At 37.9% G+C, this 144,179-nt stretch overlaps 2 protein-coding genes across 8 annotated transcripts; one reads left to right on the top strand and one right to left on the bottom strand.

Annotated features, from left to right (window-relative positions):
• The first annotated feature begins 7,369 nt into the window (after window positions 1-7,369).
• Window positions 7,370-43,231, top strand: UBE2K (ubiquitin conjugating enzyme E2 K). 4 transcript variants are annotated; one of them, XM_051619862.1, is made up of 8 exons: window positions 7,474-7,539; window positions 12,897-12,936; window positions 23,414-23,507; window positions 27,811-27,869; window positions 29,990-30,072; window positions 38,634-38,733; window positions 42,474-42,602; window positions 42,959-43,231. In XM_051619862.1, the coding sequence occupies exons 6-8, from the start codon at window positions 38,644-38,646 to the stop codon at window positions 43,031-43,033; spliced, it is 294 nt and encodes a 97-aa protein (XP_051475822.1). In that variant the 5' UTR covers window positions 7,474-7,539; window positions 12,897-12,936; window positions 23,414-23,507; window positions 27,811-27,869; window positions 29,990-30,072; window positions 38,634-38,643; the 3' UTR covers window positions 43,034-43,231. The 4 variants fall into 4 exon arrangements, with proteins under 4 accessions (XP_051475819.1, XP_051475820.1, XP_051475821.1 ...); XM_051619860.1 differs by lacking the exon at window positions 12,897-12,936 and having other exon boundaries at window positions 7,384-7,539; XM_051619859.1 differs by lacking the exons at window positions 12,897-12,936; window positions 23,414-23,507 and having other exon boundaries at window positions 7,370-7,539.
• Window positions 43,232-55,848: 12,617 nt separating this feature from the next.
• On the bottom strand, window positions 55,849-136,961 carry PDS5A (PDS5 cohesin associated factor A). Of its 4 annotated transcripts, none has more exons than XM_051619856.1 (33): window positions 136,718-136,952; window positions 135,752-135,922; window positions 101,162-101,365; window positions 100,682-100,768; window positions 99,800-99,897; window positions 99,211-99,337; window positions 95,119-95,199; window positions 93,878-94,018; window positions 92,686-92,801; window positions 91,866-91,960; window positions 90,841-90,986; window positions 85,996-86,147; window positions 82,507-82,620; window positions 81,786-81,867; window positions 81,011-81,059; window positions 80,751-80,890; window positions 79,841-79,956; window positions 79,010-79,115; window positions 77,402-77,562; window positions 75,638-75,761; window positions 74,424-74,582; window positions 74,108-74,176; window positions 73,311-73,447; window positions 72,472-72,595; window positions 72,025-72,229; window positions 71,074-71,188; window positions 67,971-68,103; window positions 67,210-67,329; window positions 65,940-66,002; window positions 63,158-63,303; window positions 61,852-61,954; window positions 59,043-59,223; window positions 55,849-57,061 (listed from the first exon to the last, which is right to left on the bottom strand). In XM_051619856.1, the coding sequence occupies exons 1-33, from the start codon at window positions 136,742-136,744 to the stop codon at window positions 57,015-57,017; spliced, it is 3,939 nt and encodes a 1,312-aa protein (XP_051475816.1). In that variant the 5' UTR covers window positions 136,745-136,952; the 3' UTR covers window positions 55,849-57,014. The 4 variants fall into 4 exon arrangements, with proteins under 4 accessions (XP_051475816.1, XP_051475815.1, XP_051475818.1 ...); XM_051619855.1 differs by having other exon boundaries at window positions 58,871-59,223; window positions 136,718-136,951; XM_051619858.1 differs by lacking the exon at window positions 55,849-57,061 and adding an exon at window positions 57,068-57,803 and having other exon boundaries at window positions 58,871-59,223.
• Window positions 136,962-144,179: the final 7,218 nt, after the last annotated feature.

Genomic DNA, 144,179 nt, shown 5'->3' with positions numbered 1-144,179 from the left:
ATACTACCGTTTAAAAGGTGACAACTTCCAATTTACCATGTGATCTTATTGCACTGTCAGAAGATGTGAAAGCTGTAACAGCTCCTCATTTAAGAAAAATATGCAAGAAAAGAAGATTCTAAACTACATCTTCCACCTGAACAAAGACATATGCCACTACTCAAAAGACACACAGAACAACAGGGATTCTCTAGATACTGTTCTGTGAAACATTGTGTGCCTGACAGAGATCCAAAGAGCAGACAAATTGCTTATTTCTGCTGTGTTCAGGGAAATTGTACATTACTTGATATGTTAACAGAACACTAATTGAGCCTTGTTTGTTTAACCTGACTTTGTCCTCAATTTTATTCTCTAATAACTTGCCAGATCTTATGATCTTGCTAACCATACAGCCAAACTGGAGACCATCAGGTTAGGAGAATAAAAAAAAAATCAGCTTGTTTTAATTTAGATTCTTGAATTGGTCCTTACTGGTTTCTCTAGCTTGAAATGCAGTTCAAACAACTTTTCACATGACTGGTCTAAGTAGTGACTAATGATTTAAACTTAGTGATTTAAACCCTAATTTATTATTCTACTGTAGTAAGATCAATAGAAAAATGTGTTTTTCTTCATAATATAAAATTGCTCTGGTCTCCAAAATGCAGATGCTTTAGGATGGTATCAACAGCAATACAGCTGATAAATTACCCATCTGTCATGGTTGAGCTTTCTGGATGATCTCTGACAAACTTCACTATTTTGTAAATTTTTATTGTACACAGTTCCAAAAGACCTCCATTAGTAGTACATTTGGTGCCCATTGTGACAGTTTGTATTGTAGTTTATCAAGATGGCTGCCATTGGACATAAGTTCAAATTCTAGTGAGAATTTTCAAAAAGCCCCAGTAACCCAAAATTGCTAGATCAAGCAGTAGCTGAATTCAAGAGCTTCAGACTTCTCTTTTATTAAAAGGAATTTTATTTTCGTACTTTTCAGGATCTCTGAAAAGTCTTGCACTTTATAAAATAGAGAGATCATTAAAAGGATTCATAACAATTGATGATGCAAAGTATTTTGAAGTATGTTCTCTCTGTGGCTTGGCTTCTAGTAGATATCTGATTTTTACTCCATATATTCTTGTATTATACTGTGGTTATTCATACACCTTGAATCCGTATTATCTTACAGCTGGAAACCTTTTTTGAGTTGGGACCACAGGTACTGTATGACACTATTTATTGCCTGAAGGAAGTTGATTCTGCATATACCTGTTTGCAGCCTGCAACGATGGCTGCATGTCTCAGGTTACATACAGGAAGAGGAGAAGGTGTCCAGAAACACCCCCTTCTCCTGAGAAGACACGGCAGTGATGTAGGAGGACAGTTTGCAACATACACTCTGTGAATAAATGGTGTTTGTCTCTTCAAAGGAAAAGACAAGAAGCCAGATAGAAGCATCCAGGAGAGCCAGATTTGCTCTAGATCCTGCCAGTTTGACCACTTTGTATAAAATTAGTTTTCCAGCAGTTAGCTTATCTACACTTTCAGGAATATGAAAGTATTTTGGCAATTAAAGACCACTACCAATGCTGTGCAATTAGGATATGACTTCCTTTACTTTTCCTCTAACAGAAAGTGGTTTTATTTTTTATTCTGGATTCCCATCCTAATTCAATTAATGCTTCACAATAATTTGCTGTTCCAGTTCTAATTCTAAACCTGGCTCTCCTAATGACAGACCCTAACTCCACCCTCAAGAAATCATTCCAAAATATGAATGCTGTTTTATCTTCTCCCTTACTTACTAGCTGCATTAAGGTACTTCCACGGCTGCCACTACACTGAACAACAAATTAAACCTTCCAGCTTCAAAGTCCCATATATTTCAGTCCTGATGGCATTAATGAAATTGAGATTTTTCTGGGCATCAGCCTGAGTCTGATTTCAGCCTCTATAGTCATTAAAATAGCAGGGATTGTTATTCTCATAAATCCTAGGGACATGAGAAGAATAAGATGTCCAGCTGTCCAGTAAAAGTTGCTATATTGGCCAAATCTCTTCCCTTATAACTCTAATACTCATAAAGCTAATAACAATAGCCATGTCAGGTTGTGAAATCTATTTCAATATTTCCAGCTTGCTATCATTTTGAAAGGACCCTCAGAAAGATTGCTGTCTTCTTTTTGTAATAGGAAGAAGGGCACATAGCTTTACACCTTTTCCCTTATAAGGAATGCTTTTAGTTCCCTGTAATCAACTTGTCAGTCTGCTGATGCAGAATTTTTCAAGGTAGATGCTCACTCATTAAGAATATAAATAAACTGGGTACCTCCTGCAGAATTAGAATAACTATTTCAGCTGAACCTGCTTTTTTTCTTTCCTTTTTTTTTTTTTTCTCTCATGAACCCACAAGAAACCCGAGACCCTAGACCCCAAGGTGTATGTACCACCAGTTGAAAATTACTCTTCCACAAAGAAGCAGAAGTTTAAAAAAATAATAATTTTGCTAACAGACTTAAAAGCATTGGGGCTGTTTGTATCTAGATTTCCCTACCAAAAACATCAGGGTCAGATGTAAGATTAATTTTGCAGATATTGCCAGGCCACTAAATTAAAGTCCAGGGTGTACTGTCAGTTTCTAATAAAAGCCCTTAATAAGTGAAAAACAATAGACTGTTATTATTAAACTACAAAAAGATTCCACACATGCATTATTTAATTAAAACTTTGCTAAATCTTGTTTAAGCCATAAAGTGTTGAGCAATGTAAAAAAAAAAAAAAATTCTGATTTAACTCCATGAGGTCAGATGAGTTGCATCATATGAATTCAAATGGAATTATTTCAGAGGACCCTGATATTTACTAGTACACTTGCTGCCTCTTAAAAGCATATATGTTTAAGTTGCTAATGACATAAATACGATTTGGGAAGTGCAGACATGATGTGCGAGTATGATCTCTCTCTACCAGGAACACTGAACAACTTCTACCGTTTTAGGCATTTCTGCCTGCAGAACTCCTGCAAGTTCTTCCTCCACGCCTCTAGAGGAAAGATTGGACAAGGCAGTAGCAGTGCCATGCTCTCTTCGTAAAGCAAAGCGCTCCCCAACAGAGGGATCCGTCTTAACACGAGGAAGCCCATCTGCCCGGTTCCACCCAGGAGAGGGCACTCTGACACCTGTCCACGCAACCGGACGTGGACACGGATGGGGAGGAACAGGAAAGTTAAGATGACAATTTAACACTCGGTCAACTTGCACAACCAGTTAGTTATTTTTATGATAAAGCTAACCTTCGGAATGAGTTGAGTCATCCAGACGCTGCCACAACAGGAACACAATATGACAGACATTAAACGTGCAGGCTAAATTTATTGTCATAGTCTCTGAAATCTGCTAAAGGATATGCAGATAAAAAGAGACTACTGGCATGTAGGCCTCTGCTAAAAGCTAGGAACCCAGAAGGAGAGATGTCAGTCTAAGTTTGGTGCAAAATGAGGGTTAAATTTTAAAATAACCTCGTTTTATGACTATTATTCCTTGATGACTTTGAAAAATAAAGGATTATTATAAATGAGGTGGATAAAAATCTTTAAATGCAAAGTGCATACTACCTACTACTAATACTGCCTGTAAAGTCAATCCTTGTATGGATGCCTCATGAAATAAACAAAATAAGAATTAAAAATGTTACAGGTTCAACCTCTGTTTCAAAGTGTTTGAAATCATTAAGAAATCATACACCAATAATGAGAGAATTCCAAGCCTGACATTTCTTATTTTTCTAAACTAAAGAGGCCACAATGAGGAGGGGGGAAAGACTTCTTACCCAAGACACAAAGTAGCAAAAGAGGAACATAATGTTACATGCTGGAAAGTTACAGTTTAAAAAATAATATTTTCTTCTAAACACAGGGTGCAATCTCAGTAATTCCAATTCTCTCTGAGTAATTCTACTAGAAAAATATCCTATTGATATGAGCAAAATAAAATTAGGAAAATAGAAAAATGAAGAATCTTAACTTGAGGAACAGAAATTTAATCACACTTAGTGCTGCCATATGCATCTTGGAGTCCCTAGGCAGTGTACTGGGGTTGAGGGGCATCCATAGTCTGGGACAGATGAACCATGCACATGGTGAGCACACTGTGTGTGCAGCAAGTGAACCAAACGTGTGTAATTTGTGCATGAACCATAGCCATTTTCCCACAAAAATGTGGGGAACTGTTTCCTAGATATAGGTTATAGGACAGATTATATTTCTTATATCACACAATAAATTATATAGTATTTAGGATGTTTGGTTATCCTAGCATCAGCTGATGAATACTGACAGCATTAGCATATTGAGAGCTTGGGCTGAGGTCTTACAATCACTGATCTTACTTCATAGGCACTCAGCCTGTAAATTTTCCTCCTGCATTAATCTTACATGGTTTGAACTTCATTTAGATAGACCATATTTCCTGCTCCCACTTTCAGAAGTATTTCAAACTAATATGCAAAACATACTAAGCAATACAGGGATACCCAGAATTCTATCTCCCACTCTATTAGTTATGATAAACACCAACAGGCAAAGGCATACACCAATTTGCTGCCAGTTTGTGAAAGCTGCTATTGAAAGAACTGTTTGGTATAAGGCTAAATTGATGATGGGATCAATGAAATAACTATCTCCTGAAATGAGATATACTACAAAGTTTTGCAATTCAAAAAGTGAGCTGAACTATGTTCGGAGTACTACAGTTTTACATTTTCTGTATGGATTTTTCAAAGGGTGACAGACCAACGAGAACGTAATTCAGAGGACACACACAAAACTCTACTACCAACATGCTATAAAATATGTTATGAAGTCAGACATGGGGGTCACTGCAATCACTCAGAGGCTATGTTCTCATTTTTTCTGAACATTTTCTTATTTCACAAAACCCTCTAAAATAAATGCTAAACCAAACTAAAATTAAACCACAAAACAGTCCCATTCTGGCCTAAAATGCTGTAGAGTCTTCTGTAAAATAGTTAACGATGATAAAGCATAAAACAGTATAGGAGGTATAGAATGATAACCCCAGCATGCTGATTACATTAAGGTACTGGTTTTACACAGTATTTGAGTTCTGGCAGAACTTGCCACTACTCTGTTCTACCCTCCAAAAATCCTTTCCATATGCTCTATGTTTTACCAAAGGGAAAATCAACACAGTATATGGTGAATATGGAACAGCTGTGAGATACATGAAAGATGCCTATTTAGAGGACAAAGGGAAAGGAGTGGGGTATACTAAGGAAAACACTGAGTAATACGTATTAATTTGATTTGCTTTTTACAGCAACAACCTCTGACATTTGTAATCCAAATGAGCACATGAAAATGAACCTAGGTACAAATCAAGCAAAATCATTGCCCTTTACTATGGCTATTACTGTATGTCTCCTACCTGTAACCTAGCAGCACACTTACAGGAACACAAAGGATTCTAACATTTGATAAAGGCCATGTTTTCTACCCTAGTCAAAGCAACACCTGAATACTAGAAGCTCAGCTTCTTTCAGTGAGCTGTCTGAAAAAATATAAGGCATTTAACCTGGAGATTTTAAGTACTGCCTTTATAATTTGTGTCTATAGTATTCAACAGGAGTTCAGCACACCATAAACCTAACTTACAACTTCTAAGAGGCAGAGTTATTAACTTCACAGGCAAGAACCTAAGGCACAGAGAAGCCAGTGCCTACCTTCTCAAAAGGAACTTAAGAGATACCAGTGAGACTTAGATGTCTAAGTTATTCTGCAGATGAAGGCCCAAGATCACACTGCAAGTCATTAAAAAGAAATCAGGCCCAACGCAAAACGACTCTTCTCAAAAAGGTACTAAAAACTTCAGCAGAAAAACTGCATTGTGTATTGCATTAAAAACAAGTTTCAGTCTGAAGGAGACCTAATTTGATGAACAGATGCACAAGATACAACATTTTGCAGGAAAATAGACTTTTTCCAGTCAAACCACAGGGGAAGAGTAAACTCACACAGAAAAACAACTATATGCATCTGTATATAGTTGCCAGATTATTTTTTTGTTGTTGGGCCTATACTTTCTTTAGTGTTTATATACTAGTCAAAATGCTGTGTATACTAACAGACAGAAAAAAACAGCACTTGCAGATGACAGCCATGTGTTTGTTGAGATAAACGCCTATGGTGTACACTGTCCTGCACTGCACCATTAAGAGGAGGCACTGCAAAATCTTTCTATAGACCTTAATGTCTTGAAAGCCTCTAGTTCCTCAATAAACAACAGTTGTAAATGCAATCTCCTGTTCCCCTGTGAAATCCACGTAAGCTTTTCCATACCATGTTGTGCACCTCAGGATAGCAAGGATGGTTACTGGTACCCTTTTTCAGTTTTCTAGACAGAGGAACATCTGTGGCTTGCAATGTTTGCTTCTGCAATAAAACAGTCCATTAGACAGGACTGACCTTCACCTTTTAAAATCCTGTAGTAGAATCCATAAAAAGAAACAGTTCCCTTTACTGCCTCCCCAGGGTGGTTGCGCCTTGGCCTGCCGGGCCTGTGCATTTCCCCCCGTCCTACATGAGGAGGCAGCAGGATCTTCAAAGGAAGCACGAAGGTGTGAAAAGGGAAGGGAGCTGGGCCAGGATAGCGATGTGTAAGGACCTGCAGTTTTCTCCAACAAGCGTGGGAGGTAAAAAAAAAAAAATATGAAAAAAACAAGTGGGAACTGCTGGATAGGCAGGCTGAGCGGATTCTCAAGGCATGTGAGAAGCTCCCTGATGTTTTTTCGCTCAGCGGCTTCACCAGGGTGCTCCTTGGGGCAGCTGTCTTCTCAGAGACACCTCAGGCCTGCCCCGCTGCCTCAGAACCCCGGCCCCGCTGCCGGTTCCAAGTCCCGGGCCGCCCCACCCCCCCGCCGGGGCCCGGCGCCCCCGGCCGCCCCGCTGCTGGGCGCTGCGGGCCCCGGGCCGGGCCGCGCTGCTCGCGGCGGGAACCATGACAACACAACGGCCCGAAGCGGGGCCGGCCGGCGGCGGGGGGCGGCCGCGGGGCTCTGCCCGCAGATGTTTCTCCTCACGCTTGCGGCAGGCGCCGCCGGGGACCGGCCCGGGCCGTGACACGGCGAGCGGCGGCAGGCAGAGGTCTCCCGCGGCGCGCCGCGAGCAGGGCGAGCCCCCCGCGCCTCCGCAGGAGGTGGCGGCGGCGGCGGCATCATCCTTCCCTGCAGGGGCAGCCGCGAGAAGGCCAGAGAGCCCCCTGCGCCCGCGCCCGCCCCCGGCGGGAGCCCCGCGGCCCGCTCCGCCGGGCGCACACGGCGGCCCCTCCTGAGCGGCGGCGGCGGGCACGGCCGGCCCAGCGCGCATGCTCGGCGCGGCCGCCATTTTGGTGGGGCCGGGAGTTATCCGGTGCGAGCGGCGGCGGAGCTCGCTGGGCCCGGCTCGGAGGCAGCGGCGAGGGGGTGCCCGCTGCGGAGATGGCCAACATCGCGGTGCAGAGGATCAAGCGGGAGTTCAAGGAGGTGCTGAAGAGCGAGGAGGTCAGAGCCTCTCCCCTTCCCTTGGCGTGCCGCCGCTCCCCCGTCGGTGCCTGCCCGTGAGCGCGGGCGGCGGGGGAAGGTGCTGGTGCCCCGCCGGCCTGCGCGGGGACCCCGCTTCCCCTTCGGCCCCACCTCCCCGCGCTGGGGGTGGGCCCGTCCCACGGCCTCGGGGAGGGGAATGGCGATTCCCGGGGAGCCGGGACCCGGCAGCCGCCGGGAGGGGGGAGGAGGGGGGCGCTGAGCCCCTCCCCCAGCGGGCAGCGGGAGCCGCCGGCGGCCGGAGCGGGGAGCGGGGCCGGCGAGCTGGGCCCGGGAAGCGTGGCGGCGGCGGGGGGCGCGGGCCGAGGAGGCCGGGGCAGGCAGGCCGGCCGGCCGGTCGTTCCCCGGCGAGGGTCTGGGCGGCCGATGCCGGCCGGGCCGGCGGGGGCCGGGCGGGGTGGGGCCTACCCGGCGCAGGCCGCCCGCCGCCCCCGGCCCGCGCCCGCCGCCCTGCCCACTTCCGCCGCGCGCGCGGCCGGTGGGGAGGGGGAGGCTCCCCCGGGCGGGCCGGGGGTGATGGAGCGGGTCGGTGAGGCCGGGGGGGGGTGCGTGGTACCACACATCCCCTGCAGCTCATCCCTCCCGTCAGCCAGCCAGAGCCTGAGGCTGCAGGGGATGTTTCTAATTACCGGCTCTTTTAAAGGGATGCAGGCAAACCCCTGTTTATTTAGGTTACTTTGATACAGAACTTCCTTTATCCCACTGCGGGCTTACTCACCTTCAGGTGGATGCTTTTAAAGCCTCACTCATTTCAGTCATGTAACCTCGTTTCCCAAACAGTATGTTCCGAGCTATGTGGTGGTCAGTCAGGGAAACTGGCTGCTTTCAGGGGGACATGAAAGAAGTTCTGATCAGTTTGGGGGGACACATAGCAGCATTTGCTGGGTTGCATCAATACTGCTTTTGCTGTGTCTGAGTTGGTGGACGTGAGCCAGATAGGTTTTAATGGCTGTGTCGTCATTGTCGTTCTACTTGGGATGATGTTGCAGGTTAGATGCTTGTGAAATACATGAATATATAACTCTTAAAGCTGGTGTTTTAGTAATCTGAACATATTCACAGAGGAACAATTGAGAGGATAATTTTTGAAAGACACTAATGGCTTAAGGAGAATGTGTTTAGGGTAGCAGTAGTTGATGTGCTTTTAAATATAAGTGTGTGGTAACAGCATTGTTGCTATGCAGCTTGAACTAGCCCCTGGAAAATGTAAGGGCCTTGTTTTAAAGCTGCCTTCAGAGCCCAGGCTGATTTCACCAAGCTGTTGCACAGCGAATAACAGAATTGCATGTAAGCTAAGAGAAATTTCTAGGTGGATACTCTTATACCAGAGCTAGACCTTGTACCATGTATAACCAGTTGATATTGTGGGAACAAAGAAGTCTATTTGAAAGTGTTGTCTAAAGGCTTCAAAACCTTTTTGCTTTGCTTTGCTTTATGGAGAAAAAAGAAACCTTAACTTACATAAGGTTTTGGGGGAGATCTGTGCTAAATTTTCTTGCTGCAAAGGCTGGATCTACTGAGCATATTTTTCACTTTTCCTGTTTGTTTAGTCTGTGCATTGAAAGCATCAGTACAGAATGTTGGAAATGGAGATGATGGAGAAACCAATAAACAGGTGGGGGAGTAATAGTATCCCACTTACGATAAGTGGGAGAAGGCTTTGGTTAAGGTTAGCTAGTATTATTTTAGAATAGAGTTGCTGGAATGCTGCAATGGGTAGCCATATCCTTGCCTATTCTCTGTATAAGCAGCTATTTTGTGAGAGGAAGAATCTGTCTGGCATTTAACAATAAACAGAAACGTGTTGAAACATCTTGTGGTCACTTAAAGACTGATCCTGAGAAGTGGTTGTAGGTCATCAGGTATGTTAAACAGTGTGTGATTTGTTCTCTGATTTTAACAGAGCATCAGTGTTTGAAATAAATTATGTTAGCACTGAAGGATTAAATGTTTAATTGGCCATCCAGTTTCTTTTAACATATGGAAATAAAAGTTTTTCTGGCGATCTTCAAGGTTAACAGGTACCTTACAGTGAAACCACTACTCTGGTACCAGAGGTAACACATTGGAAAACAGCTTCCTCCTAGCAAGGAGAGAGTTGCTGTTATCTCCACCACAGAGTGTTCTTCTGTTATGAATATCAAGAGACAGGGGTTTATCTGCATGGAAGGTGAACCCAGATAGAGCTGAGAATAAATTAAACTCAGCTGCAGTTCTGGAATATGAACATATATGCATTAGCAGATATGTGAAGTAGCAGTTAAAATTTGTAACTTGCTGCAATCTAAAATAGCATTGAAGTAAAGACGTAGGTTAATGGCAAAATTCAAAGTACTTCATTTCCAATAAGGAAGTAGGTATTTGTTTTGGAGTCCACTATGAGTTTTTGTGATTTACAGGAGAAAGGGAGAAGGGAAAGGTAATGGTATTCTCCATACCATTTCCCTTCTTAGGCTTCTAGAGTTCTAGTGAGTAACTCTGGTGTTTGCTTTTGCCTGTAATAGTTGTGTGATTTGTGTCTGTTCATAGGATGTTAAGTGGCATCTCTGAAGTTTTCTTGCTCTTTGGAAAAGCCATAAGCATTTAATCTTCTGGCCCAGAAAAACTTAATTACTTTGTTTATATCTGTGCAGAAGTTGAATTGCTAAGATGGAAACTTTTAGTAGTAATTGTGCTTTAGTGTTGCTAGAAGGGCTTACTGGAAATTGTGGATGCTTGTTTTTCATCCCGTTTATCAAGTATAACCAATGCAGATATGTAAGAATTAGATATCTTCTATTTTTTAAACAATGTGCATTTTCTGCTAATACATATGCCTAACTTTAGGTTAATAACAGTAGTCTCACTGAAGTCAGTAGAGGTTTAGTGAGTGCAGTGCGACTGTTTGTAGGGAAAAAAGCTAGAGTGTGCCTAGTTAATGAAAAGGCATACAGTTAAAAATGCATAAAGATGCAAAATTCTAAACTGACATTATCACAGAATCACCAAGGCTGAAAAAGACCTTTAAGATCATCACATCCAGCCTATGACTTAACACCACCACATTGGCTAGACCATGGCACTAAGTGCCACATCCAGCCTTTCTTTGAACAGATAATTATAGTGGTACCAATCTCTGTTCAGCCCCTCAGAAGGCTTGCATATGATAAAAAAGTGGTGATGAGGGGGTGTCAGTACTTCGGAGCACAAGGCTGCTATGCAGGGAGGGGACCTTAGAGCTTGGAGAAATGAATGGGCTGACAGGAACCTTTTTAATTTGAATAGGAGTAGGTACCAAGTCCTGCATCTAGGAGGAAATAATGCCATGCATCAGTACATTCAGACTGCATACTTATTGGAAACAAAGCAGACTAGCAGAAAAAGACCTGCAAGACTTAGTGGAGGGCAAGTTGAACATGATTCAGCAGTGCTCGTGGCAAAACAGCAGCCCAACCACATGCTGGGTTGCATTAGTGAGAATGTAGTCAGTGGGCTGTGGCAAATGACTCCACCTCAGTTCTGTGCTTATGACACTGTATTTGCTGTACTGTGTCTGGTTTTGGGATTTCCAGTGTAGGACATTGATGTATTGGAGTAAGCCTAGCAGAACACCACCAAGTGATTAAGGGGCTGGAGGACATGATGTGTGGGGAGAGAGTGAGAGAACTGGTGGTGTTGAGAGAACTATTCACAGGGACATAATACTTAATGAGGAATTCTGGAGAAGAGCCAGATTTGTCTCAGAAGTGCATGGGGATAGGATGAGAGGTAACAGACACAAGCTGAAACATGGAAAATTCTGACTGGACACTGAGGAAAAAAAAATTACCATGATATTGTCAAACATTTAAACGATTGACCAGTGAAATTGTGGAATCTCTGTTCTTGGAGATGTTAAAAACTCAAGAAGTTCTTGAGCAACCTGCTGTCTTTGGACACGCTTTGAGCAGGAGGCAGGACTAAGAGGCCACCCAAGTGTGTCTTTCTCCATGATTCCGTATTTCTAGTATAAGGGCTTGTGGGGCTTTTTTAAAAGGCTGCTTTTTCTGTTTGTGAAAGAAAACATACAGAACAGAGGTACCAACTCTGTTGCCACACCTGGTGAAACTCCTCTGTAAACAAGTTGAAGGAATTTTAAAGTAGACTTTTTAGCTTAGAAGTTTCTACTGTTATAAGACCATGAATTGTATTCCTCTTTAAATTGGAGGCTAGGTTTTTCTGGTAGATGCAAAGCTGTCAAGGATTTTTGGTGGAACAAGTTCAATGTTGGAGTGCTGAAGATAGAACAGATATGAGATCCATAATGCTGCTTGAAGCTGCATTTTTCTGAAATGTCATAATCTTAACTTTAAAATAGTTGCTTGTGAGATCCTTTGTACACTGCCAAAAATAATATTGTCTACTGTATTTCAAGCCATGCCTATGATTTCAGACAAGACAAAGTTTAGATCACTTTCCTAAAATTATGAAAAAAGGATACTGAAATGCCATTACTGTGCATTTTTGGTTTTCTTAATTTTGTCTATGGTGTGTTCGGTTATATCGTTCAGCTTCTACTGGAAATTAAAGCAGAATGGATCTTTAGACCTTTGCCTTCAAATGAGTTTGTCCCTAAGTCACTTTTTTGGTAGCTAAAAAATAGTTGGCTCAGAACAAAATGTGTTTACTAGGAAGCTTTAAGAAAACTTCTTGTTCTCACTTGTAAGGTGATCTTTCTGAATTACTAGTTTACTTGTAGTTTTACACCTGTTTATCTGAACTATGTAGCTCTTTTACAAGTTCTGTAATACCATTGCACGTCTAAGATCAGTATTACATGGATAGTAAGAAGCACTAGCATTATGAATATTACTTTAATCTGTGATTTAAAATACTGAACATATAGTGATCGTTGACCAGACCTATGAGTTGGCCAAATATGAACAGTGGGAATATTTGTGCAGGGAAGGCAAGATCTATTGCTCATTCCTGTGTTCAGGTAGTGGCATTTTTTCACGTTAACATGTATCCAGTTGTATCCAGATTTCTCGTGAATGATCTACACTATTAGTTGGCAGAATCTGAGAGTTTTTGGGAGTAAGTGTAAAAGAAAAAAAAGGTCTTGGTCTCCGTTGGAGTCAAGGTCCTTCAGTTGTCTTTGGTAATCTCTTAAAAGCCTGAGGAAAGAGAGCAGTCATTGAATACAGGACTGGGTTGGTCACTTTAGGATCAGGGTTTAGGCCACAGCTACCAGGTGGTACCCTCTGACCGCAGCTCTTCATGGAACTAAGGTATAGTAGGAATTAGCAAATCTTTTAACCTTCCCAGTCTACCATTCATTCTTCTGTGCTTGTTTCCAGGAGTTTGGCTTTAATAGGAAAGAAGTGTACGAGTCCTAAGGTTAGTTCACTTTATCTAGTATGAAATTAAAATGAAGTTAACATTTTATTGTAGTAAATTTGTGTAACTACAAGAAAGTGCTACTTAACAGTCCAATCCTGACCTGTCTTAGGGTTTTTCAGTTGCATTAAACTCCTTAAACTAGTGCAAGTACTTAGTGTAAAATACTCACCTGTTAAATAGTTTCTAGCTTGTATCATAATCCTAGTCAGGATTTTTGTCATTACTACATCACTTTTCCAGTAATAATTGCTCTGCTGTTAAATTAAGCAAATGCTTTTGGTTAAACATTATCATTAATATTCAGACTGTCTTTTTGTCTCCAACAAACTGGGTAAAACTTTGCAGCAATTTAGATAAGGAAAATAAGCAATTTAGTTATTTTGTGTCAAGGAGTGTGAATTTTGAGAAATAGTATTCGATAAGGCACTCTAGGGATATATAGTGCCCTTTTACACTCCTGGTTTATGTAGCATTTTCTCTTCAGATTGTATCTGTGTTACTAGTAGTAACATTTGAATTGGGAACTTCTGAATATGCCTGCCATGAGGATGTAATAAAATAGTATCTGCATAATAAATAAAGTACCTCTGTGAGCAACAAAAATAAGCTTGTTTGAGGATCAGATCTGTGTCTGTTATTAGAGTATGTTGTAAAAAATTGTACCAAGGCCATGGATCGCTTCTCTGTAGTCTTCAAAGTTTCTGCATGGGAGAGCAATGTGAATAACGCTGGCTACAGAAGAATCTTCATTCAGCAGTTATGCTTTATTGGACACCATAAAACTCAGTCAGTCATATGGTATAACTCCAGTTTGACTATGCTTGCATCTAAGAGTTGAACTAGTATTGTGTGTTATTCTTTGGTTGGAATGCTAATAGGGATTATCCTGTCTACCTTTGTCTGTTCTCACAAGACACATAGGAAGATAATTTGTGTTAATTATTTCATAATTTCTATTCATTATTAGCCAGTAGGATCAACAGTTTATTGGAAAGGAAAGATTAATTACCTAAATCTTGCTACTTTAGAAAAGCAAAGTTTAAGGTGATGTGCCTTCAGATTCTAAAATACATTTGTACCGCATTTTACAAAGGGGGGGAACCCACAGAAGCCACAAATGCATTAGTCCGTGTTCTACTTAAATAGGTAGTTTAGTTCAAGCCAAGTATATATTGCTTTTTATTTTTAGTTGAAAGGAAACTATGAGAAAGCCTGAAGTTTTTGCTGTGTTAGGATCTGTCTTGGTACAGGAGGCTGTTGTGAAGTATGTAGCCTTTACTAAGCGAAATCATGGTAGCTGTGTTGTATTTGCTCCCTTTCTGGAAACTCTTAGAGACTTCATGGTGTTTAGGTATGCCCTTCCACTTTGGAATAAGGGTGTCCATATGGGAAGTTAGTACAGAAAAAACTGTTCTGAGTCTTTAAGCTTTCAGACTGCGAGTCAATTAGCATAGTTGATTTCAAATGAGCTGAATACTGTGATTCCTTTATGTGTAGAACTGCTAGCAACCTAAGTAGGGTAGACTGACAGAATTGACTACAGAATCTACATCAAGTAGTTTTGTGTGTTTATAGAATGATTAATTCAAAGTATGGTTCAAACTGATTATTAAAGCACACTTTATTTGCAGGGCTTTTTGGTTGTTTTGCATCAAAGACAGAACTGTCTGTAAAAAATATAAGGAAAATGCATCTTGAATTCCTACAAAATTGCTTGTTCACTTAGGCTTTCGTGAACAGGGTTACCCAGAACAGGAGTCCCCTGGACTGTGCCCATTCTTATGTTGAGTATCTGAGTGGCGCTCAGATTAGGTTTGTCCAGCTCCTGTCCATGATTAATGCACCTGGGTACCATAAATATCTTGCATAGTTAGACTTAGCCTATGACTGTGCAGGGGCCCTTACACCAGTGTGAGAGTGTAAGTATGCTGTTATGTACACAGCTTTCATAGCATAGCCATACCAGTTTAACCATACTATCCCTTAGTGAGATAAGCAGTGGCTGTGTAACTGCGCTTCGGGCTTATGCTAGTATAGCTGTGTCAGTTACACCTCCACATGTGTGACTGACACAATGATTTTGTCAGGAATAGTTTAGACAGACTCTAGAGCTGAAGTTTCAAAATTCTTTGAAGTTGTCCTAAGGCAATGCCAAGCAGCAGTGTCACATTCCTCCTGCAGTCTGGTCTCTTCTTCCCACTCCTCTTACGTGCAATGTTTGTCGTGAATCAAACGAGTAAGTTAGGTTAAAATGAAAGAACTTTTTTACTAAGTTAGTTTTAAAGTCAGATGTTTGCTGTGCAGTTGTGTGAAGGCCTGCACAAAATCCTTCCCTCTCCTTCACATTAGCTCTACCAGGACCAGGAGGAAAGTAGGGCCTTGGCAGCTTGTTAGACTGGCTTAAGTTGCTGTGGAAGTACATTCTCTCACATTTTTTGTGTGATGTTTTAGCAGCTGAACATTAGATGAAATAGGTATTTATATACTTAAAAAAAAAAAAAAAGGTTTTACTAAAACTTGGTGTTGCTCCAGGTCTAACTCTTGCAAAATGAAAATGTCTTAAATATTTGAGATGTTTTATGTTCTGACAGGAAAAAAAAATCCCTCTCAGTATTGTTCTTGTATGTAAACACATGTAATAATACAGAATCTTAAGGCTGGCACAGGTTTGGTCTCCTGTTAAGACATTTTATTAAAGAATCTTATAAAGATTAATTTATTTAAGTAAAACTGATTAATATTAACATTCTCATCTGAGTCTATTACTAGTACTGCAGAATTCAAACAGCATTTGTATTTATAACTCCTTAGATACATTAAAATACAAGCTATCTATTAGTAATACTGTAAATGAAAATCATTAGTGTGCAAAAACAATTAATTTGTTTCTACAAAAAGACATAAAATACATGTCAGTATAGTGAGAGGAAACAGAATGTGAAATGTGGAAGACCTTCAAGACTGAAATTGATAGTAGGGTCAAAGAACATGGGAGCTTTTTTAATGCATTTCTTACTACTGACCTTTTCTTATCTAGGAAAACTGCTCTTCAGTGTGCTTTAGGCAGACTTCTTGCCCTGCCCCAAACATCTGATTGTTTAGCAGATGAGTATTGCTCTGCTTTGAAGGTCAGCAAGAGCTCTATCTGAGAATGCAAGTGATCTGCTGATCTGAATTGATAGTGCAGTGCATAGAGTTTATAGCTGTGATTGTGCTAATTATGTGACAATTCCGCTTCTCTTTTTAATAATAACAAGTTCAGGCTCAGGAGATGCACTTGGTTCTGGCTCTTAAGCTAGAGTGAATCTGAAGGAATACTTCTAAAGTATGGAATTACTCCCCCTTGCTTTGCTAACTGTAACTGGGAAAAAAAATCCCCCCCCCAAAAAAACCCAAAGAATTTCACAGACCTCATATTTTTTATGTAGAATTTGCCATTTTACTGCACAGGTGTCCTGCACTTTGCTTCCTAGTAGAGTAATATATCCTGCCTTTTTGCTGTTTTCCCATTTCTTGCAGAAGAGTGAGCTAAGATGATGCAATGTGTATCCTGAGCTGTGCTGTGGTAGCAAAGGGTTAACAGGTAGAGACTGATTTGAAAATAGGTAGGCCAGGGAGATGAGAGGGTGGTAGTTGACTGCTTAGATAGCAGCCTAAGAGGTGAGCTTTTGTTAGAATCCCCTCGTTCTGGCATACCAGTGAAGTGGAGAGAGCTGGGTGATTTGGACTAAGTTGAGAGAGTTAATGGTTTTGTAGCAAAAGAGTACGAGAAAATAGTGTGGCAATTACGGCAAAACAAAATTACTTTGAATGTTTATCTGCAGATTTGCAAGGAGTTGGTAAATAGGATAAGAATCTGGTTTTGTTTTTTAATTTACTCATTTATATAATTGTTTAATGGAATGTACTGCTACTGAAAGGCTAGAGTTCTCTGCTCAGCACTTATGTTGACTCAGTGCTTGTGGCCTTTTGCAAAAATGGTGTTATATGGATTTAATTATGAAAATTAATCAGATTATCTTTTTTCTGTAACTCTTGAGAGATGTTCATACCAGATTTTGATATAGAGTAAGACTGTTGTGGTATAATGTGAAATGGGGAGGAGGGTAAGAAAGGTCTTATGAGACACTTGGTAACTTGATAGTACCATAGATCAATTTTGCTGGCACAGCTTCAGACTACAGTGAAGTATTTTTACTTAATTTGGCTTACTAAATATTGATCCTTATAACATCAGTATAAAATGTTTGTATGGTCAAAAGTACCAACTTTATATGTGCAAATAGTAGCCGTATTAAAGAAGTAACTACATTTTAATTAGATTTTAGGTAGGTTAAAAATGTTTATTGCCAATTTACCTTATAGAGGAATCAAACAATACTTTAAAAATTATGCCAAAAAGATAAATACAAAGTTGGTGGGTTTTGGTGGTGCAATTAGGAAATAATTTGTGATAGAAAACATTTTATTTTAAATGTATGCCCTTCCTCACAAGGTAATGGACTTTGTCCTGGGTTGAGAAAATTATGGAGAAGTTTTTCAAATTTGTTCCTTAATCTTTGCTGAAATCTCAGCATGTACATTCTTTAACATTTTTGTCCTTTCTTAAAACTTTACACTTAAACTTACACTTAATGTGTAAGTTGTTGGCCTGGAAGCACTTAATGACTGCAGAGTTTTAATACTTAGTTGTCTTTATTGCATCTTGGCTTGTTTATTTATTCACATAATTTCTCATTTATATGTGTGTCTTTTCAAGTTGGGTTTTTTCTGTTGTTTTTTTGTTCAGTTGCTTTTTTTGTTTAGTTTTTAATATACATGTTTCTAGAGTTTTCTGTGGCTTATTTGCTGTAACAGCAAAGTAAACTAACAGAAAATAGTATTACTTTATCTGATAATACAGTATATATTCCCCTTAAAACAGAAAAAACATGTTACAGGACCTATAAAATCACAGACAGCAGATAGTGAATTGCTGTATGGAATAGCAGGATTTTGTGGGACTTCTTTGTTTTTTGTGCACAGAGTTATTCAGAGGTGGCCACTGGGTTTTAAACTCCAAATCTAATTCTGGTTAAAACAGGGTGATTTTTTTGTGTGTGTTTTTTTTATTCCTTTTATAAATTTGCCATCTCAGTACTTATACCCAAAGATATTTGACATGAATTTTATACTTAGTCTGAATATGTAGTGAGACGCATACATTGAGAATATACAAGTAATAATTTGTTTTGACAGTACTTAGTTCTTTTTTGAAAAGTAATGTGCTGAATTGAAGCTATTAATATTGCTAAGAACTGTAATTTCTTTTCCTTTTTTTGTTCTGATCACAACAGTTTAGAACATAGTATGTATGCTGATGGATGCATAGTGGAGAATTTGGTCTGTCACAGTTGTTTAGAGTAGTTTTATTATGCAGGGATCAAAGGTCTGATAAAATAATATAATGGAGAGAGTAAGTAGAGCTGGCTGGTTTGAGAATAACCTCACTTAAAATTTATTTTCTGTGTGCCATCATCACCCCCTATTAAGTTTATAATGTCTTTTGTAGCCATGGTTGACGTCGAAGTATGAGGGACTCTTTTGAGTTTTAAAGTGGGCTTTTGCCTTCCACTTGGGAGAATTCAACGAAGATGTCAGAAACTGCTAGCCATGTAATAATAAAAAAATAAATAACCAAAACTGCATGAATAAGATGTTTCAATTTTTTTAAACCTATCAGTATCTATTTGTACATTGCTAGCTCTGATAATAGGCATTTTTAGATTGGTTACTTAAGGTTAACTTTTTATTTTTTATGTGGGGAAAGACATGTTTAGAAGAACATGGTCATGCTCCTGTGATGTTGATATGTTACAGTTTTGTCTTGGCTGTCTTTTTTCTTCTTAGATTCTGTGAAGGAAAACATGGATTTTTAAGAGTGGAGGTACTGGACTAGTGAAGAGGATAATAGGCCATGAATACTACATAAATTAAATATTTTTTTAAGGGCAGATTGGAGAAGAGAGAAGTAGATGGCATGGAAGGCTCAAGTGAAAGGGTGGTTTAATAGCAGAAAGAAGGCAGGCCTCTGTAATGAGGGACTCTGCTAGGGCCTGTAGATTATGGTGAATAAAAAGAACAGACGAGCTTGTTGTCTGCTGAGAGTAATACTAGGAGGTCCAGAGCTGCTCTCTAAAAGGATTTTAGTTGAAGTCGAGAAGTGTTTGATAAAGTCTTCATAGTGGCAAAACTTAATCTTCAGAGTTTCTGCTGAAGTGGATCATGTGTTGTAAGCAAGAAAGATACTCAGATATAAAACTAGACAGTGTAACTCTGGATTATTTTTCTAAAGAGGAGGCAGGCAAAGACAAGTCAAAATATTATTGATCAGTAGCTACTGTGCTAAATGTGGTTGAGTGTCCAGTCCTCAGGAGATGCTCACAAAATGACTCTTCATGAAGGATTGATTCCTTTGGGTTTCTTTTTAGAGATGAGGCTTTTGTGATGGATGAAAGCACCTTATATGAATCTTCCCCAACTTTTCTGCCTCGCACTTTTAGTTTAATATCCACACTTCAGTTCAATCTTTACAAGGTGGAATAAAATTGAGTAAGCATGGCAATGCATAAAGAATCTCAGCATTTGGGGTTGTCTAGAAGAACTTGTGACTAGAGTCCTAGTGTGAAGCAGGGGTTGCATTTGAAAATAAAAAAAGGCTATGCATAATCCAACTAGAATATGAAGAAAAAAAAAAAAAAAGATGAGCAAATTAGCTTTTTTTTTTTTTTAGTGTCAGTCTTCATCAAAATAATTTTCAGGTGTAGTGTCGCATTGGTAGATTCCTACAAAAGGTTTTTGGCATCAGTGGAGTGTTTTCATGTTGGCAAGAAGTGCTAGTGGGAATTGTATTGTTACTGAATTGAACTCCTTTAGATTGTGGAAGTAAATTCTGCTAGTGATGGACGGTTCATATTTCAGGACTTGCTAGCCCAGTGATTTAGCCACCAAATTGTTCCTGAATCAACAGGAGGTGATGCTATTTTAGGCTTGGTATGGAAGTGTAATGAGGTCTTGGTAGAAGAGCTACTTCTGAAAAATCAGCTTGTGTTGTGAGATCACAAGTTGATTCACAAATTCTGTGCTAAGATCATTGGTGTCAGAGGCATTATTTTGGAGAACTCTACTGTTGGTAACACTTTAGAGACAACTGAGATTATTATGGTGGAGGCCAAGGATTTATTCTGTTAGAGCTGCTAAAATTAAGTAATTTTATCCTATGTGATCTTCATTAAAAAGAAATATTGTGGGAATATACTCCAGATTTAATTGGATGAGTAATCACTTTAGTACAGTTAAATATTAGTTACTGCTTCAGGTATGAAGAAAAAAGCAAGAATTGGCATGATCAAGCTGAATTGCACCTTGAAAAGTCTATTGGAATAGCATGGAAAAGGTTCTTCAGCTGTGTAAATCGAGGCCATGGTAGAATTTCAACAGGAACCTGAAACCAAGTTAATCCATACACTGGTACAGTGTAATATTTTTCCTCAAGATTCTACACAAAAGAAATAAGGCTCTGGAGAGAGCTACAGCTGTAGTAACAAAAGCTGTTATCTCAAATAGGGGAACCAGGGAATCACCCACTGTTGGAAGAAACTGAGCTTAGCAGAAAGCTCTTGTTTGTTTTTAATCAAATGTACCCAGTCAGGAAGGATTTGTTGTGAGAAAAGCTAGTGTGTGGTACTACTTGAAATTGAATATGGAGGTGAATATTCCTGCTGCTACAACAGTGTGCAGGGCACTGAAGAAAACTAAAAGGCTAAGCAGAAATTTAGGTAAGCTGCAGCATGGGTTAATCATTGAAATTCATCCCTTTTGCTATTGCTTGAGTCCTCAAGATGGAAAGTTACAGGTTTACTTGCAAAGAACAAGAACTCCTGCTGTCAACTTAGAGCTTACCAGGTAAAGTTGGCAGCTTACTAGTTGACAGAGGGAGAGCAGGAGAACCTGAATAGACCGTAGAATGACTTCATCACCCAAGCAGGTAGTGTATTGGTTATTTACATCAATCTGCTGCTTTATAAACTGAGAGGTAACTCACAGGGGGCAGTACCTTTGAGAAAGCACAGTGCAGTCACTGAAGAGGTCAAAACCTGCAGTAGGAGACCTTGCTGGGACTCTGTCACTTGATCTGAGCCTTGTGTCATGCTGCCATGGAAGAAGGCAAATTTGATCTTAGGTTATGCTGGTTGTGATGTATTTTCAGTGAGTGCAACAGAGTGTCTGTGGCACTTTCTGAGCCTTTGTCTAAGATCCCTTTATGTAAAGCTGGTGATAGAGAGTGGAAAAATTAAAAAAAAAAAAAGTATGGTGAGTGTAAAATTTCAGCTTGTTTTGAGCAAAATTAAGGCTGCAAAGGAAAATTGGTATAAATACCTTGTATTTTGCAAAGGGAATAAATACTAGAGGTTCAAAGAAGCTTGCTGAAGCTGGGAAACAGTGCTGTCATGGGTGGACATCAATAGATTATAGCTATCTAAATTGTAGTTTAAAGCTTGTAATGTTTTTGATGTTATGGAATGAGCTGCCAGTTGGAATAGTGAGAGCAAAAAACGTAAAAGAAGTGTTAGAAAGCTTGCGAGAGGAATGTGCTGCCTATGACTGAGTTTGGATTCAGAGGGTTTATTACAGGGTCTGGCTTTAGGGTGGAGCTGCCTCGTTGGGACAGTCTGTCCTGCTGCTCTGTATTATGGAAACAAAGCTTTGCAAGATAACTGGTTCGGTTGCTCTCTGTTCAGGTGACTTATGTGAACACTAGCAGGAAAAATAATAAATATAAAACAAGTTTTAAAACAATTTCATAAGTTCTGTAAGTAACTTCCTTTCTCTCGTGTCTTAGCTAAGATCATGAAAGACAACGCAAGATCTGATCTGAGCTTAAAACAAAAAGGTAGTTTACAGATATATAATTTAGTAAAGCAGAACCATTACATATGGTATTTAACTGGCATTTGATTTTTTGAGGTACACTGTGCATTCTTAATTTGTAGCATGGTTTGAGTCTTTGTTTTCTCAAGTGAAGTTCTTGGCCTCAGCTATGCAGTTACAGGTACTGCCTCAGTTGTGTGGGTTGAAGAATTTTTACCCAACTTTTAAAGACAAATGTGCATAACTCTTGATGTAAAGAGTTCACAAATCACCACTGGATTAATTTAGTGAAATTACAGTCTTTTACATGGTGAAACCTTGACTTAGTGTTTTGGTTTTCTTTTTTTCTTTATATCTGTGAGCATTTCTGGTCAAAAGAGCATGCTTTGTGGCGGTAGGGGAATGAATCTGTGGGACATTTGCAGGAAGGAAATAGAAGTAATTGAATTGTTGTTCAGTGAAGTTTGTGTTCTTAACCATCCACATCATTGGTAGATCCAAGAACTGATTTATGGCAATCATCAGCTTTATCTGACCTAACTCTTCTCTAATAGCTGTCAGCAAGCAGGTTTACTCTGAGGGAGAAGAGAAGCATGACTGCATAGGGTTTTTTAGCATAGGACTAGTTGGAACCATGTTAAAGGATCTGGCAAGATGGTAGGAGTTCTTAAAAAAATTACATGGGATTCAGGAAATCTGTATTGCAATCAGTGAGCGTGGTATACAGATGTAGTAGAATGAACAAACCTGTAATTACTTACCTCTAAAATCTTCATGGTATATCTTTTCAAAAGGAGATTCTGCTTTCCATCCCTCAAAAAAGCTACTGGCTGAAGGATTTGTATGAATTTCACAAACACTGCTCTCTGGAATTGGAAAGCAAATTCAATGGAATGAGTAGCTCTGACTAAACACTTCACAGAATCAGTTTCTGGAAAACATGTTTTTTGCATTATCAAAATATATTTTGTAGTCAAGTTGATGTGGGGTGTGAAAATGCTGAGAAGGTGACAATGAAATTCAAGTGTATAAATAAATTGTATCTTGTGCCTAAATATTAAAGATAAGCATGATCTTAAACAAGACTGCACTATTCTGCTTAAAAATAGTGAGCACTTTCATTTGGGGAAGTCTTTCTGTATTCCAGTGAAAGTAACAGTCATGTCTGTTATTAGTTAAATTGCTCTAAAAGGAGAAAAAACCAAATGTGTAAATCAGTCAATTTAGTTTTATAATGTAAGATACATAGAAATAATAACCGATCTAAAAGATCAAGATTGTTTTAAAACGTGATCAACTCAATAACAGAACTTCAGCTGTTGTATTGCTGGGTTGCTTTGCTTATTTTAGTGATGGTATAAATAATATTGAAATTTTGAGTGCTTCACAAATGGTGTATATTTAATGAACTAAAATTCCAGCTGGAAGATAGGCTGTTATATTTTTAAATTTTTATTTCTATATTTTAAAATACCATTCTAAAAATTTAGAATACCACTTTTTGTGGGAAATCTGTATGTCAAATGCTTACTTATGACTCTTTGTTTCTCTCTTTATTTTTAAGACGAGCAAAAATCAAATTAAAGTAGATCTTGTAGATGAGAATTTTACAGAATTAAGAGGAGAAATAGCAGGACCTCCGGACACACCATATGAAGGCAAGTAATGTTTTTGTGTATGCAATCATTGTACACTTGAAATCATGTGTCTTGAGATGCTTTGTAAAATTAATTTACAGCACAAAAATATAAAGCTATGTGTTTTAAAATAGCCTTATTTTTTAAAAATAAAAATTTTAAGCTTGAAAAATATTTTAGTTCAAATTCTAGTATTGCTTGAAAACAGGTATTTTCTACAGTAGTACAGACTATCCCATATGAAAGGTTAATTTACTGGTGTAAGCTGTGCAGTATAATTGGTATAAATGACACTTAGTTCTTTCTTTGCAGTCTTTACTGATTAAGCTCCTTAGCCAGTCAGCAGCAGGAGCTTCACAATCTAATGTAACTGTACATGTACTTTTATGATCTAATGTGATGGTCATTCAAAAACGTTGCATTTTTGTTTCAAGGAGAGAAGACATTGTAACTTAAATTTGGGATTAATCTCTGGCAACTATAGGTCCCAATACTTAATTTATATTGGAATGGGGGACTCTATAGTAGAATTTAATGTCTTCATTTACACCTTATTGACTTTCTTGTTTATTAAAACTGGTATCACTAATCATGCATCTCTTCAGACTGGAGAAGACAAGATAACTAACTTACTACATATAGAAGCTTTAACAGAAGCTAATGCAGCATACTTTGGTGGAGATACCAAATTACTCAATAGGGCCAGTACTTGTAAATTTTCTGTTTGTGACTAGTACATATGTAGCTATCAGACTCATCTTCTGCTGAAGTTCCTTGATGGTAAGAGGATATTTTTTTAAATTCTTAATTTAAAAAAAAACAACTGTGGTTACTTTTATATGGTACTTTATTCAGATTTTTCCATGTCAAGTATCTACTTTGATTTGAACTTGAAGTAAACAATGATGTCTTGAGGAACATTACAGGCAAATAAATGGTTTTGTTGGAAATTTTTCCAAGTTTTCAGTTGCTCTAGTTGCTTGAGTATTGTCTGGAGATGAGGCACATGGAGTTTGTCATTATTTTGAAAAACAAATTCTCATCAGATGGGAAATATATCTGAAAGTTATTTTGTAGGTTTGAGTGTTGGTGGCTGCTGCTAAAGATCTGGTTGTTGCATCCTGCACTAAGGAGGACATTCCTTGTGATTGCGTCTCCAGACTAGGGTCTGCTGGTGCAATACCATTGGACTTGAGAGCATGGAGAGTCTCCTCAAAGTCCCCCTGCCCCTGACCTCCCCCTGCTGGGGCCCAGAGCAGATAAAGGATGAGAAAACAACCTAACAGAGGTTGACATTGGAGATTATCCACCTGGGGTAGAAGCTGCGGAGGCAGTAAATGAGTGCAGAAGGGAGAAACTAGAAAAGCAAAAGCGTCTGTAAGGGCAAAGATGCTCCCCTCCAGAAGTCCCAGAGTTCCTCCCTCTCTTCTCCCATGTCTCTGTGTCTTCATCTCATCAGCCACTAGTGTTTAGTTGTCTGGAAAAAAGGTAATTTCTTCTGGTTAGAACATGTGCCCCAATTAAAAAGAAGAGCTGTGCCGTGGACTTAAAATACACAGTCGTGCTGGTGACCTGTTTAGAAATGGATAATTCTGTTTAGTGTAATAGTTCTTTTGCAAATATAGTTGGTCTGAATAATGCAAGGAGGGTGTTGTTTTGAGTGGTTTTGGTGGTGGTTTTTTTTTTTTTTCACTCCAACAAAGCTAATCCTGCTTGGGTGAGTTGGTTTGTCATGGCTTGCTATTTTTTATTTTTTTTTTTTTCCTCCAGGCCAGCTTTACCTCAGCTTATAAAATGGACCTTTTTTGGAGAATGTATTGAGCATTATTTGAAATGAAAGATGTATTCATGTGTCACAGAAGTTAAAAACTGTATAGCAGTTCATGAAGAGGGTAAAAAAAGATTTTAATGCCTATCTGCAGAACTGGGTTCTGTATGGACCTTTATAATTCAACTAGATCAAAATTTCTAAAGCTGAGCACTGTGTATTCACATATTCAGCATATCCTGCTAATGAAAAGCATCAGTGTGTGTTTAGTGTAGAATTTGTGGATGTGGAATGCATGCATACTTACATATAAGTACATTTAATGATGAGGATATAGTAAATAGCCCTTGTAGTGGATGAGAACTATTATGTATTCTGATTATGGCAGGGATCTCATGGAAGAGTAATGTGATCGTATGCCTACTTTAATCTAGAAGGTATATGCACCAAGAAGTTACTGGCAGCCTAAGTTTTGGCATTTCCTGACACTGGAGTAATTTACTTTGGAACATTAATGTTTCTGTAAAATAGTTTTGTGTATTTATTCCACAATGTATTTATGAAGGGTTTGCCAGTGTTTGTAGTTTATGTTTTATGACTAATGCATGTTGCATAATTACTGACTGATCTCCTGTCATCTACAGTCTGAACAGTGGCACAGCAAGAAGTGCTTTAGGAAGAAAAGCTAATTAATGCAGTAGTTCAGCTCAGACAATTCTGTGATAGAGGAGGGAATTCTAGGGCTGTTGTAAAGCAAAAGAACAGTAGTCTTTATAGTTGACCACAGTTATTGAGGAATCTGAAAACAAACTGCAGCTGCAAAATTATTTTATAGGTGATAACTAGGACATTGGTTTAAGTGTGACTAGGAGGAAGAACTATATTGTTGACAATTTTCACAGCTTTTATTTTTCTGTCAGAAGTGTCAACTCATATTGATCAATTATCAGAATACTCCAAGACACAGCTTCAATTGAAACATGTTGCATCCCACGTTAAAACATGTATGTTTGGAGAGAGAACCTTTGAAAGTCTGTATTAACTGCTGCTGGGTTTTACTTGGTTCAAGAGCTTTTCAATAGATAGGCTGGTTTGATTTTGGTGTTTGTTTGTTTTTAAGTCTGTGTTACCATGGTATTAATTTCAAGCCAAGTTTGCACATGAGCCACAGTAATTGCAAAATTTATAATTGGGTATATCTTCAAGGCAAATACTTAAAACTTGCTCTAACTCTGTTGTGAGACATGCTGTGGTAGGAGACAGAAGAAATATTCTGCCATTACTGTTTAATTTGGTCTCAAGCATTAAATAAATACGAAAATGCCATACATGTGTATACTTCTTTTAAAAAAAGTCACAGAAATACTGTTGTGCAAAAGTTAGTATGTCACTACTTACATTTTAAATGTGGTATTAAGGAAATTAATATCTAGATTGGTTCAGGTTAAGCCTCTATTTTTAACTCTCAACTTCAGACATTAACTGTAATAATTATTTGGGATTTAACTGCCTTGATGTTGTATTTTCTGTTGAAGCTTCTCAAATTACTGTAGTATTAGGTGAGAAAAGCCAGCTGTAGAAAGTAGTGTAAAATATCAAACTGATATTAATCAGTTTCAGGTGTGGTTTATTTGACTGAATTACATTTTACAAGTATTAGTAGCTGCTAACGTGCATTTTGGCAGAGATAAAAAGATGCCATAGGCCATAACTGTTCAGAATATGTTTTTCGGGTTCTTTTCCTCCGTGTTTTTTGTGTTGAAACTACTTGAGTTCTGGTTTTGTACAACAGAGCAAAACACTCTTGAAATCCCCAAGGAAATAGACTGCAGGTACTTCAACTTTAATTCAAGGAAGTTAATAAATTGTACCAAAGTATGTCGAGGGTGGGAGAAGGTTTCTTTTTGAAATAAGAGCTTCAGGCTGAATACAAATACTGCAATGGAGGGGAAATTCTTTCAGTTTCAAATAATAATAATAAAAGTCTGTATTGGTATATATGTTTTGTTATACTCTGGTTTTGCCATTAAACTGCTGGCAAATGATCTGCAGTGGGCAGGCAGAGATAGTTTCAGATAACTTTACTCCAGAAAATTGAAGTATCGATAGTAAAACTGAATGTTAACAAAAATGTAACTGAATTAGACATAAGTAGTGATACTTTTAACAGGGAGAGAAAAATGAGAAATAGTTAGAAACGGGCAGTAGAAGGTAGTTCAGTCTGTCAAGCTTGTAGTACCCTCTATTGCGTGCTGTAATCCTGCAGTTGTATTAATACTACCAGTATGTCAGAGTGTTTGCAGAGTTGGCATAGAAGTAACTACTTCAGACAGTAATGTAGAACATAGCAGAAATTACATTGGAACCTCTCTTTTGTTATTTTTTTTCCAAGGCATGGGAGCTTTTCTTAAATGACTTAGTTGAGCGTCCTTGAGATCCAGAACATGTAAAATGAAATACAGTTCATTAGAAATACTGTCCATTCAGAAGTGTAAGCTTTATTCAATGAAAGACTAAGCTTGGATAATGTTTTAGTTTTAACTTGTTCTTTTGCAGGTGGAAGGTATCAACTAGAGATAAAAATTCCAGAAACATATCCGTTTAATCCACCTAAGGTACTGTAAACACTTTTTTGGATAAAATAATTTGGCTACAAATTGGTTTTGAGTATTCTTACATATTTGTGTGCATGTGCAGGCTCTTCCTAGTACCAACTTAATATTTTTTTTGTTCTCCTCTGGACAACCATTGGAGCTATCACCTTTAGGCTGAAATAATGCAGGATGGATGGTTGTATTAATCAGAAGTATACTCTGACTATTCCTTAAAATACAAACTGGCAAATTCTGGGGAGGAGCTTGTGCCTTATTATTGACCCTCATGTAATTTCTTTTTAGCAAGATAAGTGCAGTTTTTAGATAGTTTTACTTTATGTGGAGAGTATGGCTATGTTCCTTCCCCCTCAGTATCATTGACATTTGCGACTCTGCTTCCCTCATAACTGGATCAGTCTGAATAGTGTTTTTCCTAGCCACATGCAGCTGCAGCTGTGTATTCCGGTGCCCTGTTTTAGTCCATTCTTCAGTGGCTTCTCATGAATTAGCAGATTCCTGAGTTGTCTGACTCACTTTCTTGATTGGTTTTCTGTTTGTCGGAAAGACACCTTTGAACTAAGAATGGGTCCTAGATCCTGATCATTTTCGCCCTATACTAGGAAAGAACTGAGGAGGAGGAGGAAGGGAGAGGTGCCAGTAGCTCACAGCTCCTTGGCTTTTGTTCTTTGAATGACTTCCTTGAGGCTGGAGTGAAAGACACAAAGTCTTGATGAAATGTCTGTTGGTTTTGCTTCTTTCATCAGCATGTGTTCTGGCAGAAGCTAAAATAAGGAGAGCTGAAGCAACAGGTCATAGACATGGAAAGATGAGTCTTTGGACCATGGTTTAATTGCTGCTTTACGGCTTGGTGGTTTCCCTTCCCAAAGCTTATAGACAGTTGTTAGAAGCTCAGTGCGCTGTAGCATAGTACTACTTATTCTAGAGTTAGTAGTCTTGAACTGGAGGCCTTGCTTGTTTCTAGCCCTGCCTTTCATCTGAAAGATTTCTTTATCTTGTTCAGTATGTGCTGTGACAGCCACTGTTAGCCTTAATTCACTGTGAAAAATTACCTGGAATTGATGTGGCTTTTTACATTTTCAAAGTGATTTAGAGAGCTGGGTTGGTTAATAAATGGCTTAGCTGACATGATCTCTTATTTGCTGTCCTGGAAAGCAGAACTGCTACAGTCTTGCCTATTTATACACCCATGATTGCACTGATTTTATTATAGCCCTATATGTACAATCTTTGGCTGTAGTGCCTGACAAACGTGTTCCTTGCACTGATTAGCTTGCACACTGGGGCCAAAAGTTGAAAGCTTTGGGTTGAAAAAAGAAAGTTGAAACCCGGCTTTGGGTTCTGAGATTTGTAAAAGAAAATGCTGGTTTTAGCTTCTTCTGTGTCTTTAAAACAAAACAAAAACAAACTGATTTTGTTCATGCTCTGTGAGCATGAATACTCTTTATTTTAGTAGAAAAATAAAGGCATGATCAATGAATGAGTGCTGGGATTAGATCCTTTCAACAATGAAGAAAAGTAAATGTAATCCAGTTAGGATTTGGTTTGCTGAAGAGCTTTCTGCATATGAGCAATGAGACCGGATGGTTGTAGAAGTAATAGCATGCACAAAGGAAATTTTTATAATACTTCTGTAACTGCCAACAATTTAGCTGAACAGGGAGATGGAATTGGAATGCCTACATTAAGCCTCCAGGGACTTACTTAACTTTATTAAAAGTGGACTTGCTAGCATTTATGATGTTGGACATCTGTATTTGACTATCTGCTTATGTTGAAAATCTGGTACTGCTATAGGACGTTTCTTAAATTAATGAATTTATGTGATGCAGGAATGTACTTATATGACAGTATTTCAGAAACACTTAGGGATGGGTGTGGTGTCCTCAAATAGACAGTAGTCTGTTTTTGAGTAACAAGGCTGTCTGTCTTGCAAATGACCTTGTAAAAATGAAGCCTCTTGAAAGAAGTGGGATCACATGTCTGAGTTATCTTTTTTAGCTTGATATTTCCTAAATTATTATTTCTTCATAATGTTATTAGAAATGGTATATGTAAAATGCTTACTTAGTATACTGCACTTAATAACCATTTTTGTTTTTAAAAATTGTATTGTCTTCCAGGTGCGGTTTATTACCAAAATATGGCATCCTAATATTAGCTCAGTCACTGGGGCCATTTGTTTGGATATTCTGAAAGATCAATGGTAAGCTTCCGCATGGATTTAAATGTGCAGAATCAAATATACCAGTGTCCTGAATAGGAGGCAACAGCTCATGTTGCTTTTCACTTTGCATTTATAATTTGAGATGTCCTTAAAGCTTACAATATTTCAGTATTGTATTTTGAGTTGAAAGGACACAAATGAAATTATTAGGTGGCAATTTTGGAAAGTACTAAATTATTATATGCAGAGAGCTTTTAAATTTTTTTTTACTCTAGGGTTAGTGTGAACCTTTTGTTGTTGATGTTTTGGGTGTTTTTGTAGGAGTGTTTTGTTTTTTTGTTTGTTTGTTTGTTTTAATTTTCCATTAACAAGAGCTACCTATTGCTTCCTGAATGCTTTCCTTTCAGCCACCTGAAGTGTAAGCAGAGAAAAAACAAGTGCTTACCTTCATGCTGATTCTTGACTTGTACTTCCAAATCAAAATTAGTTCTGATAGAAGTAAAACAATATATGAATTGAGTCTGGGAGTATAAAAGGTAACAGGTCAGCAATAGGAAACGGAAAAGAAGAGACTGGCCATGCTGATTCTGTCGCACAATTATCACTGGTAATATTTACGATTTGCAGTTCTTTAAACCTTTTGCCTTTTAGTTGCTGACTTTTGATTACTTAATTTTACTGAGAAAGTCTTAATAGCTTAAAATCTGTGAAATAGACCTGTAAGTGTGCAGACTGCAGCAGCTGAACTTATTGTTAATTCTTTTTCCCAAGTGATACATTTCATGTTGTTTGAAGATTGTATGCACCAATTGTATAGTAGACATGATATCTAACATGAATGGAATTAATCTTTTGTTATTTTCCTCCATGTCTGCCCCAAAATAATAGGTCTGTAGTTCCCTCACAGGTAATTCCATAAACGTTTCAAATGCTTGTAAATTCAACAACTTCATCAAGACTGCTGTTGGACAAGTAAACATCAGTTGGGTTTGAAAGAGAAACTCCAGAGCAGTTGAGGTCTTACAAATGACACATGCAGTTTATTTATCTTTCACAGAGAGGGAAAATTATGCAAACCATTGCTGACCAAAAAAAAAAAAGACATCTTCCTTCACCAAGATGTATACAAAATAGGAGTATTAGAACAAGAATTTGCTGTGTATTTAAATTAGCTGGCACAGGGAGCACCAATATTATGCCAGTTGTAGCCTGTTAAACTCCTCCTTTGAGTCACTTGTCTTCGTTTAGAAGCACCAAGGAAAAGTTTTCACAGAACTTTGTGGTGGCAGGGGTAGGGAGGCTTCCTATATACTAGAAACCAGTGTCAGATGATTCTTAATGTAGTGATCGTCTCATTTCTACTGGTGCCCTTTCTAAGTTTTGTTTTTTAATCATGGAACAGTAAATGAAGTTTCTCGAGCATTCTTGAAGTGCATGTCAAAGCCTCTGGTCTTTTGGAGAAGAGGAAACTCGTGGCTACCTTGTGCTTTCTTGTCTGAAAGATTTCAGTATTGTGATAGACTTTTTTTTTTTATTCTGAGTAGCTTCTTAAAACTTCTTAAGACATATGAATGGGTAATACGTTTTAAATAAGTTGTTTCTTGTTCTTCAGTATATGCTGTTTTAGCTATTTAAGCTGAGAAATGCACACATCACCATGTTTTCTGCATATGAGGGCTTGAACAATGATTTGAATAAAATTACAGCTTCATTAGAAAGTAAACAAAAAAAGTAAACATACAACACCAACACCTCTCTTAACTGAATAATGCTCCTCTTGTTGCTGTGTTTAAATGTAAGTCACAAATTCCAGTGCATATCTGTGTTTTTTCAGTGAGGTCAGTGGTGGCTGAAGGACTGAATTTGGGCCTGTGGGACTTTGTAGGACTTATTGAAGGGTTAATACAATTATATAATACTAATTTATACGTAGTGAATACAAATACCAATATTTTAATCAGTTTTTTTAAAAAGTCTCTACTCATCCATCCTTTTATAATGATTTTCTGTTCTAATGAGCATGGTTGAGATGTTCTGCATATTGACAAGAGGTTTTATAGTTTTGCAAAGTATTGTCTTTATTTTTAATGAGTTTAACACAATTCTTTCTCCACAATATATGCTTGATGCTGTAATTATTTGCATCTGTGGATTTTCATCATGTTTATATTTGTAAATACCTGTTAGGCCAGTTTGTTTGCAAAACAGCTACTATTTGCTGGTAGAATTAAAACAGGGATGTGATTTTTGTAGAAGGAATAGTTTTTATATTCATCTGCTAAAACTTTTAAAGTGGTTTCACTTACTGTGGCCTATATTTATCTTCCAGGCTAGTATTCTGTCTCAAAATTTTATTCTTAAATAGAAAATGTATCTAATACTGTTCATTGAAACCTGAGAACTAAATTACTTGAAAGCTGTTCTGCATAAATCCCTTGAGCAGTGATTATTGAATGAGTGTGTTGTGAATGTGTGTAGGGCTACAAAAAGCTCCTGGCTGTTGTGGTTTTGACATTCAAAATAAAAACTAATAATAAGAATATTTTTTTCATAGTGGCTGTACCGGAGGACTGACACCTGAGTTTTAGTTGAGATGCAGGAATTATTATTATAAAAGAGAGTACAATTTTAACAGATACATAAGCAACAGCCAGCTTGTAGTAGTCATCATTTTGGGCTTCAAGAATGCTGGGTTTTTTTCAGGGTGTTTGAGGAGCACTGAGCCTTCTTAAAGCTTTGAGAAAAATACGGAGAATCTTAACGTTGTTTGAGGGAAATGTTGAGCGAGCATACTGTCTTTCCCCTTCTGTGCTATGTCAAAGCTATTCTATTTTTTATTTTTTTTTTCCTTCTTGGATGCCCAGTCTTGTATTTCTCCTGTAAATAGTGACTATACAACGGGCTTCCACTCAAAGGCCTTATTCATTTCCTCCCTCCTTCCAGATTCTATAAGCTCTTGCTTCAAGTTCCCAGAGCTTTTCTCTTGGATTAACAACCTTATTTATTTCACAAATGAGATAAATATTGCAGATTATTAAAAAAATTTTTTTTGAAGTTCCCAGTAGCTGTGTTTGTTTGGCAGGGTAGAGCAGCAGACTGCTTTCTGCAGCTCTTCCTGTTGTTCTGCTGGGTAACTGTTTCAGTGTAACTAGACAGTTTCCAGAGACAAATGCACAGAACATAAGTAAAAGCGTCCTAAATGGAAAAAGATTTAGCGTTTAAAAATGAAGAAGAAAAAACTGGCAGTGTTTCATAATCCTCTTAGGACTCTTTCAGCTGATCGAAAGGTAAGAGATTCCTTACCTCAGGCATGCTGGGCATAGCTGGCTTGCTATGCTTTAAATGTTACTGCTGTATTCACCCAGATTAGGGGTGCTCTTTTTTTTTTTATAATGGAAATGCCCCAAGATAGTACTTAAAAAAAAAAAAAAAAAAGTATAAGTGAATAAAAGATGTATCAGCTTTCTTTGTTCTGCTTCACTCCAGGTTTCCTTTGCTCCTTAACTATTGGAGTGCCAATAGGAAGCTGTTTTTTTGGTTAGGATGTCCAGAGTGGAGGCTTTTAGTTTGAAGTTCTTGGAGGGACAGTGCTTCCTTGTAGTGAGCTCTGCTGCTCACTGCTAGATGTTACTGGCCTTTTCTCCCATTTTGTAGATGTGAAACTTGCAAGCTTGCATAGTGGCTAAGCAGCATTTTGTGATGGGAATCGAGAGTTATTGTGAACTTGAAAAGAGGAGCCAGTGATGTCATGGGACAAAGGCAATGTAATGTCATGTGCAAAGCGAATAGGATGCTGGGATGCAGGAAGTTTTACCTGCAAAACTCATGGTATAAGATGCTTGCTTTTTATTTATGACTGGTCAGGCTTCTGTTGGAGTAGTGTACCTGTTTAGAGTGTTATATTCCAAGAAAGATGGGAACCATAGGAAGAATCCAGAGTAAAGTAACAAGAATGATAAAGCAACCTAGAATGAAAAATTTGAAACCAGTTTAGGATGCAGAATATAAAGTATGATGATTTTCCAAGAAACTTGTAAGGTTCCACTTAAGAACAGATTAGACAGAAACCTGTCAGGAGTGATACAGAACCTTGCCTTGGGCGAGGAGGAGAGAAAAAACCTAAACCCCAAGCAGGCAGCTAGCTTGTGCTACTAAAGGGAATTGCTAGAACTCCATGAAAAGTTGCACATAAATTCACACCTAGAAATAAACTTCATATGTAAGAAGAGCTGGAAATTTTTATTTTTCAGAATTCTGTTCTGGAAAAATAAAACCTTGAGGAGCACTGGAAAATGCAGAAGATGTATCTTTCCACTGGAAGGTCATTTTAAGGAAAATACAACTTTTTTTTTTTTTTTTCCCAGTACATCTCTAGTTTGTAGGGATGTTGTGTGGGGTGTATATATTGAGGGGGTTTTTTGTGCCACTATCAGCATATATTTTCCTCCAGAACTAATGATGAAAATTGTTTTTGCTCTTTGCTGATGAGGAAAAGGCCCTGCCTTACTACTGTCTGTAAATATAGTCTGGACAGTCATCTCCATTCACTTTATACTTCTAAAAGAAGATGATGGAAAGGAAGAGGAGCTTTTTAAGGTACTTGGGAAATAATCTATTCTTAGCTGTCCCTGCAGTTTCTCCTGGGAATCTTAATTTATGTCTGAAAAATTAAGGCTAAGCTACATAGAAGATAACAATGCTTTTTTACTTTCTTTCATCAGGAAAGGTAATTGGTGTCCTAAAGGTAGAAAATGCTACAGGAGTATACAATGGCTATATGAAATACATCTGATTTTCTTTACTATTAATCACAAACTTTAGTTTCCTTTTAAAATATAAACAGCAGCTGGACAGTAACAGGTTTTCCTTTATGATTTAAGGGTAGTTCTTATTTAAATGTGTCTGATTAAGAATTTGTCTTACTATGCATGAGATGTGAATGCGGTTTTGAGACATGAGACTTGAAAATAAGTTATGAACTACATTTTAAAACCTTTTTATACCTACAGCTAAACTAGCCATGTCTATAAACTTACTATTTTAGAGTTTGGGTTATTTGAGTGTATAGCATCTGCATATCCAAATGGATGAAGTATTTAATATTTTTTTTTGAAATGGGAATGTCAGAACAGGAGATCTGGTTCCATAGGCTTTATATAAAACTCTGCAAACATTATAGGTGAGTAGAGACTGAAAGGGCCTAGCAGTCCTGAAAGCCAGAGGTATCTGGAGCAAGCACAGAACTTGTGTTCTAGGTGTCCATAGCACCTTTGGTTCTTGGTAATGCTACTTGCTCCTCAAGGTGTAGTGTGCACTCCTAGAAGATGCAGTGTAAATGTGGCTGCAATGCCTTTTGTGCCGTCTTCTCTACTTTAAACAATGGCGGAATTTTCAGATGTCACTGAAGTAGAAGTATTTCTCTAAGGGAAAGTGCAGAACAGCTTTTATTTGGTGAAAGCAACTGCAGTATCAGTTTGAGTTGATAGATATGTCTGTCTTTAAAACTACACTAGATAGAATCATAGAATCATCCTGTTTGGAAAGGACCTCGAAGATCATCAAGTCTAGCCATAACATAAATCCCCCTACTGTAACCTAATCTACCTGTTAAGTGCTTAAATCATGTCACTAAGCACTACATCTGTATTTCTTTTAAACACTTCCAGGGATGGTGATTCCACCACCTCCCTGGGCAGCCTGTTCCACTGTCCAACCACTCTTTCAGTAAAGAAATTCTTTCTAATATCCAGTCTAAACCCTCCATGGTGCAGCTTCAGGCTGTTTCCTCTTGTCCTGTCATTCATTTGAGAGAAGAGGCCAACTCTCACTTCCCTACAACCTGCTTTCAAGTAGTTGTAGAGAGCAATGAGGTCTCCCCTCAGCCTTCTCTTCTTCAAACTAAACCATCCCAGTTCCCTCGGCTTCTCCTCATAGGACTTACTTTCCAGACCTTTCACCAGCTTGTTTGCTCTCCTCTGGCCATACTGCAGCACCTCCATGTCCTTCTTGTAGTGACTGCAGACAGTACTCAAGGTGCAGCCTCACCAGTGCTGAGTACAGGGGCATGATCTCCTCTATTCTGGCTGGCCACACTATTCCTGGTGCAGGCCAGGATGCTGTTAGCCTTCTGGGCCACCTGGGCACACTGCTGGCTCATGTTAAGTTGGCTGTCAGCCAGCACCCCCAGGTGCTTCTCCACCATGGAGCTTTCCAGAAACTCATCCACAAGCAGGGTCACACCGGATCCTGGAATAGTAGACATGTTGCATTGACATTCATTTAATACCAGCAGATACCACTGCGAACTGTGTCATCAATGCGTACATTAAATAGATTAATTTAAAGACAGTGTAAACCAATGGAGATCACAAAGAACAGGAAAGTATAGGAGTAAACCAGCATAGGTACGTGTAAAGCAAAAATATTTTCATGTTTTTGCAGTGAGGTTTCTGTGTGTGCGATTTAGATGTGGAAAAGCAGGATGCTTTGTATTTTGAGTGTGCTGTGTTAGCTAGGCTCTCATCACACAGCTGAGGATATGTTTCAGTAACTAAGTTCTTTGTCTGATTAAATACAATCTTACTAGATAATCCCTAGCTTACTTTGTAATTTAAAGAAACATTCTTTGGCTTGGAAGAAGCATTCAGCTTGAAACCTGAAATACTTGAATTTAACTGGAAGAGAAGCTAAAATTCTGAAAAAAAAAAAAAAAAAGTTTAGTAATTAAGGAGTAAGTTTGCAAAAGAAATATATATTGTGAAGGTTTTGTGATTTGTCAGAATTCAGATCTAAAATCATGAGGGTGTTTTGAAGATTTAAGTCTGCAGAGTTCAGCTTGAGGGACTTCACACTGATTGGCATTTGAAATGAGACAATATGTGCTAATTAAAATCTCTGTCACTTGGGATGTTTCTCACTTGGGTTTTGATGTAGAGAACACTGCACTGTGAAAGCCTAGTGATGATTAGGAAGTTAAAAAAAAAAGTTTCTAGGAAAAATCCTCTAGAATTAGAAATAATTAGGGAAGAATGTCATATTTGAATGATTAGTGACACAGCAGGGGTGCTGTAAATGTAAGCATCTAGGAATATAATATTTGGGTGTCACAAATGTACCTCTGATGTATTACCAGCATCTCTTCTCTGTTCGTTGTTATAGTCTGCTAGAGTGCCTCAGTACACTGCCTTGGTACTGAAAAATAAATACAGTTTTTGAAATCTGAGACTGGAGGTAGACTTGCAAACTGTTTTGTTTATGTCTGGACCATCAGGTTAAACTCTTCCCCAGACTCTGCATTTATCTGCAGTCTTCTGAAAAGAAAAAAACCCTATTTTCTGTTGATTGGAAATTGAACAGTTTGTCTGTAAGAAATTGGGTGCCTATGTTTCTTATTTTTCCTCTGGTGTTTCATGTGCCATAACCATGTCCTCAAATCAAAAAATGTGGCATTTTCCCACTTACTTTTCTACTAATACTTAAGCAGAGTCCACAGGTACGTGTTTTGGCTTGAGCATCTGTCTGTGCCTTTGTCTCAACAATCAGCAGTCTACTTAACACCTCAAATCAGCCAGAATGGTTCTGTGGGGTCCTTACTTGGTTTCCAGTATGTGACAGATGAAATGGTAGATCAGACACAGCTCACATGATCAAAATAAAATTAAACTGTATTTTAAATATCACAACTTTTCAGATTTACCGTGTGTAGCATTTTCATACTTTGACTTTTCTGAGTGTTTATTGATCTTTATGAACATACTTGGTTTTCCCTTACTAAATTATTGGGAGTCTTCTATTGCAAAAATACTTTTGAGATCAAGATAAATGATGAGAATTTACCTAGAAGTTGTGACTCTAGCACTATGCTATGCTACCTTTGACAGGGTTCTTTCACAGGGGCAAACAAATGACTTCACAGCACCGAGACTACAGAATGTTTTCCTGCTTCCGGCAGTCATGTCAGGTTGAAAACAGAGGAAGCTGAGATTATTATTTTAATTTGCACATTCTGTAATAGCCAAACCTTTTTATTATTACAGTAGTAATTAACTATGTAAATTGTTGAAATTGATTGGAAAATGTTCTAAAACTGATGCAATGGAAAAGATAACTAGCATAGAAAATTCCTTATCTGTTACAAGTATTTAAAACAGGCCAGTATTCCTGTACAGCTGTTTTGCTGTGAAGAGTGCCAGCAGAGGGAGCACACATGGGCTACCAGCTCAGTACCTAGACCTTAGGCAAGGTGCTGTTACTGGTACGAGGATGGACGACAAAAACTTTAAATTTGCTTTCCGCCCCCCCCCCCTTATTTTTTTTCTTTGTTCAGATTAAATTAATTCTGGTAAATGGGTATGGTCAAATGTATAGGTCAAGGACTGTGCTTTCTATAAGCTTAATAAGAAAGTCCACATTTAAAACCCTATTTAAAGAATTATACTGAATGGTATTCTAATACCTATAAGCTGCAGCAGCTTAAAATTAAGATTTCTAGACTTACAGTCTGTACCTGTACACTTCTATCTCTTAGGATACTAGTACAGCAGTAAAGGCAAGTGGAGGCATGGAATTTGGTAAAGTCATTTTCAAATTTTTAATTTTAGGGCAGCAGCAATGACTCTAAGGACAGTGTTGTTATCACTGCAAGCATTGTTGGCAGCTGCAGAACCAGATGATCCACAAGATGCAGTAGTGGCAAACCAGGTAAGATACTCAGTTGGCTGTGAATTTGTAACACTTCTGTAAGCTTTGCTAATTCGGATTAGGTCCCAAACCTTGGAGGAGATTTTAAAGAATTTACTGGAAAATTGCCTTCCAGTAAGTGTGAGTTACTACAATGTTTTGTGCTCCTTTTACTCTTTGGATTCCAGAGTAAGTAGTAGTTATTTTACCATGTCAGGAGGTTTATTTCGTTAATTTTGTCCCTTATGTAGCTTGTCAGTAATGTCGGGAGGTAACAGTACAATAAAATGAATTGCAGTATAACTTGCCTTTTATAAAAGCAGAGGCTTCTAGTATAAGAAAGACAATGTTGTGTTTGTTTTATCTTTATGATGTTAATCGGATTTGGCTTGGTATGTAGCTCCTCTTCCAGATAAATATTAGTATTATTGAGCATTGTATTTTTTAAATATAAAAATTTTATTAATAGTGACTTCAGAGTAATTACTGTTTCATTTAATACTGAGGAACAATTTATCTGAATGAAACATCATACACATTTTACCATTGCAAGCACTTGGGATAACTATTTTAGCCACTAGTTGAATTTCTATCAGTAGAATTCTATAATCAGCAAGGTTTGATACTTTTCAACAGTAGCAATAACTTAAAAAAAGTAGGAACAATAAAATGTCAATTGGATCTTTTGCCAAACTAAGACTGACATGATTCTATTTAAAGTCTAAATGAAAGACAGGAACAGTCATTCCATAACTCAGTAATTTGACACTTTTCAATGAAGTCCCAAGTATGGGCCTGTTATCCATTTTGCCCTGAGGAGAGAGAAGGCCTGGCTTCCCCATTGACTGGTAGTAAGGGTATATTTCAGTAACAAAAGAGCAAAGCAAGTAGGAGGTTCTACCAGTGTCAATCTCATCTGTATCTCCTGTAATTGAGGACCCTCCAGGGTAGGGCTGACAAAATGTGTACTTCTTCCCTCTAGAAATCTGTATAGGGTGATAAATTAATAGTTAATCAAACCTGTCAGGATTTGAAGGGAAACATAGAGATCAGAGGTAGCACATTGCACTGCTGGATGGGGGAGAGCTGTTTGCTCCTGTTGTACTCAGCAGTGAGTGCAGGAGGCTTGCTTTGTGGGATCCTGCGGTGCTGTGAGGCTGCTCTGAAAAAATGTCCCCAAACATCTCTGTCAGACTGAATTGCTCTACACAGGGAGAATTGCTGCAAAGGCCACCAAGGCCATCAGGCCTGTCCCTGCACCAGTTTTTCTTGCCAGATACATGCCCTTGCTGTCACACTCTATTTATTAAAAAAACCAACAAACCTGTTTCCTTTTTATGAAGGACAAGAAGAGTGATTCCCATCCTGGCCCCTGTGGCAGAATTTTGTATGGGAATCACAACAGTTCCAAGAAGCACTTGAGCTGGAAAGGGCTTTTTGCTTAGGCAGAAAACTTCATTAAACTTCCTAGAGTCTAAATAGCATTTCTCCTTCTTGCCTCTCAGGTCTTTGTGGGGATGTGTTCAATGGGACTGTGGCATGGCTGATGCAAGGGAGGATTCAGTTTCTCCTGTTCCATGCAAATACCTGTCTAAAAACTATACTGGGGTTTGGCCTTGAGTTACAAACATGTGTATGTAAGAAGAAAGTGATTCTAACATTTTTTGAGAGATGTGATAAACACCCAGTTTCTTCATGTATTTTATTTGGTGGTGGGGTGTCTCTTATTTTGTGCAGGTGTTTTTTTTTTTTCCAAAGCAAAAATTCATATGGGATGAAGTTATTCTTCACAGTCAAATTTCATTATGTTAATTTACTAAACTATGTGTTGGACTACTAAGCTGTCCAGTTAAATGACAGTGTCCTACAAGCTCTTGAGCTGAATTCCAGGGAGAACACAGGGAGAACTCCTGCTTGAATAATGGCAGTATTTTCAGACAACAGCTCTCTGGTGTCAAAACTACTTCAACTAGTTACTAGTTTGTTGTTTTAGGCACAGAAACATTAACTGCCTCAGATTCCTGATACAGAGACATCAGGAAAAGATGCCTTCAGGCTTTTCTCAATTCAGTGAGAAGCTAGATTATTTATGGATACCTAAGTAAAGGAATTGTATTTATAGAACACTGGCAGCTAGTTGTGAATAAAATGCAGTTATGCAGTTATGACAAATCCTTTGCAGTTCATCTAATAGCTTTCTAGGCTTGGCAGTGTTCTCATAAATATTAAAAAAAATTTGGAGGGGAAGATCTCTTTAAGAGCAGATGAATGTAATACTTCAGGATGCCACTGATGGCTGACTTGATCATTCCTCTTTTCTAGTCATTACAACCAAAGAAATTTATTACAGACCACTGTATTTATATAACACAGTCAGTTATTTCCAACAATAGATTGCCTTCCATGTTTGCTTTGATGCTATTAATAATCAGATAGTAAATATACAAAGTACTTCATGTGGAGCAGAATTAATGGGAGGTATCCAAAGCACACGATACAGAGTAGTTGCTGTAGGAAAGGTAAAATGAAATGTGTAGCAGTAAAAAGTATTCACTTTTATAGTGCTTTATAGATGTAATTGTTGTTTTAATGTGTGAAAAAAATGTTTAGAATGATCAACAATGTTTCTGTCCCTAAAGTACACCTAAATAATAGAATCCTAGAATGGTCTGAGTTGGAAGGGACATTAAGATCATCTAATTCCAACCACCCTGCATGGGCAGGGACACCTCCCACTAGACCAACCTGGCTCAAAGCCCCATCCAGTCTGGCCTTGCACATTTCTGGGTGGGCACCCACAGCTTCCAGACAATTAAATATTTGAATAATATATTTCCCAGTATCTTGTCTTATTATTTAGTGCTAAAATTAATTATATATCTAAAGATGGGAATACCTATGTTTTAAAAGTGTAATGATTAAGGGGAAGAATCTAGGGGTTTTTTAATGCAAAAAACTTAAACTTGATATTACATACAAATGTTGCTAAAATAGGAAACTTATCTTGGTTTTCTGAGTACAGTTTATGACAGATGACCCACTTACTTGGCTTTTGAGTTATTAGTGCAAGCTGAAAACTATAATAAGGTCCATTCTATTACAAAACTTGTTAGCTACGAGATTGGTACAAAATAATATTTATATACCCTGCATGAATTTTTTTTTTTTCTTATAAATAGCTTGCATGAAAAGAATTGCAGCTTCTGAGTTTTTTGCACTTGCTCACCCATTTTCCAGCCCTTCTTTTGTGACATACACCATCAATGTCCTTGTTCTCAGGAGAAAGCCTGGTAGTAAAATGTCAGCAGCCCTGACTGAAAAACTGCAGTGCGTAAAACCAGGCATATTTTTAAGTTATTAATGAAATACATTAGAGTAGAAAGCAGTATGTACACGATGGTAACTTAGAGATAATTTGTGCTCTGCCACATGAAATATGAATTTTCAGTAGCTGTGCTAAATATAGCTACTTGACTTTTGATCGGTTCAACTGAGAGCAGTACCTGAGTCTACCCCTAAAATACCTGTAGTATGTAATTTAACCTAAATGCCAACAGATTAAATCAAATGCTTCCATAGGTTTACTCTGGAATCCTCACCTCCAAATCTCATTTAAAAAATAGTAGTATGATCAGTGTGAACATTGTTGAAGATACTGTAGAAAGGATGGTGGATTGGAATCTGCCATACCATCTTGCTTTGCAGTTGTGTTGCTGAGTTGGTCTAACTTTCCCCTTCTCCCCCCTCTCTCTTCTGTGTAGTACAAACAAAATCCAGAAATGTTTAAACAGACAGCTCGACTTTGGGCACATGTGTATGCTGGAGCACCAGTTTCTAGTCCAGAATACACCAAAAAAATAGAAAACCTCTGTGCTATGGGCTTTGATAGGGTAAGTATATATAAACTTAATTTTTTTTTCAGTAGGGGCATGACAAGTGTATGTTTATAAATACAGGGAGTCATTAGTATACTGAAGTAGACTTACTACTTCCATGACCTTTTGTAGATCTAATACTCTGTTTTGCTATTATTTTTAAGAATTTGAGTTCTAAACTGCTATGTTACTAGTAGATTTTATGAGCTACTCCTGCCTTTTTTGAAACATTTTTTTCTATACATGATTAGTTAGGATTTAAAAAACTATAAACAAATGTGTTCTGATTAATCAGTGAAGTTTTCAGTCCATTTCTCAGAGCTGCAGGTTCACACACTGAAAATACTATTGTTTTTGTTTTCTCATTGCAGAATGCAGTAATAGTGGCCTTGTCTTCAAAATCATGGGATGTAGAGACTGCAACAGAATTACTCCTGAGTAACTGAGCCATGTAGAGAGAGCTGCTTCAATAGTCCAGCTTGCCCCTTCTGGAGGAGCGTCACCATCTGTTATTTCTAGGATTCTATATAGATTCTCTTTTAAAACTGGCACTCTTGCCTGATGATGCTGTCTAGGCACTATTGGAGACTGAAAAAAACCGCTCTGTAAATAAAGCTAATTAAACGTCTGTGTAAATTTAAAAAGGGGAAATACTTTAATTTTTTTCTTACTAAATATTGTAAAAATTCTTTGAGCTCAGCTAAAATAATGGGGGGAAAAACATGCCTACTTTAGTGTTTAGCAGTGTGACGAAGACTAGCAGGAACTTGCTTCAGGATTTTGATTTAGTATTTCAGAAAGCAACATTTTTGAGTGTTGGTCATCAAAATTGTTGGTGCCGCTCATCACAGCTTTCTTACTGTTTTTAACACGGATCCTATGTGCCTGTGGATTGACCTATATTTGCATGCTTGTACTTAATAGACATATTAGGTAGGGTCGCTGAAGAGAGCACCATTGAAATACTCAAGTGTTCTTGCAACTTTTTTCCTGCATTACTTTAAAGAAGTACCCAAAGTTCCAAATGGTGACCTATTCAGAACCAGTTTCTTTCTAGCTTATTAGTTGGGAAACCCGATTCTCCTCTCCCTTGCATCATACAGCTGAAAATCCTCACTAGATTATGTTTCATCATCTGTGGGTATTATGTGTGCCATTTACAGTAGTCTAGGTTCCCCTTAAAAAAAATATTTTGGATTATCAGGAATTCTTTCCATCCATCATGTTTTCTACACAATCTCGTAGGGAATATGCCTTCATATAGCACAAAAAGATGGAGCTGGTTTTCTTACTTTTTTTTTTTTTTTTTTGGTCTTAAATAGATGTAAGATGTTCTTCAGTACGTTCTGGATAGTATGATTTCACTGGGTTTGAAGGAGGAAAAAGCTGATTCTCTAGAGTACTGAGAATTAAAAGTTTTTGTTGGAGTACTTGATATGATGCAATCAGCTGTTTTTTGCAGCCGTTTCCTGGCTTTATTTTGGGCTTCAATTTAAGGATTGCTTACCAGGTACTTTATAGTACATCCTTGCTTGCATTTTTCTCTAGTTGACACATGGAAGCTGTGTTGGTGTTTTTCCTGTACATACTTCAAATGCACATAGAAGTAGAAGTGTGTTCTCAATTTAGCTTTCTTTTGGATTGATGTTTCTGGTAAACGAGAACAGAAATCTTATCTTGGCTTGTACATACAGTCAGTCTTTTTATTCATATTAAAATGGACATTTCATCCTGAGTGCAAAAGCTTGAAAATTATTAGTTTTGCAACTTCAAACACTAGTACATCGATTTGAAGAGAGTCGTGATGTCTTTGTGAATATGATGCTAACTTTTGAGAAATTATCTGACAAGTTCAGAAAAATCCTGAAACTAGAGACTGGGGATTGTGAGTAATGAAGGACTGTGTAAGTCATCTTTTCCATGACCCCTTTTTTTTTTCCTCCTGAACTGTGTGGATTCATGGGGTGGGGGAATATATGTCTGCTTGGGGTTTTTCTGGAGGTATGAATTACAAGTTGAAATAGTTTCACACTTCACAGTCTGTTTATAAATCATATTAAAGGAAATCAGGAATGTTATTGTATCTGTTAAATATCCAGAGCATAGTGGTAGGGGAACAGAACCAGAAAACAGACCTAGCTAGTTCAGGGATGTTCCCTGTACTGCTCCATATGTTGTGTCCAAACTTAAAATATTTCAGGGCACAGACAGAAAATACTTTGAAGTCATATCAGTGCAATACTAAATGCATTTGTTTAGTCTTTATACTTACTGTTTTTTAAGGTGTAGTCAGTGATCAGTTTTCTTGATTTAGTGTAAATCATTTGCAATTATGCCAAAGGAAATGAGTTGTTTTGTCTTTCCTTATATTTATTTATTTTTTTAACAAGAAGCTGCTACTGTTCAGCTGGTTTGCTAGGTGAAAACTGGGAACAGTAGGAAACTATGGCAAAATGCCACTTGTGTTAATCTCAAGTTGTCTTTTCTATTATACAGGTTAAGAACTTCTTGATTACATCAACACATTTTTTTCTTTTTTCTTTTTTTTTTTTTTTTACCCTGGTGGTAATTATAAATTGCTGACTACTTTCCCTTGTTCACTGCTATTTATCAAAAGAAAGAACTTGGAAATCATTGTTGGGGACATAAAACTTCTCAGTTACAGGCTTTTGGTAAGATTAGTCTTCAAGAGCAATGGGTTTTTCCAACAGTTTGTAAAGGGATAAGGGGAGTCACGGGGAGGGGGAGAAAAGAGGAAATGGTTTTAGGTGTGAGCACAGTCACCTCTGAAACAATACCCTATTAAGTTTTACTTTTCTCATGAAGTTACCTCATTTTCTTCGCTATGGCAGAACACTGATCTTCCTCTTTCCCCTTATGTATCGATGTTGGATACTGGATTTTGCTCTCCATTCATGTGCTTGGTAGCAAAGATGTCTTGATGCCAGCTCAGGTGCTGGCAGGAGGCGAGTTTCTCAAGAAGTGGGCTGGGGAGGAGACATGACCCAGCCTTAAGGAGACACCTGTGGTCTGAAGTCCCTCTGAATTTTGACTTGCGAGTCCTTTATAAGGAATGTTTTTGTATTCTTGGTAATTATCAGAGTTGAATATAGGGATGATGTTGTATGAGGCTAGTTTAACTGCAGCTAGGGCTGAGCCCTAGGAATTTTGCTGTTAGTGTTCAGTTTATCATTGTGAGTTTGTACATACAAAATGCTAGTTCTGTTTTCCGTGTGACCGAACACCACAATGTTCAGGGCCCTGTGCATTCACAGACGTGGAGTTGCTGTGCAGTTCCCTACAGCTGCAGGCTCACACTGCACATCTACCACTTTCTTACAAAAAGAGCATAAAACATGGGTACAGTTGCTTTCTAAGTACAAATATGTCATCATTGTCTTCCTCTATCTTGTCAGAAGACAACTTGAAACAGTAATTTTGAAGTCTTAAATGGTTCCATTTTTCCAAACAAGGTATTGGCAATGATGCTTACCCACTGACAGAACATCAGGCAGGTTTCACTGCTGAACATTTTAATGTGCATTGAGCAAAAAGTGGTTTAGCCCTTGTTTGTTTTGTTGGTGAGGAACAAGAAACTCCTTCCTTGGCAAGTTCCTCCAGAAAAGTAAACTACAGCTTTGTTCAAAGGGGGAGAAATGCCCTTTCTTGTTGCCAATAGCCTCTGTTTTCCCTTGAGTGCTAAAAGCCCTGACTAGAGCTCACCCCAACTTGCCAAATTCACAGCTTCCTCCCATTGATTCTGCAAACAAGCTGTGTTCTCAGTAGGACTGACTGGCACATTTTGGAGACAAAAACTTGGGAACTTACTGTTCTGGAAAGATGCTGCACTTAGTGATACTCATTCTGGATATTCCAAACTTTTAAGAAAAAAAAAGTTTGCCACAGAGTACCTAGGGCCTTACTATAACTGGTTTGGTAATATTTATCCTACTAATGGTGTAAGAATATGTCTCTTTTTTTTTTTTAATTATCTTTCACTGTTTTCCAGGTAAATTGGTACTGGAACACTGACATAAGGAATATACAGTCTTTTTGTTGTTGTTGTCTGAAAGGAGGAATTAAGTAGCCAGAAGGAAGCTTACCTTGTAATGCCAAATCTGCATTATATGGTGTGGGTAACAGAAACATTTAAACTATGCAAATTTAAGCTTAACAGCTGTGAATCAGACTAGGCACTTCAGAGCATATGGATTACTTATTTAATCCGAGAAGGGAGAAGGGGAGGGGGAAATACCAAGTCACAGTTTCAAGTGAGAGTTCTTGTTTACCTCATTGGTCATACTCTGTGTTCTATTTTCAGCGCAAGGGGAAACCAAACTGTGTGCATGTCCCTTGTTTCCTTCCTAAATACCAACAAAAGCCACTCTAGGCCTGGAGGCTTGCCCAAAGGGGGAAATGTTAAATAATTTGGCAGTGAAAGTTAGTTTTACCTGAAGTCTGCTTATGAGCAGACACAAGAAGATGAGGTGTCCTCTCATGCTGCGTTTTGTTGACCAAGTTGGTGAAAAGCATCTGGATGAGCGTGGCCACAGATCTGTGCTCAGGTGGTTGGCTTTGTATGATTCTGAGTATTTCATCATGCTGTCTGTTGCATCACAGAACTTAAGCATGGAAGTACAGATGCTTGTTGGGTGCCTAAAGCTTTTTTCTGGGAAGAGCGCACGTTTCCATTGTTACTGTCCTCATTTTCCAGGCACAGCTTTCTCCTGTGGCTAGGTAAAGGGGCAGTTGCTGCTTTCTTGGTAGTTCTCTGACCTATTCCAAACCCATGAGTAGTTTATATAGCTTGCTCTTCCCGTTTCTGGAGTTAGTGTCAGCTGATTCATCATTAGACTCACAAGACCAGCTGTCCTCAAGGCATTGTGCTTCTTGCTTGGCTCTCCAGCAGCAGGCAGTGCTCTGGAGGTAGCAACCTGACTTTCCGGATTTGTTCTCACTGAGCAAGCTCTAGCAAATCATTTGCACTGTGATGTGATGTTCCTTCTCTGCTGTTACCTGCTTTGTAGGCATCAAACTAGCTAGCCAATTGCATATGGTGCTGAGCCCTTCATTGATAATCTAAGTTCAGTATCTGACTCAACAGATGAGGAACTGTACTGTGAAAATGCTGTACTTGTCCATTTTACGATTTGCGGCAACTGCTCGTGCTCTGTTGTGGTGTCAGGAGGAGGCTGCCATCATATGAATGTTGATGTCAACTGCTGAGGATCCCTGCTTTTCACTTACCTCTTCCATCCTAAATTCTGACTTTTCTAATAAAGGAAAAAATATTGACCAGTAAAAAAATACTGCAGGGGGTTGGTGCCTGAGCATCAGACTTCCTGTACAGGAGGAGCGGGTGGGCTGGAATGCAGCATCAGTGTTTTTTGTCTTGAAAATAAAAACTACACAAACACTTTTGTACACAAATGATTTTTTAATAAACACACATTTTAAAAGATGTTGATTTTCACTGGGAATGCTTAACAATAAATGCATGTTTCCCTGAAAACAGTTTTCATTTTATTTCTGGTAATTCACATTGTTCAGACATTACAGCATGTAACTGCCTCAGTGTCAGTAATGAGAGAAAAAGGGATGATTGATGCACATGAGAAATTTTTGAATAAGAAAATTGTGTAAATATAAGCTATGTAATGAAAGTTATTTCAACTAGAACTGCCTTGTGTGACAGCTTAAGAAACGCTGGTATGTGTACACCACCTCGTGTCTCCTTCCCAAGGCTGTGTCTGAAGAAACTAACTCACAGGTGCAGTTTTCTTTGGATTTTCTAGCACTGGTCATCTCATCTTTGTGCATTTTAAACTATGTCCTTTATATGAACTGCAGGGGATTCTTGTATGGGGAGGTGACAGTCTCTTAGGTGGCAACACTCCTGTTTCTCAGCTGTAAGGAGAATGATAGAGAGGAATGGCTCTTGGTTTGCCACCATTGCGTACTGTTTGCTTTTTTGGCATGACTTGGTCAACCTTTGCTAGATGGAGTGAAGCAGTGTGAAAGATTGTGTCTGCCCAGGTGAGGCTGTGAGCAGAGCTGTGAAGCTGCTTGTAATTATCTGCTTCAGATCTTCATCACATCTTTAGGTGTGTGTTTGTCCCTGGGTGGGGTGGATTTTGCAGGTTTACAGGCAGGCTCTACCAGATGTGATTGTGTAGCAGTTTTTCAGTGTTAAAACATCAGTGTAGGGGTTTGTTTTTTTGTTACCTGTTATCATCATCAGGGGTGATGTTGTATTTTGGTACCTCATTCATTAAGAGGGGCAAGGGAGAGGGGGCACTCCCCAGCCCCTCTGCTGCAGGTGAGGACTTCTCTTAGCCTGCCCATTAACTTAGAAAAATGAAAAAAAAAAAAATCTGTATTCCCTTGCTGTGGTAGTTAGAGACTATTGATGTGAGTAATGAAGAGCTGCTTTATACTGAAATACTTGCAAAGTTGTTGTACAGCCTTGTCATTTCTTCCAGCACCCCAAAACTGAAGTGAGTTTGCAGTTGAAATGGACTAATAGCACTTACTGGCTCAACTCCTCCTGTACTCAATTTTCTGTTCCAATAGCTGTTATCCTGACACCTTTAGCTCTCGGACAGGTAACTCTGATACTGCCAATACAGCAAACCCAGGATTTTAAATTGTTTTAAGGTCAAGTCTGGATCTGGAGCATCCATGTCTGGTATAATGTCAAATAAATTACACTGTTTCACTTAGTGGCTGCTTTGTGTTGTAATACCTAAAGTCGTCAGGTGGGTTTGTGACAGCCTCGTGTGAAGGGTCATTGCCTGAGATGGGGAGGAAAAAAATGAGTCTGTTGTTGCTGGGGGAAAGGTAGGAGAGAAGCTGTTCTGTGCGATGTTATCTGAGCCAGCAGAGACTCTAGCAGCCCAAGTCCCCAGCGTCCCCTGCCTTTGCTTACAGGTTGTCCTGGTTTTATCCTGGCTCAAACCAGGACACAGGTGTGGTGCAGGAAATGGGCTCATGGTCTCTTGCTCTTATAGCAGGTGGGAAAAGGGCCTATGCACACAGCAAGCACCTTGTTTTCCCTCCCTGCTCTCTTCCCTTCCTTTGGCTTTCCCCAAACACCTCTTCTCGCAGCCAGCAGTTTAAGAACATGACAGGTGGTGAGGAGTCAAAGCTCCTGCTGAGCCTGTTGGAGAGGTTTGGGAAGTTCCCCACAGCTGAGGTACATTACTGGATCATGGAGCAGCCCTTGCTTGGCTTGGGGCAAAGCTGGCTGTCCCCGTTTTAATCATCTACCCACTGCTTGGGTGGAGAGTTGGGTATGAGGGTGGCTTCCTTGAAGCAGGAACACCTTGCTGATCATAGCCCAAAACCCCAGTAAGTGCCAGGTATGCACTGGCTGGTCCTGTTCCAACCAGCAGTCAAGAACACCCTGGCAGAGAAGCCTCTTCAGTAGCAAGGCAAGAGCACTGCAAATCACTGGTTTAACTTTCCCTAAATGGAGGCTGAAGAGCAAATGCCTGACACAAGCAGGGCCCAGGTGTTCGAGTGGTGGTCAACATCTCTTCACATTGCTGTGAGGAGCTGTGGTGAATGTGAGGTGGTTTGTCTGTGCAGAAAGTGGTTGAGAGGATCTGAAGCTGTCAGGTCAAGCAGCGTGAAAACTTCTCGTTTGTGGCTTTTACTATTAAAGGGGCAGACTTGGGGAAACAAAGCCTGTGTATGAACTTCCCAGAGGAAAAGGACCCACTGGGATGGGGGCGTGGCAATGTTTTTCTTCTTTTGCTTGGCATGCACATTCTCCATTATAACATCTTCCACATTCAAGTCCTTAAATGGTCTGCACCACATCAAAAATGCCAGGAGTAAACTGTCTCTAGGCCATACTTGCCAGAAGAGAGAGCTATTGAGAAAGACATGTATGAACAAAGTCACCAAAGGTTCACCCAGTCAGAAGCTGCAGAGAAGAAAGAAAAAAAAACCAACAACCCCCAACAGCCCAACAGTTCTTAAGAATAAAAAAGGAAAGAGTTCTTCATCTTGTTCCTTTGGCCTTCTCCTCATCTGAGGAGTTCTCATCTAGTTCAGTCAGCAGGTCTCATCTCCTCCTCTAATTTAGTCAGGAAGAGGAAATGCACAGTCCTGCACTGAGGGAGAAACAAATCCAGGCACCAGTATCTGCTGGAGCAACTGGAAAGCAGTTTGGTAGAAAAGGCCCTGGGGTCCTGGTGGACACCAAGTTGACCATGAGCCAGCAATGTGCCTGTGTGGCAAAGGCAGCACACGGTGCCCTGGGCTGCCTTGGGCAAGTGTTGCCAGCAGGTCTGGGTGGGGGGGGCGGTGTGTGCTCCTGGCCTGCTGTTCAGCACTGGGGAGGCCACACAGCTGGAATCTGGATCCAGTATGATAAGCTGGGCTGGGTACAGCCTGCTGTTGGGGGGGGGGCTGTGTCTGGCAAGGTCACTGCAAAAGAAGGGATTTCAAGGCTGAAGAGTGAGCTGTTCACATCCCAACAACGGGGCAAGTCTGGCTTGCTAAATTTAAAAGGAAGGCACCTACCCCTGTGACGGTAGCTCAGGTTGGTCAGGACTAAGTTTGGCCTGGAAACAGGAAACTTTTCCTGGGGCCCCTTCCAGCCCTCTGCTCCCTCAGCAGGGGCACCTCTTCCCATTTCTGCAGTGGGTTGGGTCAGGCTTGTGGCCCCAGCACCAAGCAGATGTTCAGGACCAGGCTCTCAACCAGGCACCTGCCCATTCAGGTGGCCACAATGCTGAGCAGGCACTAAGAGGATCTGTGGCTGAGGGAATAAGCACTGGCCTGGCCTCTGTAGGCACTGAAAAACATGCAGAGGTGCACAGAACTTAGGTGCTTCTCTGCCCCAAATCACTCATGAGGGTGGCACGGGGCCTTTCCTCTGTGCAAGCTGACCAAGTGGGCCACTGATCCCAGCCAGTGCCAGTCCAGCCAGCCCTGTGCCTGGTAGTGTTGGACTGTGAGCCCAGACAGGCCCTGAGAGCCCAGCAGCCCAGACTGGGGGGCATGTGCCCACCAAGATGCAGTCACACATAGGCTGCACCTGCCCTTGTACACTGTCCCTGCAGCACTGCTCTTGCCAAGCCACAGTAGGGTTCCACCAGCTCAGCTCTGCTACTGCACCAGCTTCCTCCACACACAGCTGCTTGGACACTAGAGAAGCTGCTGCCAGCCTGACCTGTAATACAAAAAATGTATTGTTTTAATTATTTTTTAAAGTAGGTCAAAGCTCTCTCCATTATCCTACTTAGAAGGATTTTGGTAACATCTGCTGTGTCAGTGCATCGGTGGGATAGGTGCCTGAAGGTTGCAGATTATACAAAAAAGCCCTTGCATTATTCCCACACACCATCCTTACTGGATCCAAGTGCCACTGACATGTTGAACTTGGGTGTTAGAAACCACTGTCATGGCAAAGAACATCAGGATCAGCAAGAAGAAAAAACAGGAGGGAAAAGCTCCTACTGTGAGGTGAAGCTACTGACACAACTTTGTATATGGAGGACCAAGCTCAAGTAATGCTCAATGCACCTGCCTTGCAGCATGATGAACACACATCTGAACTCCTGTGGCTGTTGAAATAACAGTCTTGTCACAGGAGGAGGATGCTCAGTGTATGCAAAGTTGTTTGGTCATGCTTCTTGCTTCAGCTGACAGGCAGCTGAGGCTACACACCTGCCAGAACAACTTCAAGTGAGTTACAAATTAGCTTGGATAACCTCTGCTCCTACTGAAGAGCAGGTATGTCTCCTGATGGCCATCCCTCCTCATCAGGTAACACCAGACCCAGCTGCGTTGCCTGTGGATGTCTAGGGTCTGCTGACCTAGCTGCACCGTTATTGATGAATCCACCAGGTTCAAAGTTGAATGGCTTCTTAAAATCATAGAATTGTTTCTTGTCAAAGCTAAAGGGGTCACCATAAGCCCTGACCCTTCCTCCTGTTGGCTTGTACCACCCAGCCATTGCACAGTTGGACAGTTCCCTGATAAAAGTTTGTAATGACTTTTGCTAGGCAGAAACAGAGAGAAGATGCTCTGTTACAGGTCAGGAAGGCCTTTCCATCAGGTTAGCAGGAGGACTTCTTCCAGGGCAATGGCATGATGACTGCACGCTGCTTGTTTGTGGGCAGTAATTCCAGTAATTCTTCATGGGCAGGTTGTGTCAAGCTTCTGTGAGCGACACCATTGTCTTCAGGCTCGTGTGACACTGGCTGAGTTCAGGTGCAATGCTACTCCCACCAGTGACTGGAAGTAAGCACAGCTGGAATAAGCACAACTGCCTCTTCAGCTTTTGTAGCCTGGGACAAGCCTGCGCAGACCTCTTGCTGTGGTCGCACTCATTTCTTTACAAGAAGCTGCAAATGCCCCAGACTTGCTAATTTCCTTTTGTACTGCAGATATTAAGACTGGGAACTTGCACAAAAGTGAGGGATGTTCCTACTCCAAATTCAAAGCATTTCTATTGAGTCAGATTTGTGAAAGTAGTCATTCTGTGGGTCACCACAGTGACTTTGTGCTAAGGAATCGCTGATGGAGCCACAGGACTGGCCACCTTCTGTAATCAGAAGATTACAGAGTGTGAGGTCCAATGAAGAAATTGGATCACTCACCCCCTTTGGTGTCTCATGTGGCAAACACCAGAGGAATAAGAAATTTTGGATCCACTCTCCTGACCCAGGCTGTGCAGCAGGAAGGGAGAGGCTGTCAGCCATCACCTCTGCTCCTGTACCAGGATTACCAAGTTCTGCTTCTGACGAAGTCTGGTCTTGTTTGCTGCCTACAAAGGAACCAAGGCAAATGGATTTGGGGAACTGTCAGGCTTAAAACCACCTTAAGGAATGGAAGCTGCTGTTAATCTTTGAAGTTTAGAAGTATTTTATCTTACGATTTGATCTTCCCTCTGATGGTGTGAGCACCTGGGGTACTTACTCATCAGCAGGACTATTCTCTCATCAGAAATTTAAGCAGGGGCAAGCGTCAAGGAAAACATCAAGGGCTGCTGTACAGAAGGATTTTGTTAAATGCCGTTAACTCCTTGCTGTACCCTATGTAAACCTGTTTTTGGATTTTTAGTGGAGACAGTTCAATGACAGCCCCAGTCTTAACTTGAAACTCAAGAGCCACTCTGATGCTGAACTTGGTCCAACAATGTGTGCAAAGTATCCAATAGCTGGAAGTACATTTCAGATTAGGATTTGTTATCAGTTCTAAAACTTACAGACTTGTCAGCATGCACAGAAGATTTGTAACACATAGTATTTTTCGTGTTTAAGATTGCTCTAGAAAGTATCTGAAACAACTATTCAGATTAAATTTTGCTGAGTGATAGCGGCTTAATTTAGTACTTGATAAAGCATGTTCTCAGGAGAGCCTTCCTGTCTCACTGTTGTGAAAGCCGTGTGGTCCACAAAGAAACAAAATAAAAGTATGTCTGTTAAGAAACAAAGCCACATCTGTATGAAGATGGGAACTTAAAAGACTATGAGAACTTAGCTCTAACTATATAACAATGTGAAACCTTTAAATCCTACAAGGGATAAAAGCCATAAAACTGAATTTTATCGGGCTTCCTTTTATTCTTTATCACACATTAACAAGTGAAAACTTCTGACCACCAATTTTCTTATTACAATGAGAGAATCCTCATTCTTATGTAGAATATTTAAAAACTAATATATGTCCAAGTACAAAACTGAAACCTCCTTTGGAATAATTTGCCTTCAATTCCACATTTTTATACTGATTACTATAATATAATTTGTTTTTAAAGCACCAGATGAAGCACTAGCAATGCATAAATTATGCATGTATAAAAATTCTGCCTGTACTTCCCTGTATTTGTTATAAAGGCTGATGGTTTCAACTACTTGCTGTCACAAGCAAGACCGATGTAAGGACCCCTGGCTTGAGGGGATACTGTTCCTAGACAAAGATGTCCATTGCTGAGGCAACTCTAACATGTACCACGTGTGCTCAACTTCGGTGAGGGAGAGACAGGAGGAAGGCAAAGAAATTCCACTAGTAGCCTTGTCTGGGGCAAGTTCTGAAAAAAAACAAGTAGGCCACTAGTAGATCTTTCCTTCAGTTTGCATACTGCATTTTTGCTTAGCCAATTGTGCCCAGCACTACTTCTCTTTGATTATACTGATAATCAACACAGGGAAGTAACTCAAATGTCCCTCTGAAGAAAATAGAAGAAACTCTATATAACTGTAGAAAGACAATGGAAAACTGTTGAGCACGGCACTGAAACTCCAGAAGCCCGTCCTAACCTATATTATTCTATGATGATTCCTTAAGTAACTTTACATTTGAACTGATTAAAAACTGACTCAAAAAAAGAAAAAAGAAAACCACTCGACAATTATCCACCTCACAAAAATTAAAGCTTTTGGAAACAATTCTGAATATTTGCAAGATTTGTCAAGTCCAGATTTCAAATCACTGTTAAAGGCACAACCACTAGGTACCAGAGATATTTCTAAAAGAGTTTCTTTTCTAGGTAGCACCTAAAAACCTCTAACAAATACATTTTACAATTGATGTAAACTGAAACACTGTAACTTTTGGATGAGAGAAGTATGTGACCAGAGCATTATGATCAGTAAATCCATCTTGTGAAATTATTTCAGTTTTAGAAATCAAAACCTCAATGGATGTGTAATTAAATGCTTTTAAAATCTCCCAGTCTCCTTCTGCCAAAAGCATTTCAAATCCTTCAAGTCAAAGCACTGCAGGTTGCTTCAGAAAGAGTTACATACCCTGCTACATATACTATGAAAAGCATCTGATTTTCTCCGTTACAGAGAAAATAACTGTTAGACCAGTTATACAGAAAAATAACTACCACCAGTTAAAGACTCAGTAAGAGAGACCTAGTCACTGTTTAACAGCACACAACTGTGCCCTATCCGTGATAGGAAGCAAGTATTCCTTACCTAATGTCACCAGTATCCAGCTCTTCTACACTGCATCAAGAGACTTCAAAAGGTGCAGAGAGAAATGGGGAACTGAGGCAGAGGGAAACAAAGCCTCTGTTCACTGTCCCTCTGCAGACCAACCCCCTTCTTCCCATACAACTCTACACCACCACTTCACCTAAAAAGCCCACCTTTCCAACTACGTAACTGTCTGCATTGCAACTTCTTTGCTCAAGATAGTATTTGTTTCTATGAACATCCAAGACCATGCAAACAGTTTTCTGTGGAGAAAAAAAAAAAAAAAGGAAAAAATTAAAAAATAAAAGACTGCCACATGACACCTAGAAGCGTTTATTTTATGCAACAAACTTAAATATGATCATGTGTACATAAAAGTGTACACTGTATCTATGCTGAACAATGCCAGGAAACATAATATTGATGCAACAATCTTCTAAAATAAACATTAAAAAATGAGCCTGGACAGGAAGACAAAATGCAAAACAGACTTACTTCCAATCAGCACAATGCTTAAAATTGAGAGCAATCCTAAACATTTCCAACTTTCCTTACAAAGCTGCCAAAGTCCAACTATTTTTAAAAATTGATTTTTGTGTTTTCTTTACATCAATAATAAAAATCTGGTGACAAACATTATAAAATCAAATGCTGGACTGTCTTTACTCCTTTAAAATTTTGAATATTCCAACAGAACCGCAGGAGTAAAAACACTTAAAAGTGATATATGTTTTTATAAAACAAACATCAATATGTACATTTATTGCAAATTATATTAAACTAAAATGGAGGGAAAATTAAAAAATGAAATGTCTACTTGCGAATTAATAATAATTTTAAGTGATTACTTTCCCACTCTGATAAAAATCAGAAAGCAACATTTATAAAATTGCCACCACATGACTTTTCATAGCAGGGAACTGAAATCTGTACATCTTATTTTTGCAGAAAAGTAGGCAGGCAGAAAGAATTATACATAAAACAGTCTCCAAAAGTAAAGCAAAAAAATTTTTTTGTGATTTTTTTTTTTTTAATCTCTAGTCTTGTTTAAAATCCGTTCAGTAGACTTCTACTTTTTCTGTGAAATATGGGAATACCTGGCTCTAGGATTATGAATTTTCAATGTCAGTGTAAGGACCTCCTCTGACTTTCTTTTAAAAAAAAAATGCAGCATGAAAATTAATGGTGTAAATACACTTTTAAACTCCAGAATGCAGGAACTGGAACCAAGTGTTAAGCAATTTGCTTAATTATTGACTTTTCATAAAAAAAGTCTCTGGGGAAATAAGTACAGATGCTTTTAGCCTCTTTCTCAAGAGTTTCTGCTTTACATTTCCATCGAGAAGGATTAATTTCGTGTGAAAGGGAAGCATAGTTTTTTCCTTCTGGTTTCAGAGCTGAAAGCTGTGTGTTTTGAAGTAATTTCAGTTCCTGTACAGGAAATTTCTGAATCCTAGTTTTTGCAGAAGCTTGGAGCATGCCTTTATTTGGCCTTCACTTCCTCCCTTTTCGAGCGAGTTTTCTTTTTACCTTTGGGGGAGAGGGGGCACAGGGGGAGAGAAAAGGAAATAGAAGTTAATTGTAAGGACATGGAAATTTACCATTTATTCTGAATCAAAATCCTACCTATATAATTTACATTTTAGCTTTTACACTCTTTATACTGTGATTCTTGCAACTCCATCTTGTACCTTCTCAACAATTACACAATTGAGTATAACTGAATTGCACTACTGTTCCGAACAACATCCTGATAAACTTGTAAATACACAATTTGAATAATAATATCGTAATTGAGCAATATTTTTTCAGCATAAACAGAAATACATTTATCCATAGCTTTCACTGGAATCAGAGAATAAAGATGGTAACCTGTTCTGATTAACTGTATTTAATTACCTAGGTTTATTAAAATAGCCTGTCTTACGTAAGAACAAGCACTACTTCAAATGTTTTTCAAGTATTTACAGTAACTTGTACATGTCTACTTAAAAACAAATAATCCAGTCAGAAACAGCTATTTTTACAGAAATTCTTCTAGAAGACAGATCTCTTTGATTCCTTACTGTATAAGCTACAATAAAAACCACAAAATTGTCCTATGTAAGATGCCTGCTACACCTTAAGGAAGCCTCCCTCTGCTAACTCTGTATCCTCAGTATCTTCCTGGCTGCTCCCACAGGCCTTAAAGAGATCCATTGCATTTTGGGAATATTCTGGACTTGAGTCTATCTCCAACAGTGAATCTCCATCACTTCCAAGCACCTGGCTTCTGAAAAATGTTAACAATGTTTGGGTATTTTTTCAAGAAATACTGAGGTATTACATATTTTAAAGAAGCTATTTGGTACAGGTGGCTTATTACAGGCTATGGATAGACTGAAAGAAATCTGGTGAATAAAACAAGCATTGCAAGAAAGTACACAAAGAGTACCCTCTTGAAACAATTTACTGGTGTTAGGAACCTTGCTGTGAGAAGAAAAGGTGCAATTATTTTAGATCAAGGTTCTCTGAGAGATCTTCAAGTTACAGAATCTCTAGAAAGAAACCATTCCAAGGATTCTTTCTTCCATTATTTTGTGATTTCTTTCAGTCCACTGGTTTGCTGACCTTACTGTATTGCTTTACAACTTTGGACACTTTTGCATTAAAATTATTATTGTATGAGATTCAGCTAACCACATTTCTCAGTGCTTATGTGAATTTTTTGTTTGTTTATATTGGAAAACAAATCAACACATTTAAACACTGGAGTATATATATATAAAAATAAATTATCATCTAAGAGCTGTTTTGTAGTTTGCACAGTTCCATATTCTGCTTTTCATTTACTTGAAATGTATATTAAAATAGTGTTCATAGCAAACAAGCACAGACCCAAAATATCATAAAAGAAAGATAGTTAGAATTAGAATTTGTTGTGTTCATTAAAGATGGTCCATTACCAAGCTTTTGTTATCAATGACCTGAAGCAGAACAGAGCACTTGAATTCCTGTGTCCCCAACATTAATTAATGCACTGAAACACCCTCAACTCTTTTTTTTATGTATCAAGGCCAGTAAAAGGGGAACCAGGACTAACAGACAAAAAATAAAAGTTGGTAAAAACAGGTTAGATGATCCTGTTCTGACCAACAAAATAATTTTTCCAATTCCAGCTGCACTGGTAGTTACTTTGCAAAACAGAACACAACATAAATGTATGTTGGGCCATGACATTTATAGATCATTGTGGTTTAGCTGTGCCCTTTAACTATGCTAGATCTGTTATAATTGTGTCTATCTGGAGACAGGAAAGGCTGACCTCACCCAAGTGTTTTACAATTTATTTGTTTTTACCTTTGTAGATCAATTTGCCTCTGTGCTGCTGCTGGCTTTTTTGCTGTGTCTTGCTGTTTTGGTGCTTTAGCATTACCTGCCTCTATACTCCCTGGACTTTCTTGACTGACTGCTGCCCTTTTCCTTCCCCTGACAGGTGGTTTATTTGTTTCCTCATTTTTTGCAGTGGTACCCTGAGGTTCAGGTTTGGATGGACGCCCTCTCCTGGTTTTTGCTGCGAGTGATGGTCCTGTTTCATCTACATTTTTTTCTTCTGGTTTTTGATGAATATTTTCAGTTCCAGATGCTGTTGCTGTTCTTTTTTTCCCACGTTCAGTGCTGTTTCCTTGTGTAGCCTGCTCAGAATTAATCTCCTAGAAAATAAAAGTCACAAACATGTAGGAAAAAAAAGATTCCCAAAGGCAAACTCAAATTGCTACCTCGCTCAGACAGAAACATGAGTTTATAAAATAGGAAGTAAGTGTTCTTATAAAAACACATCACATGAGCTTAAAACTACTAAAAAGTTTTAGTAAATGGGATTCCAGACTTTGCAAAAAGATCTTCTACACTGTATGCAACGTTCATATCTGCACACAATGCATCTTTCAGTTGTTTGAAAATAAGATTACAATGCAACTAATAAACTCAGCTCCTCCCATCGTGGCTCTTCTGTACAAGCTCCTTTTACTGCCTCTGCCAACTGGCAGGAGAGAACTGAGGAGCAAGAGTAATAATTCGGGTACAGCAAATACTTCAATATATGCAGATTTTGAGAACAACCTTCAGTAAAGGTGCAGATAACTAAAAACCTAAATACAAGTCAAAGGAAAAAAACAACAACAAGGCTTGCAGGGAATACAAGGGACTAAGAGCTAGTCACAAATTAAACTTGCTGTCTTTGTTAATTCTTCAACATGTCTGAATAGGTATGGCCTACATGCATGTTTTTCTCATTACACTGAACAAGGTAATGGAAAGGGATTAAATTTCATGAAGCAGTGTCTGTGTATGTGAAACAGAAATGGTGCTGGCAATGCAGGTCTCTACACAAAATGTATTCATATGGGAAAAAAAAAAAAAAGAGGAAACTGGATGACAGACCTTAATTTGAACACTGGCTTCCAGAACAGTTAGGAGGAGGGGCAGAGAAAAGGGTACTGAAGAAGTATGGCTGGGATGACTTAGCAATTTCAAACACACCAATTAAGGCCACACACAAGTGCTGTGTATGAGCGAAGAACTTCTTTGTTAAATGCTCTCCATTATTTCTTAAATGTTTAAGTAAGTCAGGCAGTCTCTGTAATCTTTATTACTGTTCTAGCAGCTTCATAGAAGACATTTACAACTTCTATTTTAAGAACTTCATAGATAATCACTCTGAAAATTTCAACTCAAGTCAGGTTTCAAGAACCTAGAAAGCATTTTTGAAGATTTATTTAATAAATTATTTGCCAAACCTCTCTTAACTTTGCAGAAGCCTATTTTGGGAAAATGAAAAATAAATAAATAATTAAAAATTGGAACCACACACTGGAGTTTGGGAAAGATTTTTTTCTTCCTCATTAGCTCATGGGTGTGAAAATAATGTAAATGATAATTTAAAAGAGTAAGAAAAAACTAACCTTTCTGTATGAAGATACAAATCCAGAAGACTTGCTTATTACTCTGATTTCATCTAATCAAAAAGACTGAGTATAACTTCTTAAAATGTATACAGCATGAACCATCTATGTATCCTGACAGTACTACAAAAATCTATTTTGATTTCAGAATCACAGAATCATTTATGTTGGAAGTGACATCTGGAAATCATCTGGTCAGACCTTCTGTTGAAAGCAGGACCTCAGGAGTTATTCAGGGCCCCTTGACAAGCCAAGCCACGCACAGTGTCATTCTACCATTTTTCTGGGCAACTTATTCCAGGTTTTTCTTATTTAATTTTCTTAACAATGTAAAATTTTTTTTTGCTTGCATCCAGATGGAATTTCCCCTGAAGCAACTTCTGCCTGTAGCAGCCTTGGGAAGAGAGTACTTCCATCTTCTCCATAAATACCTTTTATATACTGAATGACTGATTAGATGCCCCCAAGGCTTCCCTTCTCCAGGCTGAACAAATTCAACACTTTCAACCTTTCTTCATATGACAACTGCTCCAAGCCTTTATCATCCTTCTGGCCCTCTGCAAAGTCCTCTGCAGTTTTTCTGTGTTGAACTGAGGAGGACACAGAATTCTGGACACAGTGTTCCAGGTGTGGCCTAATGAATGCCAAATAGGGTGGAATAATCAGATCCCTCAGACTGCTGACTACACTCTTGCTGATGCAGCCCAGCAGCCAGCCTGCCCTCACTGCTGACTCATGCTCTGATGGATGTCCACTGGGATGGTGCCCCAGGTCCTTCTCAGCACATCTACATCCCAGCCAGTCAGATCTCAGAGTGCTGTACTGCTGCTCGAGTTAAATCTATCCCAGGTGCAGGACTTCACATTTACCTTTGTTAAACTTCATTCAACTTTATGAGTTAAAAAATCATGATAATTTAAGCATGATCTTCTCTCTCTAATGGAAGGGGGGGAAGGCACTAAAAATCCTCAAAGCTTAAATATTTTAGTTGTAACACAAGCCAAAAGTTAGGTGTTGGTTTCATGCTAGAGGAATCACTTGAAATTTTCCTGGCAATACCTTCAGTTGAAGTTACAGGCGTAAACATTCACTCTGAATCACAGCCTTACTGTTATTTATACTGGAAATATACATAGAATAAAAGTGTGAATCCTTCGGAATTTTAGAAAGAAAAAAAATAAGTCTGTTATGATTTGCCTGTGCTATTTTTGAGCACAAGCTCTGCTTATTACTCTGGATAAAATAAACAGTAGTTTTGTAAATAAGGGGTCTTCTATTGGGCTAGGAAAGTCATATAACTACATGTGATATGTACTGAATAAACCCCCAATGCCAAGCTTATTATAGAGATACAGTCCACACAATCCCCAGACATACCTTTTTCACAGGTTCTGTCTTCGCTGGTGTGACTGAAATAATCCTCACAGGATTTTCATCATTTTCACTGACCCCCGTTTCTGATATATCTGAGCTTTGTTCCCTGGTAGCATAATTGAAGACAAAACAAAACCAAAATACACAAAACAATGGAAGAAAAATGTTTGCAATTATTAAAATAATAATAATAATAATAATAAAATTTGCAGACAGGCTAAATTAGTTTCAAGAGTTGAATTTGCCTGAGTTCTTTCTCAGAATGGGGACAGGTCTGAAAGGGCTTGCCTAGTTCTTGAGCCAAATCCCTTATCACAAACACAAAGCCATGGAATTCCTCTTGCAAACTGAAGATCAATGCTGTAAAAGAGGCTGTGTTCTTTTTCCAGATAGAAAAAGCCAATATGGGCAAAGGTAGTGAAGAAAAATAAAGACCAGCAATGCTCAAACTTCAAGTTAATTTATACAGAGTTACAATAGTTTTAAAAACAAAATAGTTAAAAAATAATCAAGATTATTACAGATTATTATCATGCACACTTACAGAACAAATTCTGAACTGAGTTATAATTCCCTTTGGTCTTATGAAATGTAGTAACTGGAGTTGACTTTCTCTACTTTCTTTAACCCTTTATCTTAGCCAGTTAATAAATTCCAAAACAAATTAAACAATCTTAAATTTTGAAAGTGTAAACTGTTTCTCCAGATGTAGGACACATTTTAAAACTCTGGATCCACATAAAAATAACACTTACTAGAAGAAAGACCGGATATTACAATCATATGTTGCATCTTTCCACTGAGATCCCGGTCCTCTTCAAAAAGCTCTTTTTAACTGTTCCTAATCTTAAATAGGTCAGAGTATTTAATCTACATAAAAAAATGTTTCTTGTTACAAATCAGGATTAATCCTAATTTATACACAAAAAATGTGAGCTGCAAAATGTGTTCAGTATTAATAATAGCTGGTCACTTCAATGAATGTATTTTCCGATTTAAAAATATGATGAATCTTAACCACTGAAATTTCAGACAGTATGTGCCTCTTCTGTTGTATTTTATATAATTACAGGCAGGCCACACCTAAATGCTGTACTCAGTTCTTGTCTACTAAATCTCCCTCCCCAAAAAAAGCAAAGATTGAGATTTTACCTATAGAGAACTATTATATTTTTTTTAGCTGGACAAAACAGAGACACTCTTCAAACACACAGACATGCCCAACAAATCATCTCCTGTTATAAAACATGGAAGCACTGGAGAACATGAAGTAAAAATAGCTGACGAAAGACATTTCAGACTTCTGTACCTTGATCTGTTTCCTGCAGAAGAGCTCAGCTCAGAGTTCACACTGATATTGCTTCCAGTCTCTGATCCTGTAGTTCTAATATATGGTCTCCTTCCAGTTGCAGATAACGGTTTGTTTACTGTACCTAATACAGCAGTTGGTTTTGGCTAAAAGAAAATGTTAAATCTTAAAAATGAGAACATCAGATACATATTTAAACTATTTTCCTGAGTATTTGAAAATACTTTTTCTGGATTTGCAGTCTCAATCATGATGCCACCAATTTAGAGGTACAGACCTCATCTTCACTTAAAAATCATTGTCTGCCCTACTTTTACTTCTCATCACATAACAGCACTTCATCAATTGCTTTCTCTCACACTTCACAGGGATAGCAGGTAGAGGAGTCTCAACAAAACCCATAATATTAGATAGTATTAGAGGAAAAGGTGTGTCAACATCCTGTATTTACAAAACAAAACACCTCTGGGAAAGGCTTTCCAAAATGTAAGTCAGAATTAGGTTCACTGCAAGAACAGAACATGTGTACACTCAATATGCAGAAAGCCAGTATAAAAATACTGAACACCATCTATCTAGTCTGGGGCTCCCTGATACAGTGATGGTATTTTACAGTGTCTGTTGACTGATCTGGTTAGGCTGGGTAGGCAGAAGTTTTTTTATTTTGTCTGTGGAGAAAAGTCATGGAAGTTTTCATAACTGGCATGTCACGTTCTTCATGTAATTTTACATTTCCTCAGAGACCAAGCTAATTTATGAGACATTCTCACAAGAAAAATTCATTCCCATGTGCTGAAGTTATATGAGGGAGCAGACAGGAAAAAGGTACCACAGATGCTGTAACACATTTGGCCAAAAAAAGATAATCTCTGTAGAAACAGAATGTCACTAATAACATCTTCAGTAGCTGCATCATCCTAGCGTTAATACTGCATCATTTACTTAAATATATTATTCTTACAATTATTGACTTGCTCTATTTATTGAGTATTTTATATAAAGCAGGAAGCATTTGGTGCAACTAATAGGAGAGAGGCACCTACTGCCACAAGAGACTGTGAAGGCAGAGCACTGGGAGGTTCAAAACCAGAGCAGATAAATATGTGAACAAGTCCATAGCAGGCATTAAACCCAGAGGCACAGATGCAGTCTAGCATCCTGTTATAAAAGATTATGAGCGCTAGGGGAGTGTGAGGGGGAATGTACTGCAGAAAGTGGCTAGACTTGCATATTCTCCCTAATCAATGTTGTTTTGGTCCCCCTGGAAGAACAATACCAGGCCAAAAAGGACTGCAGGTCTGAGTCAGTGGGATATCCTTACACATCTGTCTTTTCCAGAACAGAATTAGGTAGAAAAAGCTGCAAGTGTTTGTGCATTCTGTTACGAGCATGGAATAAATGTCTGTTTTCTGAAACACTGAAAATTATCTAAATAATACTAGCCTGATTCTATGACATCCCCCTCCCCTCCAGTATTTTAAAAGAATGCATAAGAAAAGCAAATAAATAGTAAGCAAGATTTTTTAAGTTACGACAAAGCTAAATGTGTTATCAAATGAAATGTATTAAGTTTATACAACCAACTAAACCCACTTCAAAGTTACAAAAGCTTCATTAATTACCTATGAATGTTATCAAAGGTGAAACAATTAGCAGCAGCAGACAGATACACACTTCTGAAAATATTTAAAGCACTAGTCTGGTACTGGCTGCTGCAGAAGAACATGGTCTTCTGTCTGATTCCTCCTCTCCTAATGTAATGCCAAGCCAGCTCATTGAGTAGCATCCAGGCTGGGGTCACAGAGTGAACACAGAGCAAGAAGAGGCAGGATTCTGCCAACTGAGCAAACCTCACCCATGTGAACTGCTCTAATAGCAGAAACTTTGTATAAAGGAAAAATCCATGTGAGAAGAAGCAATTTTAAATTATAATGGCTATTTACAGAGGGATAATCTGTCTCTACCCTGAGAATGACTAGCACAAAGTCTGCTCCAGCTGAAGACTTCAGAAACTAATGCAGTAACAGTCCATGGAACATGAAAATTGATAAATGCACATTAAGTTTATACTAAAAACATTACTGTTCTCAAAATTTTATGTTTTACAAGTCTGCAAGCATTCTTCCACTAAGCTCAAGAAAAAGAAAATGCTAATTTTTTTGAGCTGACCAAAAAGGTTTCCCATGTTTAGAAAAGACAGTTTCAGAATCCCAAAAAAAGGACAGCTGATGGAAAAAAAGGTGTATGCGTGTGTGCGTGTACACACATATAAATCAAAAGGCTCTGGTTTTTATGCCTGTTTTTGTGGTGGTTTTGGTTTGGTTTTGTGTTTTTTTATTGTTCTCCTACCCCACCCCCCAGCTTGATGTTTTCTCTCCCCTGCAAAGTTATTAACCAAATTATGTCTGAAACAAAATGGGAAGCTCAAAAGGGTGTAGCAGTTATATATAACAGCATTAATTGCTATATTAAAAAATTCAAGATTGAAAATTTAAGTATCTGCACCATAATTTCATGCCATGCTTATTTGAATAAGGAAAAACCTGTAGCTTTGTGAAAAACTGTAGTTAAGCAAGCAGCTATGCCTCAATGCACGGGTAACAACCTTGGGGTGTTGCGTACTCACCAGGTGTTATGCTAAAAGACATGAATTATGCCATCAGAGAAAAGACTCATGAATTACACAAACTCTTCATACAATTTTTAAACTACAGCAGACCTGGATATGTAAAACAAATCACAAGTAATATTAAAAGAATTGTAACTTGTCAAAATACAGTACCTTTCCTGTCAAAAGAAGAACCCTTGTCTCTTCTGAAATGTAATTCCTGTCATTGCAGAAATCCTGTATAAAAATTAATAAAAAATCAGTTTGTGTTTGATCTCTCAATCTTGCTGTTGATTTTTATATATATATATTTATTTATTTATATACACACACACATATATGTGACTGATTTCTCAAATTAGATGCTACTATCAAGTGCTGAAGATATTTTGTACCATGTAACCTGACAAATGAATCAATCTAATAAAGAGAGGTCAAACTAATATTATGAAGGTTTGTAGTGAGCACTACTGAATGACAGTATGCCAGACCTGAAGTTGGGATTTGTAGTTTTTCTTCTTGAATTACATGAATCATTTGAAGTGAAGCAAAACTGCCAATTTTTTCAACTTACATCTTTTAATGGGAAGTCCAAAGAGAGAAAAAAAGGTGCTGTTTTCTTTTAACAAGTTTGAGGTTGGTACCTTTGTCACTCTGAGTTCAGTTTACACAGACCAAAACACTAAACTGAATGCAGGTATGTATCACAGGCAACAGGCTCCCTGTCACCATGGCATCTGCCATTTCACAGTTAAATAAGCAAAGTAAATTTTGCCTGAACAGACTCTGGAAAAGCTGTTCATTTAACAGTCTAAGACACCAAATAATGTGAAATGTGTTCTTCAGTACTTCTTCCACACATCAGGTCTGGCCCAGAGAATTACTCTGGTTCCACTTACACCCTTCAGAAGCACATCTCTTATAGAACAGCAGTGCTATTGCTGGCAGTAGAGCTAGACTCACCAAGACTACAACTAGGCAGTAGAAGGATCAACTTGCACAGAAAGCAGAAAAGCCAAACAGCTATTGACAGATAGAAACACACCACGGATAACAAACAAAAAAAAATTTCCCTTCTTTTTTGTCTGCTTTGCATTCTAACTGAAATATCCAGACAGAGTATACATATATTCTCATATATTCAGTATATTCATTCATTATACAGGTGCACTTGTGAAACACTTTAATGAAATTATGAAGCAACACATGCTAAGATATCAGTATCTATTCTAATTAGCCCTCACTTGGTTACAAACATTTCTGGCACATGTACATAAGACATAGGTAGCACAGCATACAGCCAATCTTAAAGAATTAATTGCTAAGGATAAAATATACACATTTTCCCACTCATGGTATTACGTTATGGAGATAACCAGCTCTTAACTATAAAAACCAAAGTATTTTCTCTTACTACTTTAGAAATTAAATTTTAAAAATTTACCTTTTCAGGTTGTGTAAAAAATTTGGTTGGCAATACAGGGTCCTTTGGTGAATCTGCATTGCACAAAGCACTTTTGCTGTTGATTACACACAGTGCTACATCACATACTGTATAAAGTTTCTGAAGGAAGAAAGAAAAGTATGCTTTAGGAATTACTTACTGATTTTACTGTGTACAGAGAACACAGTTTTTAAAAAAGTTTAATCTATGTGTTAAAGTAACAACCACTAAGAACGTGTTTCGTAATTACATCATTAACCATACTTGTTAGCTCTTCACACGCATGCAAAAGTCCCCATTTTTCATGTTACTATTTAATAAAAGCTATAAAAGCTATACTTTACATGCATATTCTGAACAACAGAAGCTCTTGCTTCATCAAATCACTACAAATGGTTTCTCATCTCTGCTAGAAAATAACAGGTTAAATAGCACACATAATACAGTACTTGCCCCACCAGGAGAAGATACTTATGTAGGGAAACTAGGCAGTAGGAGTTAAAATAAGGCAGGTAGGCAGTGACAGAAATATTTAACAAATTCTCTTTAGTACCTTCCTTAAGCATTGTGAGCTGGGTAAGGTGAGAAAGGTTCTGAGGGAATGAGATTGGCAACATACAGACAATGCTTGCAATTAACACTTTAAAAGACCATAAAAACGTCTGAGCCAGTGCTTTCAGATTTCCTGCAAATCCTGTTCATCGACTGCTTGTGAAACCCTCAGCCCATCACCCAACACATATCCAAACTGCTTTTCTTACTTCATTGGCCTTTGGCTCATCAGGAGACTGAGCATCTCGAGTAAGCTTGATGTTTTCTGCCATTTTTTTCATGAAGGCATGGCTATTGTTCTCATTCTTTGTCATTAAAACTTCAAGCATGAACCACAGGCACCTAAGAAGCCATAAAACCACAGGCAATTACATTCCAGCTTTTATACTGCAGCTCCCACATATAACAATGTCTTAAAAATTGTCAGCTATACTAGCTTTTTCTTAAGAAACCACAATCAATTTGAAGATATAATGAAGAGATAACATCATCTAAAGGTGTAAATAGAGTCTAGACCTTAAACACGCAGAGTCTTAGTTGTACTCTTTGGAATAAATCTGCCAAACTAGAGTGCTCCTCTAGTTATCTGTAAACACTGGCCAACCAATCAACTTTTTTCTCTTCCAAATATGAATAGAAGCAAAAATTATGGTGCTACCATCATCTAGATGAAATTCTGCAATCATTACCTCAGACTTTGTCTATGTTCCTACCAACAATGTACCATGATTGTACTCAAAACAGGTCATCAGATTTTTACTAATGCTCCATATGGGATGAAAAGAAATTCTTACAGACAGACAAAAGGGAATCAGCTTTCCTATTTTTATTTCTTTTTATCTAGTTTATTTATAGAGAGAACCCGTTATATTTTGACTAGAAGTTTGTTTTAAGAATTTTTCAATGATGATACAACGCACAATTAGTCCATCCATGCTATCATTTGCTATCAAGTTTCAGATCTGCATGTGGCTAGAGGGTCAACAACAGTCATAGTATGGTAAAATAATGCTTATTTGGGAAAGACATATGGGTGGGTCTCAGAAATGCAAACGTGCCACTAGCTAATTTAATTCTGAATCTCTGGAAGAAAGATTATCTTGTAGAAAGAGGGTAATAAAAACTAGAAAAACAGGATGACTGAACACTAGAATTCCCTGTCCACAAACGCCCCAATCTTCTTAACTGATACAAATTACAGACTGTAATGCAAGAGATGAAGGAACATTTATCTAAAAAAATCCAAAGCAAAAGAGGATACACTTAAATAGTTATCTGGTGTTCAAACAAAATAAGGCTTCTATATTCTGACTTACATCCAAATAGCTAGATACCTGTACATCCACCTACTCACTATTCTTAAGAACTTCAATGGGATGAATACAGGACTGACAACATACCACACTGTCCCAGCTTCTCCAAAACCTTGTGTTGTCCAAAGATTATTACTGAGGACAAATTTTACTCTTGTAATTCCAGTTAACACAGGACAACTTCTGTAATTTGATTTCCTCATTAAGTCAATAAATAAAATAAATAATAATAGACCCCCAGCAAGACCTTTTCAGAAAAACAGTGGGATTTCAAGTAGAAAAAAAAGAACCTGAAAGAACAAAGTCACATAAAGTAAGATCATTCTCTGTATCCATTTAAGTATTTTTGGAATATTAATTCAGAAGAAATAGACACTGTCTCAAGATAAAAGAGCGAACTCAAACTCAAATATATATCTGTAGAACAAGCTTAAAAAATTTCCTAAGAATAAATATCATAGCTTATGGTTAGGGAACTTGCTAATCATGTCACACTTTAGGTGACTGTATTCAGGCAATGTAAAAGCAAGATAAACTAGGGAAAAAACTAAAACCCACATTGCCAGTCTGCTTTTCCAAGTTTGTAAGCATCTACGTTAACACTTTGAAGGGAAAACTATGACTCTCAGGACTCTTGAAAGAAACACTGTATTACATTGTATGACAAAAATGTCTCAGGAGACTCTTCAAAGAAGTATTCCTGCCAAATTTCCTGTACAGAGTATTTCTTTGTTTGGAGCAGTCCTCTCTGGCTAGTTCAGCCAGCCTGTGACAAACTTGAGGGAAGAAATTTGACAACAAAGGACAGCTATACAAGGAGTGTCCAAAAACAGCTCTGTGCACTAGAAAGCACTTCTCAGAGAAAGTATTAACAGCAGCGAATCAGAACTTGTTCCATGCATTTTGGATCAAGTACGGGATGAAGAGTGCTTTCAGATGCTGCCAGAACAGGGAGTCCTGGGACAAAATGTACACTTGATTCGGTAAGAAATTTTCACTGACTCCAGGTCCAGACCAGGTGTAGTCAACTAACTCAGAAGTCAGAAGAAATTAATTATTTCATTTACAGAAAGAATCACACTTGGACTTGCACAGGTGAAGGTGCAAAAAGAATTAAGATGTGATCTAATCTGTTTGTGCCAAGAATGAACTGCTTTTCTCATGAGGTATATTGTAGTATGTGGTTATAAATGTCTTTGCAATACCAAAAGAACACAGCTCACAGTTCCACCAAAAATAGGCAAAAGAAAAAACCAAAACACTGTAACTAAAGATGGGGAGGATGCTATAAACATTTTTAAAAAGTGTTAAGATGTAACTTTTTTTTTTTTAAATTCATCACAACACAAAGGAACACAAAGTTATACCTGGGTATACAAGATTATTTGAGGCATACCTCAGTATGCCTCAAGTACATGACAAGCTTCTGTATGACAGGCTGCATACAATAATCTGTGCTGAATAAATTAAGAAGCACCAGGGCTGCACTGCACATGTACAGTGCAAGTGATAATTGAGAAACAAATTTAGCATGAATTCTAGTAGGTTTGCACAGGGCAAGGAGAGAAAAAAAAAGTTCCCAGTGAAGCAGGAATCTGACCCAGCATCAGTGGCATTACGTTTTAAAGTATTGAAGAAGCTCTGTATTTTGTAAGTTCCAAAATATCTGAACTGACATTACTTGGCATCTCTTTAAGTGTTTCGGTAAATTCTACAGAGATTCCTAGGCACAAATACAAGAATCTGAACCCACTACTTCACTTTAAAAGAAGCCTAGACAACTTATTTGGTATACTTTGCTGTGGCCCACAGGTTTTCAGAATACACTGCTAAGCAGTTGCTGACACCTTCTTCCCTTGGTTAAAGTGTTTTACATTTCCAAGAATACTGTTTTACAAAACACTTTTGATAAAACCCAAAGAGTTCCTCTTCCTGAACAGTTTCTTCCAAGTACAAAAAAATTCACAGCATAACAATTCTAGAATCACTTGACACTTACTCTTTGACATCACGAAGCTGATCAACATCCTGAGGTTTTGTGAAATCTGGATCATGTGCCAGTAAGTGAATCATATACGGTACCACATATTCAGGCAACAAGGATAGCAATTTTTCTACAGTAACAAAAAATCATAAATACCCTCTATATTATAGATACATGCATCACAAGAAACACCTTTTCAAAGTATTACTTTTTCAAATAATGGTATCTAAAATTTCAACTTGCATTTTCTTCCTACAAATTTTACTTTTAATGAATCATTAAAAATCAATGAATGCGTTTTACTACTACAAAACTACTTGGTCTTACTTCAAGAAGTTTATAAAGCCTAAAAAAATCAAACCCCAAAACTTCATTTTTTGAGCAAAACAGCATTGCATTTTATATGTATAATTGTCAGCAAAGTACAGAGGAGTATTTTCTGGTTTATGCTAATGCTAAAACTAAGAAAACTTAAGAGCTGACTGTGTCTAATATAAAGATGAAGAAATAAATTAAACTTATCCAGTGTTTCTTTACAAAAGCAATTTGCTTAAGTTCTAATGATTGCTCACAGAATTACATAATTGCCAGAGTTGGAAGGGACCTCTAGAGATCATCTAGTCCAACTCTCCCACTGAAGTAGGATAACCTAGAGCACTTTACACAGGACTGTATCCAGGCAGGTTTTGAATATCTCCAGAGATGGAGACTCCACAACCTCCCAGGGTAGCCTGTTCCAATGCTCTGTCACCCTCACTGTAAAGTTGTTTTCCCTCATGTTTATGTGGAACTTACTATGTTCCAACTTGTGCCCATTGCCCCTCATTCTGACACTGGGAACCTACTAAGAAGAGCCTGTCTCCATCTTCCTTGCACCTACCCTTTAGATACTTAAGATACATTAGATACTCCTTCCAGTTTAGTATGTGACTATTGCATTCTTAACAATCTTACTGAAACACTGACCATTAGCCATAGGATTCTGCTTAATATATTCTCGTCGTATACTGATGTTTTTGAGCAAGCACTGTCTGGCATGCGCTCTTCTCTCTTTCACAGGGTCTTTGGCACACAAAGCAAAGATTGCCATATATTCCAAAGGGAGTAGTAATTTCACAAGTGCCTTATGCAGTTTCTGGGCAAATATCTGCCTCACTTGGTAGCACTCATCCTATGGCAAAATAAAACATAAGAGTATAACCATTAAAATCTTGGTCAAAAAAAAAAAGCATTCAGGGTGGAGTTATGAGGAGACATTTTAAAAATATCAATAGGTGCAGCATAATAAATATTTGAAATTTCATTAACTCTTCTGAAAGCTGCAGTGAGGAATAAAGAACACTCAGCATAGCTCAGATGTAAGGACCCTGAAATTCAATTAAGAGTCGGTTAATTTCTAGTGCAGTTACTTACATTAATGACAAGTGCACAGAGCTGGAACTGTTCTGGGGTAATTATTTCATGGTAACAGGGCTCCTGTGCAAGCTTCATTATTGCACTACCAGCAGCTAATCGCAGTCGAGACATGTCCGATTTACTATACAAACATGAGGGAGGGAAAAAAAAACCAACAAAAAAACCAAATTAAAAAACACAACTCACCACAACTGTTCTTAAATTATTTGCATCTCATGATTTCTTCTTGCAAGATCAATGAGCCATTAAGGTTTTTCTCTGTCAGGTCAGATCACATTTCTATAGCTTCAGGTCAAGCTACATTAGCCCAACCAAATGCATGAAAATAAGGTGCTCTGCTTGCCCCAGATAAAACTGAATTCCAGTAAAACAGTGAAAAGAGAAGAGTCAAATTTCTTGTTTCCATCACTGTCTCAACAAAAGTAACATGTTAGCTGCAGATTGTCTCTTTCCTTCACCCTCAGAATGAAGATGAGGTACGACACTACTTCACTGTTGAAATGAAGATCACCCAACTCCTAAATGTGTTACTCTTCGACACTCAATTGTTTTCAAAGACACTTCTGGAAGTCTTTTACTCTCTAGAATGTCATTTGCTATCAAGATATTTACAGGGTTCTGAGATTCTTAGTAAATTACAAGAAAGAGGGGTATAAGCATATTTTTATACCACCATTCCACTCTTAAAATTAAAACTCCAATCAGATCTGTCTTCTATCATCCCACTAGCCAATAATATGCTCACCTTAAAATTCTAAAAAAATCTCCAACAGAATTAATAGTCTTTGAAACTCTATAACAAAATTGCTGGAAGTCTGAAAGGAACAAAACCTGACCTGATTCGCTTCTGTTCCGTCAAGTCTCCTTCACTGACAAGCATGGCTGACAATAACCGGAGGGTGGAATTCGCAGATTTCGACTGGTTGTTTTTCATACCCAACAGCCAACGTACCAAAAGTTTAATTGCTTGCACCTATCAAACATGAAAAAATCAACAACGCATTCAATTCCTACGGTTGGCAAGGCACTAAAACCTACTCTGTCAAACTGAAATTTCCATAGACTCCTATTTATTAGAGCTGATACATTTTTAAAGTAACAGAAGGAAGCAGTGAATATTTACAGAGTGAAGAAGGAAGTAGCAGTCTTTGTGGCATCAGGACATTTCAACTACGGTTCAGTGTCTTCTCACAAGTGCATCTAGAGGATGCAGGATACTTGCTACATGATTAAAAATAAGAGCAACTAGATAAACATTTCTAGAAGTGGCCATAATTAGATTCACAGTAAATAGCCTATAAAGATGAAAGAATAAAATTTATTTCAAGTCTATTTACAGTCAGTAAAGTCAAATTATCTTTTTTGTAAGAAAAACTAAAACTTTTGAAGTTTTAAATTTTCTTAACATTCAGCATAATTAATATAGTAAGTGAAGACACCAAAATGCATAGTTTCTATCAGTCCTATAACTGTATGTATAGACCACAAAAACTCCAGAACACTGCATGTTTTAAGGAAACTAATACAAAAGTACTCAAAGGGATTTATTCTAATACTCTCCATTGCACAGCTTGGAAAAAAGTAAACTTTTAACCTCAAATATACACATTATTACTGAGAGTAGATAATTCACCTTTGCTAGTACTTCTGGAGAAACTTCTTCATCTGGAGACCATAACTTTCCATTTTTCTCACCTGTTGACTACAGACATTCATGTAAGTTTAAGAACTCGTTCAACCCATACAGAAAATGCAGATGTAAAAATGGAAATTGTCACAGACTAGGCTTTCTTTCACACAAAGATATTTTATAATGCAATTATTAGTGTACTAGCCACATACAGAACACTCACTTATTGACTCAATAAACAAAAAAGCTCTGTTCTCCATGGAGTTAGTAACAGGCAAACAGAATAGTAAGGACTTACAAAAGAAAAAGAAAAACTTACCCTGTCATTCATTAAGAGGTCTTTCACAATGAAATTTGCAACAACAGATTTCATTGGAGAAGCAAACTGATCTGGAGCCAACATAGAAATATGACCCAGTGAGACTAACGGAGTTATAAGTTGTTCTGGTACATCAGCATTCAAACTTCTACTAAGAGGCTGAGGAAGGAAAAAATAAAAATTCAAAATTCAGCTACAGATATGAAAGCTAGCATGCCTAAAAATAATGCATTTTGCTGCTGGATTGCTGACGCGTTTCACAGTTTTCCGTAAGAATTAATAAGGCTAGGAAATCAAGATGGAGAAAGAATGCTATTTTTTAATTAACAGAGTAACCAAAAATTTCGCATGAGATAAGGGCAAATCAGATTTTATATTCTCTTCCTCCTTCAGTAGTGAAACACATTCAATCCTGGGAGACACAGGAAAAACTCTTGACTCGATTTTATTCGGATCGTGAAAACCTGCATCATAACTGCAAATGGCCAAAATATAAAGGAAGGTTAAAAAAACCTTGGCAACCACCAGGGACATTTCTATTAGTGATCAGTATTTCCCTTCACAGGCTTAATTCAAAGCTTTTCACACTTTTCAATTATGCACAGGTTCAAAGATAGCCAAGCTTAAGAACCAAAGATATTTTACAAGCGTAGTTTAATAATGTTACTATTTAAGAGACTAGTGAAAAATAACAACCTCTTTGCTCTGTTTGAGGTGACTTTTTGCTTTACAACTTGTCTAATGAAGCAGTTAAGTGAGCAGTAAGCTAATGTCTGAGCTTGTAGTCAAGTAGTTATTCTGCAATAACCTCCCCAGTGAGAAAGTACTGTATGTGCAAAGACCCTGAAGCACAATAAATTAATACAGTTTGAAAGTAGAGAATGCTATCTCTCATTTACTATCTGCTAAACGTGTCCTCATGGGATTTAGTGTGGCTTATTCCAGTATGCTCAGCTGATTTTCCCCTAACTTTTCCTGTGTAAATAAAAAGAACTTATATGTCAGACATTAGAATATTACAAAATTGTGGCTTTAAGACACAAACAATAATAACTTGCTATTGTAAAATTAATTACTTACCTCAACTACCATACACCTGTAGGCTTCCTGACCTCATAAATTGTTAATGAACAGTATTAATTCAATTAACGTTATTGACCAGTATCAATTAAGAACAGCAGAAACAAATCTTAAAAACTAAAAGCAAGACATACCTCAAATATTTGTGCAAGCTGCACTTCTTTATTTGAAAATATGGCATGTATACAGTGAACAGCTTGTTTTGCCTGATGAGGAGTGCCTCTTTTTGCTTTCTGATGCAAAATCGGAATTAGTGTTCTGTAAACATTAAATGAAATACTTCAAAATACAATTTGCAATGTATAAAATATACAGCTTTTCACCTATACAAATCTATCCTCACCATCTTATAAATCAAACATTTCTCTGAAGTCTGTTCAGGAAAGATCATAATCATAAAGCAAAAAGTAGGATGGAATTGTATTTAGTAATACTTGTGGAACATCTGACTGTACATATTTAAGCAGAAAAAAGCCCACAGGGAAAAATCAAACATGAAAGAATGTAATGATCAAAATAAGGCTCCTTAGGAAGCCAAGTACAAGGTGGGGGAACATGACAGGTCCAGCTAGGGTAAACTCCTGGGTTTCTCATCCAAGCTTGGAAGTGACAGTGCTGAAAAAAATGTATTAAAAGCTAGGAATACCTACTAAGTATCAGTGCACTTATAGGCCTTTACTGCTTTAACTACGGTCTTCAATTGCAATGTATACTCAAGTGAACTGAGAACTTTTTTCTGAGCTTTTGCATTTGAATCCCCCTAAATCTGCTGATCAGAGGCCACCAATATAAAAAGCAGGGTTTGGGCTTTCAGAACATTAACCTGACATGCTTGCAAACCATGCCAAGAGCTAGACCTCCATTTTGACAGTGATTGTTTACGTTATTTGAGACTTGGCTCACTTGGCTAAGTCATGAAGCCAAAAGAAACATCAGCAATACCAGGCTCCTTTGACAGAAGATGACACACTCCAGCAATGCAGTCTTGACTAAACCCTAGTAGGGAACTATAGAAAACTAGGACTATACGGGCAACTATTCTGACAATGGGGATTGCTGGGTTTTTCCTTCTCTTCACCCCTACAAATGTCTTGTATAGTGTCTTGTACATGAACTTGTAACGTTTTCCTTTTTCTCAAAATCTGATTCAAACCATAAGAATCATTGAGGTTACATTTTCAGTTCATTGAGAACTTAAGGTGTACACTGGTATGCATTTTTGCATAATAATACCTCACGTTATTTCAATATGAGAACTTGAAACCTGTGTTTTATAATCTGCATCAGCTAGTTACTAACAGGCTAATTTTAAGGTTTTAGATGTTACCCACAAGGTTTTAAATAGTCTGTGAATACCTAGTAGATTATGCAGCTTTAATCAGCAGTTAAAGCATGAATTGCATAATGACAACTTACAGACAGCAATTATTCTTTGTTAGAAATTCATGCCTGCTTTTGGATCTTGTTTCCCAACTTGTTTAATAAGAAACAGAGCTGTTAACCATCAGAGATTATATTTTTGCTCCTTTCAAAGACAGAAAAATTGTGTGAAGGACAGATATGAGCAGAAATTATGCCAAGAAATTACAACTTTGCTGTATTTTTGCTGTTGCTTATTTCTGTAACCTGGGAAATATGCTACACACTGTCTTTCATTCATCCACAATAGGAAGATTTTAAAGCGGTCCATAACATCTTCAATGAATACTCAAAAATGAATGCAGAATGCAGAATTTAAACTTGAAGAGACAGAAAGGTAGTGAAGGAATACAAAATGATGGAAGAGAAGCAGTTCATATTTACAAGACTATAAAGTGATTTTATGGGCAACACTGAATAAAATATCAAAATGCAGAATTCCAGGTGTGAAAAAGCAGCACATTAAGAAATACACTCACGATCTTATCTGTGGCAAGTCTGTTTCTATTTTGTGACCCGTGTTTCTGAAAATCTGTATGGCTGCCTCAGCTACTTTATCATCTTCCATCCTGAGGCACTGCAGCAGAGACTCATAGGTTTCTGCAGAGTGGAACGAGGTAGGATGTGTAAAGGACAGAACCTACAGATACATATTAAAACAAAGGTATATTTATTAATGGGAAATGAATCATCAGAAAAACAAAATTATGGCTGTTTATGATCATTACTATCAACATAAATAGCTATTACATGCTCATAAAAGATTACTACATTCAAAAAAATGCATTTTGGAGAAGGCAATATAGAGATTTTCAAATAAACTCATCTATGCTATTTTCTTCAGGTCCTCCCTTCCTCCAAATGTTTTACAAGATAGCATTTTATTTGAATATGTAAAAAATTAAAATGAACACATTTTGAAGACTAGTTAAGAATACTTTTTTCAACTTAATTTAACTGAGCTGAGATCTTAAGTTCTCCAGAATGAGAAACCCCTGAGCAGAAATCAAGGTTAAGGTATCTACAAACAATAATAGATTACTGTCCTTTCGATCTAAATGTAAAACACATACTGTTAAACAGGAGAAACATCAAATAAGAAATTAACCACACAGAGCTTTGAGGCAGAAGAGAGAACAAAAAGTTATCCCAAAGTAAAGCTATATTAAGCATAGTAAAGTTCAGATAACATAAGGTAGGGAGAGCAATAAAAAGTTGCACGTATCTTGTGTATTCTTCAGATTTATCTTATCTTGGTTTCTTTGATCAGAGTGGCGTACTTGCACAAGTATCAATGTGTGAGATAATATTCTCAAAAGATACCCACTTCAGAGCAACAGATCTTCAACCTTGGCAGATTTCTGAGCTACATTAGCAAACACACAATACTTCCTTGCATACTTCTGTGTAACTGTTTCTGCCATGGTTGTCGTTACCAAATTTGGTCTGATATGTCTCCAGAAACTCCCCTTTGTTCATTCACACTTCTGAATAGTCTCTCCTTAATTCTGTAATCTTCCCCTTCATTCCCTCCTATATTTTATACTGCCCTTCGTAACATACTGAAAACAAAGTATCATTAATGAACTGCCAAATCCACCCCAGTTGTTTTCCAGGTATTTCAAATCCTTCTTTCTCCCCCAGCAACTTGTTACGACCACTGAGTACACAAGTTCCCCATCCTCTTTTTTTTCCTCTACACAGCTTGGCTCTCGAATTTATTGCTTGGTTTACTTTCAGAATCATACAGGCCCCAAAGAATGTGCCTCTTCCAGTTTTCACATTTCTCTTCCTCCTATTTTACCTCTGCACCTTCTTCTGTATGACTTCCCTAAGCAGAAACTGCTTTAATTTCTGCTTTAGTATGTGTACTTGAACTCTTGGCACCCTTTTCAAAACATACTTTTTCCAAAGCTCATCTCTTTCATTATTCTCTTCTCAAGTGAGTATTAATAACAAAACACTTTCACACATTAAAAAAGTAAATATCTAAATAATAATTATTAAACCCATGCTAACATTACTTTTTTAGTCATACCACTTTTGTCCTTTCCATTACAAACTACAGCTGCATGAATGTAGATTACCTTGAGAAGTTCAAGTCCTGCACGAATAGCAGTATCAGGACTTACACCCTCCTCTTCATCATCAGCTGTCCCCTCTATGGATTTATTCATAAGTTTTACTAGTGCACTGAAATGAGAGATAAAAAAAGAAAAAAAATATTTCACATGACAATGTACAATATTAAAGGCTGGAAATACCAGCAAGATGTCTTTTTTAGACACAAAGTAAAAGGAAGGCAATAGTCCATTGGGAGAGAGGTGCAGTGGTGTTCGTCTTTTTGTTTAAGGTTTTGGTTTTTTTTAATCAAGCTATTCCATTATTCTTTTTCCTTCTGACTTAGCTTTCTGCAAAATTAATTATTTAGAAAAAAAACAAAATGTAACAACAAAAAAATCCCCATCATGTTGGCAGCATTCAGATCAACACATAGTTGCATGAGTTTCAGAGCATAATTAGGCTGCCAGAAAAGTCTCAAAAGAAATCCAAACATTCTCTTAACACAACCCCACAAAAGCTAATTAATTCAACTGCTATATGGAAGACTGTGTGGCACTTAACTATGTGAAAACTATGATCATAATTTTCACCTTAAGCCACATAAACAGCAGTCTCACTGGGAACCACTAAATTTTAAAAATTATTTCCAGACAGCAGTGTAAAGAAGTATTTAAAAATATTAGCATTTGCTAGGCTGCTGGAAATGAAGACACCTACAGAAAATGTTTTGTTTTAAAAAAAGTACATTTTCTGCTATGACAGACTAATCTAAATCCCAATAAAATGTTCTATTTTTTTGTCATTTAAGTAATCTTTGTAATCATTTATGAGTTAGGATGATCTTTCAAACTTACCTAATGGCTTCTGAGTCAATATGTACAGGGGCAATTCTTTCCAAAAGAAATTTGACCATTTCCAGAAAAGGATTTGTTGGCTGCTTCGGATTTGCAAGCTTCCGGGCTATCTCTCTCTATAATAAGAATGTTAGATACAAAAAAGAATTATACTGATTTTACTTACTTATTAAGCTTGTTGAGTAAGCTGAATACAGCCACTTATGTTAATCAGAGAGTTTGCCTACAGGATCAGTGAAAAATATTTTAAAATCTTTATCACATTATATTGAAATCTTTAAATGTTGGATGCATTAGTTATCTAGTGAGCATTCTTCAGAGTTTTTTTTAAGGAATTGCAGGCCAGATCCAAAAGAGAATTATTTTGGGTCCACAAGGAAAAAAGTCTATGATTGTTGGCAAATCTCCTGTAAATCTCTGAAAAAGCCCAGTTTAATATAAATAAATGTATTTTCATCAAAGAAATTAAACAGATGAGATAGCAAGAGACGGAAAGACTGATTTCAAAATAACATTCTAGGAAGAATAGATTCACACAATACGCAGATAGTTTGTTTGGCTTGATAGTACTCAGAAGAAGTTTCATCAGTGTCAAATGACAGTCTAGGTATCTTACCATAAAAAGAGACACCTGAAAGAAAATATTTTAAAAAATTAAAGCAGGCTTTCTGACTTTATGCCTAATGGTTATGACCTTAAGAAGGAATAAAGCTAATGTCTTCTTAGGAAGCAAGATTATGATAACAGACTGTATTTTCCACAATCTCTATAGGTTAACCAAAAAGGTATTTAATGAGAATTGAAAATATATAAAAATCATGTTAAGGAACTAAAAGAGACCATTAACTCTGAATATTTGTTTTAAGCACAAATATTTAAGGTATAAAAGTTGGCTTTCGCATTTTCTTACCACGCAGACATCTGCCTGTTTACAAGAACATGTAGGGCTAATTAACAGTTCAAGCTGGGACCGAAGCTTCTCATCATCACCCAGAACCTGATTGAATTTCTTCACAAAATCTTGTGCTTTGCCAGGATCTGGAAGGTTTTCTGTATGATTTAACACAATTTATCATTAAATACATTTACCACTTTAGTATTCCAAGATTTAGAGAAATATAATTTCCAGGAATGCTGTACTAACAGTTTACAGAACTTATTAACACTTACTTGCTATGGTCATCAGCTTTCCAAACATGGCAGCACTGTTTGCTTCTGACTGAGGACAACAGCAAAAACAAACAAATCAGCAACACCTCCCATCCTAAAATGTATCTTTAAGCTAATTTGTTAAGTCTTCTGCAGCACTATATTCTACTCTGGAATCTTATGGTTTATGTCTTCGCTTTAAGAATAAACACTAGGACAGCAGAGGAATATGTTTAGCAGCTACTACACACTGAAAAATGGGAAAAATCTTCTTGCAATATCAAAGAACTGCAGAAATTCACTAATTCACATAACAGATTAAAGTCAATTGTAGGAAAAAGACCCCAACCATATACCCCTAGCCCACCTCCACACCAAACCCCCAAAGCTATGCCCTTCTATTTCAAGTTTCTGCTAGTTTGAAAATATGCTTATATGTAAAATTCCAGTATGTTAAAACGTTTGTTTTCAAACAAATAATTGCTTTACGTTACAACATATTCCATTCTCAAAATGTGCTAATAAGGTCTGTCAAAAGCAAACAAAAAACTTGGAATTTTCTTTAAAACTTTTTCCAAAGTTCTTGACCAGTAATATAAACTAACAGTAAACATAAGGAAGCCATCTCTAAGCATTAGTGAAAGCAAATTTACCTAATAAGAATGGAACATAGTCTACATATGGAAATCAACAGGATAATAAAGTCATACTGAACAAATAACACAGTATTAAAAAATTCCAGTAAATTAGGCTAACAGGTCAACTGGATAAAGTATTAATATTTTCAAAACCGTACAGTGGGCTGCTTATGCAAGTCTAGCAATTCTCGCACGTGACTCCTTAGCATGTTCTGGCACTTCCACATCTCATTCAGTGCTCTGCAAAAGTGCAAAACCAGAAAAGTTTACCAATTTGTTCATGACAAGAACATGCTGGGTGTATTAGTAAACAAGACTGTTTCATTATTTATCTTACATGTGAAACATCTGCTGGATACAATCAAAACCTCCAAAGTATTAAAAACAACAATTCCAAACATGGTGGAACTGATTTTCTCCTTTTCAGAACACCACCTCTCTTAATATTCTACTTGGAACAATTTCACATGCGTAGGACAGCCACAGTTTGTCCTACCCAAATTATCTTGAAAATAACATTTTCAACATAAAAAACAGGCTACGATCAATCAGAATTCAGTTACAGATATCTTCATCACAAACCTTAATATTCTAGAGTAAATCTAGAAGTTATTACTTGAGCATTTTTAACTCTGCACTGTTGTCATTGGATGAAAAAGAACAGATAAACCACTCTTCTCAAATATCAAGGTAACTTCTTGTCTAATGGACATGTAGTGTTCATATATAAAAGGGAAATATTTTGAAATACTACTTGAAAGTAACGCTAAGCATCAGTTGGTTATATTTTTATTTAAATCCTGATAATACAAAGATGATGATATAGATGTTGGAAAAGCCTGAAAAAGCAAGTATTTGCTGAATACAAACTGTACTCACTTAACAGCATTTGGATCCAAGCTAGCATACAAATAGTACAAGCACTTCATTCGCTCTTCTGTTTCCAAATTGTGTGGAACAAGATACTGAGCAAAGATTTTCTCTACCAATAACCTGCAGGAAAAGAACAGACAGAAACTGTGTATTTCTAAGTGTTGATACTTTTCAGACAAGCTGAAAGAACAAGAAATATAGAAAGTAATTGAAACTAGATTTCAATGGAGAAGAAAAAAGAGTAGGTCTTTTTCTCATCTGTAAACATCTCTTCCACTGTCCATAGAGCAGCAAGAACTGCTGCTTGAGAGTTCTTCCATGGTTCTGTCATTTTCAACTCTAAGAAGGAGCAATTGCTTTATTTGTTGCCATCCAAATTGTCCTTTTTGTCTAGGCTCTGAGAATATCCATTCGTTCACTCTCAACCATGAGAAAGGGATAGAGACAATAAAAAAATTCAATTAAAGAGGAATACAAGAATATAACTCAAGGGAAAAGTAAAAATCGAAACCAGGAGAGAAAGGTTAAAATAAAACTGTAGCATTTGAGAAAAAAGCAAAACATTTGAAGCTACTAATTATTCTAATACACAAGCTAAAAATTAGCATTTAAAAGGCAAAGACAAAGAAATGCCAAAACACATATAACAAAAGGAGATAAAAAGCCACAAAGTGAGACCAAACCAAACCTGCAAAAACATTTTCCAAGTATCTCTTTTCTAGAGAACAATAACCTGTATTTAAAGTTTTACATAAAAAAACAAAACTTGAACTAAAAAATATTACTGTACAGTTGACCTAATTATAGCCCACTCCCCCACCCTGAAAGAACATTCAGACATTAATTTAACCATTAATTAAGTAATGGTAGTTGTGCACAATGTTTAGCTATACAATTTGATATTTATGGACAAATGTTTTGTGTTTGAAGTTACAAACTTTTTCACTATGATTCCTAGTAAGTGATCTGGGAGTACCTTGTACAAAGACCACAGAAGACAACACAAGTCAAAAACACCTTATTTCTGGCTCAAAGAAAATTCCAAGAGACATGATGCCAAGGCAGAGGAATAAAAGGATGACTGCAAATATAGATACAACTATCTCAAGGCATCCTGTCAGTATTAAAAAATTGGCTTTCTTACTTTCATTGTACATTTTACTACTGATGAATCCAAGAATTAAACTGCTTAGGGAACAGGATCTTCACATCTCAGGGGACTCCATCTCTGTTTAACATACTAGGAGACTGGAGGCATCTGAGTTATTTTACTAATTTATGAACATTGCTCTAGCCCATGTCTCTACAGATACATGTTCTAGAAAAGCTGTCAGTACAAATGGTGAGACCATATCATGCCTTTCCTGGTCCACATCAGTTAAAGATTTATAAATAGGGAATACCTCTGGGACACACTTCTCTCCCGTAAGGAAAATCACTGGCCAGCATATCAAGAGTGCATCACCAGGCAGTGTTTAAGAGGTGGTTATTTTACTCCATTTGCTATGCACTTGTTGTGAAACAAAGCTCAAAGCACACAGGTTACAGTTCTTATGGTTAGAATTTGTCTGTTCTGAGTAGACATGCACATCAACAGTCAAGTAAAAATTAAAAGATTACAAAGTGACTGAGTTAAGGATGTGTGGAGAAAATTTGTTGTTTCACTTCATGCCTGAAAACTGTGCGATATTGCATTATTTTATCTTGAAAGAATTAGTGTTACTCCATACATAACATGGATGATACTCTAAGGCTCAGACAGCTGTTCACTGTTATATTTTATTATTCTTCCTCATTATGGAAGGAAAACAGGCCAGAGTTGGACAATTTTTACCTGTGCTCCTCTGTTTAAAGGATTGGGTGGACTCTGTCTTAAAAGATCATAATGTTTCTACAGCTCTTTCAGGTGTTAAAATTACTAACTTTCTGACAATGATAACACTGAAACACATTTATTCTTCCACTCCGAGATGGAAAAACTAACCCAATGTTGTGACTGATAAAGAACTTCACTGTCAGCCTCAAAAATGAGCAGAATTTGAATTAAAATTCAGGGTACCAAACTGAACTAGAGGAACACTGGAAAAACAATCCATCAGTCTTTCAGTGCAGACACCCAGAAAACAAACCACATACAAACCAACCCTACTCATGAAAAGACCAGTTTCAATGGCTTAATCAGATTTTCAGAAGAAAATACATCACAGAAACTGAGCTTTGATGACATAGTCTTTCCTTAAAATTCCTTGCCTCATTTCCCTGACTGTGTTCTGCATTTCCCTTGTGCAGGAGTACTGAAAACATCTGCCCTATTCATCACTATGGAACTTTGATTCATTCTCCACTCACTAACAAACTGATGTACTTACAGCAAGACATGAACATGCTAGAAAAAAACCACAAACCTCCCAATACAAACTAAAATACATATATTAAAGCATATTTGATGCATATGCAGGATTAGTTTTGTAAAAACTATGTGAAGATGTCCTGATTGTTTACTACTTGGTACTTCTATTTCAGCAGAATTTCAGTATCATCTGAGTGTACAATCTCATAGCCATATTTTTCTTATTAAAAAAACCCAAAAACAACAACAAAACCAAACAAAACCAAACAGACAAAAATAACCACCCACCCACAAAAGCAGCAACGAATCAAATATATAACTCTGGCCCACTTATGATCAGCCAGATGAACAACATGAGAGCCTTCACCACTGCAGTGGTAAGAATTCATCATTAACTGACAACTGAAAGAGGTTATTAGTCTTTTCAGACCAGTCACTAAGAACACAATACATAATGAGGCAGCCAACTGGTATAAGCAAGATGCTAAAAAAACACTACTAAAGAAAATCGCAAGTCTGGTGTAAAAAAATCTAGGCTGAATTCTATCTTTGTGTGATCTCATAGTTTGGCTCTCCTTGTGAAAGACAAAGAATTAATAGTGAGACTTGAAAACTATGTTCCAAAACCTTGGCCGAAATACTTTTCTCTAAGCCAAAACAGTGCTAAAAAAATTAAAGGCACTGAGTGACAAAGCAGGGCAGACTGGACAACAGTGAAAGCACTCCTTCACTTCTATCTACATGGTCCTTTTCCACAAAATGTATCAAAAGGAGATGTCTGTGCATGTAATGTGATGTGTATACGGACAATGCTCAAAAATCAGGGATTTTAACATGCTGGCCTCTGGAAAGAGGTAAAGCAAACAAGAACCAGGTATAGTAAATGCAAAAGTTGTCACTTGTTTTCTATGCAGTTGTTAATCAATGACAATCTACTATAATTACAGATCTAGTTCCATTAGTAAATAGAATGAACACATGAACAGATAATGAATATCTTAGCACGTCTCAATTATTATTAAATATATCATCCTTAAACCACAAACACAGAATGTGATATAATAGTTTGTGCAGGATAAAAATGTATTTTCAGAGTATCTTTTATCACTAGACAATTAAAATTAGGAAGTCTTAGGTTGACTCACTTGTCATCAATGCTATTTTGATAATAAATGTGCAAAAGTTTATCCTTTATCCAGCTCACTTTCTCTGCAGCATCTTTTCCAGCCTCGGCATGAAGACAGTATTTCTTGTAGAGCTGGGCAAGACCCATCATAGCTTCTTTTCTTACTCGCCACTTGAGAGGGAAGAAACAAATGGGTGGGAAATGTTTTTGGTAAATAAATATCAAACACATAAAATACATTAAAGATGTAGAGACATGGAAGACCAAACAGTCACATTTTGACCTCTTATATTTAAACATGTCTAAAGGTGAAAAATGCTGTTTAGAGCCTCTAAATGAGGCCTGTATAAGGGGTTTCTTTCTTCCCTGTACTATGCAGATTAAGTATTGTCTGTACAAAGGAATCCAGTACTGTGCTGAGCCAAGAAAATCTGGAAGCTAGTCAGTATAAAAAAATTTAGTGTAAGATTAACAGAACAGACTGATGATCAATTTAGAGAGAACAGTATCTCCAACTGCATGATTTATACAGAAAGCCTCAGAATTTTCCCTCACCATTTAAAAGAAATGCATTAAATTGAAACTGAAAGAGAGGATTTCTTCCAGAACACACTAGATAGTTATTTTGGCCTTGAACTCCAAGGACTAACGATGCTTAAAATACTTCAGTCTATCAAGCATAAACATAGATACTATTACTGACATTTTCATCCCTTCTTCAATCCTGTAAAACTCAGGGCTTATTTTAATAACACTGAGATAAAGCAGGTTTTCTTTCTTAATAGTTTTACTGAGCGTCTTCCTTTTATTAACAGGCAAAGAAAAATCTTGTAAATGGCTGATGTCAGCACAGCAGCCTTAGACATCACTAGCTATTGGACTAAGTTATATCAAGATAAAATGGAAAAACTAAGAAAAAAAAAAAGACTTAAATATTTCTTAAATATTAAAAACAGAACTAACATCAAGATAGCAATGACTTTCATAGTATACAGTATAATACTTCGTTCTCATAAAAGAAAGAAATTTAGATATAACTAGACATTATTAACTTCTCTGCAGGAATTTGTTCATATCCACTGTGATCTAAACCACATTTTAAGGAAAATACAGGTCTGAAAGAGAACAATTTTCAGAAAAGTATTAAAACCTCCCCTCTAACTTTTCAGGTTCTTAAGGTTACCTTCAGTGTAAAGGAGAAGTACCTGAGCCATTTTCAGAAGGTTTTTAAAAAATTTATTTTTTTTAAATGTCTCCCAAAACAAATTATTCTGAAAAGTGAAGACACTGGAAAGACCTTGGAGACAAAATCCCAAAGCAAAACTCCTCACAGCAATTTTTACTAATGACTGGATTCCAGTTTTTGGGAAGCATCTGTTCAGTTTTCCAACTGAACCAATAAAAATAGCTGTGAAAACTATATAGGTGGGAGTGGGGTTTGGGATTTATTTTTTGTAATTTCTAATAGCTGTAATCATTGTATAAATGAGTATACATATCAAGTTACCGGAGGACTTTTTTTTTTGTTTTTCAAAAAGTAGTCTTCTAGCCAAAAACCTTTACCCCTAAAAAGTCATAAGGCTATCTTTACTGATACTATGCCAATTAAAAATATGGTCAGGAATAAAAACAGTTCACATGAATGGCCTAACAGTCGGCATTATTTAAATTTCAAGATTCCATGCTGATTTATAAAGAGAAAAGGCATAGTTGAAATGACAGATTAGTGTGTTTAAACAATCAACATTTTACTTCAGCCTACTGGAAAACTGTTCTTTTCATAGTAATATCTATATTCATTTGATGGATGATTGCAGTTGTCAGAAGAATTAGATGAAGTCAAAGTGACAAATGATCACTTCAGAGTTTGTAGTAGATTTGTCTAACAGAAACCTGGCTAAAAAGGGTAAATACAGTCAATAGAACAGTGTTAAAACAAGAGAGTGATTAAACCAGGTATAATGCACTATGTCTGAAAGTGAAAAAATCCTACACAGAAAATGTAAGGACAGTTACATGGACATATCAATGCCCCTCTCCCAAACTTGAGAAAAATTCTAAAAAGAATAAAAAAAACTCTGCAAGTTTACAGTCCTTAATATTAACTTTATAAGACTAATTATATTTACAGAGACATGCTATTTGCTAAGGTCTACTTCAAATGCAAAGTATTTGTTGTTGTCACTTCTAGTCAATCCTCAATTTTGATTTCTCCTCAGGATGTATTTTCATTAAAGTTCACTCCAGAGATTTTTATAAGAGAAGTATCACCTAGAGGTGAAGTTATTTTTCACTGATGAGTGCCTGAAAAGGCACCTAACCTTGAAATCTAATGTATCGTCAAACCTCAGACTGGTGTGAAATCACAGAGTGAAGCACATTAGCATAAGTACCACCCTGGGTTTAAAGCTGCATGAACTGAAATTCCTGAGCTCCGCAGAAACGAGGATTACAGCTGTACAACTGACTGAGCCTCTGCTGATCACGAGATGCTAAAGGAGAAGAGAGACACTATGTAGACGACCCAGTAACAATCATCCCATTCTGACCAGTCCCAGTGAGAAGCAGTGGTTACACTAGAAGTTTTTAGGTATCATAAATGACTTTTGGGACATGTTTACTTAGTGGCTGAAAAAGAAGGAAAGTGGTCTTAATCACTCCTGAAAAATATGCAGAATCAAGCTGCAAGTACAACTAACTGAATAGCTGCTTTAAAATGCTAAACATACTCAAAATCAGTCTCATTGTGCAAAGAAAACATCCTTTTTCTCAAAATCCACTACAGCAATATTCTCATTGAAAAAGGCAAATATGAGAAAATTACTTAAAAAGTAACAAGTTAGAATGACATAAACCCTAACAAAAAGGAATAACAATAACAAAAAATAATAAAACCCATCATCCTCCACAGAGCATAGAGGCACATCTGAGAGAGTGTAAACAGGAAAGCATAAAAGCTCTGGCAAGTTGAAGGTAAATCCTTGATGAAGCATGGCAAAAGTTTCAGAACCAAAATTATTAAAAGTATACTTATTAAACATATTCACAAAAGCCTCCAGAAGCAGGAAGCCTTTCAGACCCTTCTGTAGGGCTGACAGACAAACAAGGCTTCTTCCAGGAAAGAGGTCTGAAGAGGTTTCTTAAAGTGTCATTAGAAAACATTTTAAAGCAAATTAATAAAATGAGAAGCCACAAAATCATTAAGACCAATCATTAAATCCATGACTTCTACCAGAATTCAGAAGTGGTACACCAAACACTTAACTATTCTGTTACTGCAACCTGTCCATCGAACAGATTGAACACAGCAAATGTGAAAGGAAACAAAGGGTTCCAAGAGGAATAGAGGGCCACTCACCAGAAATCTGATTTTGAATGGGCAAATAGGTTGAAAAAAACCAGTAACAACTAAGAGTAGACACTGCTGAAAAATGAAGTTATGGGAACGAGTCATTACACTTAACATAATGGGAAGTTTTATCTAAGAAAAAAGTTAGCAGACCCACAAGTGTATCAGTAAAATTCATTAGAATCTCCAAAATCTTCCAACAAAGTCTCACACCAGAGGACCTCAAAATAAAAAGCCTGCTTTGAATTAATTATTAACTAAAGCATAAGAGACAATAGGTAGAAAAATCCCACTGGTTTTTATGATGAACGGAACAAATGGTACCTATTGATGGAGTCAGAAAGGAATCTGTGACACTTAACATATGAAAAATGATTTGAAAATTAACTGAACAGTGCGTATCAAATGTACTGAGGTAGTCAGATCTAACATTATAATAAAAGAACTTAAGAAAAACATCATGCTACTGAATTGTTACAATATGAAACTGAAGAAATTTAGATTAAGGCCAGGTTTTCCTAACTGCATTCATTCTGTATGTATAGTATTAGGCAATGTATCATCTGAAATTATTCACAAAAGATACTGAAGTCAACATGGATGTTTTCCGAAATTGTCAGCTCAGTGCTCAGAAACAATGTAAGAAACAAAGAAAATGTTAAAAGAATTTAAAAAAAAAAAAAACCCCACCAAAAAAACCCCAGCACAAACCATTATCATAAATCATGTAAACACCACGGTGCACACCTTGAATGCCGTCACTAAGTCTGGACACCTTGGTTCCAACAGGATATAGAACCACCAGACAAGAATGATCAGAAATGTGCAATAATCAATTTGTGTGGAAGTTAATCAGGTGATTATTTAGCTTGGAAAGCAATGGAGTGGAGAAGATAAGGTGTACATATTTATTAATCATAAGTGGGTCAAAGAATATTTATTATTTTACATTATGCAAGAACTACGACATACACTGAAACTATCAGACAAGTTTAAAACAAACAAGAGAAATTACTTTTTACACACATGCACTGAACTTTTAATTTACTGATGCAAATGCCATGGATGCTTATAAAGTACAAATAAGTTCCAGAAATAATTTTATAAATTCATGGAACAGAGTTCCATCGAAAGCTACAACGAGCATGATCAAGCAGATTTAAGAAATCCTTAAATCACAAATTGCTGGAAAGCAAAACTGACCACAATGAGAATTATACTGGGCTACAGGGACCCATGACCTAAACATAGGTGACAATTCTTATGTTCTTAACTGTGATTGTGTTCCTCATAAGTCAATGATCTAATCTGCTTAACAACACGATTACTGCCTCCATAATATGGAATCTACATTAAGATATTCTGGTAAAAAAATTATTTTTTCCCCACAGCATTCTAGTTAATAGTCAAGTCTAAGATTCTCTGTTTCTGTGGCTTTGTTGTGGGGTTTTTTTTGTTGTTTTACCAAATTATACTAGGAGCAGATATTACTAAAAATAAAATAGGAACACTTACTCGTTTGTCTAGCGTCCTTTCCCTTACGAAGCCAAGCAGCTGGTCATTGACTAAAGAAAGATCTCTCTTGCCTGCAGTGATAATCGTAACAATAACATCATGTCGAATGGCTTCTTCTGGGTCGTGTGATCTAACCTTCAAATATTCTGTTATGATCAGAAACAATGAAAAGCTTGTCTTTTAAATGTAGATATGACGTATTCCAATTTATTAATAATGTTGAAACAATTAAATGGCAGTCACATATCATAACCATATAAACTATTAAACATGGAATTCTCTACAGGAAACATCTGTTCCAGCATTTTCTATGTTAAATATAAAACAATTCTGTAACAGTAAAAATCAGATTAATATACAAGTAAATAGCTTTTACAAATAGTCTCATCTGCAACAAGCAATAAAGTAAAATAAAGTTGATCAGAATACACTGAAAATAAAGGGGGGTGTGGGACTGAGAAGAAAGAATAGCAGACTCATTTCCAAAGAGCTAAGAAGGTAAACAATAAATGAAAAATACTGACAACTGCTTTAAGTGAGCATGTATCAAAAAAGAACAGTATTTTCAGTTGAGTCTGAAGTTCTGCTTATAATTAAAATTATGCTGAAGTGAAAGAAGAAACTTCATAGTTTAATCAGCATAATGGCATTTTCTAAACTCCGTGGAAGAGAGTACTGGGTAACACACTAATGAAAATAAATCAAGGTGTTACACCGACATTTGCTTTGACTTGCCAGAAGTTTCATTGGAATCTGAAATTACTTTAAAACTTTCTGCAATGGGTAGCTTCTTAAAAACTCACCCCAACAAAGACACACATTGTACACAATGTCACATATTCCTCTCTTTCTAATAACTAGCATTTGTTTTCAGCAGAAAGCAGTTACTCAGTAGTTAGCTCTTTCATGCAGTATCAAGCATTGGACTTGATACATTTTACAACTATACTGCTATGTACAGATATAATAGCATTCTTCCTTGCTCATTTCTTAAATTATTCTAACCCCCTGTATAAGAATCTCACCAGTGAGGTCTTTTGCTAAGTCTGGATGGTTCATTAAACAATGACTGGCGAATTTCACACTCTCTAATCTCACAGGGACATGGATATCATTGAACCTAGAGGGACAGAAGATTATGAATGTTAATTTTTAATTAGCCTTGCAAATCAATGTAGTAACACGTGTTGCTAGCATGTTCCATAGCACAACAGGAATGTTTTTAATTTATCTCCATAATGTACACCTCATACAAATGTTTATGTTGTTTGTTGTGAAATTAAGTCAGGACTATAAAGGATTAATATGTTGTAAGCAGATTAAATGGTGACCCAATGGGTTTTGTCCATTGACTTTTGAATGTAATTCTCTGTCAATAGTGTGAGTGCGTGTCTGTATACACACACATGAAATTACAAAAATACAAACTGCTGTGTAACACATATAATTTGAAAACATGCATTATTTAAAACCTGACAAATTTCCGTACTTACTTAAAAAGAAAGAGGTCTTCACTCAAAAAGGTAAATGCAAAATAAAACAGATGTAGTTGCAGATCTAGTTGAACAGCATGAAATTTCAGACAATGCTGGCATACTTACTGTGTAATTTCTACTATGTAATGTGCTATCTAACCTATACTCCCATAGCTGACAGCAATATAGCAGCAGTCCTTCAGGCTTCCACATTCTAAGATGTCACCATATGCATTCCCTGCTTTGAAGGTTTAAAAAACCCCACTTGTTCAAATACAGTTACATCCTCTAAAAACACAATGAAAAATGCAATACTATCAGAAAATGGAAAACAAAAGGAAAAGAAATTCAGCATTCCCATGTCTCTCACCGCCCAAGAAAGCATTGCCAAAGAGGACGATTTTGTGTGGCCAGATCAGAATCTTTGGAGCCAAAGAGTTTAGCCAGAAGTCGAACAACAGCCAAACGTTCTTCTCCATCATTGCTCTAAAAATCAAAACATGAAAAAAGAACTGTAAATCAAGTAATTACCTCAGTAATATCTTCATAATAATTTCTGGCTTCCTTTTCCTTCTGCTATTAAGTTCGATTAAGAAGTGAGTTTTAAACAATTTCTGATAATCCTTAGTCTCCCTAATTAGATTATTAGTTGCATAAAAGTAAAAAAATTCAAATACCTATTAAGTTAACGTATTACAGACATTGAATAGATGGCTGTGCTTTGAAAACTTACTCTCTTTCAGGAATAAAAACCTACACACAGTAGTTAGAATAACATATATTCTTAACAATTCCAAGAAAGAACTATCTTGTTTCTCTTTTAAAACATACCTTAAGACTATTTTTTGTGTGTGTGGAAAAGACACCAATTAAGATGTTACAGTGCACTAATAAGTGTATTTTCACCAAATACCTATTTCTTTTTTATTTTTGTTTGTTGCTACCATATCCTTTATGTACATGCACACATATAAAATTATTTCTCTTGCCATTTACAGTCATATGAAAGACAGAGAGCTTTTTAATTAAAAAAAGCCAACCCCCCCCCAAACCAGGATAAATTGTCTAGTTATTTCCAAGAAATCACAGGAAGTCAGCTGACTTATTAGGCCATTATGACAAATCTGAGAAAATATTTGCAAATACTCTATTATTAAAACATGATTTCACAAAACAAAATTCCACAAATCAATATCGAAGCTGACACACTTGCATTTCATGAGATAAGCAAATCACAGCCCAACTACTTCATAAATTTCAAATGAAACACAAATATTAGGTTCATATAACCTTTGCATTAGGTCATATGAATTTATCATTATAATGAATATATATTTTGTGTGCACAAAATATCTGCAAACAGAGAAAGCACATAACTGTATACAACTTTCCAGTGTCCTTCAGTATTACAGTAATCTTTAAAATTGATAAATGTAACTATCTTGAAAGAGATAAATATAAATCCTTTACCCCTCCATTAGAACACTTGTTAAATCAACAGCTCTGCACTCGTAATATTCACACAAAGTTTATTACTTGTCTAAAGCTACATGAAAACCTACCTTCAGCTTGAATTCAAGCTGTGGCATGACAGACAGCAGTAAGTGAGGATCTATTGCAAAAAGCTCTTGAATCAAGTCAAACACATGTTCTGATAAGTCACTTACTGAAGACTTTCCCAGTACCAGAACCTGGTTAAAAAACTAGAATACAAACAATACTATTTAGCACATTTTCCTTCATTCATGCAAATACTATTTTTAAAAATTATGTTAATATAGTATCATTAATACTTCAATTCCAATGGAAGGTACTCAATGCACATATTTTTCCACTACATCAAAGAATGTCACCCTTACAGTTTTAGCTCAAGCAAATTATAAAGAAATATCCTTCACAGTTCAGTTCCATTAATCCCATCAGCATCAATTAATTCATGCCAATTTTATAACTTAAAATATCAATAACCATCTCCCCAGCAATAGTAACATGTAATAAAAGAACTGGTAATTTAAGATGCTAATCATCCAGTGGAAGTTGAGAAAAAAATAGTATCTTATATTTAATTGTTTTATAATTTAAAACCAATTCAAATGGAATATCAGAAAATGTTGAAAAATAAGCTTCTCTGCTTTTAATGCATTTGAAAGATTGTCAGATTACTTTATAATATGTCTTGTGGTATTTGACAGTAATATATGATGGTTGCTAGCTACCTTAACAGAAACAAAATAGGTTAAAGTTTGAATAATTTATTTTGTATTTATTACATTTTTATATGCTTGATATAGTTCCTATTAGATACTGTGGGTTAACATTAGTATTATTTAAGCAGTGCAAATGCTACCAAGCTATTACACACTTGAATAAGAAAGTAAGGAGAATAATATTAAATCAACTCAGAGGACCATCTCTGCACTATCCTGTATATAGAAGCAGCTATTATAAATGTATTTTTTGTATATAATTTGTAATTAGTCAAATGCTGTATGAAGTAGTAACAATTCTTTCTGTTGCAACAGGATTTTTTTGTCACCCCCTACTTTCACAGCTTAGATTTAGGCTTAACTTTACACTAAGACGGGGAAATATGAATTTCCTCTTCACTTACTTGAATCATCTCACATACTTCTTTAGTAACCAAGCTAATAATATCCTATTTGGGAAATGACATTCTTGTAGCCATATTACAAAATGTTACATCTATAAACAGTGTTTTAAAACAAACAAATCTCCAATAGATCAAGGCAGTAACAAGAACAGTTATTACTTGTGGATAACATGGATTGATTAATTCACATACATTGGCAATACATGGTTCAATGGTCTGGACAGTCCTTTTCAACAAGACTTTTGCAAGATCAAATGCTTGTTTATTAAGGTTCTGAAATAAAGAAAAATACAGTAAGATTTTAAAGAGACAAAGTATTTTAGATTACTTTACTTTACTTTCCTCTTCCAACCTTAAGTTACCATGACTTTAGAAAGGTATGTTTCACCACAATCTATTTGTTTTCAAAGCTCTGTACCTTCAGTTATGTTAATTCCACAACTACAGACTTTGGAAAAATCTTACAACTAGTTTTTCACACACTTAAAAAGAAATCTAACCCAGAACCATCACTTCCTCCACGTTCTTCCAAGACTTCATCACTCCAGCTGTTACCTTTAGCATTGCATTCTTATCTACAAGAAGTTTTCACATGCAGTCACATAAACATTGTGAAGAAACACTCCCACACCTCCACACTTTGATAGCTAACACACACCAAATTTTGCCACTGAAAAATTAACTTAGTATTTAGAGGTGCTTTTGTTTCTTCCCCCTCACACACTCATTAAAGGTACACCCTGTAGCACAAGTTCAGCCTTGTCTACACGGCAAAACTGTGCACTGATGTTTGCTGTATGCCCTGCGATAGCCCACAGAAAGCACCTACGCTTGGGCAGAGTTAGCTGCAACCTTCCAGATAAATGTTTGATTGCAACATAATAAATCCAAACATTGTTTTTATTACTCTTGAGCAAGATAAGGAATGTAACTGCAATTCTGAAAAATGTGACTGTCCAAATCTGCACGAAACCCAATACGCAGTATCTCATCTCATCTAGGGATTAATACAGCTTGGAAGGGGAGGGGATGGGAGGAAAGAAAAATAACAAAACAGAAGGTGGATTAGCTGATTGCCCTGAAAAGTACAAATGACTGCACACAAAATACATGTAAAGCTGAAGGATGACTGATTCTTGGGCAGAAAGTATTTGGGAAGTCTACATTGAAAATTACTCCCTCATGTTCTGTTAGCTGAAGAGATGACAAACCGAAAGACAGTTAATCAACTGATATTAAAGAGAAACAAATAGCCAAAGGCTCAAACAAATACTTCCTCAGTCACCATGGCACTAAACTGATGTCTCATTATAGGAGACAAACAGATATGTAGAACTCTTCTCAAATTCAAAACAAAACAGTTTCTCTCCAAACCAGACCGTGACTAAAATCTCGTTGGCAGGTATGTCTGTATTAAACTCAAGGACTGCCAACCTCAAACAAAAAATATATATTTTTTATCTTCAATACAGCTTCAAAGATTTATTGTAAAGAAGTTGCATTGTTTTTTTTCCCCTAGACAGGTTCACCAGACCTATACGAAAAAAGCCCCAAACCTCCACAACACCCCACATAACAAAAAACAAATCAACAACAATGCAAACCCTGAAAAACCCTACAAAGAACAAAACACCAGAACAGTCTAGAAAAGACGTATATGTTAATAAAACAGCTATTAATAAATTAAAAAAAAAATCAATGTGCTAGGACTAAAAAAAAAATTGACCGTTTGGACGCCCCATGCTGCAGAGGACGCAGAAGAAAAACATACAGATTTTAAACACATTAAATATATTTTTCTAAGGAGTAACCTTAATCATAAGAGTGTGAAGAGAAATATCCACAAAATAGCTTTCCCCTAGTTTTGAAGTTAATAAAAACAACTACAGTTTGATGCCATGGGTGGTTGAAGCAAAATGTGACATACTGCTATTGAAAAGCTGGATTTACTTGAGGAGAGCCGTATTATCAGAGAGAGAGCAATGTATAGTTAAAGCCACTGTACTACTGATAATGAATAAACAAATGAATATAATTTAAATGCTGAAGTAGCCTCTACTTCGTGTCTCGGTACTGGTATATTTCTCTTTTTTATTGCAGTATTGTCTTACACAATGGAAGAGAACTTTTTTCTTTTTAAAAAAAAGCAAAACCTCAAACCCAGAAAGAAATAGAATACTTTATCCAAACCACACATTTCAGCTCCTTTACAAAGACAAACTTCCATTAAGCTGAACAGTCTAGTCATACTGATACTTTTATTATGTCATAGCAGAGAATGACTAGCATTCAATTGCTTTGTATGGACATAAAAATATTATTATATGTTATCTACATTAAACTGTGCTTTTCAAGTGAGACACCTAAGAACAAAAAATTAATATAGTCACAGAATTTCATAGGAGCTCTGTTCATGAAAGGAGAACATAGTTACCACAGTCAAATTCTACTAGGCAGGACAGACAAAAGAACTTTCTGAATTATTTTTTTAAATATAACAGAAAAGAGTAATTTTAATTCTGCTGTTAAAGGAAACAAACTAGTTAAGAGACCAAAACTCTAACCAAAGTACGATACTAAGCACTGACTATAGTATATTATTTGCTCAGTCATGATAATGATAGCCAAGAAGCAGTATGGACTGGCCCAGAGTCCCATAAGAGATGCTAAATATGGAGTACAACCCAGTACTTGCATCAAGTTTACTTCCCTCTTACCTCTTTATCAAAGCCTTGCTTAAGAATTCCCTTAATCGGACAAAACTGTATGATTAACAATGTTAATGCTAAAGGGTTATATTCACTTTGTCACAACACACTGTTCAGCTGTACAAGGTTTACTGGGTCTCTGCACCCTCAGAGTAATGCCCACCATTGTTAATAGCACCATCCAACACCTGACACACACATCTCCACTGTTTCCACTCTCCATCTCTACTGCCTGTAATTTATTAGAAACAACTTACAAAGACCAGCTTATTTTCAAAACTTTTTTTTTTTTTTTAATTGTTATGAATGAGAGACCTCCCTTCCTGTTAGCAGTTTTAATTAGACATCATCTCTTTGCTGTCAGTAAAAATGAGTTGAGAGTATTTCCATCTCATGGTCAGGACAGAAGGAATGCAACCTGACCTAGATACTTTTACACACCCATTGCTGAGATTTCACAGGTAAACAGCTTAAGCTCTCCTGTGCCATACATTGCCACAAATTCTCCCTCTTTAGGTAATCAAAGGAATAATCCTTACTTTTATGTGCTAATTTAACATTAACTATGTAGTCATGGATGGAGCTGCCTTAATTTTGTCATTATTTTAAATTAATAAAATAACAAATAAATACCTGGTAATCAGAGTACAGTTAGTTTACTGTAGTTCATAATTGAAACTTACTGTTGTCCATACAATTTTCAGTAAGAAGCACAAGCACTTTAGCAAGGGAATTTTCTTGGTCAATGCAAGGTAACACTAGCCTACATCTCAGTTCCCCGATTTCACATCTCCTTACAGTAAAGGCACTGCAAAAGCTCAGCTGCAGACCCAGTGACCAGCATGTAAGTCACACCATGAATCCAGGACAGCATCAGTGACAGTTTGTGAAGTTCACTGTAAAAGGGCTAAGACAACAGCTGCATGACAGCAGCAATCTGGCAGGAGGGGCTCACACAGGACTCTTCTAGGAAGAGGAGCGGAGGGATAGAGGGTGTGAGTGTTGGGGGAAGTGCACCAAAAGCAACCAGCTAAATAAAAACATAAAAATACTACACTACAGGTAATAATTAGGAGGGGAATCTGACTGGCAAGCTAAGGCAAGCAGCAAGTCACCACAAAAATCTTGTGGAAGTAATGTTTTTTCCCCTTCTCTTACTTTTTAAACTAAAAAAAAAAACAACAACCCAAAACACCTTCACATCTTTTCAATCAAAAAAAAAAAAAAAAAAGCCCCAAACAAACAAGCCTCCACAAAACCCAAAACAAGCAACAACCCAGAACCCTCAAGATGTAATGTTTTCCTATTAAAATTGCTCCAAAATACTTTATTTCTGTTTCAGTACAGAGTTCCTGAGATAGCAAGCAGGCAGAATCTGTTGCTAATAAATAATCTAGACACAGCTAATGAACAGCTCCAAATAATTCTCAAAGGAAATTTTCAATCCACTGTTACGAGGCTGGGAAGAAAAAAAGCAGTCATGATGGCTTAGGTGTGCATGGAGAGATACAACAAGCATAACACAATAAAAATTGTTATAATGGTATATGCTACTATAATATTTTACTTTGCAGACCTTGTGTGCAGGAATGAGGTTAATCAAAATGGAGTCCAGCAGCTCCTGAGTTACTCCATCGCCTTCCATGATGATAGAACTCATCAAATCCAGCATATGCATTTGTACCTTCTGGTTGTGGCTATTACTAAGATGACAAAGAATATGAACAATATTGAATTTTCAGACCCTGACAAACATTAACAGTACCGTTAAGAAACATCTAATGCTGTCCAGCTTCCCCTCCCTTGCACTCTCCACATCTTAAAAGTACTTCACGTGCCTTTCCTCTCTTACAGAAAGCTTCAAAAAATTCTAACACCCTAGCTTTGCTTTAAGAAGCAAAACAAAACAAAAAAGAAAACAACAATCATGGAAATATAAATGTAAACAAATGAGAATGGACATGTTTAAAACACGTCTACTTTTAGACATACGCCCCTTCATATTGTCAGTAATGCGCTCTCATTTCCTTTCCCTCTATTTCCTCATTTGAAGAAATAGGCTTGTTCTTTGCAGACATGTATTTGTAGACTATGCAAGGATTCAGTCTACTCCTAAAACTGATTATATTTTGACAGTTCAATATAACTGAAGTAATTCGACTTACTTGATAACTGAAAAAAGAGTCCTAAAAAGCTGAATAAAAATTTCATTGCAATCTTCCAACTCAAAGCAGATGTTGTAAGATTTAACCCAAGCTAAATTCTACAACAAAAACAGGATATACAGAATATTACAACTTGACATTAAGTCACATAAACATAATCATGTTGACTCACTTTTTTCAATTTAAGGAAAAATATTATACAATAGATTGTAAACCCTTTGGGGAAAGAGACTGGATATCTGCTTTACATATAAGGAGCTCTTAACATAAAAGGGCTTTGCAAGATACATTCAGAGAAAAATACAGAATAATCTGATTTTGTACAAATAAAAGCAGATTGACAGAAATCTTTAATATATAAAGCCCCTGTTTCTAGACTGTTATCTTCATGCTATGAAATAACAGTTTTAAACATCAAAGGTTTACAAACAAGATACTGCTTCTAAAATGCACACTTCTTGTCAAGAGTAGGTTTTTCTAATGTTTTTAAACCAAAATCTTATATACCTTCTCCCACATAAATATAAGCAGCTTTGCATTTTAATGCAACTGCATTTCAGCATTTGAAATTCTCTCTTGATGAGGTAATATAACTGTAAGGGTGTGAGATACAAAAAAAGTGTATACAACTATAAGACAAAGGCTAAACGTTAATAAATACCAACACTTTTAACACATTCTCAACTATAGGCTGCATAAACTTATTAAATGCAAACAGAATTATAACTGCTAAAAGAAGCAATTCATTGAAATTTAATGAGTCTTGTGTGATTTACAGAATAAAAGACATTTCCAAGGCATACTGGTACATCTGGAGAAAGACTGCATTTTTTGACTTATAGAGCAAATACCATCTACTGAAAGTTACAATTAATATGTTACCTCTAACAAGTAAAAGTATCTGTTAAATTGAGGGCTCTTCGTGTCCTCCAAGCCTTTTAATTGTCTTGTAATAAACAAGAATATGTCCTGTCAAAAAACGATAAAGTGTTTATAAGCTTGATTCAGCAGAAAGTGAATACAACCCTTCATTCAGTAGTGACAACTACCCCCGTTTACAAACTTTTGATGTAAGAACATCAAATGAGCCTTTTTAGGCACTGACAGAAAGCTATCACCAATACAGATACTGGTTATCTAGTCCTCCTTTACACATCTGTGGCCCTTAAAGTACTACACAGGATTAAAACAACATCTCTTTAATAAATCTGAACATCAATATAAATATGAGTAAAAATTTTTTTTAAAATTGTTTTGTTTGGTTGATTGGGGGTTTTTTTTGGGGGGAGCAGTGATGGGTATTTTTTCCTCAGTAAGTAAATGAGGTAGGAAGAAAGCCTTTATTTTAGAAAGAACTTTTACCTTAAGTTTGTCATGGGAAGTATATGGAGCTTCAGGAGCATAGATACGAAAGATATCAGCCAAGCAACATGCAACAAGGAGGCGCACATCTTTATTAGGATTCCTGAGGAAGAATTCAGATGCAAGGTGCAAGGCTAATGGGAGATACTGCTGCTTCTCATCCTCTGAGTCCTGGTCCATATCCATGAAAGTTTTTACGACCATCTGAAAAACACAGGAAAAAAACCCACATTTTAATGCCTTCTGCTTTTATTCCTAATTATTAAACAATACTTTCTAAAAGGATGCAAAGCTATCAATACATGTTCCACTACATAATCACAATACTACAATATTGTTTTTGTTAGGACAAACCTCAGAAAAAGAGAAGCCCTAATCTGATGCTTGAAGTCCTATTTGACACAGTATTTTAAATTAAGACACTGAAAAATGCTTTGCAGCTCTGCTTATTTTCCCAGTCGTAACCTGAGGGACAGCACCGAAACTGCTGCGGTTGGAGATGGCAGCACTTCTTCACCAAAGTAATGCAAGAGCACCTCAAATGGAGGACTTGTGTGAGTATGCACAGTATGAGGGGCTGCACGCAATATGGCCTAACATACACTACAGAGCGATGCAATTGCTTTAAGAGTTATGCCAACACTTGAGAGGACCCTAAGAGGCCAGTCTTATGCTCTGCATGTATCAAGGCACAGTGCATAAGAACTACTAGATACCAGATACCAGGCAAGAATCTAATTCCTCATGTAAAGCATGTCCAATGCTGCAGATCTATTCTTCTGCATACTCAAAACTGCATTTATAGCCTTATCTATGTCATGAAAAAAATCAACTATATGGTTTCCTTGCTCCTTCTAGTACAGCTAAGAACTACTGTTCCTAGGAAATGCCACAAAAATGATTTCGTTTTAAGTATTATACAACCCCTGCTAATTGAAATATCTCAACATTATCATTTGGCAAAACTGGAAGTGAAAATCTGAAGAAATAAAAACTTGCAAGTTTAACTTTTGCAATGGGGTTTGTTAAAGGATGAAGGTAGGACATCAGCACAAAACGAGATGTGTCACAGATTCTTAATAGGACCTTAGTCAAATCGATCCTTGCATACATTCCTCCATGTCACTTGAGCATCCTTAAGAGTTAAAATTGTGAAGGATAGCCATACTGCATACCAGGAGGATTTAGTACACCCATGAAACACAGACAGTATGCACAGTGCATACCTTAAACAGATGGAAGGGAAAACACAGAATGATATATCAATTTTTCCCCAAGGATATTAACAGTAAAACACAAGAGGAGATTGAGCTCACACAGCTAATAAACACATCTCTTACCACAGTCCTTCTTTTATTGTGTCATTCTAATGATACTAAGGTTGTTCCCTGTTAATAAGCATGCCCCTGCTTCCAATACAAAAACACTCTTTCAGCTTTACATCCTCCCTCAAGTTTTAGAACCCAGTAGATCTTATAAATTAAAATAAATGTTTGACAGCAACCTTTCCAGCAGTACATTACTTAAAATTCTTCTTCAGTTTCTGTAAATGTACAAGTACATTCCTTCAGGAAGTAACTCATAGCAAAACCAAAAATCAAGAAGCTGGGGGTGGGGGGTGGGAAGTAATCCTCAACCCAGAATGAAAGATAACTTTACAGACACAGACCATAAAAATCCAAATTCTACCTGTATTTTTAGCCTATTTCCCTAAAAATATTATTGAGTTATATTTTTAAGCCTTAGCTGACAAGACAAAATATCGTTCTATTGGTAGCACGTATCTGTTTGTTACAGTGTCACACACCATCTGTCCTTCCTAGAACCCAGAATTAAAAAAAAAAACACCACCAACATGGTCTTCAAAACCTACCAGATTCTTTCCATAAGAGAAGGCTTAAACAAACCAACAAAACCACCATCACACCCAAAAACAACATGATGCAAACCAAAAAGCCACCACACTCTCTCTGCTGGTGGCAGGACAAGGAACAGCCATGACCTGCAGCACAGAATTCAGATAACTGTTACTGAAAGCTTTAAAAACAGAGGAGAAAGAACTAAAAAACATGTGGAACCTACCCTGGAGACTGATTATAAACTGCATCTGTACCATATAAACTTGTCCCACTGAAGTTCCTTCCAGTCTTTCACTAGTTTTATGAATAAAATATATAAATTACCTTCTGCTCCCTCCCATAAGCCTGACTTCCTTTCTCCTTATGTGTATCATAAACTTCATAACCAGAATACTCTCCTAATTTCAGATCTCTTTGGGTTCTCATACTCAAATGACAGTATGCATAAATCTTGCATGTATCTCTTCTCTGATACGTCAAAAACAGACATGGCAGGGCAGCACAGTGCTGTGAAAACTCTCACAACTTTCCCATTTGGTAACAGAATGTTTGGATTTTCTGGAATTAAAGTAGTGAAACTAAGTATTTTCCTGTCTTGCCTCTTTAAAAACACACCAGCCTTACAGATTTTCCCTGTGCTGCTCTTGAATTCAGAAGGACGTGTCAGCAAATACCCACAAAACCTCACTCTTTTTCCCTGCAAAGCACTCCTTGCTATTTCTTTTCTATTACAAAACAAAACCTGGGCAGTAAGTGGGCCTCTGGCAAGCTGCAACTGCTATTTAACATCTTGATCTATGTTACCTCTGTTGTTTCTTTACAGTCCTGTATCTGCTTGTATTTGTGTGTTGACTTATTTTTTTTCATAATAGTCTTTGGTCCATGACATTCTGTTTATGGCACAAACCAAAAAATTAACAGAATACTATATTGGTTTTTATATAGGATCCCAGATACTAAAGGAATACAATAATTATTAATATGTATGTCGTACACGATATATATATACATATATAAAAAGTATAATGCAAATGATGAAAGTAATAGATAAAGATATTACAGAGGGTAGTAGTCATAGTTCCCACTTATTGTATATTTTTTATTACTCTGTTCATGTCCTGTTAGAAATTATGTGCTTTCTCAGATGAATTAAAAACACCTAATGCAGCAGTTGCATGATTTCTAATAAATATCACCAACTTCTTATGAAGGAGTTTTAAATTATTTTTAAACCCAAACTGGAAACCACTTTTGTAACAAATGTAATGAGGGAATATGACATAGCAAATAAGCCCAAAAAAATTCAAGGCTGTGGTTACTATTTCATTACACCAGAGGGATGACATGAGTTCCTACTGACAGACAGATTATAGTACAATTACTTTATCTCAAAATCTGCATGTTAAGGAAATCTTCTTTACTAAAGTTATTAATATTATGTGTACTTTATTAAAGCAAATTACATTCAAGATGTCCATCTTAACTATCCTTGTTTTACTTGCAAAAAAAGGCTAAAAAAACAAGACCTCGCCTCAGTTCCACTTTGCATTCAGGTTTTCACTTTAGGTTTAAAAGGAGTCTTAAATTTCCCAAAGTTTTGATTCAACCATTATTTCAGAGTTGGTTATTAATTATCATGCTAAGCCAGTTTTTATTCCAGGAAAAAGCGATTCAACTGTAACATGAATTCACTACTTTTTCAAATTACAGTACTATTGCCTAACTGAAGTGTTGCTGTACAGTCAAAACAACTCTAGCTAGAGCACTAATATTCATTTATATAAAAACCTGCAGACTTACTAGCTTGCATTGCAGAAAAATGTTACACTCTCCTATGCAAAAAGGAGACAGAACAGCGTTATTTTAAAATACTATGTAAAATCATCCATCCTTTTCCAAACAATTAAGTACTTGTTTTAAATACTAATTACTAGCAAATGTAAACAAAATACAGTTATTTACGGTTACAATCAAATTCATTCTGCATTCCTTTTGATTTAATGCATCTCCATTAAGTGATTACATATTGGTACTTTGGCTACCTTGCAAAAATGTGTTAAAACTAATCTAGAAATTTTCATTAGTGCCATTTTTACCACAGTACCTTGACATTCTAATTACTAGTCCAAGATTTTACTCTCCTAGGCTATGCAGACATATAAATGGAATCCTCTGATTATAACACTGGAGATGGCACAGAACTGCAAGTGTCTTCATTCAAACTAGTGAGAACAACAGTTAAAGTAAGACTGCTAAGTCACTCAGCACATTATGAACATACTGAAAATTGAAGAATTTAAAGCTTTTGCGGAGGCGTCCATCCGATTGCATAAAATCATGCAACGTGCAAGCCAGTTGCTCTAGGCTACCTTCTTACACACTGGAGAAATGAAGAGACCACCTCTGAATTCAAGCACAGATGTCTACAATGACATCGATGTAAGTCAGGACAGTTTTGCTCTGGATTTCTCTACACCGACCACAAAAGCAGCTCAGCGTGACTGAAATGAGGTGAGATAAAGCCTCTGCCTGCAGCTTCTTCTGAGAATGTCAGTCTTTAAATCGCATTGAAACACACAACAGATGTTGCCAAAGTTTTGTTCAGTCTGTCCACACCTCAGATGCAGCTTACCTGCGGTCTGTTTTCAAAGACAGTAAATTAGCATGGTAGCTTGGCCTTATGTGACTCAAGTGCATGTGGCGCTTGTGCAAGACCTATGCCCGGACAGGAATACTAACTTCTGCTGTTCAGATCCTGCTTTGTGTTTCCTGACCACTGTCATGGTCTAACGTTGGGCAGGCAATTCAGTGAACAACATATATTCTCTAGTAACCTCTCTCCCTTCCCAGAAAGGGAAGGAAAAGAGAAGAAGGGAGAAAGACTTAGGAGTTGGAAACTAAACTACACAGCTTTAATGAAACAGTAATGACAAAAAGGAAAATAATGCAATATATACAATTATATACAAAGCCACTATCATGCTCCTCCCCCTCAGTAATGCTGAAATCATCACAGAGACTGCAGGGCAGGCCCTGGAAAAGTCCCAGAATGAACTCCTGGAGTCTGTGACAGATGGGAGCTGGATGAAGGAATGCACAGATTCAGAAATGCATGGATCAGGATCAAAGGCAGACAAATGGATGGAGTCCTCCCAGGACACCATCCCTGGATGAAGAGAGCTTGACCTTTGTGATCCCTAAAATTTATGCCAAGTATGACACATATGGGATGGAATATTTGTTTAGTGAATTTTGGTCACCTGTCTGGTCCACTCCTCCCAACAAGAGGGTCGCAGGTGTGAGCCCTTTACTACCTTCTGGTTCCAGAGCATATGATGTTTTGCAGAACCAAACAGTAGTCTTGGTTCTGCATACTATTCTCCAGCAGTAACTGTCAACATCCAGCATTATCAATCCTGGAAGTGGACACTGACAGAAAAACATGCTGTTAACTTCAGCAACTGCAGCTACTTAGAAGAGACTAGTAAAATTATTAGAAAGAAAATTGGTAGATTTAGGTGCATGCCTTTTGGATCAGGAAGCTCAGCTACTACTGAAACATACTGATGAATCCAATATTACAGGGAGGAGAGCTACATAAACACAAAGAGAAGACAGGGTAATCGGTGTAGATGGAAAAAAACCTCAAAATTGTGCTTGTAGAGTAAAAGAAGCAGGCAGATGTAGAAAAAGCCTTGCTGCAGTTAGCAGGACAAATAGAAATCTCCAAGCTAGTTACAGTATGGGGAAGGTTGCATTTGTTCTACTGTTCTTACTAGACCTTATTCACTATATGAATAATTGAATGAATATTCCAAAGAAGTAACATTTAACCAGCCTTGGTCTGAAGACAGACCAGGAAAAGACACCTAGTATCTTAAAATTCACCTTGAAACCACCAAAAAAATAAATTTAATAATTGAGATAATTTGATACCATTTGCTGTTACAGGAATAACATCAGAAGTTAATTTTGGTATTAAGATTACATTAAAAAATATTTTGAGGTAAAACTTCCCCAAACTGATGTGAGCCCAGCTAATGCTTCCAGAGCTTAGACAGCTCAGGGAAAGGTACCATGAGAGGGCTGAAATCACAGTGCATCCAAATGCCGCAATTTTCAACTCTGCCAAAGTGTTTTCACAGTTTTCCCTTGCACGATTTAAGCAGTGTTATGGGTGATCCTTGCCATCAGCCAGTAACAATAAATTACGCTCTTTTACTGAGACCTAATCATAAAACATAGCAAAATCCACAGACATGCATATCTGCAAAAAAATATTTCTAAATAATGCAGATTCAGGACAAGAAGTCTTGGTCTCTCTCAGATATACTCCTATCTATCAGCCAGAACCACCAAACAAACATGGGCAAATGAAAATTACTGAGTGGACAGAATAATTTTTTTTAAAAAATAAATCAATCCAACAACAAAAATCCCACACAACTAACACCCAACAAGAAGTATAGCAACTGGCCAGAAATTGGCAACTGCTAACCTAATAATCAAGAAAGAAGATCCTGCTAAGACACCCAACAGGCTGACATGAACAGAATTTTAGAACATAAGCCTAATTTGGAAAGGCTAAACAAAGACAGAAAAAAACAGGGTAACACTAAAAAAGGAATTACTTTGCTAACCTGATAAACATCCTTTGATAAGATAATCAACTCTCTAGACAAGGAAGAACAGAACTGGCAAATTGTCTGAGGGTCAAGAACAGCACCACACTGAGCCACATGGAAACTGAAGATGTTGGAAGAGATGAAACTTAGCCCAACATTGCCTCCTCAGCCCCTTCCTAAAATGTTAAACAGTTAAATTAGGTTTAATAAACGTTACATAAATAAGTTTATTGGTGGAGAACGTTGCTAGAATTTACCCTATTTGCTACTTCCATAAACAACTGTGGTACAAGAAGTAGGAATGGAGCAGAACGATACAAGTCAGGACTGGCAGTAGAAGACAGGATACTATATGAGAAGAACAGAAATACCAAATATTAATAATCACTCTGTGGTCATACGCTTAGTGCTTAAAACCAAGAACTTGTGCTATTAAGAGCTTATCAGCTGGAAACAACAGGAGAAGAAAAAGACGGACAGTTATTAAGCAATTTTAAAGAGATTATGAGCCAACAGGCTATGTGCATGAAAACAATGAAAATGCAATTGCAGGATATGACAGAAGTAGTATTTCCAGTCAAGGGAAGGAAGAAATAGCAATACAACTCATAAAATGCTAAAAATACTAAAGACTGATTTGAAACACATCATTTAGGTTTTATTACCCTCGATGATTAAAAAACAGAACTCAAAATGGAAAAGGTACAGAAGGTGGCTACAAAAGCAGTCTCAAAAGCCTTTTCTTGTAAAGGGACATGAGGAGACTGCGGTTTGCTTCATCTCTTAATAGTGCCATTGATGCACTGGAAAAAGACTGCAAACAGAAGTGGGTAGAAATGGGCCAGCAGCATCTCCAGTGAGAACTAGGGCTACATTCTTTCCACCAGAAGCAGATGACCTGGAGCACCATCCTCTGACAGGGTTTCATTTTGTGGTAAACAATTACTTTTTAGGGTGCACATTTATCAGAGTCATAGCTAGACAGAAGTAGATGCACAAATTAAGCAAGGGGTGTATGTGAATTATAGAAACAATGAACTGGAAAGGAGCCGATGGATTTTTTTCTGAAGTTTTGCTGTTGTCATAAGTAAAAAAAAGTAGCACTCCCTTCCTGGTACTAACTCCTGAAAAACAAATTTTATTGCCCGATTTCCACTACAAATTCTATCTCATTTATACTCTGACAGGACACTTAACTGGCTCTGAGTAACTCAGAAAATAACTCTAAAGTTGAAAAAAAAAAAGATCATACAAAACATATTGTATGCTCTTTGGGGCACAGACTATTTTGTCTCCTTCTTTATACCCTGCTCACCAAGCGAAGACAATGACCAGGGTTTCTAGATGTGACTGCAGATCTATCAAAAGAGATGCAAAGCTTATGCAGGAAGAGCAATAGCAGTCATTACAGCAATATCCCTGTGACTAGGCAAACAGTTTAACTGGCTATCCTTCCCCTGAGGGCTAACCTGCACTGGGCTTTTCTTTGGAGCCTTTGCCAGCTGCCCCGTCTTAGACTTCTAATTCATTACTATCTTCACATCAGTAAAACAGCACAGTCTGTATTATTTTTACTTACATGGAGCAAAACTGATAATACTTTCCAGGAACTCAGATGTAAAATGAATGTGACATATGATTACTACTTATAATAAAAACTGTATACTGAGCAGTTAATAATTTGATGTAACTTTCTTGATAGACTTGTTTTTAAGTAACTAGATAATGAATATAAACATCACACATACAGCATCATAATCAAAACAGGACAAGTACTGTTACCAATTTGGGAGGGAGGCTGTACAATTACCACATGTTGTATCTCCATAACAAACACAGTAGAATTTCAATTCTGATGTAAATCTAGAAGATTCATCAAGTAACAAAGGCAATAGACAGGGGGAAAAAAGCAAATTAGATTACAAAAATCAGATGCTTTAGTATTAAATGTCTTTCACAGCTCAAATTAGAACATGCTCTTTAAAAAGTGGTGGAATATTTTGCCCTCCAAAATCAATCTGCAATGTTGACATCTTGATTACAGTAATTTGTATAGACTGCTCAAGGAAAGGTTGCAAGTAAGTATGCTTCCCAAAAAGAAGCAAAACAGTGTCCTTCCTGTCCCACTGAAGAAAATACTATTAGTGATTTTAATTTTATGTGATAAATCTTGTAGTCTTTGGCTATCAACAAACCCACGGGAAAAATCAGATTCATGACGTGCAAAGAAAACACTGTTATGTCCATTCTTATCACTTGAACTTTGTCAACATACAACCTCTTATTCAGAACTGAGTATTTCATCAGACAGTAAAACTGACTTCATATTTTTTATTGTAGTAAGATCTAGAAGATTCAAACCCATTTTTATACAATCTCAGTTCCTTCACTACTATATGTAATAGTGAGGTGCTTTTTCCTCCAAGCCAAATGATACTTTAAAGCAGTCTTTTTTTTTTTTTCTCAAGCAGGTTCCACTATATTTCATGGAAAAATGTCCTGTAAATCAATTTATATCCACTGCTGTAACAGTATGAGATCTTTCTCATCCCTCCTCTCATTTCAAGTTGGAACTATCTTAAGCTGTTAAAATAAAAAACATCACTCCTCCAAAACAGGCCATGCTTTCGTATGAAGACATTAAGGAGAAAGCAGCTTATAACCAGCTTTCAAGGCAAGCAGTTTAACAGACCTTCCCTTATAACTGGCTGGAGTACTAGCTTTCCTGTAGTTCTGTATATACTTGAGACGGTAAATAAATAAATAAATCAAAGGAAGATGAAGCACAGACAGAAATTCAGATCTGTCTACCAACAAGGAGTCACAGCAGTACACTGTTCAAATGCCTTTCCCAGTAGCTATGGTTTTGGTTCCACATGACAGAGATCCAGTTTAACCACTTGCTGCCACCATCTCCCTCTCCCTTTCCATTACTCACCCTGCCCTGCTTGAATGCCTAATGGCATGAAGTGCCATAGCATGTTTTGCACTGGCCCCAACGCTTGTTAAATAACTCCACAAGTCAATTTTAAGTTACTAATCTGGCTGAAAACCTCCTCAGAAAAAGACGCGGGTAGTTTTCTGAAAGGCATAGTTAGATCATGAATAGACCTGATATGTTCCAGAACCAACAGAAGGGAAAGTAGATAGAATACAACGACAAAGACTGAAGGAAGAGAGAAGAATTTAGCCTTCTGATAGATAAACTCTTAACAAGCAACCTAAGAGCTACACAAATACTTAACCTTAATAGTGGCAAGAACATGAGGCCTGAAATGAGCAGCTATATCCAAATCCTACTAGTCCCCCCAAAAATTTACCTTTACCTCTATTCATTAGAAAACTGACAAAACCATCATGTGATCACTGATAATTTTCAATGTCTCAGAAACATGTTTTTACAGTCCCTTCCAAAAGTTGTATCCAATGTATCCATCAATTTTTGTTTAATTATATTTTCTGGGTTTATATAATGACCTGAAACAGCAGAGGTTCCACATTTACTTTTCTAAACTATCACTTTTACGCTGTCTTCCAGATTCTTTTAAGCCTCACCACACTGTCATCTCATACCTTTGAAAGAAAATGTTCTCTAGAACTACAGTATTGCACAGAGCACATTCACACAGTATTCAGATAAGCACACGCCTAATTTATATACAGGAATCATTATATCCATAATGGTTACTGTTTGGCTCCAAGTGCAACTTTTAAGTTCTATTAGATTTGTGGACAGAAGCTGTTCAGTGAAAGATTTCACTGAGCAGCCTAGACTGATGCATCAGGCCTCCCTGATTTTCTCCTGTACAGCTTCATAAAGCCAGCAAAATTTTGCTTTCTCTCACTGTTCCTCACCTTGCTTTTATTGACAGACTAAAAGCTTCCACTGGATTCACTCCATTCACTTAAATAATTGCATTTAAAAGGAATTCTGTGAAATCCTCCTTGGTTGTAATCAACCAAACCAAGGCACTTTTTCATGATTCCTGTTTCCCAAACAGCTACAGGCATGCAGAGTACCATCTAACCGTAGGTCACAGTATTGTCAGTAACAAAAATAATCTATTTAAATCTGCTTTATGTTTGCACTCCCCTCTTGATGCATGACAATACTTGACTACTTTTAAAGTAATTTTCATGTAAGAAACATTAAGAAATATTGTTACTTTGGCCTTGTCATACTGAAATCCTGCAAGTATTTTGTTAACCTAGTTTTTAAAAATTCCACGTAATTTTCTATAACACAAGCTATAATACTATGGATAAAATAATATGTTTTAACGATATATGTATATTTCTTCTCAAATAATGAGAAGGAAGAGACAGTGCACATAAGGATCAGCACATCATCTCTTCATACTAATGTTATTCACTACCTTTTATGCATCCATTATTTGAGCATGGTGCAACAGCACCAATTTTTACTTAATTTTTTAAAGGAATTCAGTCTTCAGCAGTATCTAGTCTTATTACTAGAAAGATCTGTAACAGAATTATTTCCAATTTTCCTGCCAAAGTCTAACAATTGTTGCAAGTACTCTAAATAAAGTTCATAAGTTAAAAACCCTGAAAGCCTTCTAAGTTTTCAGAAACTTTGCTTCCACATATACACATACATAACAAAAGAGTAGTTGCAGAGGGACTAAAAAGAGCTTATTCTTTAAACATTCTAAAGATAATTCAAGACATTAACAGTTAGGAGCATTTCATTTAGTGGTATTTTCCCCCCAGGTATACTAGCCACTATTATACATGGTTGGGGCAAAACAAAAAAAATCTTAAAAGGATATTCCTCACAGTGAAGGGGTTTCTACTTCCATATGAAGTTTCCAAGTACTTTGGAAATAGCCTCCAGATCTGAGAGAGAGGATTCATCATAAGCAGTTCACTGCTGTGTGATAATTCATTTCCTCTTCTAAAGAGGTGGTGCTGGACAAGAAAAACAACATTTTCATTTCCACTCTGAATTGACTGCAAAGATTCATTTTGAAATTAATATGTAAGCTCAGTTCTTGCAACAAAATACTGTCTTAGAGTTTCACTTCAAAACACAACTAGAGGGCTATACTTCCAGCAATACTGATTTTTAAAGACTGTATTATTCATGTCTATTTCTAAACCACAACACATGTGCATCCTACGGTACATTATACAGTTTCCCAGACGCAGTCATCCAGAAGGGAGCGGTGTATAAAGCACATCATGCTCTCTTTCTGCTTGTGTTCCAACTCAGCCAATAAACAAGATCCAGAAAAAGGCTTTTCATTTGCCTTAAGAAAATACAGTATTTTATTTCAGCAACCTTGTAAATTGTGGCAAGTTGAAGATTTGCTATATCTACTGAGGCAGAAAATTCTGCAAAATATTTGTACCTTGATCTTTAGTTTTAATTGCACAGTTTGCAACAGTAAGAGAAGAAATTAAAATTACTTTCAGGGAACTTGTTCAATGACTGGCTATTACACGTTAATACCATCATACTCAGCAGCACAAGAAGCTAACAAGGTGAACATGAAAATACTCTTCAGCCACGGCACTCATGTTTTGGTTTCTTTAGGAGCCAGGTTCCACTGAACCTTAGGACAAAACATCAGGAGGCGAATCATGTGAAACCCTAGCATGAATCCTTATCTAGTGAAGAAAATGCACTAAGGAATTTTGTCTGCATGCCTTTGCATTGCAAGGTTTGGGTAGAGGGGGGAACTGCAGGTGTGAGTTCCATGAGAAGGTGCTAGAAGCTTCCCCCTATGTCCCATGGAGCCACTGCCAGCTGGCTCTACAACAGACCTGTCACGGTAGAGCTCATCAGTAACAGCAGTAGCACCTCTAAAGCAATGTATTAAAGAAGAAGAAAACAAACCTGCACAGCCACAGCAACTACAGCTGAAGAGAGGACTGAGAATATATGAGAGAAACAACTGCAGACCCCAACGTCAGTGAGAAAGGAGGAGGGGGAAGTGCTCCAGGAGCAGAGATTCTCCTGCAGCCCGTGGTAATGACCATGGCCCAGCAGACTGTACCTCTGCAGCCCACAGGGGTTAATGGTGGAGCAGATATATCCACCTGCAGCCCGTGGAGGACCCCACATCAGAGCAGGTGGATGCCAAAAGGAAATTGTGACACCATGGAGAGCCCACACTGAAGCAGGCTCCCAGCAGGACCTGAGGACGCATGGAGAGAGGAGCCCATGCTGGAGCACATTCGCCTGCAGGACCTGTGACCCTGTGAGGGGCTCCAGTCACTGCAAAGCCATTCTCCATAATCTTTGAGAAGTCATGAAAATCGGGAGATGTCCCTGAAGACTGGAGGAAGGCTAAAGTCACTCCCATTTAAAAGAAGGGTTCAAAGGAGGACCCAGGTAATTACAGACTCATTAGCCTCACTTCAGTCCCTGGAAAGGTCCTGGAGCAAATACTGTCACAAGTCAATTGACTGGGAAAAGCCAACATGGATTTACCAGCAGCAAATCCTGACAAACCTGATCACCTTCTATGACAAAGTCACCTGCTCAGTTGATGCAGGATGAGCAGTGGACATTGTTTACCTGCACTTCTTGAAAGCTTTTGATACAGTCCCCTCACAGCCTCCTCCTGGAGAAATTGAGTTGTTACGGCCTTGACAAGGGGTCTGTGCAGTGGGTGGGGAACTGGCTGACAGACCGTACCCAGAGGGTGATAGTCAACAGCTCCTCCTCAAACTGACAACTGGTCACAGATGGAGTCCCACAGGGATCAATCTTGGGCCCAGTGCTGTTAAACTTCTTCGTAAGTGACCTGGATGTTGGGATCAAGAGCACCCTGATGAAGTTTGCTGGCGACACCAAGATGAGTGGAAAGGCTAACACTCCAAAAGGGAGAGGCACCCTCCAGGCTGGAGGAGTGGGCTAGCAGGAATCTTACAAAGTTCAACAGGGAGAAGTGTAAGGTCTTGCACCTGGAGCAAGGCACATAACCCAGGAGCACAGTTCAGACTCCTGGCTGGGGAGCAGCCCTGTTGAAGGGGACCTTGGGTCTTGATGGATAAAAGGCTCACCATGAGTGAACAGTGTGCTGCAGTGGCAAAGAAAGTCAAGAGGATGCTGGTCTGGATCACCAAGGGCATCACCAGAAGATATAAAGAAGTCATTATCCCACTCTACTCAGCACTTGTCAGACCACACCTGGAGTACTGCATTCAGTTTTGATCCCTGTTCTACAAAAAGCATGCAGACAGGCTGGAGAGGGTCCAGAGAAGGGCCACAAGGATGATCAGAGGACTGGAGGACCCGCCATATATGAGGAGAGGCTGAGAAAACTGGGTTTGTTCAGCGTTGAGAAAAGAAGGCTTCAGGGACACTGAGGAGAGGCTGAGAAAACTGGGTTTGTTCAGCGTTGAGAAAAGAAGGCTTCGGGGACACCTTGTTACAATGTTAAAGGACAGCTACCAAGCAGGTGGACTCCCTATTTACAAGGAATCACATGGAAAAGGGGTAATGGGCACAAACTGTTCCTGGGGAGATTCAGATTGGACAGAAAAGGCAAATTTTTCACCATGAAGACAATCAAACATTGGAATTGGAGTCTGCCAATGGAAGTGGCAGATTGCCCCACATTGGACAGTTTTAAGTCTCAGCTTGACAAGGTGCTGAGCTAAGTCATAGAAACATATTACCTAGTATTACCTAGAAAGGTTGGACCAGAAGATCCTTGAGATCCCTTCCAACCTGGCATTCTATGATTCTGTGATTCAGTTAGTGAAAAAACTGCAGCCCATGGGAAGGACTCACATTGGAGAAGTCCACGGAGGACTGAGCGAGGAAGAGTGCAAGGAATCTTCCCCTTGAAGAGGAAGGAGTGGCAGAGACAACATGTGATGAACTGACCACAACCCCCATTTCCCAGCCCCCTGTGCTGCTCAGGGGGGAAGGAGGTAGAGTAATCAGGAGTGAAGCTGAACCCAGGGAGAAAGAAGGGTTGGGAAAAGGAAGGTGTTTTAAGATTAAGTTTTGATCGCTCATTATCCTACTCCAATTTGATTGATGATAAATGAAATTAATTTTCTGCGGGTCCAGTCTATTTTGCCCATGACAGTAGTTAGTAAGTGATCTCTCCCTGTCCTTATCTCAGCCCATGGGCATTTTGTTATACTTTCTCTCCCCTGTCCAGAAAAGTGGCTTTGGTGGGAACCTGGCATCCAGCCAGGGTCAACCCATCACTGCCTGTCATCTGCTGGAGCCTTAGTACAGGACTGTCACATTAACAACCATTTCCTAGAATGCAGAAGACACAGATATCCATTCCCATGTGAAAGGCTGGACAAAAATCAGAACCATTAAATTTCTGATATGTCACAATCAAAACTATTACTACCCATCACCACCACCACCAAAAAAACCACAATAAATGGCACATCAAACCAAAACCTGCTCCCCAGGAGGCACTGGCTGACACGGACATTACTGTTCATCTCACTGCAGCGAAGGTCAGCCAGCAGCTGGTGGTGTACCAGCTACTGCACCTACCAAATCAGATATACTTCTGCAAAGTATTTTTATTAATACAAATTAGCTTTCTTCAATCACTATTTTACCAGAAAATTTTGCTGTTGAGCACTATAATCTATATTATTTACAGAAAAAAAAAAAAATCTCTTTAGACAGCTATCAAGTCAAATCCACAGTGCTCAGCAACAGGATGATGCTCAAGATGGAGAGATTATATGTAGGATATTCAGTTTTTGAGAAATAAGCCTGGAAGATTAATATGACAAGACTATATATGTAATTATAATGTAGGTAGCAAAGAATAACATGAAAAGTCTTCAATCAATTCAACTTGTAATATTACCATCATAATTGCCAAAAGTGTGGAAATACTTCAAATTTAATATATTATTTACAGAAAGTATTTTGGAGGACTTTACATGACAGTAATTAAAATGTTATTTTTAATGATTTTACTGTTCATGTTATGATACAGTATTTCACACAAGAATGCACAATTTTCTTGTTTAAGTACAGAAGTGAGGTGCATTTGTATGTTCAACAAAAAAGTAAAAATTCAAAAAGGCAAAGGCAGGAGACTGAGGAAAAGAAGACAGAAAAAAAACAACTGAGTTTTTCCCATTCATGTCTCTCATATCTGGTTTTGTTTGATGAATCTGGATATTTAGAACAGTCACAGGACTAGGTTTTCATTTTCTTCTAACTTTGCTACACATTTTAATAGTATTTTTAAGCCATATAGCTGCATTGAGCTCATAAAAAACTACACCCCACCCAAGATATGTATTCTATTTCCATATCTGAGACCTTTTTTTTGTCCCCAGCTAAAGAAAGAAAATAAAACTACTGCTTTTACGGATCTCTACTACACCTTTCTAGATTAACAATACTATTTTAAAAGATAATACGTCACCTTCCTGAGCTGTGGCGATTTTGTTGATTTTCTGCAATTATTTTAATTTCGGGCTAATAAAATAATGGATGGGAATTCTCCTCTAATATTTTGAGAACTCTAAGTAACTCCTTATTTGCCCTGCAAGAGTTCTGCAACTATATTGCCTATCAGTGCCATCAAAGCCTTGCCTTGTGGATAGTTAGAATATGCCTGTAACTGCTGTACCTGTCCCTTGACATTCCTCATATGTAAACACACTTTTATAGCTACTTACTTTGCCAAGATAAGAAACAGGCAGTATAACAGATACAAAGTGCTATTGCAAAGACTTTTCTGTTGTTCTTTTTAAGACTGTTTTCAAAACATGTCTGACTTTTTTTTTTTTTTAAGCACTTCCAATAAGGGGTCTTCGTGTACTAAAACTTTTAGTGAAATACATAAGGATCACCAATGCCCCAAAAATCATAGACAGCACTGCAGTTTCCTTTGTTTGCTAGAAACAAACTTCAAGTGAAGACTTCAGGCTCTGACCATTTGCATTACAGAGATCAGGCACCCACCATTAGATAGATCCCCCAGAACACTCTTGGTGAGTCTACACACATAACCTGCACTGTGCAGTGTTTTCCCATTTTTAACTCTACAGTCACTTCTGCTTTACTATGAAACTCTCCAATTAGTATAAAAAGTTAATGCTCTAAGAAAAAATACTGTATTTTATGCAAAAAAAATCTATGCAAGGAAGAACTCAAATCAGGCAGATTTCTCAAGGTTAAAGGCAGTAAAGTCGATGTATACAATTTTTGTTAGAAAATAAAACTATTTATATATTTAATGTACCTATTTATATATGTAACCACACTATTTAAGTTTAGTCTCAGAATTAACCATGCTGAATTTAGATTAAAATAACATTTCACTAAACTATGTTGCTGAAATCAGCAACCTGCAAGTACTGAATATAATCTAAACAGCTGCCAGCAACATTCTCATAAAGACTGCCTAAAACAGGAATCACAGAAATTTTTTCAAGGTCTGACATCCTTAAAGCACTTGAGACATACTAGCTCTGTACTTACAAACTCTTTGTCACATTCATCCTGAAAATCACTTATCCTGTCCATGACCAAATTTGAGAAATTTCAACGCCAAAAGTACAAAATGTTAGAATCAATCAATTTCTTGAGGTTATGCCTGTAAAGTAACTTTAACACCTATTTTAATACTTTATTGGGAAAAAAGTACTTTATTGACCACTAAATTTTACAGTTTCTAAGAATCTTATAGTACATTTATTTAAACTTATTCAATAAATGCTACCAATAGAACAGAATAACTGTCTCAAGACAGTGCATTAGTAGCAGCAGTAACTTTTACCTTCACTTGAAATAGCTGGAAAATGCAGCAATCAGACACCTGAAACAACTAACCTGTGTCCCAAGCACAAACATAATTTTAGTACCTATGGGCAGAGTACTTGGTCATCTCACAAATGTCTGCATCTGCAACAAGACAGCGCCAAAAAGAAATCTGAGAAGAGAAGGCAGCAAGTCTCAGCCTAAAAAAAATTATCATTGCCCAGAATATATAAGAAAGCACACACTTCATCAAGAGTACTGGGACTGAAGTGGCCTGAAGCCACAAGCAAAAATAATGCTTCATTGCTTAAAAATCAGCTTTGTTTCTTTGACTCAAAAATTGAACAGAGACTCGACTTTCTCAGCTGCAGTGATCTCAGAACAGCAGTCCACGTGCATGTGCTGAAGATTTAAAAAACAGCTAAAACATAAAAAAACACTATTAAAAAATGATCAGGAAAATTGAAAACAGGAGGGGAAATATTATTTATAAAAGGACACAACAGATCTCTCAAATACAAAGTCTGCAGGAGAGTCACAACCAGTTGACCAGATGACTGTCAAAATAAACCACCTGATCATTCTTAAGCATACATGAGGTATTGCATAAGCAAAAAGCATTAACTTTTCATATCTAAAAACATTCTAGACTGCATAGTTACTGCCTCTAGGTCCTGAATCCCATATAAAGTTCTTATATTTTTCTTAAGCTTGCATTTACAAGACTTATAATATAGTAAAGTTCCATTGCTTTTACTCTTCAAAAGCCAAAACAGGATGAAACTCTCTTTCATGTTCTGTAGGTTGTTTTTCTGATTTCTTGTGCATTTTGTTTCCATTTTTTTAAATGACCCTCACAATCATAGCATGCAGGCTGGTATCATACTTAAACAGTTTAACAAAACAGGTGTGGAATGTATCTTGTTACATTTGTTTTCTCATATTTCCACCCTGAAAAGAAAAATACAACAGTGCAGTATTTTATTCTGAATGAATGTGTGTTCTTGTTTTGGGCTTGGGCTTGTATAGGGTTTTTTGGTTTGGGTTGTTCTGTTGTTTGGGTTTTGTTTGTTTGTTTGATGTTTTTGTTTTGTTTTGGGTTTTTTTGTTTTTGTGTGGGTTTGGGTTTTGCTTTTTTTTAATTTCAAAGAAGAATCATTCTGCAATGCAACTTCATAGCAAGAAAGGAAGACTTCAGAAGTGCACTTTGGCTTACAGATAGTGGAGGTTTGCAACAGCCTTCAACAGCCCCTGGAGCTCACTGAACGTCCTAAAAACTCTGTTCAATTCGATTCATGATGGGAAAACAAAAGCTGCCGACTATCATCTTTAGTGCCTAAAACTCAAGCATTAAGCCATTTAGCAAGTTAAAGGAATGGCTGGGACCTAATAATTGACTATGACCTTTATGAGAAATTAGTGTAGGAGACAAAAAGTTGCCACTGAAGTAACTTGTATTGAGGAAAATGCTTTGGTATTTGTATCAGTTAGTCCCAAAACACTGATAAATTAATTATCACAGAATCACACATCAGAGCATAATACGTAGAACTGACAGGTTCTGAGCAGATCCTGTACATATCACAGAATCATAGAATCTTTGGGGTTGGAAGGGACCTCGAAAAACCATCTAGTCCAAGCCCCTGCCAGAACAGGATCACCTAGAGCACATCACACAGGAACACGTCCAGGCGGATTTTGAATGTCTCCAGCAGAGACTCCACAACCTCTCTGGGCAGCCTGTTCCAGTGCTCTGTCACTCTCACAGGAAAGAAGTTCTTCCTGATACTCACAGGCAACCTCCTCTGCTCCAGTTTGCACCCATTGCCCCTTGTCCTATCACTGGATGTGGGAAACTGTTCTTTTCTTCCCCACATAAGTCTAAACAAACACTGGACATCACTGAAAAGAGCCTGGCTCCATCGTCCTGACACTCGCCCTTTACATATTTGTAAACTTTGATGAGGTCGCCCCTCAGTCTCCTCCAAGCTAAAGAGACCCAGCTCCTTCAGCCTTTCCTCGTAAGGGAGATGTTCCACTCCCTTAATCATCTTTGTGGCTCTGTGCTGGACTCTTTCAAGCAGTTCCCCATCCTTCTTGAACTGAAGGGCCCAGAACTGGACACAATATTCCAGATGCGGCCTCACCAAGGCGGAAAAGACAGGGAGGAGAACCTGCCTTGACCTACTAACCACACCTTTTCTAATACACCCCAGGATGCCAGTAGCCTTCTTGACCACAAGGGCACATTGCTGGCTCATGGTCATTATGAGAATGATCACAGAATTTTCTTCCAGATATTGAGAATAAATAACTGTAATATGGATAGGGCTGAAATTCCTAGCCAAGTGCACAGGTCAGAAGGTGTTAGTCCCAGATGCTATTGGCTGTTTCCTCACTAGTGATAAGTAATGCCCTATAATAAGGACCAAGAAGCAGCCAAGTACTAAAAGGAAACATACAGCAAGGGAAACTAAATGATGGAGAAAAATGTTTCCTGCTGCCAGCTTGAAATCACTGCCTTGCTCTGCTTTTGTATTTTGCCAGAGATCTGACTGCTCACACCCTGTGTTACATGGATAGCAGTAAAATCATACATATGACATACAAATGACAGTGGCCATCTGCATATGGCTGATACTACAACATTTTTTTTTTCAATTTGCTTAGGAGCTACTTTCAAATGTCTAAAGGAAGACTTCACAATCACAGAATGGTAGGGTTTGGAAGAGAATTCTGCATATCATCTAGTCCAACCCTCCTGCTAAAGCAAATTCACTAGGAGCAGGTTGCACAGGATTGCATCCAGACAGGTTTTAAATATCTACAGAGAAGGAGACCCCAAAACCACTCTGGGCAGCCTGATCCAGTGCTCTGTCACCCTTTAGGTACAGAAGTTTTCTTCCATGTTCAGATGGAACTTTCTGTGCTCCAGTTTGTGCCAATTGCCCCTTGTCCTGTTGCACTGGGCACTGCTGAGCAGATTCTGTCCCCATTCTCTTGAAATCATCTCTGTAGCCCTCCACTGGACTCTTTCCAGTAGCTCCCTGTCTTTCTTGCACTGGTGAGCCCAGTTCTGGACATAGTAAAGAACATAGTTGACTCCTGTAGAGAAACAGGTATTGAGAGGCCAAGTGGTAGAAAAGTAGTTTTCCATCACTGAATATACTCTTCCAACTTAACCCTTTTGTATCCTGTATGCTTACCACTCCCCTCAGGTGAGAGACCAGTATCTCCTAGTCAGCAATCTCAGAGAAGCCCAGGAAAACCAGAGATCTCCCCCATTATTTTCAATGAGTTTTGCATGCATTGTGGTCTAAACTAAGATGGTGCTAAGTTAGTTTCTAGTAAAATTTGTATTAGCCTCCATCTACCTTCCCTTTTCAACATGATGATAATTTAGAATCAATGTACCCAAGTTTCTTTGCATTGGCCAAACACCAAACACTTCATCCATTGGTCACGAACAGCATCAGTTCCTCACAATTTTTTTCATATATCAAAGACTTGAAAGGTAGAGATTTTTTAATCAAGACTCATTTACGGTCTCCAGAATTTATTTAAAACAAAAAGACTGAGCCCCAGAAATCACAGTAGACTACTGACTGGTGAATATATATTAAGCGTATTCACACATTAATTTCTTATGCATTATTTTGAAGCTTTCAGAATTGAAGATTAAAAATAAAAATTTGCTTTAATAATAATACAAAATGAAACTACGAAATCCAACAAGCCGCAAACCCACTCAGTAACATGAGATGACATCAAATTATTTCTAAGTGAGGATTTGCATAATCAAAATTATCCATACAACTTCATACTACGGTTTCTGGCAACATTCCCATGCAGCTATTCTCATAGAAGCTTCTGTATACAAATAAATTACTACTAGAAAACCAGGCAAAATTCAATTCTAAGGTTGGCTAAAGTTTGGCAACCACAGAATTTCAATGCATACATCTCCACAGAAGTGCAAGCTCTTTGTAAACACTGTCTCTCTAAAGAATAAACAAAACTATGATGAAACTTTTTTTAACAGCAGACAGCTTTTCAGCCTATCAAGGAGTCCTTAGCAATTTATTCTGCACAACTCTCAGGCCCTGAACTTTAAGAAATATGAGTTAATGAGTAACATTTAAAGAAGGAGGGTTTTCACCTTCTATGAATAAGTCTGGAAGGGCTTCATGTGCAACCCTAAAATCATGGTCTGTGCCTATGAGCCCCGTGGAGTGTTAGTAATGCTGCCTTTGGGATGAAAAAAAAAAAAAAAAATTTCTACTCCTTGCATTTTATCAGTTCATGCTTGAGGGAGAAAAAGCTATTTATGGTGCCTGTCTGCTGGGCAGTACAATTTTTTTGAATGGGTGATTATCTGGAAATAAAATACTAATTTCTGTGTATTTAGACACACACATGTTCCCCTACAGACACATACATGTCCTGTAAGTTAGCACAAGTCCTTGTGTAAAGAACTATCAACGACAGCAGAGATTAGGAAGAGGAAAAAAAAAAGTGAGCTGTCATGAAGACAAATCTGTTTGCAAGCACTGTCCTGTACCACCTACTCTAGTCCCAGTCACAGCACAAGACTCAGTAGTTTGGACTACAGAACAGCAAGTGACCAGTCTAAACATCAAAGACCACATTTCGTAATCATAATATTGGTACAGAACTGTGAGCCACTGGGCTTACGGAGGCCTGACAAAGACTGATAACTCAAATTATTTTTTATGTACAAATGCAAAAGACAAGGGTGAAAAAAAGAGGAAACTAAGCATTCTTAAAGAAAGGCCAAGTGTATGTAAGTATGTCTCACTAAATATAACTACACCAATTTCAAACTCCAATATAAAAACAAGTTATTTTTAAAGCAATCATGTATTAGTATGAATACCATTATCTGTTACAGCAGCCAGTCAGCTAACACATTAGAAAATTCATTGCAGATTCCACAACATTCATGTTAGCTCGAAATTACTGGCACCAACACAGTCCACACATTTGCATATAAAAGTGGCACTGACTTCAATTGTTTCTAACCAGAGAACATTCTCCTCTCTATATTAGTTTCTTTTTCAGACATGGAAGGCTGGTACATCATTCACTGCACTTAACATTTGCAGCTCTCTGAAAAAAAGGGACACAGTCATTTTGTGCACAGACATTGCCTTACCAAATTGAGGGGGTGGGGGATGTTTGTGGAACTTCTTGGGGTGCAGTTTTACAGCAGAGTGAGTCAACCCAATTCTGCCAGACCTGTCCCTCCGTTACTCCAGCATGCCTACAACTGATGAGTGACACTACGAAAAATCCCTTTGTCTGGCCAGGTTATTTTTCAGATAGATGTGCTTCTTGATCCAGCTCACCGTGGTTGTCAAAATGCACGGGGGAGGGTGGGACTGCTTCAGTCCAATCTTAGGGTTCATCTTAATGAACCTTCAACTTGATTTAATAAGGTCAAACCCAATAAACACAGTTTTCCAAATTAAGCTTTCACCCCAAGCAATGGTTCTGCCACCCCAAGATTGTCATACAGCCTCTGCAAGTACAAGCAGGGGGTAGTTAGGTGACTGCTAAGTCACACTGATTCAAATTAAAAATAACCTGGGTGGAAAAAAAAAAAAAAAAGTGATCACTTCCACAGTTCTGTATCCCACAGGCACACCTGGGATGGCGTATGGAAAAGGATGACCCACAAGCAGGCAAGAGTACTTACTGGCTCTAAGTGCTGGCTTGGGTGTTCGTGCTGCTGCACATACCAGCAGTGTACGGTTAAAGGCAATCTCCAGCTACTGGTGTAGCAACGCCATCCTTTCCAGCTAAGTACACTACTTTCCCCCTTCCTGCCTACAGTCACTATATGCCTGTTTTTTACTTTCCTCCTCTTCACAAACTGTTTCTATGGCTTTGAGAGTGCTGCTTACTCAAATAAGCCACACGACTTTGAATCAATGTTCTCCCTGAACAGCAAAGGCAGCAGTGGTGGGGATGAGTAACTGTTTCCTTCAGTACCAGCATCAACTTAACAGTGCCAGGTACAACAGTGTCAGGATGACAATCTTCAGAAAAAAACAGTTATGGCAGTCTGTAAAGAGGACTTGCTTTTTTAAAAATTATTTTTTCAATAAATTAACTTGCTTTTGACTATGTTAGAATACTCGCTTTGCAAGTCAGCTCAGATTACTAAACTGACTAACAAAACTTTGTAAAACTAACCTGTCACTGCTTGCCCTTCCACCTTTTCACCTTCCTGATGAAATTAATTTTGCCCATAGTTTTGTTTTTGAGCAGAAGATCAATAAAGATTATAAAAAAAAGCAGTGGGAAAACCCTCAAAGACTCTAAAAATGTTTGTAATTAATATTTTTGTAATTTATAAGATGTTGAGGTGATTGGCTAGTTTTAAATTCATTTTATGGAGATGCTGCATGATGCCAAACTTTTAAGTAGTGTTGACCAGTGTAAAATCAGATAGTATACAGAAACCTAAACTCATCACAGCCTACATACAGACTGAAGTTGGAGTGACAATGAAGTCTCAAGATGGTGTGATCTGGGGTGCAGCTTTGTAATAGGATTTCTCAGAGGACAACACTAGTGTAAGAGAGTCCCTGAAAATGCCTCTCAAACCAGCTTCACTGTTAGATAGGAAGTAGCGGAGAAACCCATTTGTGTGAGTACCAGAAACCAATTTCAGCATCAGAAACTGTGTGGCATACAGAGTTGCAATTTAGGATGAGTGTGCTTTCATCTACATAACAAATCCAACTCAGATCAGAATGCTGTAATTTGCACAAGAACCTACATAAGAACAACAGGCAAAGATCTCAAAATGAAACAAAATTAAATGGCAGCCTTACGACTTCGCAGTATGACTGAGGGTGTTTTAACCTTTAAAGAAGCAAAGGCTAGGACTGAAAGCGCGTAACTTTGGAAAACACTACATGCCATCCCCGCTTTCTCAGATGAGGTTTAAGAACAGCTTTTGACTTGGTTTTCACTCCCAGCTCAGAAAGAGTTTTTTAACAACTTGTTAGATTTCCCATCAAAGTAGTTCCAGTTGGATTAATGCACATACATTCTAAAAAGATACAGTTTTAGTACTTCGTGAACCCTCCCATTTCCTAAAGCAAAAGGCTCATGATTTAACAGCAGTCTAGACTACCAGCTCCAACTGGAATAAAGCTGAAATCTTATTTCCGTATTTCCTGGTTTCCCTTAGGCTGCAGAATTATGCCTACTTTCATATTTTACATACATTTTGTAAGAAAAAATGTCACTAACAGCTCACAAATGCAACTCCCAGACCTTCATTTACTGACTTCACACAAGCAAAAATAGTACTTCTTTTCTTGCCACTGGAATTTTACTGGCAATAGCAGAAGTGGGAGCTTTCAAGAAGAGATTGATTAGAAGTTTTTCAGAAATAGTTACACATGCCAAGTACATTTACAAAGGATGACTGAATAAGGTATTTAAATAAACAAGTATTTCCAGCAGAAAGCTTTAAAGCTGCCTTGCATTTCTTTGTTGTGCGTTTTAAGTGAATGAATGCTAACTGCAGCAATTCAGTGCTGAGAAAGAGCCACCTGTCAAAAACATATAGGGTTACCTTTTCCATCTCCCCATAGAATACTAAATTCTGTTTCTACTATCAAAAATCAGTACTGAGTTTATGTTTATTACTACAACACCTTAAGAATCACACTTCCCTTCACAATACATTGTGCCTTTGCATGAACAAAGGAGCATGATTTCTCAATGATTCCTCTTCACTGTTCCATGTAAACAAAGTTTTTAAAGAAAAATAATATCCTTTCTAACTGACTAGGACATCAGGACTAAACCCCACAGGAAGGCACTGTAGTTAGTGACAATTAAGTGTCCAAGTATCAGGTCTTATTCTTTTACATCACAATAATTATTTCTATATTCTTGAAAATTTAATTTAAAATAATTTTCTACTACATTATGACTATGGTTTGATTCAATTCCAATCACGAGTTTATATGGAGAGCCACTACTGCATTTTTGATAATTAAGTATATGCATAGATTTTCAAACAGTAACAGAATAACACAGTTAAAACACAAAATTATATTAAAATAACAGGATTTACCCTACTTGGACTATGCTGTCTGTCTGCAGGTAGAGTAAAAATTTTAAAGGGAAATATCCAACAGCATTTTCGTTTCAATAAATTGGTAACACAAGTAGGGTTAATCAGATTTTTTTTTTCAAGGAACAACTTATTTTAACAAACTTTATATCCACAGTATGGCATCATCATCAGGATCAAACTGCAAGTCTTCTTATTTTAATTATATTCTTATTTCTATTCCTAAGTCCAACTCTAACGTTCACATTTTGCTTCAGCATTTGCACCGCCATCATGATTCTAAGCACCCAAAATAAACAGAAAAAAACAAATTACATAAAATGGCAAACGTTAACTAAAGAACTTAATGGCAGTCTTTTGAGTGGTTTGGGGTGTGCTTTTTTTTTTTTCATTTCCCTTTCTGTAATGGCGCATTGCATAAGCAGTTTTCATCAAGATCATCAAGGAACGCAGGTATAATTTTTAGTTGTTAAACCACCACTTTAAGTTAAAAAAACAGTAGTATTTTCAAATAACACTCAAAGCCCTCTACCAGTCTGTGCGTTAAAAAAGTACAAAATTTTTTCTGTTATTTTAGCTGTTTATCTCCTTTTCTGCTGCTATATGAAATGAGTTTTATCATAAGCAGTAAAATCAATGACAGCCGGTTTCCAACAGATCTGTTCCTCATCACTCTCATCCCTCACTCATCCTGCACTACCTGCCCACTCTCTTGGGGTGCTGTGCCTGGAGAGCTGGGGAGGGGGCAGCACATCCCCAACATTTGAAACACCCGTGTGATATTACTATCAGTTAATTAATTTCAGCTAGCACACAGGCTGCTGCCTTTTGAAATGTTTAGAAGTGCTGGTCCATTTTTCTTTGTATGAACAGAATTTGGATTACTCTATTCTGCTCAGCACCAATTAGACAAATCTTGCATCTCTGAAACGTTTGTCCAACTGCCAGCAAGTTTTGAACTAACTTCAGGGAAGATCAGTAACAAAGAAATTAGACTGGCTGATCAGATAAAAACCTTATTTCACTAGAAAAGCAAGCCTAAACCATTTGTTCAGAAAGAAGTACTATCAGATTTGTGAAAAAACACAAATACGTTTTCTTTAAATTTTTGAGAGAGTAATTCTTGGGCAATAAGATTTTCTTAATAAGTTCAAGTTTGATGTTTGTCTTTCAATGGACTCTCATGTTAGGTGCATTAAAGAATTCTCGTTCTTTTGCAGCTGTAGTCTCTTTCTTTTCACTTTCTATGGATAACCTGATTGACCATCAGGGAATAGCTTTTGATCTGCAGGAAAGGGAATTCTATGACGACTGCAAGCAAATGCTAGCACAACTAAACTCTACCATAACTTTTTTTTTTTTTTTTTTTTTTTTTAACAGTTTGCTGTAGCCAGCAAAGAAGGGGGCAGGGAAAGACTCCAGAAATTTTATTTCTCCAAACTCATTAAAAAATGTTCTCTTTCCTTCTCCTTCATCTTATGCCTGTATCAGTTAAAAAAAAGTATTTGTAAATAGAGAAGATATAAATCTTTAAACTGATAAATGTATTTTGCCAGTAAAAAACTTCTTCTCTGCATCAACAGTTCTGAAAATTTTTATAAACCTCCTGGAGATTGATGTTGCAATTGCTACCATAAGGTACAAAAATACAAGACTAAAAGCACAATATAAGGCCTAAAATTGTTAATGACTATGCCCAATACTGTTTCAGCAAAAGGTGACAGGCTCTATTAACGGAAGACAACGGAGTACCATTAAGAATAGGTAATATCACCCAACACTAGAAAGAAACGGCAACTCACTTGAGAATAACTAAGACATTAACAAGGCTGACTAGTCTTCGCAGTAAATTTGAATGGATTTTTCCATGGCCGTAAAACTGATCCTAAGACTGCAGCTCTGACACCTCCATCAGATAAGTATGTATCACCTGTCTCACATAAATAAAACATATGTTTAGGCTATCCCATGTTATCTAAGTACCACAAAGTTTTCAACCTTCCTAAGCAGGAACATACTCTGTGCCAATTTTATCTTTGTTTACCTTCAACAGTGCTTCATCACACTTGAGACATCTTTGCAACAGCCAAATTCCGATGTCAGCACAGCAGTGGGAATACAGTTCATTAGTTTACCACAGCTGCAGAGCCAGGAAACACACACTGCTTTGAGTGACACCAATAATAAGCATGTGTTTTACATTTCTAGGTAACAATTGGGATTAAGAAGATACTTCAGTCTGGAAAAATTCATGTACAAGGAATGTTTATTGAGGACTACACAAAAGTTTGGTTTCTTTAACTACCAAAATGGCTATAATATATACTGTGAACAAATGGTCTGCTCGATATTTTGTCTGCTGTTTTTTCTTTTTGGTTGCAAAAGATGCACATAGGCAGTAAGCAGGCAAGGTAACATGAATTGATTCAAGTAGACAAGGAAGAAAAACAACCTCAGATGATGTCTGATTTCCTTTCCTATCAATCATCTCCATATTACTGTCTGCAAACCAAGGGAAGATGTTCTTGCACTTCGTAGCGCTGCTGTGAGATGAGTACTTCCTTTATGACATTGAGCATACCTAAGGCTGCTGCTGTTTTCCAAACGTATGCATACAAACTCCTTGTAAGAGTGCAGTGATATGACAAAGATTTTTAATCCAAACTTCATTTAAAATACTGGAATACACAAGAAGTCTCCCACATTATTATACCATAAAAATACATACTGACAGGCGCACCCACCTAAGGTGATTTATATGATTAAAGCACATCACACTTACTGAAAACAACATCAGTTCAGCACTGCTGCAAACTTCCAGTAAGATATATTTAGCCTTCAAAAATGTTTTAAGTTTCATTTTCAATGAATGCTCTTTCTTTAGGATAGGTGGGCAAAAACAGAAATTCCTAATTTACTGTCATTCATTGTTTTGTATGCTTTTATCACAACAACTCGAATTCATCTCTTTTCAAAGGTAAGCCTATACTTCTCAAACTTCTAGTCAGTCTTGTGAATTCTAATGTTAATATGGTATTTGCTTATTACATACCCTTTTTTTTTTCCCTTAAAACAAACAAACACCACCACCCCCATAAAAGAAGAAAGAAAGAGAAAACAAACGTAAAGCCATTATTTCATGCAGTCCACAGAAAGGACTTGCTCTGGTGTTAATCAAGGTTGTTTGGGAGAAGAGCGTATTGCCCGAAGGCCACCCCTGTTATTGAAGCTGGAAGACTATCACTGAAGGAAAATACCGCAGGAAAGGAATATTCTATGCCATGTTTTAAAATGGTTAAGTCTGAAAACTTGTATGTTAGCCTCCCACCTATCACAAAGTTTCTGTATGATGCCTGTTAACCTATAACATGGTTTTCACAGAACCTATTTATCATTTTCTTAAGCAGAAACAATGAGACCTCATTTACAGAATTGCTAGGTGCTCAGAAACGTAACTGAAATCAAAGGAACTTGTGGTCTGAACGCATAAAGTGAAACAGAATGCAGAGTCACTTCAGAAGTCACATTTTAGAAATGACTGATCAGGCATTTGAAGCCAGCTTGTCTTTCTGGTGTTTGGGTTTATTTTTTTCCCACTCTTTAGCTCTTAATTTTCCATTTTTTAAACTGGGATTAACATCATGCCATCCCCAAAAAGCATTAGCACTAGAATAAAATTAACAGTTATTTGAGGTTTACAACAGAATAAATGAGGGCATAAGGACTTCAGAACTAGTCTGTCTGTTTTGGTGGTCAATCATCAGAAGTTATCATTCCTAATTCAGCAAACTCCCTCCCTTTCAATTTGTGGCTTCTTTCACAATATATTTATCTTCTTGTTGCCAGGAAACTATTAGAATAATACTGTACATGTGAAATTGCCATTAATTACTGATGTGTTCTGTGACAAAAGAGAATTATCAGACACAAAAACAAAGGGTCTCATCATCTGGGTGAATCTACACTGTCTATTTCTCTAAGAACTAATACATTTGGGACATTTACAAAGCAAACAGCTAATATTACATTGGAAAAAAAATAAGAACAAGATTTCTTCTTCGCTGACTAGTGGCCTGTCCTAGTTAATGATAAACTTGATTGTTACAAGAGTCAAACTAATTAAAAAGATTAAACTATGAGCAAAATCAAATGAGAAATTTGGCTTTAGGCTTATGTGGCCAGCAATAGCTGGAACACTGCAAAATGCAGTCTGCAGTTAAATGCAATTAATGATAGTTCTAAAATTGTTAGAATAATTAACTGTGGTTCATTTCTGTAACCTCACTATATGACCTCCACAAAACTACTTATAATTCTTAAATGTAAGCATGTACAGACATGCAAGTCAGAAGTTTAAGTCATGAAAATACCTGTCATCTAAATCAGTATATATTACCTAATACAATCCAACACAATTAATATGTACATGTTTTTCCCCTCAAACTTACCAAATTCTAGTGTATTTTCTTCTCCCAGATGCCATTCTAATTTGTATTTTCTTAGTTTCCTTCAAAATAACTACCTAAGCATAGGTAGGTCAGATTGAAGGTCCACCTAACCACACAATCTCACAGAGTGGCCATTAACTTACACAGAAAGACAGCAGTGAATAAAGAGTATTTTTTTTCCTATTTCACGTACATCCAGCCTACTCCAAAACATTTAAGTAGCAAAAAAACAGCCTCTCTCAATTTTAATATTATGTAACAAATGTCTAAGAAACATCTGTGGATAACATGACAAATTATTAGCATTAACTTTTTCTAGTGATAAGAGGATAATCTTCCAAAGATAAACACATGACAGGCCAAACTACAAAGAGGTTACAGAGGAACATGCAAAAAGACAAAGGGAAAAAGGAGAGGCAGTGTTTGTTTCACTCTAGCAAAAATACATATCAGATAACTGAGAAGTGCCATGGGACAAGATAACAAAGACTTCAAGGCACACTAGCAGTGCTAACTTCTCCAATCACAAGCTAGGCCTTGGAGTGGGATGACAGGAGAACTGGGGAGAGGTGGAAAAGGAGGGTGGGTGTGTGGAAATCAAAAGTAACTTTCAGAGAAAATGTCTTGCCGTACTGTCACCATGGGAAAAGCAACAAGACTACAGCACTGCTTGAAAAAACAAAAGAAAAATCCCTCTCCCAAACTAACAAAAAATCAGAACACAGAATATTAACCCAAGCTATGACAAAGGAGAACTACATCACCCTTAATAAATTCTAGCCTATAAAACCCCTTAATTTCACAAAGACAGGTTTTTTGTTAAAAATCTCTATGTTGAAACTAATTTATCACTCTTTTCATTTGGAAGGTTTCAGAAACTGCCTTTTTTGGCACTTTTATATATTTAGAGTCTGATTAAATGTGCTTTTTACAGATTTTGTTAATTAACACTGCTTACACTGATGTCTCTGCACAAAACACAGGACTTTAAGTGTTTTTCCTTTTTTCTACAGACTTGCCATACACTTGAGGGCACTACAAAGCTATATCTGAACTCATCATTATGTGTTTCTTTTACCTAAAAAAATCCAGCAGGCAAGATGGAGATGGGGGATCTTGCACTGTTTTTGCAGAACTATCTCAAAGGGTAGCACCTCCCAACTTTCACATTCAAATCGGCTCTGAAGTTCCTTCAACACTCTAAGGCAGGACTGCCACAGAAAGCAGTTGCTTTTTCCCCTTATGCCAGCACAAGCATTTGTGAGCTCTCAAGATAAATCAAGAAAACCATTTAGGCTAAAATTAACACAAGTTTATTTTTTTTCTTCCTCCTAAGTTTCAACCCAGATCTGTTCACCCACCCATTCTGGCATGCAGTAGAACAAAATGCTTGTACAGAACAGAGGCTGGACATGCAGCAGGGAAAGAAACTTATTTTAGTGGCAGTTCTGGCTTTGCCTAGAAAGGCTGTTTAAGTCAGTCTCTGAGAAACCCTGCATTTTGGATTATGGGGCTATTTTTAGTGTACCTCACAATAAAGTACACTACTATTAATCTTATTCTTAATTATGACAAGGTTTATATATAAACGACCTAAAAACATTCTGGTGTGACCAAATAAAGTTTTATCTGTGATTTAATAGTTTACTGACAACAATATACATGTCTGGAGTTTGACACGGCAGTAAAATACAGTCCACTTTTTTTAAATTTCAACAGTTGTAGAGAAACTTTGCAGTGAAACACATGCAGAGTTCCTAAAACTTTTTTCAACTTTCCTTATCTTACAGGAAGAAATATAATATTGCCAGTACAATTCTTCTCAACTTTTATTTAGTTGCTGACTTGATTTTGGAACTGAAGGACTACTTGGGTGCCTTAAATTTTTTTTTTACTGTTTTCCATTTCTATTGCTTGGTTAAATAAAATATATCACATTTCCCCACAAGTCTTACTAAATTGACAAGCATTTGACTTATATCCCTGAAACTACTCACTATGTAATGTCAAAAGAGGCACTGCAAAGAGGAACATTAGCAACAACAACAAAAAAAATAAAAATTGTAGTCAAAGTACAGTAAAGCTTCAACACTCTGCTACATGCTAGCTGCTTAATTTGATTAAAATTAATCGGATCTATTAAATGGGCACTTGTCCCCAGCCATAGCACACCACTGTTAAAATCACTTCATCAATAGCTGAAATTATACATCACGTACTGTCCCACGCCAAGAAGGCATCAACCCACCAACGTAATCTAACAGGAACAACCTTTGACTCCATTAAGCACCTGAATGGGTGTTTCATTCATCACACATGCAATCCAGAGGCTTTTCCTTTCTACATTGCTCAGAAAGTACATGTTGATTTTAACATTTTTAGATTTCCATTTTCAGGACAGTGCTAATATTATCATAAAGATCTATCGAAACACTGCAAATGAATCTGGCCTACATTTTATTACCCGCAACCCCAAGCAGAAGGAGGGAAAGGATAGAAAAACATTATTTTTCAAAGTCCTTGGCACAAAAGCTGCTGCTCAGGCACTCCGGGACAGGTGCCCAGAACATCTCAAGTTCAAATAATAAGAAAAGCCTTCATCATGAGAAGAGGTCTGGACACAAAAATACAGATGTGCTATCAGAAAAATTGCTAATAAAGACACAAATTTGTAACCAATTAAGTTGACCATGACTTCAATAAGCTAAAAGAACACAGATTTGAAGAAACTGACACAAAGCCTGCTGGACAAAACACCAAGTTACACACACATCTTCTGTACAAGTGACACAGAGCATCTTTAAGTCATGCATAATGAAGGTAAAAAACCTAATTTGAAGGACTAATTCATGCCTGAATTTTTACATTCTGCTATAACTGGCTTTTAGCATTAAGTCATATTTAAAGTTGTGGAAAGCTATCTTTAACTGAACTTTCTCAAGCATTTCCATCCAAAGCACTATATCATCATAATATTGCATGTATCAAAGTGAACTTGATTTTACAAATGACGTTGGTATCAGGAAGCATGGAATTAATAAATAAAGATTATATACATATGTCTATACAAAAACATAAAGAAAAAATAGTTGTTGGTTTAGTTCTAAAGTGTACAGTGTTTCTGGTTTTCTTGATGCTTCAGTAAAGCCAGTATCTGACCAAAATAAATTCCTCAAACTCAGATTAAGCAGTACCAAAACGAGAGGAAAAAACCCATACCTCTGTTGTTTCAGTAATTTTAGGTCCACTAACAATTATTTGTTCCCATTTAAAATTAGTCTACAGTCTTGAGGTCATCTGAATTCCTTAACCATTCATTAAAATATTCATTAAAAAAGTACAGAAAAACAGTTCATTAAAAAATGACCAAAAAATCTGCCCTTTGCCTGAAAATGATGGCCAACACACATATGAATTCAGCAAAATGTACATGCACGATGTTGAAATTCTATTATTCCTATTATCTAGGAATGGCACAGGTGACTACTCCAAGTTCTACAACTGGGACAAAAAAGTAAAATACCCATTTCAGTTAGGACCTCAAAACCACACTACACCCCGTTCTACACAGACTCCCTCAGGGTCTGTGTCCAAACCATCAAAACTCTATGATCATCCTCTGTAACTCTCAATATTCCACCAGACTTTGGAAAATACTAGGCTGGACTAGACCATTCAATAATTTTCAAAACTGTAATTGGACATTAAGGTTTGTTTTCAATGAAACAACTGACGTGTACTTTGCTGCTTTGAAAGCAAAACACCAAACCTACATTCTCTTCACACTTACACGTAAGACATTTTTCAGTGTACTAACTGACTAGAAAAGACCAATTTTTATTCTTCAGTCTTTGTGGGTCACTGTTGGGATGGGGAAAAGACCATCAGAGGAGAGAATATTTCCCCTCTCTAAAAATCATTACTACATCTCCACCCTGGGCACAGAAACAAATCCCAGGTTACAACAACTTTCTAGTCTGAAGACCATGGTGTTACCAAAGAAGCTGTGCTGATGCTTGATTAATGCTCAACTTAATTCTCTATTTTGAGCATAGAGTTAAGAAATAATACTATTGTATCACAGCAGTATTTCACGTTGACAGTGGAAAAAGGGATTAAAAAACAACAACAAACCAGAAATAAGCCTCACAGACCCTCGGGATGCTATATCATCAAGCTAAGAAGATGCTTTTATTATAGTGCCTTTTGCTTGTGAAAATCTAGCAACTTTGCCAAGCAGTACTTATACCAAAAAGAAAAAAAAATTGATTATATCAAATTGCAACATCTTAAACAGGTTTACATATGAAATAATTTCAATATTCTATCTACATATTCCAAAAATTAATCCTCACTGTTCATGAACAGTGCTTTTTTTCAGTCAAGAATACCCTCAACTGGATCTACTTGTTTCCCCCACCTGACTATGCTTGCTTACAGTGCTGGAACCCACACAAACCTTCTAGCTTACCATCAAAAATTTCTGGTAAAATATAAAGCAATTAAGATTTGTGATTCCACTTCAGACCTCTCCCTGACAGTGGGGATACATTTTACATATAAATTAGGTGTTTAAATTATCAACTCCGGCTCTGGAGAACTCACAACAGTACAGTCACGAGTTACAAAAATTACTCCTCTTCTAAGGAAAAGCAACGAAGTGGTAGACCCACAAAGGTCTGCAGACAAGATGTTTCAACTATGAAAAGGCAACTCTGGCAATTCTCCTCTCCTATGATGAGACGTTTACCTCAAGAAGCAAAAAGTTGCAGGGAAGGGGATGGTAGACAGGACTGCTCACCTTTAACCGTTTAACTACTTCATCGTTGGTAATTTTGTCCGTAATCTCCTTCACTCCAGGAGGATAGTAGATGATTTTACCGTCGGCAGCAGGTTTTGGTTGGGTAGCAGGGAAGTCCATCCTGGTGCTGCTGGTTATAAACTTTCCTTCTCCACAGTCCTCTACCGGCCTCTATCGGTCAGAAAACAAAAGTTCAGCGGAATAGGAACGACTTTCTAACCCTCTTTTTCCATTTCTCACCCTCAATTCGCAGAAGGCCCCGGCTATGCCCCCGCCGGCTGTGCCCCCGCCGCTGCCCCCGCCCCGGACAGCGCGGGGCCGAGGCCCGGCCCGCCGCCGCTCCCCGCAACTCCGGCCCCTCCGCTCCCCTCGGCGCCTCCTTTCATTGCGGGGCTGCTCCAGCCCAACACTCCGAGTTCGGAGGCGACGATTTTACAATGAAATTCCGGGCTCGATCGAAGGATGCCCCGCGGCCGAGGGCCCGTTACGGCCCGAGGTGGGGCATGCGTGCGATTCCCGTCCCCGGGAAGGGCTCCCGAGCCGGTACACCGGCCCCGGAGCCGGGAGACGAGGCCTAAACAGTTAGGCCTCAAAACTATCAGGAGGCAGAGAAACCAACAGGAGAGGGGGAGGGAGGGAGGGAGGCAGGCGGCGGCGAGCACAAACAAAACACCCCCGCCGGCCCCCCCGCCCGAGGCCGAGCCCCTCGCCCGGCCCCCCCGCGGCGGCGGGAGCCCCTCCGGGGAGCGGGCCCGGCCACTCTCCACTTTCCATTTGTTCCCTCAACTTCATGTCCTCTCAGCCCCTCGCCCCGCCGCCCCTCCTCGCCCCGCCGCCCCGCACTCGGCCGGGCCCACAAAGAGCCCCCCCCCGCCCCACAGCTCCGCGCACACAGCCCCGCGGCCGCGGGCGGCGGGGAGAGGGGGAACGGGGACGGGGGGAAGCGGGACGCGGAGCCGCCTTTACCTCATGCAGCTCCGGAAGGTGCAGCATTGAGCAGCCTCCGTGCCGGGTGGTCCTCGCCGCTCCGCCGCCGCCCCCGCCGGCCGCTGCCCTGCCTGCTCTCGCCGCCTCCCTGCTCCGCGGCGCGGCGGCTCCTGCTCGGGGAGGGCTGGGGGGAGGGGGAGGCTGCTCGGTGGCGGCAGCGGCGGCCGCGGCTCGGCAGAGGGGGAGGCTCCGGCGGAGCGTGCGCCGCGGGGCCACAGTGCCGCTCTCCGTCCGCCCGGGGAAGAACAGCCCGGGAGGAGGCTCCGCGCCGCCCCCTCCCCCTGCCCGCCCTCGGGCCCGGGGCCGGGCCCGCAGCACCGCCCAGCCCGGATCCCCCAGCCCCGGCCCCGGGGCGGGGGCGCGGCCGCCCGGCAAGTCTCGTAGCCCGCCGAGAGCTGCTGCGCGGGGCCGGGCGCGGCCGCCGCAGCGCTCCTGCCCGCTGGGCGGCCGGAGCCCCGCAGCGGTCGGGCCATGGCCTGAGGGCCGCGCTCCGGCCGGGCCCCGGCGCCGCGGTGCTCCTTTCCCGGGCGGCGCGGGCAGTCGCCGGCTGCGAGGGCGAGGCCTGGGCGGCGGGAGGCCGGCTGCCCGCGCTGCTGCGCAGGGAGGGAGCCGGCGGGCTGCGGGCTGCCGGGCGGCAGCGCCGTGAGCGGGAGCGGGAAAGGCATGTTTGTGCTTCCTTACGGAACCGGACTGCTCGTGGCTGCGCGATCTCGTCGGGCCGGACCCTCGGGCAGCTGGTGGTCGGTGGTGGGGTCTGGTCGGCGTGATAAATAAGAAAAAAAAGGGAGGAACGGTGCTTGTGGCCGCACGAAGGGTGCTGTGGCTGATAGGAATGAATAGCCCTTCTTCAGGCAGACGGGAAGAGCAGCATCCACGCATTGAAGTCCAGATTTTTCTTACTCGTTTTTGGCAGATGAGTTTCTCAAACGTTAATTTAGTTATAAATCTTTAGGAGAAACTTGAATATGCAGACCGAAGGAGCCCTCGCCAGCCAACTCAGGAAGTCCTTTCATGAAAAATGTCTTTGTAATTCAATATTCTTTCATATTTTCAAGAGATGGGGCATGTCTGGAAAGTCAGTAGCAAAGCAGAATGTATCTGTCTGTTTTGAATCTGCATTATGTGCCCTGCATGTCTCAGATACAGGTGGCTAGAATAATCATTTTGCAGATTCCTGCCCTGCTCCGAGAAGGTGTGTGACAGCTGCAAAGATGACATTTAACTGACCAAGACTAATTTAGGGTCTTCAACTGACTATTACGCGAACGAGCTAGAAGTATCATTCTTGCCAGTTTTTAAAATTTCGGATGCTTTTTCTGTAGAGCCTTTCTGAAAGGCGGGAGGCTGGAAGCAGCCTGGTGGAGGGGCAGGTTTCTCCGCAGGGGCTGTGTGTGTCACTGGGGCCTTGCTGGGCACAGCGGAGGGACTGAGGTGGCCTGCCCAGAAATACTGTACTGGAAATGACTGGGAGCTGTGAGGAACACCTAGGAGGTATCAGGCAATGATTTGGAAATCTAGAAGGGTGTCGCCAGACAAGACATGAATCTGGCTGTGAGTTCCAGGCTTAGATAAAATTATTCTTTTCAGGCTTCAGGATCGATGGATTGGGGAATTCACAACAGACATCTGACTGTAAGAGTGGGATACACAGTGCAGTTTAAACAAGGCTGTACTGATGAAATAAACAAAGCCATCACTGAGCATTTAATATTTTTTCTAAGCCAAACTTCAGTGGCCATGCAGATTTGCCTTAGAGCTGAAGAACTCAGACTAGCTATCAACTCCTCTTCGTTTTCAATTAAATAGTATATACTATCAGAACGATTATACTTCTAGGTTATACTGTAGGTTCGGGTATGAACAAAACCTTGCTGACATAGGCTATGTCCACAGCTGGAGCATTTTGCTAGCATGCTAGTATAAAACTGTCACAGCGCTCAGGGTAGCCATTAATGTCGATGCTGTTGGTGAGTTCAAATTTTAACAAATCTGGGGTTTTATCCTTACATTTATTACATTAGGTACTTTGCTTCTCAAATCAAATGAGTAATATAAGCAATTGATTTGGTGTAGATTGCTTATTTTTAATACACTTGTATGAACACCCTAGAAGATTATTCTGTAACTAAAAAAGGGAAGTATGTATTGAAAAGCTGTATGAGCTGTCTTCAATTTAAAAAGAAAAGTGATAGTGTAAGCTAGAAGAAATTATGCAAGAAATAAATTTGAAGTGACCTTTGCTGAGGTTTTTTTAGTGACCCAAGCATAAAGCTAGGAAGATGTTAGTCAGGCTTCTCTTTTTGGCAGAATTGAAGTATTATGCATAAAATATTCTAGAAATTTCACCTAAGTCTCTTCTTCAATGTTGTTTTTTTTTCAAGTATTGTTTTATTGTTATTAAAAAGCAGTATTTTATGTATATCATTAAAATTACCTACAATATCATAAATTTTCCTTGCAGTCATGTGGTTACAAGATTTTCACAAAGTGTCACCATCTTTACCTAGAATTTTTTTTACAGCAGATCATGAAATAGGAATAAGAATGAAAAGGCGATGCTCCAACAACTTGTTTTTAGTGTTAGTTAAGGACAAACAGCGCAGAGCCTCTAGTGTGCACTTCTAGTCACTTTTCCACTGAAGAATAAGATAAACTCTAGCATTCTAAAGCTTATGCACACTGTAACTAACAGGCAGTTAAATGTGGTGATTCCGAAACTTCACAGAGTTTGCTCACTTAATTAAAATTTTATTTTATCTTGAGCAAATTGCTTGTGAAGCCTTACACGGGAGTACTCTTGGTTGTGGACCAAGATATGTTCATCTTCTTGCAAATTTCAGATAAATAGTGAAGCTACCAATTACTGTATAGTAATGTTCAAAGAGTTTTAATTCTCAGGATTTGATATCTGTAGTATAACACAGAAAAAATCCTGAAATACATCAGTAGAAAGCTGAGTATCTAGGAGACCTTCACACTAGATTTCTGCTTTCACAGGTAATGATTAGTCAGCAGTATGGAAACTTTGACCACTCCTCAGCTTCAATGTTGTTGGAGTCCTTAGCCATTAAATGTAAGTGCAGTTTCTACTGGTAGAATTTGCTATCTGACCGTATGTTCTGGTATGAACAAAACCTTGCTGATACAGCCTACATCCACAGCTGGAGCATTTTGCCAACATGTTAGTGTAAAACTGCCCCAGCGCTCCCGGGGTAGCCACTAATGTCAATGCTATTAGTGAGTTCTATCATGTTTTCAATGAGTCTTAGACAAATCATGATCAGCAAAATAGTTGAGGAGTAGGTGCAAATTCTGTAATCATTGGATGATTAGGCAATGGTCCATCTTTTCTCAGAAGAGAAACAGCAAGATTCCTACTTCTGCACTATTTGAAATTCTAAAAGGCTAAAATTAAGTGTGTGGTTCTGATATCACACCCAATTGAGGCGGGCATGAACACTTAACTGCTAATTAGCTTGAATATATGCATGGCATTTTCACATTGTGCAGACATAAAAGCTTCAGATAATCTGACCTGTAGTATTCTTAATCTCAATAGTCCTGAAATCTGCTCGCAGATATGATTATAGCTGCTAGTGTCTGGTATGTTGCCTTCGCTTGTTTGACCTTCACCCTTCTAATTTCAGCAAGCAGCTGAGATCTGACCTGGACTCTGCTTCTTGTAGAGCTGTAGCCAGGTTCACATGATCCCTTGGGTTTTAATGGATGGCTCTGTCTAATAATAAGACCTAATCCTGTAGTATTTACCCACATTTTATTGAGTCCCTACCTGGACAAATTTATGTTGGAATTTATTTACTTTTACTCCCATTATTTTTATTTGAAAGGATTTACTCCAGTCTGTTTGTTGTTTGTTAATATATTTTAGACTATCGCTGCCAGAGTAATTTAGGTGCTGAACACTTGTGGTACAGTCTTGTGGGATGCTTCTTTCTCTGTATCATACCAGGAAAGATTAGAGAAAGGTACCAAGAAAGAGGAATGTAGTGGGTTTATTGGTAGAGGAAATAAGGCAGCACAAGTTTTTCAGAACAAAACAGCTTTCAGTTGAAACAGAAAAGAGTGTGGAGTGATTACTTTAGGCACAGAAAATCCCTTAATTCATGTTGATTAAATTAAGTTATGCGCACATGTTTCCAGAAACAGCTTAATGGTTGTCCTCAGGTCATTGTTAGTACAGTCAGCATGGATAGAAATAATGATCAAGAACTAGTAATATCAAGACACAGCAGTGTGTCCTGAACTGCAGAATAAGTAATATCTGTCAGTCAACTGAGAAACCAAGTAAGAAATCCTATCTGGTGGGTTAGGAAAGCACTGAAGTACTCGTCTTCTAATAATAGCTATGCTCTTGAAAGCTCCTGCTTTGCAAAACCAGGTGGTGGAGTGTGGTCCTTCAATATTAATTTTTTTAAGTTACAGTCAAATAGGTCAAGAGGGAAAAAAAAAAAAAAAAAAAAGCTTAATTACTTGTTTTCAACTCTAGCATTTAGCCAGTTTTTGATATCTAGTAGGTTGCTGTCTGGCAGGTTGTTTCCTTACCATTAATGCTTCCTTGCTCCCCTGCCTTACGAAAGCCTGTTTCTTTTTTCAATGATATACATTTTTCCTGCAATACACCAGTTCCTCTGAACTCAGTAAAAATCATAGAGTCATAGAATGGTTTGGGTTGAAAGGGACCTTAAAGATCATCTAGTTCCAACCCCCCTGCCATGGGCAGGACACCTCCCACTAGATCAGGTTGCTCAAAGACCCAGCGAACTTGACCTTGAATGCTTCCAGGGATGGGGCACCCACAACTGCTCTGGGCAACCTGGTCCAGTGTCTCACCAACCTCACCGTAAACAATTTCTTCCTCATATCTAACTTAAATCTACCCTCTTCCAGTTTAAACCCATTATCCTTTGTCCTCTCATTACATGCCCTTGTAAAATGTCCCTCTGCAGCTTTCCTGTAGGCCCCCTTCAGAGACTGGGAGGCTGCTATAAGGTCTCCTCAGAGCCTTTCCAGACCGAACAACCTCAACTCTCTCAGCTTGTGCTCATAGGAGAGGTGCTCCAGCCCAGAACTCCAGATGGGGTCTCATGAGAGCAGACTAGAGGGGGAGAATCATCTTCATTGACCTGCTGGCCACACTTTTTTTGATGCAGCCCAGGATACAGTTGGCTTTCTGGGCTGCAAGTGCACATTACTGGCTCATGTTGATCTTCTCATCAACCAACAGTCCCAAGTCCCTCTCCTCAAGGCTGTTCTCAACAAATGCTTTGCACAAGTCCAGCTAGATGATGTCAGTTGTCCTCCCCTTGTCCACCAACGCTGTGACCCCACCGTAAAAAGGCCACCAAATTTGGCAGGCATAATTTGCCCTTGGTGAAGCCATGTTGCTTGCTGCCAACCACCTCCACCTTTTCCATGTGACTTAGCAGAGCCTTCAGGAGGATCTGCTCCATGATCTTGCTGGGCACAGAGGTGAGACTGACTGGCCTGAAGTTCTCCCAGTCTTCCTTTTTTTCTGCTTTTTGAAAAGGAGGTTATGTTTCCCCTTTTCCAGTCAGTGCCATGGCTTTCCAAATATGATGGAAAGCGGCTTTGCTTTCCAAACCCTGGGGTAGTTTTTTTGTCTTCAGTTTTGCACAGAAGCTTTCTCTCTTAGCTTTTTGACTTTGTTATTAATCCTTGTTTCTGGCTGTCTTTCCTTTCTGTCTACCTGTTGATTCTCTCACACACACAGTTGCACACAGCTCTTCCTGTTACAAATCATAGCCTCTAAGTGTGCTGCAATGGATCTCAGAGATAGCCCTGAAGTTTCTAATTAAACTTTGCAGTGTAACATGTATTTGATAACAGCACTTAATTGTTTTAACTGCCTATTTTTAGAAAATAATTTATTTTTTTTACATCTACTGTAAATTTAGAACTGTGGTGACATTCACCTGAGTCAAAGGTGGGTTTCTTCACGATGTATGTTGTCATAATTAAAGAGTAAACAAACAAAAAAAAAGAAAAAAAAAAAGCTCCATGATGACACTTCATGGAGTATACCATGAGTTCTGAGTAAAGGGAAGGACCAAATGCTGTATGGATGATATACACCTCTGAAACTGATTTCTAGCCATAATCTGTCAGAATGTTATTTTTCTCTGGTTTTGGTAAGGAGAGCTTTCTCCTATGCTGTCTGAAAATATCATACTTTGAGGTAGGGCAGTTATATTTGCCACTGGAGTTCTGTGGTATGAAGGCACATTAAGTAATTACAAGGATTTTCATTGTCAATATATTTAAAGCATTGTGGAAAAGTGCATACTTGTGAATGCACTTGTAATTTACCAAATTCTCTACTGAGAGAACAATTGCACTTGTTTCCTTTGCTTGCCAGTGAAGTAAAATCAATTCAGTGGCACCTGCATATTGGTGATTTCATAGGATAATTTTTAGAGGTCTCCTTGATCCATTGCTAGTTTTGAGCATTCAGAAACTGAAGTCACAGCAGCCTCCTGCATCATCTATCCACCTCCTTTCTAGCTGCTCTCTTATTATGATGACTTGTCACTGTTCACTCCATAATTACATTCTCAAGGTTATTTCCATCTTTATTCCTGATGTGTCCAAAGCACATACATTTACACCTATTCATTTCAGACAACCAAGTCTACTTTTCTCCAACAGTATATTTAATATGAGCATTTATCATCTTTTCTATCTGGGAGATATGCAAGAGTCTTCACTTGCACCGCATCTCAAAAGCTTCAATTTTCTTTCTGTCACTATAAATAATTTCTCAGAAGTCACATTCATAAGTTGCTACAGCAAAAAATTAAGCATTTCACCAGTCAAATATTTTAGTTTTTGAACTTAAATGTTTGGGGTTTTTTCAGGATTTTGTAAGGAAAGACATGGATGGATCAACTATTCTTCAAATGTTTCCAGTTTTTATTGGAGAGGTTCTGATTGGATAAATTTGATCTTGGAACTGAATTTATGAACAGTCTCTGTAGCTAGACCATTAATCATGAAGTTAGCTTATATTCTATTTCTATGCATTAAGTAGTTATTTTATTTATGGTACAATCAAGAATAGCCTGTATTTTTCATTAGCCTTTTATTGACTTTCTAATACTTAGTGCAGAGCAGAAGTAGTTGTGACAAAGACCATTATGTCATCAGCCAAAGGTCACTTAAAAGGAGTCCATTTCAAATTCAGCTTTTCCATTCTGTAAAGTCCTTCCCAGGTTTGTTTTTTTTTTCCTGGCTGCAAGGAAATCTGCAGTTACCTGCAGCTGCAATAGTAGCATACGGCTCTTTATATTTGCTTAATATGTTTTCAAATAAGGCAGATTTGGGGGATTTCTGAGTGTGTGAGTCTGCTTAGAAGAAATACCACTGAGGAAATTGGAGAAGTTTGGTCATACATTTAGCCCAT

This window comes from Apus apus, chromosome 4 (genome assembly GCF_020740795.1).
Source record: "Apus apus isolate bApuApu2 chromosome 4, bApuApu2.pri.cur, whole genome shotgun sequence".
In the NCBI taxonomy this organism is placed as follows: domain Eukaryota; kingdom Metazoa; phylum Chordata; class Aves; order Apodiformes; family Apodidae; genus Apus; species Apus apus.
Note: the sequence above shows the minus strand (reverse complement) of the source record. Positions and strands in the feature narration are given on the sequence as shown.

Excerpts from the sequence above, each read along its gene's own strand:
- UBE2K (XM_051619860.1), top strand. The coding sequence starts at position 7,477 with ATGGCCAACATCGCGGTGCAGAGGATCAAGCGGGAGTTCAAGGAGGTG. Across the intron at positions 7,540-23,413 it reads AGGTGCTGAAGAGCGAGGAG|ACGAGCAAAAATCAAATTAA; the intron begins GTCAGAGCCTCT and ends TTTATTTTTAAG. Across the intron at positions 23,508-27,810 it reads TCCGGACACACCATATGAAG|GTGGAAGGTATCAACTAGAG; the intron begins GCAAGTAATGTT and ends GTTCTTTTGCAG.
- PDS5A (XM_051619858.1), bottom strand. The coding sequence starts at position 136,744 with ATGCTGCACCTTCCGGAGCTGCATGAG. Across the intron at positions 81,868-82,506 it reads TTGGATCCAAATGCTGTTAA|AGCACTGAATGAGATGTGGA; the intron begins GTGAGTACAGTT and ends GCACTTTTGCAG. Across the intron at positions 59,224-61,851 it reads AGACAGAACCTGTGAAAAAG|GAGATTAATTCTGAGCAGGC; the intron begins GTATGTCTGGGG and ends TTTATTTTCTAG.